Here is a 122135-nt window from a genome sequence, read left to right on the forward strand (position 1 = left end):
GCGGAAGGAAGATCAAACTCCTCCAAGTTTCTAACCCACACTGTACTAGAATTGAAGAACATAATAATGATCGAGTGAAATTACAGAACTGGTTGGAAATGGAAGAAATAATGTGAAGACAACGTTCAAAAGCTTTATGGTTGCAAGAGGGAGATCAAAATACAAAGTTCTTTGACAATAAGGCATCCCAAAGGAAGAAAAAAAACCATATTCGAGGAATTAAAGATGAGATAGGCAGTTGGCAGGAGGGGGAGAGGAATTAAAGTTCTTTAAACAACTATTCAGTACTTCGAACCACAGGGGAAATTGGGATATTCTTGAAGGACTAGAGGGAAGAGTTAGCCTCGTTCACTTTCACAAAACTTCTCAACTCATTTCATCTCATCTCATCTAATTAGTACAACTTTTCAAAATTTTCGCATAAAATAAAATAAACAATTCAACTTTTTCAAATCTCAAAATAAAAATAATATTTAAAAAATATATTTTAACAATATTTTATTCGACTTTCAGCTTTCATCTCAATTCATCTCATCTCATCTCATCTGTGAAAACAAACGAGGCTTGTGAAGATATGAACAAAGAGCTCACTCAAGTATTTACTGCAGAGGAAATATACACTGCCCTCCAACAGATGAATCGAACAAAAGCTCATGGTCTAGATGAAATTGCACCTATTTTCTATCAAAAATACTGGAGTATCGTGGGAAAGGATGTAACTGCAGCAGTTCTAAAGGCCTTAAATAGTGTTGAGTTCCCTAGTTTCATTAATCATACTTTCATTGCATTGATCCCTAAGAAGAAGAAGCCTGGAATGGTGGCTAATTTCAAACCTATTAGCCTCTCTAATGTCTTTTATAAATTGATTTCTAAGGTGATTACAAATAGGCTTAAATGGGTGTTCTCTCATGTAATTTCCTACACTCAAAGTGCTTCGTAACGGGTAGACTCATTAATGGTAATGTCTTAGTTGCTTATGAAATTCTACATTATCTAAGACAAAAGAGAAGAGGAAGAGGAAGAGATGTTACATGTCCCTAAAACTAGATATGAGTAAAACATATGATAGAGTTGAATGAGATTTCCTTGATGATGTAATGCTCAAGTTGGATTTTCATGAAAAACTTGTGAGATTCGTTATGAAGTGTGTGAGAAATGTATCTTTCTCCATTTTGATTAATGGTGAACCTAGAGGGCCTGTTAATCCTTCAAGAGGCTTAAGACAAGGAGACCCTTTATCCCCTTATCTCTTTCTTTTGTATACTAAAGGCCTTATAAATCTGTTTTCAAAAGCTGAAGCTACAAACAAAGTTTAGTGTATTACAATTTGCAGAGGAGCTCCAAGAATTAATCATATGCTTTTTGCAGATGATAGCCTTTTAATTTTTAGAGCAGATATGTAGGAAACACAACAGCTTCACAGCCTTCTTGAGCACTATGAGAGAGCATCTGGCCAGCAAATTAACAAGAGCAAAACATCTATAGTCTTTAGTAAGAATGTGTGCCCAGTAAAGAAGAAAGAGATCATGGAGTTTTTGGGAGTCCATAGTCACCAAAAATATGATAAATTCTTGGGTCTTCCCCCTATGATTGATTGAGAAAAAAAGAAAGCTTTCTCTGATATAAAATATATCAGAGAAAGTTATGATATCTATCCCTACTTACTCTACAAAACATATCAGAGAAAGGTGGAAGGGAGGTTCTAATCAAGATTGTTGCTTTATCTATCCCTACTTACTCTATAAGTTGCTTTAAATTACCAAGAAACTGTGCAATGAACTTGAAGGGCTGATGGCTAGGTTTTGGTGGGGTTAAAGGAAATAAGAGATGAATATTCATTGGATGAGCTGAGATAAAATGTGTGTGGCTAAAGGAGAAAGGGGGATGAGATTCAAAGACCTTAGAATTTTTAATATGACGCTTTTAGCAAAACAAGGGTGGAGAATTATGAATGAGACTTCACCCTTATTGCACAATATTTTTAAGGCCAAATATTTCCCCCAACAACAGTTTTATGGATTCTAAACTAGTAATTTCTCTCTCTTATGCATGGAGAAGGATATGGGAGGCAAAAAAGTGTTTCTCTATTGGACGTATATGCAAAGTGAGAAATAAAAAATCTATAAATATATGGGATGATTACTATGTTCCATGTTACAATAATCTGTTGTTTCATAGGAGTGGAGAAGACTGTCAAAATAGAAGGGATAAAGTGGAGAGTCTCATTGATATTGACACATGAGGTAGGGATATTGAAAAACTTAGACGCTCTCTAACACCAAGTATAGTCACTGAAATTCTGAAAATCATTTTGACTCTAGGAGAGAGAGAAGAGAGATTGATTTGGGACTACGAGAAGGATGGTAATTTTACTATTAAGAGTGCATATAGACTAGAGAAATAGAAAAGGGAACCAAGAGAGGTGAATGCTCAACTTCAGTTCAGTAAAAGCAGATTTGGAAAGAGCTGTGGAGGTTGCAATTGCCTAATAAGGTCAAAGTCTTTTCATGGAGAGCTTGCAAAAATGGATTACCTACAAAGCACAATTTGAAGAAGAAGAAGATTATCAGCGAAATTGTTGTATCTTTTGTGGCAAAAAAAATGAGTATCATGCCCTCATGGAATGTCCTACCGTGAGGGATACTTGGGTTAAGCATTTTCCTTTTATGACTTCCTCCTACACTTTTCATGATTTTGTTAACATGACAAGACTTGTAAGAGAAAAAGGGAAGCCGAGAGGATTTGGATTTTTTTTTTCTTGATCTCCTGCGGGCTATGTTATGGAAGAAACCAGAGAATTTATGAGTGCAAAACACTAGATATGGATTAGGTAGTTGATTATGCTTTATCATTGCTAAAACCTCATAAGGATGCCATGGTTATGATGACACAAAAAAACAAAAAATAGTGTTGCTGGGCTCATCCTCTTGTAAATGCTTTGAAACTTAATGTTGATGGAACCATGTTTTATGATCAGCAAAGAGCAGGGGCAGGTGCAATCTTACGAGAACATAAAGGAGAAGTGATTATGGCAGCAAGCAAAACAAAAAGCACAATCAATGATTCTTCTCATATAGAATTATTGGCTATATTTAGAGGCCTACAACTTTGTGTTCATCAATGTATAAAAGATATTATTTTGGAGAGTGATTCGCTACTTATGGTTAATGAAATAAAGGTTGGAGGGGAATCAATGCCACCATAAGGAAACCTCATCACTAAGATCAGGGAATTGATGAAGATGTTCAATAGTTGTACAATACAACATATTGGGCATGAAGGCAATGGGGCTGCTCATAAGTTGGCTAAATTCTCTTGGCAAGTAGATGACTTTTGTGTATGGTGGGAATCTTTCCCTTCTTGTATTTCAGAAGTCAAATAGTCTGAAAAACAGTTGTAAGTTTCCTTGATTGAATGAAATTTTGAATATAAAAAATTTCTTATTCAAAATTGTCATGAATCGCTCGATTCAATTTGTTGAATCACCCAATTCATTTAATTGACCCTTACCCGATTCCAAACCCCATTTCGATTTTCTAAACCTTGCTTTTAAGTAGGAGACACTAAACTTGCTCAGATACCCCAGTTCTTGAGGGCTCGTTTGGACACTTGGAGTATCTCGAGATTCTATGAATAATATTGAAATGATTTGAGTTAACATGTTTATTGGACTTTGAAAAGGAGAGAAAAAAAAATTAAATAAAAATATTATAAAGTTAAAAAATTATTTGAACATAATTGTTTAATATTATTTTGTATGAAGTTTGAAAAGGTTGTATTGATTTTTGTGTTTTGTTTTGAAATTTGTAAAAGTTATAATAATTAGGTAATGATTGGATGAAGAAACCAAAGACTTAAATTGAAAAGTGTTTTGTATTTAAGTAACATTTGAGAATGAAATTATAAGAAATTTTAAGAATTTCTTATCTCATCTCATTACCCAAACTCACCCGTATCTTTTTTAGTCTCGCAGCTACCCTATAATCACTCAGATTCTCTTTGCATATGACTTGCTCTTCTTTACAAATGGCTCGAAAATGAGTTTTCAATGGCTTTAATATCTTTTATTTCAAATTATGAAGTAGACTAGACTCGAGTGAAAAAATGAGCCTCGAAAGAGCATGTTTTTTTTATCCACAAATCGGTTTCAAGGGCCCTGTAACTTCCTTGGCTGAAGGTTTTTTCCTAGCCACAAACTTGGAGGCTCCGTTAGCTTATTGATAACTATCATCTTCATATTTTGAGTCTGTAATCTATAAAGTAATGTCTATAATGACCCCTCGTAAAAGAATCATTGCCTTGAAAAATCAATGTTTTTCTTTGGAAGTTGTTGCATGATAGGGTGGTGGCTTTAGAATCAAATATTCAAAGGCTTATTGTTCCTTTGGTGTCAAAATGCAGCTATGATGTTGTGGATATAGAAACTCATGTCCTCACTCTTATAGTTAAATGTACTTCATGATAAATTTATTTTTTAAAATTCAAGTCAATTACAGCTAATTGCTTAATTTATCCCTACTCTAAGGGAGTTCATAGATCTGTTAGAACTGCTTGTTTTAAATTATATCATTGGCTATGGGAATTATACCTTTTCCCAAAAGCCTACCTCTCTTATGTCTAAGATGTACTTGAATCCCGTAACAACTTTTAAGCTGAAACACATCAAGGTCAAAGCACCTAAACCATCAAGGTTGTATATCCATCCATTTGGCTTGCTCTTTTCACTCTCTACTATTTATTTAATTTTAGTTTAAAGTTTATGATGTATTTAGGAGATATTTAGCTTAGACCTTTGGGCATTTTATTTGCTATTTATTTTACTTGATGTCGCTATTTTTCTTACTCTTTTAAGCTTTCATTTAACAGTGATTACAATTGCTATGGATTGATTTTGAGAATTTGTGATTTAAATACAAGAATGAAACCTAGAATTTTAATTTTAGGGCTTTTCAATTTTTAGCTCATATTTTATCAATTATTTTCTAATCTAATATAATTTGTAGCTTAGTTTTATTAATTTCTTAGTTCTATTGCATATTAGATTAATTAAATCTTAATTAGGACTTAAATAATTTCAGTTTTATTATTTAATTTTCAGAATAATTAAGATTTTTTAGCTTAGTTGATTCCTTGATTGTTAATTTCACTTTGTTAGTCTTTTACATTTCATTTCGACACTAAAAAAATCAAAAATATGAATCTAGTCCATGACAAGTGTCCTTTTCATTCCCGTTGCATTCTTCCATTCATTACACATACCACCATTTTTATTTTCTCTTTATGAATATTTTCACCATTTTAAACGACTTTGATTTTAAGTAACTTTTGCTAAGGAGGTGATTTAAGAATTTATTTCTAATTATTATGCGACACCCTCCTGCACTTGGGATAACCTTTGTGCTACTCATTTTTGAGTGAGTCAAGTTTTTGACGCTGTTGCCGAGAAATAGTTCCTTGACATAAATTTAAACTCGTTATTTTTATTTTTATTTTTATCTCAAATGTTTCTTTCACTATCTTATATCTGATTACACATTTCACTTGTCACCTATTACTTAGTCACTTGAACCTTACTTATACTATTTGGACTGATGTTTAATATCATGGGTGAGAGACAATTTAAATAGGTTGCTTAGAGTTACATTGAGCACTGGGAGTAGTATACACAGTTTAGAGATAGATAGCTCTTTTGTTTTTTCTACAGACGAAGACATTGAAATTGAACAAAACATGGCTGCACTTGCACCACGCACTCTTAGGGATTATTTGCAGCCCACTCGCACCACTACACCATCATGTATTATTTTATCTAATGACGCACCTAATTTTTCTATTAACATGGCATGATGTCAGTGATATCTCAATTCCACGGGATAGATTCTGAGAGTCTTTATCAGCACCTGACAGATTTTGAGTTGGCCTACACTACTTTTATTAATAGAGTCACTACCAATAAATTTATTAGACTTCGTTTATTTCCTTTCTCTTTAAAGGAAAAAGGGAAGATTTGGTTTAATTTGCGGCCTAATTCTATCTCTAGTTGGTCTAATATGCAGCGTGAGTTCTTACCAAAAAATTTTCCTTTTAAGAGAACTCAGTATTTACAAGAGCAGATCAACCAGTTCAATCAAAAATCTGACAAGACTTTCCAGGCCCGTTGGGAATGGTTTAAGGATTTGGTGAACATATGTCCACATCACGATTTTGAATCTTGGAGGCTGTTGAATTATTTTTACACTGGTCTCACTCGAGAATGCAAGCAGTTTGTTCACACTATGTTTAATGGAGAATTCTTTAGCAAGGAACCTGATCAAGCATTGTCATTTTTTGACTATCTTGCTGAGAGCGTACAACAATGGAACACTCGGACTGATCGCATTACATTAACAGCACAGCCACTGAGAGTTATTGCTAGTGGGGGCAAATATGAGCTTAAGGAGGACATTGACGTTCAAGCCCGAATAGCTGCATTAACTAGAAGACTGGAGGTTATGAAGATGGAAAAGGTGAAGATTGTGAAAGCAGTAGAGGTATGCTCTATATGTGCTGATTTAAACCACAACACGCATGGAAAAGCAAAAAAATAAAAAAAAAAAACCTAAGGGTAGCAGGGTTTTATATTTTTTTTCTTTCATTTTTGTTGGGTGACGTAAAAAGGGAATTGGGGTTTATTTTCATCTGGACGCACATAGCACAGTAACACCGCTGAAGAACCTTGAAGGGTCCACTGTCGCTGCCCAACCTCTTCCATTGCTACCACCATCTCCATCCATTTGACTCGCTCTTTCCACTCTCTACTACTTATTTATTTTTAGTTTAAAGTTTATGATGTATTTTTGAGATATTTGACTTAGACTTTTAGGCATTTTATTTGCTATTTATTTTACTTGACGTCGCTATTTTTCTTGCTCTTTTAAGCTTTCATTTAACAATGATTACAATTGGTATAGATTGATTTTAAGAATTTGTGATTTGAATACAAGGATGAACCTTAAAATTTTGATTTTAGGGCTTTTCAATTTTCAGCTCGTATTTTGTCAATTATTTTCTAATCTAATTTAATTTGTAGCTTAGTTTTATTAATCTATTAGTTCCATTGCATATTAGATTAATTAAAGCTTAATTAGGACTTAAATAATTTCAGTTTTATTATTTAATTTTCAGATTAATTAAGATTGTTTAGCTTAGTTGATTCTTTGATTGTTAATTTCAATTTGTTAGTCTTTTACATTTTATTTTGACACTAAAAAATCTAGGAATATGTATCTAGTCCATGACTAGTGCCATTTTCATTCCCGTTGCACTCTTCAATTCATTACACTTACCAACATTTTCATTTCCTCTTTGTGAATATTTTCACTATTTTAAACGAGTTTGATTTTAAGTAACTTTTGTTGAAAAGACGATTTAGAAATTTATTCCTAATTATTACGCGACACCGTCCTGCACTTGGGATAGCCTTTGTGCTACTCATTTTTTAGTGAGTCAGCAGTGTCTGCCTAAAGCATGCCCGCGTTTAGCATTTTTCTTTGACTTTCCTACATAATTTCTCAAATTTTTTAATAAAGAGAATTAAACATTCTCGAGAATATAAAAGAAAAAATAAGATTTCTCATTTCTCATATAGAAAACTAGGAGTGTAACCGAGCCGGTTCAGTTCGATTTTAGACATATTTTAGAACCAAACCAGTATATACCAGTTTTGAGATTTGAATAATCGATATCGCATCAGTTACACCCCTAAACTGATACTTCCGATTTTACAAATTCAGGTCCAATTTGGTCCAGGTTTTCGATATATTATATAGTATATATATTATAATATATAATAATATAGTGATAATATATTGTAGTATATTATAATATAAATCATAATTGTATTATAGACTATAGTGATATAATATTAGTGTAACTACAAATACAATAGACTATAGTAATAATATATAGTTATTTATATAGGATTTTGAAATTTAATATTATATTAATTAGTAATGTATCATATCATACAAAATTATATATAATATAAAAAGTATTTTATACAATATAAAAAATTAAAATATATATATGTATATGAACCGGTCTGGTCCGGTATTAGAAAAAAGAAAATCAAAACTAGACCTATTTCGATTGGTTTTGAGAAAAATGGAACCGGTACCGGACCCAACCACTGGTTCACTTCGGTTTACCAATTCACCGGTTTTTTTTTACCCCTATAGAAAATGATAAAAAACGTAACCAAGTATACTGAGTCTATACAAGAGAGAACACCTAGCCCATAATAGAGAGCCCATAAATGAACACCGTCCAAAGAGGGAGAAATTAGAAACCTATCCAATATACACCAAGCCTTATTGGGACAAAACACACCTTCCCAAAACAAAGCAAGTCACTATAACTACCCAACTCTTTGTCTCCCACACAATTAATACTTGACCCAAATTATCCTACGAGGACTGAGGAAGGCTTTATGCCTTCCCTCTAGTCCTCCCTCAATTTGTATTACCTCTCTTTGAGTCGTAGTTGATTGCCTAAGTAAGATGCTTTAACTCCTTACTCTTCTGAAATCTTGATTTTGTTTCAAGCGAGTGACTCGCCTCAATTGCAGTGAGTAATGCTGTGAATTGGTCGTCAAATCTTCCACAGGTAATCCTTACACACTGCTATATCTCATTAACCTTTTGCAAAACTCAATCCGATGATGATCCAACTATATTATTTAATGGAGGAAGAGATAACAAGGGGACAACATCTTCCCTAGACACAGTTCCCAACTGAACACCAAGTCTTAAACATTCATTCTCGCAAGGCACCAACAACAAACCCATATTCAAACCCCATACCTTCTCAACAACTCTATTGGTTATCTCAAATGGTAAGAGTCACCATTAGAGATTCTGGGTTGGCAGTAAGTCCCTTCACCACTGGCAACCCTTTATGTGCAACTTTGACGGACCCTACATCCCTTTCAGACCTTGGCGTTACACCATTTTCCTTCAATTTTGACGTGGGAGCCGTAGTTTTTTCAGAGAGAACACTGACCAAGGGTGTAAAACCGACTATCGGTCTTTCCTGTGTCACCTATGGCAAAGGGCATTCCATTACGGATGTCTCAACGCCAATACCCGACGTAGAACCCACTTCAAATAACCCGATTTTCCTTTTAACCCGCCACACTCTCTTGGATCTGGTTATAAGGACGGGGCCGAATCCGATTTTCCATTTTCTTTTATTAGAGTTTAAAGGATTCAGGCCTATCTTAGGCTTGTTTCTTACGATCCTGTTGCCTCCAGCTGAAAGCAATTCTATTTTCATAGACAAGAAATCAATCATTGCCTTTAACTCGGCAAGTTAGGTTTCCATCTCCTTTAATGTATTGTACATCACGACAAGCTGGTTCTAAGCTTGTGTGATCTACAAGCCACTTTCACAGTTCTCCTCACTTTGAGTCACCAAAGCATAACCTGTCTTTAGAGCTGCCGCATATGATTGCCTTGCCACCATGGTTGTGCCTAGGCCTTTTTGTTTCAACTCTAGGTTGATGTTCTTATGATCGGATGTCCTCTTTTGTTTTCGTTCCTTGACCTATTAGCATGAAAGGAAAAAAAACATATTCGCGGATCTGCATAATTCAACAGCAAACTTCTCCTAACCCAGCCCTTCATACCCTTTAGGAATGACTACAACACTCCGCCGATCTTCTCCACCATATTCGGTGACAATTAGATACCTATCATGCACGTTAGAGTATCGTTGAGCCACAAATGCTCTATTTCCTTCGTGCAAATGTTTTGTGAAATCCAAATTTCTTCCTACCTGTAATACTGCTTCCACTGTAGCCACCAGTCTTCCTATACCACTTCGACCCATAGCTACAGACCTCCAAACCCTTATGCTCCTCTCTAGAATTTTTAATGAGGATCTCCATGCTTCTGGTAAAAATTTAAAAGCTTTTGATTCCACCCAAAAATGCACCAACTGACCCATATTAAGATCAAACCTTTGATTTCAGATGCAGGGGCTTCCCAAGCTGAAGGGCTTTTTAAGCTTCATTCCTGTCGAATGTTTATGCAAAGATACAAGCACAATTTTCGATATAGATGAGCACAAGCTACAAGAGGGACATGGCTGAAGAGCTATGGAGCCCAACTGCAAATAGGGCTCATGGGACCAAATCTTGATGTCAGAGTACTTCCAACAAACTCGTTGGAAGCCGACGATTCTTTCTGTGTCGACGGCAAGGCCAACAGAGCTGTCAATAGTAAGCGCCAATACACACAAGCTCACTCTGAAAGATGACAAAGAGAGAAACTTACAAAAGTCCAGGTCGCCAGAGGGAGGACCGATGCCAGACGGCCCTTAGCGAAGTCACCGGGGCCTGTCGACCTTGTCCGTGACGGCAGTGAGGTGTCACACCCTGGCTAGGGTGGCAATGGGTTTGGGTGCCTTATTGTTTTCTCTCTATGTGCATAGTCTCTCTTTGACGTCTTCTATTCATTTTCTTACATGTTAAGATTCCTCTCGTCACAAATATTCACAAAAAATTCATAATTTATTGTCAATTTCAATTAATTATTAATTAATAAGTAGTAACGTAAAAAGTAGATATTTTTTCCATATATTATAACAAATTATAGTAAAATGATTAAAATAAATTCACTCGAAAATGTCTGTATAAGTATAAATATCAATTAAAAAGAAAAAGTTGAGCCGATACAGAATTTGGCTAACTCGACACGATTTTAAAAGACACAAAGCATAAACGAGTCATATAATAATTTGGGTGAAATTAGGATTGATCCGAACCCAAATTACAAACCTTAAACAGATTCCAATGTAGGCATGTACACCATCCATATGGGCATATATACCGATCTATTTATAAGGAGAAAAAAAAGAAAAAGGTCGAAAATAATAACGCTGCTGTGCGAAGTGTGACTGTGGGCGATACACAGTGAGAGGGAAAGAGAGAGAGAGTAGAGAGGGGGAAATGGTGTCGTACGTGAGCGCGTTGCTGTATGGAATGGGAGGCATAGTGGTGGCCGGGATGGCGTTGTTGGTAGCCTTTCAGGAAAAGCTCGTCTACGTGCCGGTCCTCCCCGGTCTCACCAAGTCCTACGCCCTCACCCCCGCCCGCCTCCGCCTATCCTATGAGGATGTCTGGCTTCGATCCTCGGACGGCGTCCGCCTTCATGCCTGGTTCATTAAGCTCTTCCCTGAGTGCCGAGGTCTGATCCACTTCGCTCGCTCAACATACTCCCCAACCCCTTTTTTTAATTAATATATATATATATATATATATATTTCGATTTAATGATTTCGTTCAAGAATTTAGTGCTTGTTTGAGTGCATTAGGGTTCGGAGTTTGCTGTTCGTTGTGCGTGTGCTTGGGTTGAATTCTGGTTTCGAGCTGGAATTGTCATGTCTGGCTCTGGCGGGTTTGGAATTGAATTCCTGATTTAGAAATTCCTGCGAGTGAGATTTCAATTTTTGAGCAACTTGGAGTAAAGATTCAAACTCAAATCTCCAAATCTCGCGTGATTGAATGGATTTGGCTTATAGGATTTGGTTCGGATCATTGGATTATGATTTCATTGTTATAGCTTTACGATTAGGGTTTATTGATTTTTACTCTAGCTTAAGGCACTGAGAAAGAAGTGCAAGTGGTTGACACAGAGGCCATGATAAAATCTAGTGTGGTCATGTGGCTTTGGCTTGAAGATAGAGGTAGAAATGATGTACTTGCGTGAAATTGAGGTGTTGGTATAATTAGCTTCTCTTTTAAATGGTTCTGCCTAGTGGATTTGCGTGTTTCACTACTATTGCTATCCTAGACAGTCGCATTCCATGTTAATTATACTTTCCAGTGCTTATTAGGTAGTGCTTATGATTTTGCAGGTCCAACCATTTTATTCTTCCAAGAAAATGCAGGGAGTATCCTTATGGTTCTAATCGTGGCTAATATAATTTGGTAAAATATGCATTTAATGCATAAATGTTTTCTATCTCAACCAGTTCCAATTCAAATTGGATTGTTATTATCATCTTCCATCTCTTCATTAGTTTCCATCGGTATTAGGTTTTGTATATATATTTTTGGCTGGGATTGGTTGCTTTTAGTTTGCCTTGATGACTGCCCTCAGATATTGCCCATCGTCTCGAAATGGTCCGCATAATGATACAGAGGTTGAATTGCAACGTTTTTATGCTTTCATACCGAGGGTATGTACTTGTTGTTTTATGTAATATGTTCTTCTGTTGTTTTTTTATGTTATTAGTAGCTAAACTCGATAAAGTATCCATGTTTCTTGTTTGTTTAAATTCACACTAATGCTTCATTTATTTGAACAGTTATGGAGCTAGTGATGGCTATCCTTCCCAGCATGGAATCACAAGGGATGCTCAGGTGTGAGTTTTGGTTAGGTTATTTTTTGAACTTCCCAAATCCTAGGATCTTATCATTCTTCTCAACTGATGTGGCTCTTTCTTTCTTTCTTTCTTTCTTTTGTATAGGCTGCATTGGATCATCTTTCTCAGAGGACTGACATTGACACATCTAGAATTGTTGTCTTTGGAAGATCACTTGGAGGTGCAGTTGGAGCTGTGCTTACTAAAAACAATCCTGACAAGGTGGTGGAATATCAAATAAGGAATCATGGAATTAGCTCCAAATACTGTATAACTATCTGACTAATGTCTAATGCTGCTAGAGACATGAATGTTCATCTGTCTTATTTATTTCTAGATTGGGATCAGCAAATTTATTCTGATCAGTGTTATGAGTTTCATAAGTTTCTTTTGCTTTTTGGTCGCTTAAGTAGCCTTATTGTGTATCTTGTCTACAGATACAGTAAGAAGCTTGATGATCTTCCCAGTAATAGTGGAAAAAATAGATAATGAAAAACATAAGGGGTCTGCACAAACTTAGCTTTTCATAATCTGTGTTCGGTAGCACCTTCATGATGTGTCAGTACATTTCTTGGATATGTTCTCAGCAAATTCCTGATCCTTGATCAGTCATCCAATTTCTTGAGATTCCTGCAGCTTATTGCAATCAAATTTATATTCCAATTGCACATCTTTTACTGTTTCGTGGACTTCTCCTACCCCAAGTTGTGAGGTCTGCGAATTATATATTTACATACCTGTGTGATCTTTTAGTTACATTACTTTTCATTCCTGTCTGTGTTGCAGATTGCTGCACTATTACTGGAGAACACTTTCACATCTATTCTGGATATGGCTGGAGTTCTATTGCCCTTCCTCAAGTGGTTCATAGGGAAAAGTTCGAAAGGTCCTAGAATTCTCAATTTTCTTGTTCGATCTCCATGGAGTACAATTGATGTCATAGGCCAGGTAAGGCTATATGTGGTGGAAGCTCTTGCTTTGCCTCACTACATTTCATGAATAATGACAAGATTACCATGTTGTCATCCATCCCCGGTCAAAATTTTCTTTTTTTATAATATAAAAGTTAACTATCAGGATATGTGATTGAGCATGCACCGTTGTTGATCCTAAGCAAAGATTTTCAGTAAAAAATAGAAATTAGGTTGACTGGGCATCGGTTTATCATGTATAGAACTGTTCTAATCTGTCACAGTATTCAGACATATCAATGCATTCACCAATAATTACTTTTTTCCAAATTTCAGATTTCTATACTTGTTAATGCAAAAGCAAAATACAGTTCTTATGTTGTGATGCCTATTTTCCAAGTTTTATTTGCTATAGTTGGAAAAAAATGACGGTGTGCATGATGCTTCTCTTGCCCTTCTTTCCCTCTATCATTGCCTTAGGTCTCGTTTGGATGCTTAGAATATGAGTCGCACTCCCAGCCGGCCGGATGTGAATTTTATTTTCACTCCCACCAATCAGGAATAGTCACTTAGGCATCTCAACAAATTTTGATACCCGCATACAGGTGATCCCTCAATTTCTTTCTCACCCCCTCCTTCTCTCTCCCTCTCCCTCCCCCTCTGTCCTGAATCGACAAACGCCTCACAGCTCCCTTGAAGTTCCAATCGGCCAGAAAAAAATGAAAACAGAACCCAAACAAATTAGAACCCATTTGACCTCGCCATCGCCCCCCAAAAAAAATGCTCTAAAAAATAAGCCATATGAGCAGGCTATAAAACCTCATCTGAAAAGCTCGTTGAATATAGCCCACAAGAGTCCCAACGACAATTCCATTCCACACATTGTCCAACCCAGCACTCTTAACGAATTATATTAAAGCTAATTCCACAACTCCAAACTTTAACCCCCGACTTTTATTTTGAGGTTCCTAGATTTGGTGTCTTCGTCCAAATTTCACGTCAATACCTGTATCCACCTCAGAAAACGCCCACACTTTCATGTTGATTCCTAGAGCAGTGTCCAAGGGGATAAGACAAATGGGTTTAATAGGTTTTCTTGAAGGGGAAGAAGATGGGTTCGAATCGGAGTGGAGAAGAGAAGAAGAAATTCGGTGGATAAGGAGGACTACGGGGAGAAGGAAAGAGGGAAATGTAACACCCCCTTCCCGTAGGCTAGGAGTGCCACGTATTTTCCATAAAAATAATCCGGTAATAGATCCCATAATTTCATAATTTAAAGAAAACTGAACTTTTATTATGCGGAAAAATGTCTAATAAAACTGTCTTCCAAAATATTAAATGAAATAACCTGAAATAAATTCATGTCATAAAAACATGTTTATTTTAGAAAGTCTGAACAAAAAAAAAAAATGCTCCTTCTACTCCTGGCCTGCCTGCTCGTAATCATCATCTTCACCTGGGTGGTTAAAAACATGAAAATAAACTAAAATGAGTCGATGACTCAGTAAGAAATTTATCACAATGTAAACGTAATAAACATAAGATTTTCATAACAACTTTCATGCTGAGCTAAAAAAAATTCATGACTGTTCATGCTGATGCTTATGCTATGTATGACTGTCTTAACTGAATTAACAAACTGATCTGACTGATTTATCTGACTGGCCAACACACTTAACCCTGTGTGCAAGGTTGTGCACCGGCCCACATCCCGCGGCCCTCAAGGGGAGCCGCTGATAGTATTCTGACATACTATGGTGGACCACGACTGAGTTCGTGGCTTGCACATCCACCCTGAACTGAACTGCATTGGTACCATGCATCTGAATGACCATCTTATTAACTGATCTGATATTATCTTACACTTGAATTTAAGATGGCTTAAGTGTCTTATACACATGAGATGCATGACATACTACATACATAATCATAAATTTTGAATTTAAACATGATGCGGAATGACATGGTCGTATGCTATGCTAGATGACATGCTTGCATATGACATGAGCGGTTCATAAATAGTGGCTATCAATGAACTGGCTTGGATAATACATACATATAAGCTAATTGTGATGATCCTAATTTATGATCAAATTTACTTACCTCGCTACGTGTCTTCTTGAATAATACTTCGTAACTTGAGACCTATATGAAATAATAACTATCACTAAATTGGTTTGGAAACACGTACTAATATCTTACTTAATTAAATCTACAATCTAAAAGATAGTGTTAAATAATTCAATAAATCCTGATATTTAAATTACTTAAAATACTTATTTATAATTTAGATGAATACTCAAATTATTTTAAATAATTCTTAAACATAAATTCTTAATCTAAGTTTCATTTCCTAACATAATTATTAAATCTTATAAGAAACCTAATAATTTCTATTAAATATTCTTAACATCACAATTTATTAAATTCTTAACATAATAAATTTATTAAATTATACTAAATAGACAAAAGAATATTAACAAAGTATTTGCAAACATCCTTATAAAATAACCTTTGACTACTATATTTATTTAAGAAAAACTGACTTTTTTAAAAAAATGTAAAGTACAATAAAATTAATAAACTGCTAATAAAATAAAATCAATTACAAATTAAAATACAAGTTCATTTAAATAATTAGAATAATTTCTGTAAAAACATACAATTTGGCCCATAACATAAAACTATATTACATGAGCCCAACAAAAAAAAATGAGCTCAACACTCGTGCAAGGCCTAGGGCCCAAAGCCCATCAAAAGAACCCACGGGTTCAACAAAACCCGAAACCCACTGCTTAAACACAAGAAACAGAGAGTTCGAGAGAGAGAGAGAGGATCTGCGATGGTGGCTCACCGAGGGAGGGCTGAGGCGATGGCGACGCTGGTGGCTGGGAGTGACCGGCGGCGCGACTGAGGTTACCTATGGTGGTCGGCACCGAGTGAGAGAAAGAGAGAGAGTTAGCCGAGAACTACCGAAATCAAAATCAAGGCTGCGGCGGTCGAGATCTTACCGGAATGGAGTGGATGTGCTGGGGCTGAGCTGGTCGGCAGTTTCTGGTTCCACGGGTGGTGCTCTGAAGTCCTATGGTGGTCGGCGGCGGTTGGAAGAATCTAAGGCTTAAACGGCAGTGTTTTGGTACTCTGGGTGTTTCAGAAACAGATGCTAAGGAGTGGCTCACGAGATACTCCTCTCGTACGAGGTAAGCGATATTTATAATGGTAGCTAAATAGAGGAAAAAATATATGGAGAGTTCTAGAAGGATAGAGACGTGCAGAGTGATTGAGAGTGTAGACGTGCATGAGTAGAGGAATACACGGCAATAGAGTTGGTGTTCCACTAGGACGTTAGCAAAACAAACAAAATCACCGAGAGAAACATACGGGTTGGATGGTTTGAAGTTTTCAAACAGAGGCTAACAATGTGATGAGGTTCGGTGACTAGAACAAAAATTTAAACTTTAAATTTCAAAACAAAACCGTAGTAACAAAATCTGATACACTTTAGAAATTCTTATTAAAACAAAACTCTAACAAATCATAAATCGCAACTATAATAGAAAATATAAAGATAAAGTACATATAAATTCTGATAAAACTATAATCATAATAAAAATATAAATTTTAAAAATATAAGATTACTAGGAAAAATTACTTATATACCCTAAAATCAAAACTGGTATGTCACAGGAAAAGATAGCAGTTTCGCTGCGGAGCAGTCCGGCTGTTAAACCGAGAATAACATCCCTCCATTCACACGACGACACGTAGACAAAAACACAATAAACCCATTAGACCTCACCACATAGAATCACAAGCAATTCACAGAATCAGTTTCCAATCTTACTCACGATTTCTTTTCTTCGTCTTCATGCACTTCCAGCCCGCCTCCTTGTTGCGCCACCAAGCCCGCCGCCCACCGACCAAGACTTTCACGGTTCCACCACCACCATCTCATTCTTTCCACCCTCGGAGAACAGAGACACCCCCAGATAGAGAGAGAGATTAGGCAAAACAGAAATAAAATTAGGGTTTCTGATTCTAATATTCTCAAAACATATCTCTTGTGTATACACGTTTAGAGGGAGAGATAAATTAGGTTTTCTGATATTTTCTAATTACGTTACTCATCCCCGATTCTTCCAACTTAGATTTTCTACTTCCAATCCAAAATACTCAAAGACAAACAATTCTTTATTATCTCATTGTCACTATCTCTTTCTCATTTCCAAAAAGTAACAAACTTTGAGAAAGAGAGGGAGATAATTGGATCAAGTTAATAAGTCAGAGATTGGGAATTTGAGCTATGGACTTAGACAACGGCAACAAGCGTGTGTTCCAATGGTTGGGTGGGGCCGTTCCCACGGCGGTGCAAATAGTAGAACGGTTAGGAAGCCGGAGAGAGTATCCAAGATTTGTAAATATTGGCTTTAAAGGAGTTGTGGCTACAGCGAGCAGTGTAGGTTCTTGCATTCTTGGAGCTTGGGAGAGGGTTTTTCGATGCTAACGCAGCTTGAGGGGCATCAAAAGGTGAAGTCTGGGTCGAGCGCCGTGCGGGATGGCAGTAGTGTTAAGATCTTGAGCCTATCGGGGATGGAGTGGAAGAAGTTCAGAGGGAGGCATACGAGTGAGGAAGAAGAGGTGTCATGGATTCTCTGATCGGGTGTATGCAAATGTAGAATAAACACAATAAATCGCTTACGTGTTGCCGTGTGAATGGAGGGCTGCTATTTTCAGTTTAATGGACGGACCATTTCCCAGGATTTCTCAAAAGATAGAGGGTTTACCTATATGCACATCTATTGTAATTTTTATAAATCGCATACGTGTTTGTTTTTTACTGGTGGGTGTAAAAAAAAAAAAAAAAACTTGCACCCGACTGGTTTTAAGATTTTCTCTTTGAATATTTGTGAATAGTAGTGAAATAGTTTGTGAATAGTAGTGAAATAGTTTGAGTTAAAATGCTTTATTGGGTTTTGGGAAATGAGAGAAAAAATTGAATAAAAATATTAAAGTTAAAAAATTGTTTGAATATTATTTTTGTTTTGAGATTTGAAAATCTTGTATTGTTTTTTGTGTTTTGTTTGGAAGTTTGGGAAAATTGTAATGATTAGGTAATGATTAGATGAAAAAGTTGAAGATTTGAAATTGAAAAGTGTTTTGTATTTGAGTGATGTTTGGGAAGGAAATATTTGAGAATATCTGAAAATACCCAAGAATACCTTGTTACACAAAAAATGCCTTAATATTTCATGTCATGCTTCTTTACAAGTTTATGTATCAGTCCATAATTTGTCTTCATACCTGCAGATTAAGCAGCCAATCCTTTTTCTCTCTGGATTGCAAGATGAGATGGTTCCGCCAGTCCACATGCAGCTACTATATGCCAAAGCAGCAGCTCATAACAGGCAATGCCTCTTTGTAGATTTTCCTACTGGCATGCATATGGACACTTGGGTGGCTGGTGGTGATCATTACTGGAAAACAATTCAGCTGTTCCTTGAAGAACATGTTCCAGAGAAAAAAGAAAATGAATCATCCCGCAATAGAAATGGTAATTTTATTTTTTAATACAACTATATATAAATATTCTGCTAAAAAAACCCTGCCTCTTTCCTTCCATTAAAAGAAAAGAGAGAAGCAAAGATGGAAAAACCAGAAAACTGGATGCATTTTAACTAATTGTAGCCTCTTACTTGGATTCTACTTGCAAGGTCTGTTAAGAGTTCTATGTGAAAATAATCCTATAAAAAAAAAAGGGTTCTACATGAAAATAGGAAACTTTCCTGACGTGAAAAGATAGTAAACCCTTCCATTAGCAATGAGCATGCGCTAGATACCATGTTAGAGAGCTTGCAATGACTTGTGAAAAAACTAAAACAAAGCTCATGCAATTAAAGAAATTGACCGGCACACATAGGTGATACTCTTGTATATGTCCACAAAAGGACCAAAAAAATCCAGGTTCTGTGTGGTCAAACCGATAAGGGTTTTAGATCTTAAACCCAAACAACATTAACTGAGATTTGCTATAATAAACTGACATTTTTTGTTTCTCTTTTAGAGATATTACTTTTAGCCGTTTTGGTTTGTGCTGTCTTGTAAATGAGAAAATACGAAGCTCGTCAATCAGTTGCTTTGTGATAAAAACTTTTGTTATCTTTGGATTGCCCCCATAGACACCATTACTTACACTCATGCTTAGTCCTTTCTGCACTTCTTCATAGTTGTTGTATTCTGCTTCCAGATTTCGAGGTGAGATGATTGGTTGGCATGTTGACTTATGAGGTGTTATTGATTGGTTCACACAAGGATTCAAAACATTTCTACCTTTTTCTTGAAGTTGCAGCAATCAACAGCTCTATGTGAGAGGAGTTGCTGCCTACTAAGACCTGCTGTACCCATCCGGGTTTTCCTTGTGGAGATTTTTTTTGTAGGTTTACAAACTTCAGAAGAATCTAGAAGAAATGTGAATCCCCTTCTGTATACTGTGTGACACTTTGACATACACAGAAGTACCTAATTAGTCCTGACTGTTCTCATTGCATGAAATAAGAAGTTGCCGACTGTGCAAATATATATCCTGAGTTGATGTGTTGGACTGTTGTATCTTTTGCTTTGATTGGTATATATATTATTGCTCAGTCCGTTGTTAGTTCGACTTCTGGAACCTTTATCTTTGGTGTATATGCTGTTGTTTCTTCAGTACTTGTGATCTGAACCCATTCATTTACCAGAGGGTTTGAATCATAAGTTGGGTCTATTGTGCCTACAAAAATGTTTTGGTTTTGTTACAAGAAACGCTTCATCGGAAGTCAAATGAGCAGCATCTGAAAAGAACCCACGAGTTGCCTCTCTCTCTCTCACGCATTTTGTTTTATTGTAGTGGGACTGACTCATGGGGGGTGGTCGACAGAAATTAGAGAATTTTACTAGTGAGAAAAAGTAGAGGCTGGCTGATGTTGCATGGACAAAAGGGTATCGTTAACCAAAAGCGAATATTTATAATTTGAGAAGGCGGCCCTTCAGATATTGGAGCAGGGTGAAACTTTGTGCCCAATTTCATATCTATTATCATTTTATCAACCTGGGGACCCTACAATACATTTTCTTTTCTTTTCTTTTTTGTAGTAAGTTCACAACACATTCCTAGAAAGTCAATTAGTAATGGTGGGGCTGTAGCTGTACGTTATGGCGCTGCTGGGGTTACGTGAACGATTTATGCCCATAATCTCAGCTACCCAACATTTCTCCTTCCCCTTGCTTGGGACAGACATGAAACCAAAGGAAAATGGAACTGAATGTTTGGAGTCTTTTTTATTCGAAATACAGTGTGAAAAACATACATCTTATACTGTTGTCATAACCAAATCTAATTTATAATACATTACAAAATTTAATGGTTTTATTCCAAGTTACAAGTGAAAAGACTGCTTAAGGCGAAAGAAATGTGATGACCTTGGATTGGATGATTCTCAAAAGATTGTACAATTTCCACTTGTAAATATCTTTTTTCCGCTTAATTATATTGCTATTTTCAAATTTTTTTAATTTTCTTTTTATATTTCTTTAATATATTTAAATATTTCAAAAAATAAAAAAATGCATCAATACATTTAAAATTACTTTTTTAATTATTAAATAAAAAAAAATTAAAATGACAAGCGATACACTTGAGCAGTAGACTTCAACGGCAAATACCATTTCTCTTTGAGCGATGCAATTCGGTAGAGTGGCACCGCTCATCCCAAAAACATTAAAAAATAAATAAATAAACCCCGAATAATAATACATTCTGCAGCCTCGCTTACCGGACAGGATGAGCTTATATTATTTCAGTCAGTTTGGAAGTTCTGCAAAATTTCCTACGAGGGCACGTGTCAACTACTTCAGATCAGAGCGGCCCCACTCCTCTCCTCCATCTTTTATTCTTAGCCCTCGGATCCAGATTTGATTGTGGATTACTGAATACACCGACCAAAATAACACCCGCGCCGCACGTTAGCTCTCTCATCCGCCATCGATCGCCTGTCCGCGCTTCTCCTTCCGAAACCCATGTCATGTCCCCTTCTCTTTTGGAATCGCTACTGCATCAATCTAGCAATAAACAGATGCCGCGTCACACCCAATCGCATAAAGCTAAACATGATTTGACACACACTGGATTTCCCCCATGCAGAGATTGCGAGCTTAAATTAGAAGGTAAGAACGATTCCTTACGAGGTCAGCGGCCGCCGGTCGTGGAGGATAAGATCAGGTCGAGGACCAAGGATGGAGCTCGAACACGATGCAAGAGGAACACAATGCTTCCCTGAATGGCATACAGTGGTGGAGGAAGACGACGACGGTTGAGGAGGCTGACGCAGGTGGAGGACACAGCCACTGCTACTCTGTTGGAGAATTGAAAGTGAGAAGCGATTTTGATGGAAGTTCAAATTTTGAGTAGATTTCAGATCAATGGCATTATTGTACGTAGAAGTACTCATCTAGCAAATAAACAGATGCCGCGTCACACCAAGCTAAACATAATTTGACACACACTGGATCACCCCCCCCCCCCCCCCCCCCCCCCCCCCTCTTATTTTCTTTTCTATTTTGTGATTTTCATCGACTTGTGGATATGCCTTTCCCTTGACTTTCTTATTTCTTTTCTTTTATTATTTTATTGTTTTTGGCCTCTTTCCCTCCTTTTAAGAACAATCCCCTAAATTCCCAATCACTCCCTCGTTCTCTCTCCGCTTAAGCGCTTCTCCTACTGAAATATTTTCCTTTGGCTCTCAAAACCTTCGCTTCTCCGTTAAGAGAACTCTCTAATTTATCGTTCTGTCCCCTTCTCCTCTGCTCCGTTATATCTCTGTATCTTCTTGCCTTTTGCTTTTTCTTCCACCTTCTCTGAAGCGAGCTCTGGCACTCTACGGACATGGATGGAGGAGGACAGTACAACCCTCGCACAGTAGAGGAGGTTTTCAGGGACTTCAAGGGCCGCAGAGCTGGCATGATCAAAGCCCTCACCACTGGTCTCTCTCTTTTTTACTTCAATTCCTCTTGTTTTTTTTTTTTTTTTTTCTTTTGCCTTATTATTTTCTCCGAGTTTTATTTTTTCGAATTTTTTAATTTTGCAAATTCTGTTTTTAATGAATTTTTTTTTTCATGTGGTTTTGTAGATGTTGAAGAATTTTATCAGCAGTGCGATCCTGGTTAGGGTTTTTATTTTCGCTCCTTTGCACTTCTCTGAGTCTGTGTGTGGGTTTACGAGCGTGGGTTTGACATTACAATGCGTTTAAGCTTATAGTATGTCACTCTGTTTTCTGTAGCAAAATGATAACTACAATACGCTTAAAATTTTTACTACTTGAGACAGCCCACTTGCATCGGAAGAACCAGTCCCGTCCATCTTTGCAATCTCGGATCTTTCCTCAGAGCTTGCCTTACTCTTAAGAACCATATATGCTAATTTTGCTTTAGTTCTTACATTAATAATGTTGCAGTAATTTTCTAGTGTTTAATAAAAAGTGAAGACATTTTCTTTTACATTGGTGACGCAGAAGTTTTCGGTGTCTACTCTTGCAGGACTGGGTTTTTCAGTCCTTTAAGCATAATGCTACGCGGAACGGAATTTTTTACCTATTAGCATAGTCAATTACTGTTATCTTCACTTTATTTGGAATATTATGAACTCTTGGATACACGTTTGTTTTTAACATCATGATAACTTGCTCATTGGAACTTGGATATTTTGGTAATAAGCTCGCTTTTTTTTCCCACCTTAAGACCTTTCTCAGTTGCAGTGTCTTTTGGCTGCCTTAAAAAAAAATCATTATAGCAACTTATTTGCTGAAAGTGTTTATGAGTAATGAATTATATAGAACTTGCTAGAGTTATGTTATATCCATTTCAATGATCTTTGCAATTCATTATAACATTATTGTTTTCTCAAACTTTTTCCTTAATTTTTTACTGCTCCTTATTTGGATTATGCACTAAATTTTCTTTCCAATTTTTTTTTGTGAATTCTTGTAAGTTCAGATGACCTTGGTTCAAAAAATTCTTGCTCTCAATATTTTTTTTGGTGCATTTTTCCATTACATTGCTAACTTGAGCATTTCAGTAAACTTGGTTCTAATATTTCTCAGCAAACATGATTATCCAATCCACATTTTCTTTTTTAGTTTTAATCTTTTCCCATTCTCCTCCATTTCTGTATAAAACTTACCCTTTTGATGGATGCACATTTTCCAATTTTATTTATCAAAAAGACAATAAAGGTATTGCAGAAGCAATATTTTTGGGAGTTGAGATTGTGCAGTTTTTATTTTTTTGAAGAAAAACAATTCTTAACTGCTGTGAAAACTCATGGAAGTTTTCTAGATATATCTTGATATTGAAGGATGCTTGTCAAAGTTCTAAGTAAACTTATAAACATTTCATTTCTTTGGGAAACGTTATTAAAGTGCAATAAAAACAATTCACACACGTATACGCGCTGTGTGTGTTGGCAACTTGGCAATCACAAGGATCTCAACTCCATTAATGAGGTCTTATGAGTGCAGTAGTGTCTAAGATATGTACATAACTTATAAAAAAAAAAAAGATATGTACATTACTTGAAAAATAGGGATGCACTCGAGTGAGTCAATCTCTGCGACCATGCAAGATGGTTTGCCTCTGCTTTTTAGCTCTGGTACCATCCCACATTGTTCATACAACCAAAACCTTAAAGAACATTTCATGCATTCACACATCATCTTTGTTTCTTTTCATTCTTTCCTTTCTCATAACATGAACATATTAGTAACATAGGCATATTCTGATAAAAATAAGCAACATAGGCATATTTCTTATCCTAAACATAGAGGAAGCATACAATATCTAATTTTTGAATAACATGCAATTCACAGCATATCATATAAGACATAAAAGGGGGCTTCCGAAGAAAAGACTGACAATCTATAGCATACGTGGCTTGAATTTTTTTTGTAAAAAGTTAAATTATTGGGAAGGTAAAACCGGAAGGATATGATCTATATCATTGTACAATACTCCTTAGCTTCAAAATTCAATAAACTTCTTTGAATGAAGTTAGCAAGCATTTACACCACTTTCCACTATTTGACCACCATATACATCACTTCCAGTCACCAAGGAAAGATTTGGTTTCTCCTTTTACTCTTCAAGTTGTTTGTATTATGCTTTCGAAAGTACTTTTGGCATGTAATAATTACACTGGATGCATTCTCTGATCTTGGATTATATGGTCGTCCTATAATGATGCTCAAACTCACTCTTCTTATGACAACCCAATTTTCGGTACTCATTTTCCCTGGAGTGTGTGTGATAAGATTTCCTCGAGTGTTCTATTGCAGATGATTTGTAAAACCATGCTAAATAAAAATGATCTTTTATTTTATTTGCTATATCTGCCAGTTACTGATGCATACTGTATTTGACTAACTGGTGTACCTGTCAGAGAAGGAGAATCTTTGCCTTTATGGGTTTCCTAATGAACAGTGGGAAGTTAACTTACCTGCCGAAGAAGTACCTCCTGAGCTCCCAGAACCTGCATTAGGAATCAACTTTGCCAGAGACGGCATGCAAGAAAAGGATTGGCTGTCTCTGGTTGCTGTTCACAGTGATGCTTGGTTACTTGCAGTGGCATTCTATTTTGGTGCGAGATTTGGTTTTGATAAAACTGACAGGTATATCCTCTCTTTTAACTATCACTTTTTACCATCCTTCCAGAATATGGGAAAGTATAGAAGTTGTATAATGTACATATGTACAAATTTTCACTCAGTTTTTCTCCATTTTTAAGCTATGTTATTTATCAACTTCAGATGTAATATTTTAATCGTGACATGTGTTTTATCTCAAGGATTTTTTTTGCAAGAAAATCCGTGAACTCAAGGCCTCCAACAGATCTGTGTTTTACCTTAGGATGAAGTGGGAGTAGTAGGGAGCACTAGGAACAGATTTGCAGTGGGATTTGACAATGACGACGAAGCATGATGCAGTTTCGTTGCAGTTGGAAGGTGAGAGGTGGTTGAAAGTGGAATAAAAAACTTTCGTTTGTACGAAAGAGGGAGGAAATATCTTTCGTATTTCTGAACGTAGTAAAAAGATAGCTAAGTTCATGTGTCTAGGGTGGACGACAACTTCGTGGGTGGCTAAGGGGGATTGAGGATTGTTTAGACCTTAACTGCCATGAAGGTTTCTTTAGAGAGCTAAGGATGGGTAATGGAGTTTTTAGCATTCAACATCATGTTAATGCAAGGGGCAGTTTTTTGCAGCTCTTAGAATTCCGTAATGGAATGAGGAAATGTTTGTTGGTGATTCCGGAGGGCGCAAATGGCATTGAATGGAAAGGCTTTCTGCAGTCCATTCTAAGTGTTACCGAATCCAAAGCCACTTCTCTAAGTGGAGAGTTTGTTGATGGGAAAACAGTAGGAAGGCCTTCCTCAATCAAAGGTGCTTCGTACGCAGCATGTTGAAGTCACTGGCGGGTAGTCAAGCCAAGACCAGCTCAATGGTAGAAAGAAAGGGCAAGGCACTTGTAGGAGACAAAAGACCTCAAGTGACTTTGGGAGAGTTGGAAGGGGTTTTGTGGGATGTCAAATCTCAATTGAATGGAGTTATGGATTATGTAAGAGATCTAATGATTAAGGTGGATAAGGGGCTGGACCTAGTCGTGGGTACAAGTGTGCCAGCAAGTGTGCCGGAAAGTGTGCAGGCAAAGGGTGTGCCAACGATAGGGTCGTTGGATGCTGGCATCTTTGTTCATGCCAGTGTCACCATGCCTTCTGAGGGAGCTGTAGGGTCTCATACACCAGTTACAGATGTAGTTGGTCCTTCTGTCCAAGGTTCATTTGTAGTTAAAGACAGGGGTCCCTCCAAGGTCTCGAGTATTTTGGAAGAAACAGTCGAGCCTCTTTTAGAAGATGCAAATGGGGTAACAAAAGGTAGTGCTTCCCCTCTTGAGGAGGCAGTAGGGTCAGGCAAAGTGGCACGTCAGGGATCGTCAAGGGGTGGAGCATATACACAAAATGTTGATGGAGGGGAGGAACCTATAATGGTAACAGATGAAGGGGAAAACAACCATATACCTATCGAGCAACCATTTGGCGAGAAGGAAATTATCGATTTGTCATTGGTGCCTCGTGTGGGGGAAGGTTTAGAGTCGGGTACTGTGGCTGGGGTTAATGTCGTTCCCCTGGTTTCTCTTCCTCCAATTAACGATATAGCGGATTCAACAGCGGATTGGATTCTGAATAAAGATAATGGGTTTCTACAAACTCTGGGACTTTCATATGGAGAGCAGGGAGAATATGAAGACCAATTTAAAGCACTACTCACTACAATCGAGGCGAGCCACACGCTTGAAACCAAATCTAAGTTTAAGAAAAGCAGGGAGTTAAAGAATCTTTCTTGGGCAATCAACTACGATACTAAGAGAGCTAGCTCAAGTCGAGGGAAGGCTAAAGGGAGGGTTTTGTGCAGAGGTTCCCATAGTGGGATGTAGGGGATGGGGTCGGGGAGGTGTATCAATAGTTTTCCAATTCAGGCTTGGTGTATTTTGGGTAGGTTTTCATGGGCTTTTGGTTCATCAGGGGCTTTCTTGTATGGGCTAGGTGTTTTTCTTGTATACGTCCAGTGTACTTAGTTACTCCTATTGATATATATATATATATATATAATATTATTACTTATCAAAAAAAAATGTAGCCCTATCAAATAGGTCCGTCCTTTGTGTTTCTGATTTGCTTGACTTAAATACGATTAAAAACTCATAAAAAAGTCTGAGCTTAACAGCTTCACCAGTCCCTATGATGATAAGGATTCCTTTGGTTATTGTAAAATTTCCTGCCGACAATTTTTAGTGTCATCTGTCTTTGGATGCATGTTTTTGGATTGTGCATTCATTGCACATTTATTAAATCCCCGACTGCTGGGTGTCAACGGGTAGTGACATGATTGTTGATTTGACATGGGCTGGTGGTGTTGAAATCATGGCAGAGAGCAAATCGAAATGAACTATTTTGGTGATGCTTTACAGGATTTATGAGTCTTTATCACTTATCAAAAAAAAAAAAAAAAATTTATGAGTCTTTATTATATTTTTCTTTTTACACATGAAATGCAATTTCTGACACAGGAAACGCCTCTTTACTATGATAAATGATCTGCCTACAATATTTGAAGTTGTGACTGGAACAACAAAGAAACAGGCGAAGGAGAAATCATCAGTTTCAAATCATAGCAGCAACAAATCCAAGTCAGGCTCGAAAGGGGTAAAAGAAAGATATACTATTTTCTTGGTCTTTATTTATCATTAGTATGATATTACCTTTTCTGTGTGAAGTTTGTTGTATGCACTCAAGCTAATTTTAAGTTCATCTATCCTCTGTCTAGTTATCGGGTTTTCCAGGTGTCTATTAGTCTATTTGGCATATATCATGTCTTTGTTCATTTAAGTTGAACATTTCAAAATTCGTATGCTAATGTTTTTTGTTGTAAAAGATACTTGAGAATTGGTAGGTGTAACTGACATGTTATAACAGAATGCTTTCCTCCATATAGGGAGGGCTTGGTTGCCAAAAGGAAATTGAAGAATTTAGGAGACATGCTCAGAGATTGTAAGGAAACTGTGCTTAGTGGAGAGCTTTCATGCTCATCCTGATTTCTATTTCTACATACGTTGATACTTAAAATGCATAAGCCTTGGTCGGTTGCTTTTTTTATTTGTTCTGTGTGGGACCTGACCAATTTTACAAAAAAAAGAGACTTAATAATGTGGTTGCATACCCTTTAAATTTTGCCTTAACTTTTTCTTTGTGCAAATACCCTTTAATTCAATAAATTAGTATGATGACTCTGTGATTCACAATTTTTCTATTCTGCAACATGTCTATGTCCCATTTTTCTAAAATATCCTTTTAAGTGATTTCTTTTTTATTTAATTTTGATCTCAAGAATATGTTTAGGCTTAGTTTTGTTCATTTAACAAATATTTATGTGTGTCTAAACGTATTGACCAATCTTGAATAATAATTCAACGAGTGTGGTTACCTGAAATAGGTTTTGTCATGTCTGTTTATTGAATACTTTCTATTTTGGGTGTTGTTGCGGCCGGACAGTGGTATCTGTTTATTGAATACTTTCTATTTTGAGTGTGAATTCTTGTTTATTTTACAATCCATGGCTTAGTAATTACTTCATTGTGCTTTCATGATCTGGCCTTGAATGCTATTTGTTTTGATTGACACATCACTTTATTTGCATGCCTTCACTGCTATATCTTTTCTTTAAATGGCCAAAAAAAAAAAGCAACAGCGAGGATCCGAATTGGTCAAGTTCGCAAAGGGAATGCCGGCAAAGGATGAGGATGACGTAGTGGATGAGGAAGATGAAGAAGAGCATGGGGAGACCTTGTGTGGGGCATGTGGGGAGAATTATGCTGCAGATGAGTTCTGGATATGCTGCGATATATGTGAGAAGTGGTTTCATGGCAAGTGCGTGAAGATAACCCCTGCGAGGGCTGAGCACATCAAGCAGTACAAGTGCCCCTCGTGCAGCAACAAGAGAGCACGCCCTTGATATCACAGGGAGGTGGATTGATTCTCATCCCTTGTAATTCTCTTATGTTGGACTTAGCTAACTATTTAGTTAGTTTTTTTTTTTTTTTGGTGCCATTTTAGTGCAGCATATATGTAATTCAGTAATTTGGTCTTGGGGATAATGTTATTTGGACATGTTAAATATTTGGTAGTTTGCAGATTCTGAACATGTCTTCTGTTAAATCTGAACTACGGCATGTATTTTCCACTGTGTAAGAAATCATTTCCCCTGTCAAGGTGCAAAAGACTTTGATTTATCACTCATCTGTTTTGGAAGCTTACAAATGCTTTTTTGCTTCTATCTAGATGCGTGAAACATGAGGGCTGCTGTGAGTGCAAGTGGCGGTTGCCATTTTTGTTGTCTAGGATTACTGTGCCATTGCTCCTTCTGGTCTCTATCTATAAGCATTTTTTCTTTGGGTGCTTAGGAGTAAGTTTTCTGTTTATCATCGAAGAGATATTAACCTTAGAAAGAATAGCATTTTTAGTATACATAATCTGACTTACATCCATCTCCAGGGTAATGGGCATGCATGCTGGTTCTTCGGATTTTCTTCACTTCTCTGTTATCAAGAGGAACTTCGGTGTTTTTTTTATCTGAAGCCTACGGGCTACTGTACTCTTCTCTCTCTCACTCTCTCTCTCTCTTCAATGACAGTAGGAAAATTGCTTATCCCTAGAAATTGTACACCTATTGAATATGGAAAGTGTTGGATCTATACAGAAATTTACAAAATAGAACTTACAAAATGGTATAGTTTAATTTGATACGTTAAATTTATTTTATAAAAAAAAAAGCACTTTACAAGTTAACAGACCACATGAAGGCATGCTTGTTCATAAGTTTACATTTGTAGGATTTCTTTTCTTATTGAGCATTGAACCTTGAAATCTGACCCTCCTGAAATAAGAGGAGAAATGCCAATAGTCTGGATTACAAGTGTGCTGGCCTAAGATGTTAAAGCTGTCAGGGTATATAACATGAAATCATTATGATTATTTGTTGAGTTACAGGTTTTACATGGATGAAGTGGATCAAAGTTTAAATAAAGCATCTTGTGCTGAGAAGTAAGCATTCATACGGATGACATGGATCGATGTTCAAAGATGGCATCTCTCTCTTCTCCTTCTGATAAGTAATTCTGAACTGTCTAAAAATTTCGAACCTTTAGTTTGTTGCGGAGAGGGAAAAACAAAAACAAAATCTCAAGTTGGGGGAATTCCTATAAAGCTTCCCTTGTCGTTTCAATTAATAATTCGATAAGATAAGCATGCAATGCATATGCCATGTGAGACGAAATATGATTCATGAAAGTCGGTCACCGTAAAGGCTTTGGTAAAAGACATTTACAAGGTTGGTTGATGTGAACTATTTTTGCTTAAAATCCATGCAATGGCCATGCATTTTGCCCAACTTTCTTTGTATCATATCCATCAATCAAAAAGGAAGAGGGGGGGGGGGGGGGGGGGGGGGGGGGGGGGGGGGGGGGGGGGGGGGGGGCAAAGAAAGAAAATTCATCAAATTGCTGCAGTACAAATTTCTTCATTCTTCAACACACTAACCAATTGTTCTTGCATGCATGATTACAAAAAAATAACAGATTTACAAGAGAGAATTTAAGATATAGAAACCTGTTTACAATTACAAAAGTGCATAAATTGCATCATTGCCTGCTCTCAAACACCATCCTGTTTACAAATTAGCAAACGGTTAAAGTTGCATTTAGCCCTCTTGGCTCGAGTAGCAAATCACAATGAGATCAACCGTTTTGCATTGAAGGTTAAACCCCTCACAAGAAAGATTCATATTACACGCTCCACTCAGCGCAGCCTGATAGTTTCATTTGGTATGATGATATTGGGGTTCCGTATATGTGGATTTAATGCTGCCAATTCCTTCCATTTAGCTCCTGTACCATGAACACGAGATGAGATGCTCCACAAGGTGTCCCCAGGTTGCACCTTTGTTGTCGCTGGCACGGCAGACTTAGAAACGGACTTTGCCTTCATAAATGGATGCTTATTGCTCTTCCCCATTCCATTAGCAAGCAACCAGCGGGAACCAGATTGCTGCTGCGTCGAGGAACCCCAAAGCTTCTTTTTTCCAGGCTCTGTCTTCAGACCTGCAACATGGACTTCAGCGATTCTAAACTGAGCAACCTCCTCTTCGGTAGTTTTCGCTTCTTTTATTTCTTCTTTTGTCTCCTTTACTGATGACTCAGACTCGTCATCTTCCTTGTCAACGTTCCTTACCATGGGAACCGTGCTGTATATTTTTGGCTTCGGTGGGAGAAACACTCTCTCAACTTGAATAAGAGCAAGCATTGGTGCACCGACCTGCTCATAATTTCGCAGTGGATCACGAAGTTGCACCATTAAAGCCACTGTGAAGTTGTTCCCCAGTAAACCACACTTTCTGCTAGAGCCTTTGCCTCGTCTTCTCTCTCCCTTCGAACCTCCACGAATCGAGTCCAAAGAGTTAGCATGATGGGCTGCAAGGATTTTAGAAGTACGTTCACTGATACAATCTTCATCCTCAATTTCACCAGAATCCAGCCTCATCCATTCATCAAGACTTAAAGAGAGGCCAATTAATCCATCAACATCATCGCTACCAGCTTTTATGTCCAACAACTGCAATCCAGCAGCTCCATCCAAACCTAAGGACCCGCTGATGTTAATTCCCTTGCCCTGGAGAGCTGAAATTTCCCCACTAGGCTGTGCACTGATGTTTACAGGCGCATCTTCATCTGACATATCAGATTGTATTCTCAAACCTTCCATAGAAAGTGCTTCAATTTTATGCATAGCTAAAGGAGCAAGATCTTCTAGGGAGACATATTCCGAGCCCGTTTCGTTGCCTGCCAAGCTGGAACTAAATTTATCAGACTCAGGTTCAGCTGACCTCCCTTTAACTCTCTTTTGCCCACCAAACGTGTCTTGTCCAGCCACTGATTCATGCTGCAACAAAGATTGCCTGTACCAAGATGATATAATATATAATCAGGATAGCATTTTACCAAAGTACATCAAATAGACAGAAATATAACGTGTCTTGACTTCCAAGCAAACAAAAATGGTCTCAACAAACCTCTCAGGTCCCTCCAAGGAGGGTGCAGCTTCCCATGCTACTTGCTGCATTGTCTTTCCAGTGATATCTTCCAAAGGCATCAACTTATTGGCCTGCATAGAAAGCTTTTCGATTCCCACTGAGGCCAAACGCTGCAGTATCTCCATTGTCTCAGAACCCATTTCTGCAGGTACAACAACTGGACTAGAAACCTGCATGATCAAATTCCCACCACTTTTAGCATTATTGAAAAGGGAGGGATCCATAGACCGTACAAATCCTCCATTTTTTGTCTGAAGAAAAGGACCTAACCCTTCACCAAGAGAAGGCAATTCAACTGGTCCTTCAGGAGGTAAATCAATTGGGCTCCCAAACCCATCAGAGCTCTTTGGTGGAGAATGTTGAAAGGCATTTTCATTCAATCCCCACTCACGCATTAAGGCTTCTGTTTCCAAGTCTTCCAACATTTTTGCCCTTGTTTTGCTCTTCTCTGCATGACTTGCTATCTGGGGCTCCTCCTCAGCATCTTGAACCACTGATGAAAGTTCAGATAAGTTCCCCCATACAGAGTCAGTTGGAGCATAGTGGCCTCTTTCAGCTTGGCCCTCACCATCTACATTAAAATCAAATAAAGAACAGCCCCCAGCAAGAGCCTCTTCCTCAAATTGTCTCAACAGACGCTCTCGGGGGGATTCAGGCTCGCTCTCAGAACTCAAACCGAATGGACTATGTTCTATCCCCAGCATGTTTAGGAACTCACTCGCAATGGATTCAGAATCATCGTCCAAGCTGAGTGACTTACCTTTACCATCCGTTTTACAATCCGGTTCAAGCTCCATGAAATTCTCATGGTCTGGAGATTCTAATGCTGCTGTCTCCAATTCTGATGCATTATTTAGAGCTGACTCTAATTCTTTCATGAGTGCTTCTTTGGTGCCAATGTCATCCTCTATCGTAGTGCAGTCGCGTAACACAAGTTCGTTGTCACATCTACCAGTTTCCTCATCCTTGGGATCAAGATCAGAGCTCTCCTTAAAAGCTACCTGTCCACCAGTGTCAATTTCAATGTCAGAACTTTCAACCGGAGCAATATCAGCAACCATTAAAATGACTTCCTCTGGCTTCTTAGACTCCTTTGATGACAATTCTATGCCCTGATCAACCACAGAAAACTCATTCTCTCCACACTCGGTTTCAGCATTTTCTTTAGCAGAGTCAGACAAAAGATTGGAATTTGGTTTAATGGGCTCAAGATGTTCAGTAGAGGCATTAAGATGAGGCTTGTCAACTGGACATTCCAACTTGTCTTCATCAAATTTTCGATACAGAATATCAACCGAATTTGCAAGTTCTGACTTAGATATTGGAAAAACCTCGTGAAGGTCTTTTATGCTCTCCACAGTATGTGATGTAGCACGAGACGGCTGGTTTCTTATGCTTGGAAGACTTTCAGCACGGTGCATTCTGCTCTGGCCATCACCTTCACAAATTTTCGTCTGCGCTTTAACCATACTCCGACTATTCTGCCTTGAAGCCAACACCTCCGTGCTTCTAGGTGCACTGGGATTATCACCTATCACTAAATATCCAAAACTAACATTCATCAACGCACCTTTCGCCTTTCCTGCCAATTTAAAATCTGTTGTCCACGTCCCAGAGCTCTTCTCCTCCTCTAATTCCTCCAGCGTCAGAGGCAGTAGCCTCGTGAGATCAACCCGATGCTTCCCCAAATCAAGTTCTGGCACACCATAAACGGAAGCATAGAGCAGAAAATGCTTTGCCTCATACTTTGCCGAATGGTGTGGTCCATTCCTACTACCATAAACCGAGCATGTATGAGTCAATTTCTCTTCAAACTCTGCCATACCTTGGAGAACCTTCACTGGACGAGTGACCAGGACCCCGTCCCGCCGCTTCCAATGCACGCAAAGACTAACATCATTGAAACTTGAGGGCAACCCTTCGATGGAATGGACTACGAGAGAAAAACAACAGTTAAACCTCCGGTTTCGGATATGGGACAGGGCCTTCAATGGCCTCCAGTTCCAAATGGACTTCTTTTCTTTTCGTGAGGGGTCCTCCTCGTCTGGTTTAAGCTTCGACTGAGGATCTGGTAAGTGGGTTTTTCCAGAAGACTTGGACCGAGTGTTGGCTCTAGAAATCGAACTCCTAGATGGGTTTTTTTCCAGGTATAAGGCTTTGCTTATAGTTTCAATCTCATTCAGCAGCTTCCGATTACCTGAATCATCACCAACCTTCTTCCCAGCTTCAACTTTCGAATACATCATCTTTTTTCCCGAAAATGAAAAAAGAAAAAAAAAACTCTAAATTCAGGAAAAAAATCAAATTTCCAAATCTTGACAATTCGAACGTATTAGGTAAGTCACCGTTGGATTTGAATGCAAATTACTTTAACATTTTACAAGTCTACTAAACTTGGCATCAATTACCGGACGGAGGTAGGTGGGAACAAAACTCTCCAATTAAGCAGAATTCTCCAAAACCCTAATACCCGATCGAAATCATAGCTTCTCCATCTGAAAAATTCAAGCCCTGAACATTCAGAAATATACGAGAGTGGAATTCAAAAGAAAACTCAAATACACGTATAAAAGAAGGAAAAGGGAAAGAAAGCGGAAAAAAATTTTGATCTTGCAGAGAGATTTACGGTGCGGTGTCTGAGGCGCGTTTGTCTCCCCCCCGAAATCTCTCTTTCTCGGCCTGGGAATTGCCGCTGCAATTTTCAAAGATGGTACAGAAGAATTATGTATATAATAAATAATAAGGCTATTTAAGGTTTCGGTGCCCGTATCTTTAGGTATTACCCTCTTTGCCTCTTTTATGCAATATCTTTTCAAGTACACCCTTGTACTTGTATTGCTTATTTTGCTTTTAGTCCTTATATTATCAAGTCAGTGAAAAGTTACTTAAATGGTAATATTTTATTTGTAATATTTAAATTAAAATTTATCTTTTAAATCAAATTATTTTATGTAAATATTTTATTATATTTGCTCTGTACACCGGTTTGAAGATGGAACAGTTTTTATAATTTTGTTCTAAATGGAGAGTAATTATAACTTTAAAGAAAAAATACAGAATTTTGATGAAGTGTTGCTACATATTTATTTGATTGTAAAATAGATTAATGAATTATGAATATATCACTTAAGCACCTTTTTCAGTTTAATTCTAAATTTTGCATTTATTTTTTTGATTGAATATTTAGGCCCCATTTGGATAGTGAGATGAGATTAGATGATTTTAGATGAAAGTTGAATAAAATATTGTTAGAATATTATTTTTTAATATTATTATTATTTTAAAATTTGAAAATATTTAATTATTTACTATATTTTATGTAAAAATTTAAAAAAATTATAATTAAAAAATGAGATGAAATGAAATAAAATCGTTTTAATATACAACTGAGGCTTTAAAGGATGTGAATGGTGAAAGTGAAACTGAGGTTTTACCGAAGACAAGAAGAAAAGCAAGTGGTAAGTTTTTTCTTTTTGAATATTAAAAATCAATTGAATTTAATCTTAAAAAATACTCATATTTGATCAGAGGATTGAGAGTTCAAGCAATCATGAGTCTATTTTATTAATACTTAAAAATAAGAAAATGGTAAACATTAAAGATAATGAAAAAAAGTTAAAGTAGTTTCATTTTGGCATGAAAATGTATTTTTTTTTTTAAATAATAATTACAGTATTTCCTTAGAGAGGAGATTTTATTGGACATGCATGTTGGTAGAAGTTTTAAGACCATTTTGCAGTCTCTGGTAATGGGATAAGTTAAATGAGAACCTTCCTGATAAATGCTCGTTGTCGTTCTCTCTATTATTATTTGGGGCGCAAGAAGAAATATGCATAAAACTTGGTGGAATAAAGAAGATAAATAAATATTTTGTCTTTTGTTTAGAAGAAGCATGGGAAAGGCTTTTTTTTAGAACTTTACACTTTGCGTGTAATCATTCTTTGCCCAACAACTTTGAATATATATATATATATATATATATATATATATATTTTAATACATTCATCCACATATCTTAAACATGTTTATGTAATTCAAATTATTTTGTATCCAACTTTTCATTATCTTTTGAGAGTCTATTTAGATGGGAAATTTTAAACTTTAGTAAATTGAAGTTTTCTCATCATAGTTTTAATACATTTCCAAACCACAACGATAAATTCTTATTGTAAATGACGTATTTCACACCACCAACTACTTGGATGACTTGTAATAGATGAGAGGACGGCACTGGATGCCAAAGGAGTTTCGAATGCCCCCAAGGTATTTTATAATAATTGCTTTTATATTGATGATATTTTATAATAATTTTCCCTCGGTTTTGTGCAAAATTCAAATGAAAAACTTGAAAAGTATTCCCAAATATTAACTAAAAAACAAAGAACATCACATGTATTTTGATGTTCAATGCTTGAATAGGAATTATTGTTGCCTGCTAATGCTGCACTCTTCAGCCTCAACAATGGCCCCCACCTCTAATTTTTTACAAAATGACGCGCCAACCTGTTGCCAAGTCAGAGCATCATGCCAATTTTTTATTCTTTTGAAATTTAAAAAAGGGACAAAATTTTTGGAGAGAAATTATTGTCAAAGTTAAAATAAAATAAAATAGAAATGGTATTTTAAAAAATGAATCGATATATTCATATATAAAAAAAATATATATCTGTATATTTTTCTCCAATTTTTTTTCCTATGTATTTATATCTAAATTGGATATTTTTATTAAAAACTCAATAAATATGAGTTAATTATTGTTATTCATAGTATCTTGCCATTTTTTTAATTATTGAAATTTGAAATTAAAAAGAATGGACAGAAATTATCTATAGTGAATAGATTATTCCTCTAATTTTATGATCTTATCTATTCATATCTTAATTGGAAAGATCATCTAAAAAAATCAGTCTACTTTTCGGAATATTCTTCCGAGAATTTAAAACTAGAAATAGAGATGCTTTCCTTAACGAATTGATGTATTAGATTGTGTTGGAGCAACGTGACAGGGCCAGCCAGACATAGAAATGACAGGTTAAAGGTAACGGTGTAATATAAGCGGTCGTAATATAGATTTTGCTTCCAAGGACCGAGACCAAAAGGGGGCAAACTAAAGAAAATGAGAGAAAAAGCAATGAGAATGATGGAGAGGAAGGAAGCTAGCGATGAGAAAATGTAATAGACTCCAACTGTTTGATGAAATACCCTTAATGGCTCACTTCGAGAGGAGCACCTAAGTGTGAAGAAGAAGAAGAAGAGAATGGAAGAGGAAATGATAAAATTTCTACGACGTTCCAAAATACCCTTACAATACTCTGCCTTCAATATATATATTGTCAAGCAACCATAATAGAAAGGCGATCATGAATCAGTTCTAATAAAAACGTAAATAAAAGTAGTTCAAAGCAAATAAAACACAGGTTTAAACGTAAAGCAAACCAAGCTCTATCTGAAACAACCTTATAAATCTAATAAAACAATGATAACGCTGGTCACATGAAGCCCATCAAGTCCAGACTCCAGTCCATCTCGTTTATTTTAGATGGAATGAGATGAGTTAAATAAAATATTATTAGAATATATTTTTTAATATTATTTTTATTTTGAAATTTAAAAAAATTAAATTGTTTATTTTATTTTGTGTAAAAATTTAGAAAAGTTGTAATTATGAGATTAGAGGTTTTCAAAATTTTGGATTTTAATTTTGAAAGCAAACCAAACCTAATCTAGGAAGAAAGATGGTGTAAAAAAGATAACACGCTAACTTATCACTAACATAACACAAAAAGCTTATGATTAACATGTTATAATTAAATATTATCATTAACCATTGTTTAACAAGTCTTAATATGCAATCAAATTTATCATATCAAAATTAATTAAATAGAAGATGAACACACTCCTTTTTAGAATTCTACAAAAATAAACTCTCAAATTGACATGACTTCATATGATATATTAGATCTACTTTATAATAAAAGTAGTTTTACAATTTAACGTATTACATAAAATCACGTCAATTTGTAAATTTACTTTTATAAGATCTCTTTGTAGCTAAAATATTTATTTATTTGATATATCACAATCTATTCTCATAAGAACATCATCACACTAACTACCAGATTGTGTGAACTTTTGCGTTTGAAGAGCCAAGTAAAGACAGATTGTATGATCATTGAATTGAATGGCCATTAACCGCATTGGGAAAATGTGGGTTTTGAATTTGCTCTTTGAAGCGCGCAATATCCTTATCCATATCTAAAATCTCCTCCTGTATGAATGTCTGCTTCTCCACTCAGTCTATCAATAATCTTGTGCCATGTGTAAGGATCGTATATCAGCCAGCCAGTATTATTACCCATAGCGTCGATGCCACCCAAGTTTGGGTAATGCGCCCAGTACAAATTGTATTTTTCTTTACCCATTAAGTATTTTTAAAAAATAAAAAAAAAATATATATATATATATAAATACACTAATAATAACTTACTTAACCATTAAGTAAAAAAAATATTAAAAAAATTATATTATTTATTATATTTTGTATAAAAAATTAAAAAATATTGTAATGATTAGATGAGATGAATTGAAATGAATTAAGAAAATTTTAACAGGGAGCTATATCCACCTTGTCTCTTCTTTATTTACCTGTTTAAAAAAAAAAATTCAGAAAAATTCAAGCCCTGAGAGATTCTATTTCATTATTTCAAAAACCAAAAAAGAATAATGCATCATAAAACAAAATATTAGTCTATTGGATATTATATTCTATTTGCTTTCAAATACAACAAATGATGACCTATGACATGCATTTTGCAGTTGCTAATTACAAAACAAACCCCACTACAAGAACTGGAGAACCCAACAAGAATAATAATGGAAGCATTAAACAAAAACAACCACTGCCTGCATGACAATGGCTACAGGGACACCAATGCCCCACATATAACTGCACATTATCACATTAAAACGTGATAATGGCTTCTTAACAAATACCCCCCCTCATGTTGATATAACCGGAGGGGCGAAAATGAATTGACCCAGACGTCAAACCAAGAAACCCGCCTAGGCTTGATGGACTATGTACTATACACATGAACAACAACAGAAAAAGAAGATTATATGCACAGGTTTTAGCACATCATTGACGTGTAGATCCCACGGGCAGACATCCGAAATCATGATTATGATCATCACTCTGCACGTGAAAGTAAAAACCCAAATCCCGAGTTTTCACGAATTAAGGGAGGAGGATCGATGTCTGCTATATCTACTTGTTGCATTGACTTGGAGATGTCATCCACAGAGAACGGGATACTACATTGAAAGTATAAAATGTAAAGGCAAAAGGTTGCATATACGAATGGAGAAAGAAATCGATGGAAACGGAGTGTAATGTAAAAACAGTACCTTGAGTCATCATCTAATAGGAAGGAACTACTAACGGCATTGCTAGAGTCCTCCGTCATCATAACTCTCATGCTCGAAATAACCTGAAAGATTAAAGAAATTTTTGCATGACATATTCATATCTGGATATGAACAGAACTTTCTGTCACACCAAGGCAATGATGGATTAACAAATGTCCAGTGCTAATCAAACTCGACTTACATCAGCAGACACACTATGTGTGCCATATTTGTCATCCCAATACATTGTACTGATCCTGTATAACTGTTGTATGCTGAGCACCTGAAGAAGCAAACAAGAAGCAAACTCGATAACAATAACAAAAAGGGAAAAAAAATACAAATAAAAGCATACTACTAAGTAATCTACGTGAAAAGAGGCACTAACAGGACAAAGCTCCTTGGTTATTTCATTCAAAGTCTTCTTCGGCTTTTGATGTATAACCTGAATTGTTAAGAAATTGAAAGAAAAGAGCTCGTAAGGCAATATAAAATAATGAGATGGCTGAGTTATTTCGCCTGAAGGCTTGTACAAATGAATCTTACTAGGAATCCAACAGCCTGCCTAATATGCTTCAGTTCATCCCAAGCTGAGCCTGCATACTGTACACGAGGATTCCAGGTAAGATATAAAAAAAAAATGCAGGAAATAAAGGTTACACAATTTGAATAATTCTCACTTCCTCAGTAGCCCCGTAACACCACTGTTCTAGTTCAGCCAGACCCGCTTTTACATACTCCCCATTACTGAATGAACAACACTCACGCCGCAGAAGAAGACTGCAGCAGCAAGTAAATTTTGAGTTTTATGGGAATTACAGATATCCCATGACTGCAATATATAATAAACGAAGAGTAAATGCAATAGTAGAGAAGCAAAGAGGAGAGTGATGGGTGCATCTACCTGTTGAATAGCTGAACATTGATGAAAGAGAATATCTGAGTGAACACTTTACGGACTAAGAATGGGGGCACCTGTAAAGCCAGACCATATTAGAGAATAATATTGTTCCAACAAAAACACAATTGTAGAAATTTGTATTTATAAAAAAAAAAAATTGTAGATATTTGTGAAACCAAAGGTCTCACATAGTTTGCTTTCATCAACTGCAAAAAGTTGTTTAAGCTTTTAACAATGCTCTGCCAATGTGCAATTAAAGCTTGCTGAGCAACAGCGTTAGCTTGGGATCGCCCTTTCACTAAACTTATCCGTGATGTCCTGGGTGCCTGCATAATATTTTACAAACATATTAAAACAGAGACATTTTTGCTCCTATCCTACTTGCCACTTCCCTTTCTTAAGTGGGATCAACACATATCAAAACAGATAATGGCACCCATAAACTTTTTATGCATCTTCCCCTATAATGAATGCTGTGTATTGGGAAATTCAAGTTACCAATAGTAGATAATTACCCGACAATCATGCATCAATTGTCCAAAATCTGTCTCAAAGAGTCTAAAATGCAAGAACATTCTTATAATCTTATTTTCATTAAAAAACAGGAAATTTGAAAATGGCACACCAGAATTAGTATTTGGGCTTTGGAGTCATATATATTGAAAAATAGTTTACTGAATGAGAAAAACAATTTGAATGTCTCTCACCAAACATCAAAATTAACTGGATAAAATACAGAGTTACAAGTAGAATAATTAAGTAGTGAGGAAGCCAAAAAGGTGAGTAATGGAGAGTCAATACCACAATAAAATGAATAGTCTTTTTCTTTTTAGTGAAAAAGTAGTAATAATAAAATAGTAGAAGAGGTAAGTGGTGGGGAAGCCAAAGGGATAACTAATGGAGAATCAATAACTACAATAAGATGAAGAGTCTGTTTTTCTTTATTGAATAAGTAATCATGAAATGGTGGAAACCTCTCATCTTCAAAACTTTTTCAAAACCTAAATATCTAAATATATAGAGTAAATTAGATATCATGGCTCAATATGAGCAAAGCTCAGGCTCCAAAAATGATATATGTTACAGATTGGTGTGAGTGATTTTGTGTCACAAGGGTAAAAAACTGATTTTCCTTGTGACACTGAGGATGCCATGAGTTTCCTTTAAGCTAAACCATCACTTTTGAAAAATAAAAATAAAAAACCTCTACTGCTATACAATTGCAAGATTATTATAACAAGCAATCATTAGGCTGCTTCAATCATCTGTATTACAGTTATAAAAAAAAATCTGTTTTACTATCTTCAATTGCAGTTTCTTTTACAGTCTATCAGAAGTAATATATATGATTGCCACCAGGTGTCCGAGACAATGTTCCAACTAATCTCAATGGTGCACAAGCTCTTGGCAAAAAATTTTCCGCAAGTGCACCGAGTAATTCAAGGGAAAGCTTCCCTACTCTGATGGCCCCAAGAGTTTTGAACCAAAGACTTTTGAGTTTATACAGCTTGCCACAGACCACTACGCCACCCCTTGGGGTAAAAAATATAATATATATATATATATATTGAAAAATAGTGATATCAATGGTAGTATAAACAAAAAAGAGCTTTTAGAACTACCTGGATACATAATCCAAGTAATGGAGAGATCTCTTTCTTTAGATTGTCCCTTATCATTCCATAAATCTTCTCAAGGAAGGCAGTAAGCTGCTGCTTAAACAATAATGCCGGATACTTCGCCTCAACTTGCCGCAAGTCATCAAGTCTACCAAGCCCTCGACCACTAAGAAATGATGAGAGCCCTGCACTTTGAGGAGATGACCGTAACCCCTAGAATTCACATGAAGGAAAAAGGAAATAAAAGAAGAAGAATAAGAAATAAAAATAACAAAAAAACCCCAGAAGAAACTACATGTACGAGGTTACATGAATGTTTCATACTTGAGACACCCTTCCAAAAAGAGAAGCTGTTGCAGTTCTCCGCCGCTGTGGAGTCAAACTAGCTGCTCCACTTGCTTTGAGCGTGTGTTGGAGCAGAAACAATAAAGTTGATGTATTAGATAACCAATAAGCTAATACATCATTATTATCTGGGACCTTCAATACGCAAAACACACCAGCATTAATAACTTCAAATGATATGTCAGAAGAAAAAAGAAAATATTACTCAAAATGCAAAGGCAGATAAGAGCTGAAACTCAAAGGTAGGGTAAATTGACATATGCATACATTTCAAAAACGATAAAACCGCAACCTACCTCCAGGGCTGAAGCTATTGTTTGAATGATACGATCAAAAACACTAGTTCTGTCAACTTCAAATGACCTCCAGTGAAGAAGGCATTTGTATATGACACAAGCAGCAACTGGTTTGCCCCCAGAAAATCCCAAATCTTGAGATATGCATTTAATCAGAAGGTCCTGGTTATCCTGCGTCAGAAAAGCAGAGTGCAAGAAACCAGTTAAAGAAGGAAAATAGAATACCAAGAAATTTTTATGTATGCTTTTGAGGAGCAGACTGTTTCACGTATGTCACCTGTTGCTTCTCATTAAGAGATTTCTGTGGTTTCTCCTCTGATTCAGGCCCGCGTGCATTTGAGACAGCATGAGTCATATCCTGAAACAAAATACAGAATCAGAATTGACTGCTCTTCCATCCCCACGAGTTTCTTAAAGACTTAAATATTAAAAGGAATGATCTCTCACTGATGCAACCTTGGCTTCTCCATTTAGAACATTCCCATTCTCTGGTGTTCTCTGTAAAATTCAAGAAATAAACACATTTCTACAGATTTGTATATTACATGCAAAGAAATTGTAAAAGAAATGACAATTCCACTATACCTGAATAATCATAGTCTTTGGTCTCGTAGACAAAGGTTTGCCAGTTGGTGACAAGGTCAGTGCCTGCTGTCGAAGTACTTGATTCTCGGACTCTAAATTGGATAGCTTGTCTTCTAACCTGAATCAAATGGATATATCAACTTCACAGACATTTTAAGGTTTTAGGCATTAAAAATGTTTACGTAGAGAGAGAGAGAGAGAGATTTAGACCAATATGCTCCTGCATGCATACATTAACACAAACAGAGAAGTGCACATTTCTAGATCAGAGGTGAGAGGATGGGGAGCCTGACTTAAAAACAATTGATAGACAAGTTGGAGTAGAATTCCTTACGAAATAAGGAAAACTGAGAAACACATTAATCAATGAGCAAAGTGTGAACTTGCAGATACATTTCAGTGTCACCACTAGGTTGATCTCTCTCTCTCTCCCCCCCTCTCTCTCTCTCTCCTCTCTCTCTCTCTCTCTCTCTCCCTCCCTCCCTCCCCTCTCTCTCTCTCTCATGTTGTTTAACTAGACAACAGGGCCGGACTATTACGGCCACGTTAATGCAGCTGAATCAACTAAACATACTGCAAAGAAGGGTGGATTCAGTCAACCAGACATGCAGCTCATTGTCTGCATCACTTGAGAATAATAGTTGACAATTGCACTAAGTTTGAGAATAATAGTTGACAACTGCACAAGTTTCACTAGTGTTTACAAACCTCTGCACAGATTCCTGAAGCTGATCCACCTTTTGTTCTGCATCTTCAAGTTTTTTGGACAGCTCTGCATTTCTAGCCTCAGAATCTGTGCGAGCTTTCCTGGCTTCCTCTGCTGTCTGCCTTTCAGATAGTAGCAAAGCCTGCATAGTGAGAAAGATTCATTTAGGTAGCGAACCTCCAAATTTCTCTCTCTAAGTTTAATACCCTAGATTGTGTGATGGGAAGATGGTGCATAACATTCCATATTGCTTGGAGGGGAGAAGTTTAAGTCCTTTATAATAATTCCAAAGGGATCCAATTGGAACATTCACTAATCTTTTTGGAGTATGGGCCTAGATGTGGCTCGGACCTACCTTAGATTGTTACAAATGGTATCGGCGTCAATTCCAACCAGAAGTGTAGGACTAGAACTGTGCCATCTATGATGGACTTGGCCCAATGAGGACATCAGGGATTTTAGGGGAGAGATTGTAATTCCCCGGATTGTGTGATTGTGTGTGTAAGGTAGTGAATGAGATTACACATTGCTTGTGAGGGAGAAGTTCAAGTCCTTTATAATGATTCCAAAAGGCTCTAATTATAATATTGACTAGCATTTATGGAGTATGGGCCTAGATGTGGCTTTGGCTTTCCTTGGGGCAATACACTAAGTCACTCGTAATTAATCATTCTAATTAGCATAATGAGATGATGACATGAGATTCAATTTTTTTTATAAGTAAACAAGTATTATTAATTCAAGAATGGGCAACAACTGCCAAATACAAAAGTCATTATGCCCTATCTACGTAAGCACATTAGAAACTAAGAAATCATGAAAGTTCATGCCATTAAAGTCCACAGCAATTGCCCAAGTACAAAGAGTCCTAAAAAAGAAAACTTTAAGCTCCGCCATAGATCTCTCTGTCTTCAAATGTCCACTCATTGAGTTCCTACCACAAGCACCACATGATACAAATCGGAATCATTTTCCAAACCACTTTGATCTGTTGCACACCTCGAATGGAGATCCAACAAGCCAACATTTCCACCACAGATTCTTGCATCACCCACGCTAGATCCATTCTTTTAAACACCTCGTGACAGAGAGACCTAGCAACCTCACAATGTAAAAGTAGATGATTCACCGACTCACCCCCACTTTTACACATGCAGCACTAGTCTGTAACGATTATCTTCCTCTTTCTCATATTATCCGTAGTGAGAATCTTACCTAAGGAAGCTGTCCACACAGAAAGAGGCTTTGGGTGGAGCCTTGTTCTTCCAAAGCCTTTTCCAAGGAAACTGTCTCAGGTTCTTGTGTGAGAACCTTATAAAAGGAACAAACTGTGAATACCCCTCTCCCTGCAGGAGTCCACCACAAACCATCTTCATGCTGGATATTCGGATGACCAGAGTACAACAGACTATACAAATCTACAAAACTCTCCACCTCCCAGTCTTGCGCCGCCCGAATGAAATTGATATTCCAGTGTGTACTCCCACCCAAGATTCTCATAACCTCCGCCACTGTGGCATCTTTGTAGAGCATTGTTGCCACACCAAGCATCCTTCCAAAATCTGATCCTGGATTCTGTACCCAATTGAAACCAAGTATGATGATGGAAGAGGCCTCCCACCCTCTTCTTATATGTTTCCATAGCCCCACTCCATAGGTGCCTCTAACTTCTCTAGTACACCAACCCTCCCTTAAACCACCATATTTGTTCTCGATCACTACTTTCCATAAGGCTTCCGGTTCTTTAGTATATCACCACAACTATTTTCCAAGTAACGCCCGATTAAACAATCTCAAATTTCTAATACCCAACCCGCCACTAGAGATGGGACAGTAAACCATCTCCCACTTAACTAAATGAAATTTAAATTCCTCTCCTAATCCACCCCACAGGAAATCTCTCTGTAGCTTCTCAAGCTATACCGGCCACACTGGCCGATATAGGGAATAAGGATAAGAAATAGGTAGGTAGATTAGAAAGTGTACTCTTGATCAACGTAATCCGGCCCCCTTTCGACAAGTACATTCTCTTCCAACCTGCCAATCTCCTCTTTATTTTTTCAATCACCGTATCCCAAATCGAGCACGTCCTCGAATTGATACCCCACGGGAGTCCCAGGTACATCATAGGAAGAGACGCTATCTTACAACCCAAAATCCCAGCCAACTCTCAGACATTCTAGACTCCCCCAATCGGCACCAACTCGGATTTATCATAGTTCACTTTTAAGCCAGACACAACTTCAAAACAAAGAAGCAGCGCCTTCACAGCACACAACTGGTCTGGATTGGCCTCACACATAATAAGCGTATCATCTGCAAACAACAAATGAGAAATAGTAGTAAAACCCCTACTCGAAGATCCAACCTGAAAACCACTTACAAAACCATTAGCCAACAAAGCTGAGATCATCATGCTTAGTGTCTCCATAACAATAACAAAAAGTAAAGGAGATAACGGATCCCCTTGTCTCAAACCACGAGAACTCGAAAAATAACCCTCTGGGCTGCCATTGATCAAGACAAAGAATCTTGCCGTGGAAATACACCAGCCAATCCAGGACCTTCACCTCTCCCCAAAACCACATCTACCAAGTAGATATAGAAGAAAATCCCAATTAACATGATCATACGCCTTTTCTACATCTAACTTGCACATAATCCCTGAAGTCCCAGCCTTCAATCTATTGTCCAGACATTCAATGGCAATTAGAACCGCATCAAGAATCTGTCTACCCTTTACAAATGCATTTTGGGGCTTAGTTACAATCTTCCCCAACACCACACTTAACCGATTAGCGAGTACTTTAGAAATAATCTTGTAGACTCCATTCACTAAGCGAATAGGCAGATAATCCATAATCTCACTCGCCCCCACCTTTTTAGGTATTAATGCAAGGAAAGTGGTGTTAAGACTTTTCTCAAATTTTCCAACCGAGTGCAACTCCTGAAACACCTTCAAAAGATCTTTTATCATCTCCCAACATTTTTGGAAAAAGTCCATAGAGAAACGATCAGGTCCGGGAGCCTTATCTTTTACCATATTCCTAACTACATCATACACATCTTTCTCCTCAAAAGCCCTCTCCATCCTAGCTACATCCCCCATCTCAATAGGGTCAAATACCAACCCATCAAGAGTAGGCCTCCACCCCACCTGCTCAGTAAGGAGCTTCTCAAAGAAATCAACAACATGATCTTTAATAACCTCATCTTCCCTAGACTCCACCCCTTCAATTTTCAGTACCTCAATGTTATTGTTTCTTCTTTGCGAGTTTGCAATTCGATGGAAGAACTTCGTACTCAGATCCCCTTCCCTTAACCATAGTGCTCTTGACTTTTGTCACCAAGATATTTCTTCTTGTAAAATAATCCTCTCAAGATCTACGACCAGCACAGTTCTTTGTGATTGCTCCTCCTCAGAAAGTGGCCTCCCTTCTTGGAGTCTTTCTAATTCCTGAATTTCCATCCACTTGATCTTTTTGTTCTCCCTTACATTTCCAAAAGACTATTTATTCCACTCCTTCAGGTCTCTCTTTAAGGCTTTCAGTTTGTTCGCAAAAATGAAACTAGGTTGTACCATTGAATTGATAAGAAATCCACCATTGTTTAAACCTATCCACAAAACCTTCTGATTTCAAAAACGTATTCTCGAACTTAAAGTATCGTCTACCACTATGAATGTCTCTGCAATCCAGCAAAATAGGCCAATAATCTGACTTTAAGCATACCAAATGCTTTTGCCATACTTCCGGAAAACGACTTGCTCACTCAGGTGAAACTAAAAAGCGATCCAAGCGAGACCAAGTCTGGTTATTTGACCATGTGGCTGGGCCCCCTGCGAGAGGAAGGTCTATCAAATTCAAGTCAAAGATACACTCTAAGAACTCCACACTTGTAGGCCTCAATCTTCTTCTTCCGAAGCTTTGACTTTGGAATCTCACAACATTGAAATCACCCCCAATACACCATGGAAGATCCCACCAACTATGTACCCCTACTAGTTCATCCTACAATAATCTTCTGTCAATGTCTAAATTTGGTCTATACACACCTGCAAAAGCCCATAAGAAATCATCGAACACACTTTTAAAAGAGTACGCTATCATATATCTCCCTATATATTCCTCCACTTTCTCCACCACCCGCCTATCCCACATCACCACAATTCCTTCCGATGCCCCTAAAGAGGCCAAGTATATCCAATCCACATGAATACCGTTCCATAAACTTCACACAGTCTTCCTATTTATCAATTTCAGCTTCGTCTCCTGTAAACAAACAATGTCCGCTTTCCACTCACGAAGCAAGTGCCGAACCCGGTGGCACTTATCTACCTCGTTGAGCCCACGCACATTCCAAGACACAATCTTAGGCTTCATTTAGGAACAGCCAGCCCTTTCCCTTTTACCCTACTCCTATTGGAGCTCCCCTCCGAATTCATCTACCACGCCAATTTTTTAAGCTCTCGAATTTTCTTCGAGTCCCCCTTCCTTTTTTGTTGATGACCAGTTTCCATAGCAGTTAACAACACTATGAACTGCTCTTCATACCCTTCACAATCAATCCCCACATAATGTTGGATCCCCCTCCTATTAAACTGAAAATTCTGAAACTCTTCACCCACTGAAATCCCATCCAAGCCCCCACCTGATCGCAAGCCTCAGGGAGAAAAAATTCATCCTCCACCGAATGCATAAGGTCGACCGAATCTTCATCCTCCTCAGCCAACTCGAAATCCTCATACAATTTGACAGACAGGTTCGCCGGAGCCAAACCCGCGTCTCCTCCAATCATCGGCGACGTCTGAGCTTTTCCTTTGGGGGAGAAAAACTCGTTCTGAACTCCACCAACGCCTTTTGCGCACAGTACACCAGCGGACCATCGTTGGCGACCTTCATCCCCTCCGTTGACAACGTCTGTGCAACCTCCACCTGATCCTCCACCGTTGGCAAGCTTTCCGGCACGAAGCCGAGATAGTGTAACTCAATGGGCACACTGGGTTAGGGCTCTCGTTGCAGCGTGAAACTACCATGGGCTGAAAAAAACTCGCCCCGATCCTAGGCCCATCACAATGGGTCCTGGGCTTAGACGGCCCAGCCCCATCACAAGGGCCTGAGCTTGTCGAAGCCTTCTGCCTAGCCTTAGTCCAAGTAGGCCCACCCATTTGACGCCAAACAGCCTATCCGTTACCCACTTTAACTTTCTGTTGGGCCTCACTCTGGGTTTTTCTAAGCCCATCTCCCATTGCCTTTTGTTTTCCTCTTAAATCCCCCTTTTCGTACCTTACCTTATACAAACCGACAACCTCAAGTATTTCAACCATATCCTTCTGCAGAAGTTGTAACTGCCCCTGCACCTCCAACAGCATCCTACGGACCTCCCATGCCTCCTGACAAGCCATAGAACTTCTGCTATGGGAGTGGCTCAACACACCATACAGCTTCGACGGAGCTTCGCGACGCCCATGTCCCCTGATAGAGCCCCTCACACCACTATCACCTTTCCTCATCACATTCGGCATCGTCGTAAAGAGCGCCTCCTTATACGACCTTGTTTGGTGCCTCATTGCCCCCTTGACAACACTCAACTGACCTCCACCAGGAAACTCCTTTCTCGGCTCTAACAGCACCTCCCACATCTTCCTCCACCCCCAACCATTCTCACCTTCTGGAATGCATAAGACATTCCTTCTCCCCCCTAGTTATACTCAGCAACCTCAAAATATCTCCCTCTACGATTTGAGCAACGCTGAGCAATAAAAGTACAATATCCTTCTCTAAATGCTGAATACACCTCCTTTCTTCCTCCTTTCATGCTCTCCTCTAACACCGTTACAGCATGCAATGCGAAAACGAAAAAAGTTCATGTGTACGGAGAGAAAAATTTTAGGAGAGAGAAACCTGATGCAAAACCCGATGACCCTTTTACTACCTGAACCAAATTGAATCCAAGTACGTTTGGTAAATGATATAAGAGAAATTTTTAAAACCTCTCACAATTTCCTTCCCAAACATAACTCAAACGCAAAATACTTTTCAGTTTCAAAATCTTCAACTTTTTCATCTAATCATTACCTAATCATTACAACCTTTAGAAACTTCAAAACAAAACAAAAAAAATGAATACAACTTTTTCAAACTTCAAAACAAAAATTATATTAAAAAAATTATATTCAAACAATTTTTTAACTTTATAATATTTTTATTCAACTTTTTCTCTCTGCTTTCCCAAAATCAAATAAAACATCTTAACTCAAACTATTCAAAAACCATTTCACTAGTATTCACAAAATTCTGAGATACTCCAAGTGTCCAATTGAGCCCTAAGACTAATGCGAATTTAGCAATTCTCACTTCAATTCAAATAACTCAAGCATGTGGTACATACAGCTTTATCAATTCATATTAAGCCAAAGAACAGAAGAAATCCACGTGTATATGCAATAATGAAGTTTCATATCACTAGCTATTATAATGTAATTCAACATGTAATTAAATTAGAATGCAAGTCTATCGTGGCGTGTAAATTAGAAGTACAATTGAACATGAACTAGCTTCAAAAGATTGTATGTATATCAACACCACAGCAGTTAAGAATTCATGGGAGAAAACACTAATCACACATCCAAATAACTCATGGGAGAAAACCTAATGCATACAATCATTATCATCCAAGCTAGATTGCGTACCTTTAAACTCTCCACCTCAGCAGTTAAATGATCAATCTTTTCCATATCTTGGATTATAACAGGAGTCTCCTTAACGACTGGAGGAGCTTCTTCAAGAGCTTTCCGACTAGCTTCTCGTTCTTGGATAACCCTTGCATTTGCTTCTTCTACTTGTTTTTGCATTGAATGCAAAGCATCCTGTAATTTTGCAATTTCCTGGACTTTTTCCTCTTCCAAATCAGTCTGATACAATTCAACATGTAATTAAATTAGAGTGCAAGTCAATTGTGGCTGGTATAGTCTCACTAATCCACATCATAGCTTACTTGATGTTGAAGTACAATATAAAAGAAAATGAAGTTACCCTTAATCTCTTCTCAAGCTGCAAACGCCATGTTAGTTCTTCCACACGCTTTTCTAGTTTGTCTTTTGCTTCTTTAAGGGCACCAGTTTCTCTTGCAGCCTGTATGGATTTACACCAATAGTCACCACATGAATTATTCCTCCGACACAATGTCTGACACACTGCATCTTACTGCAGGAAAAAAACAAGATTAAGGAATATGATACCATTTTGAGCTTCCTGAGCTCTCTCCGTGCAACCCTTCGCCTCCAACCACACTGAGTAACTAGTGCGGCCTTCTGGAGATTCTTATAATAAGAATATGCTATGTGGCCACGCAAATGAGCCTGAAATCCATCCAAAAAACTCATTCATTCAATATTAAATTCTTTCACAAGTTTCAACCAAAATCAAGTGCTAAGTAGAGCTCGGTTTTGCAGCATGCATACAACAGTTGCAAGATCTCCGTTTCCATATTCTAAGAGAATATATTTAGAGATATGTGATATATGACCTGGACAATAATTGCAGCCTTAGTTTGTTTTCTGAATCTGAATTCATTGCGAGCAGTCATTGCCCTTAACCCTGTTTGCAATGTGATTGCAGACAACCGAACTTTTAAGTAAGATTTTCTGACAATGTATCTTCGGAAATTCTTCTGCATCATCAAAGCTGCTGCTTCTCGACGTAATTGCTCATAGAGTTTCCGAGCCAATATACCTGATAATAATCAAGAACAATGGACTTTTTATAATATGAATCTGGATTTATAGGCTAAAAGAGGCAGCAAATAGAATACTAATATGTACAGTGCAGTCTCCTTGCCACAAATGCTATTTTAGTAACCTATTTAGAAAATAAGCCAACATGACTATGTCCAGCATATTGGTTAAAATAATGTCATAAGAACTGTACAAGCTTTAAGCTATAAAAACCTACATAAGCTTTATGCATTATTAAATAATTATATGCTTCTACATCCCTTCTTTTTTAATGAGTATCACATCCCATATTATTGAACCACCCCTCCCCCAACTCACACATGCAGCTAACCTGCACACAAACACACATGCCTTGAGCTGAAGATTTGCTCAGTTAGCTTTGAGCTTGGTTAGTTAAGTTTGAAAAGGTAAATTATGGAGGTGGTTATCTTTTTTCTTTTTCCTTTAAAAGTAGTTCTAGAGGAGGTTCTCATTGTAAAAGTGTTTTAAAAATCTGATGATTAGACATGTGGAATCATAAGAAAGGGCAAGGTATAGAGTTTCGTAGAACTTCCATACTAATCTAAATTGCAAACGAACAAAATCAAAGAAACAACAACTAAACAAAAATACCATGTGAATTCAAATCTCTCAAAATAAATTGTTACCAGATGTTGGGAATCAATGTACTAAGCAGCATTGATACAAAGACAACTTTAAGATACCTCGCAAACATGACTGCAATTGAATCGCAGCTTTACGTATTTCGAGGAACTCCCTCCGTGCAATATATGTACGACTTTGTCTTTGAATGATTCTAGCCGCATTTCCAAGCACCTCTGCTCTTCTTGCATCCAACTCAGCCATCTGACCAGCTCGCAAGAAAACTTTTGTCTTGCCAATCTGCAAAGCCATGTTGAACAAAGCATGGCATTAGAAACACACAGATGGAGAAAATGCCTCACACACATTCCCGAAATATTGATAAATAACTAAGCATGTATAAATAAAATAGAACAACCATTTAGAAACCTCAATATAAAATTTTAGGAAATGTCGAACCCACTGCTGGTATAGACAACATTAAAATGTGGAACCCACATTTATCCCTACCAGCATCAGCATAAGGACAGGTTTTGGTTTTGTTCAACCCATGTTGGAAACCTCTGTTCGTATAGACAAATTTTAATCCCATCTCGCCAGCAGAACTTCACAAAACTTTTGGAACTTTTACTTCTAGAATGAAGGGTATTGATAAATAACTAGGCTTGTGTGTGAAAAATAGAACCATTTTGAAATCTCAATATACAACTCTAAAATGTGCTTAGCTTTGAAAAGACATTTACAAATCACAACAAGATTCCTAGACAATGGGCTAGGTGACTGAGGCAGCCCACCCTGAGCAGCCCCCTATTAAGGCAGGAAAGCCCCCTATTAAGGCAGGAACACAAGGCTGACAGTCACAGAAGGATGGTCTATACGTCCCTACCAGCATCAGTTTTAAGGACAGATTTTAGGTATTTTCAACCCATGTTGGAACCCACTGTTGGTATAGACAAATTGTAATCACATCTCTCCAGAAGAATTTCGAAAGACTTTTGGAACGTTCCGTACACTTCTTAGAATGAAGGGAAGTCACATAATAATAGGGAACTTTAAGGACAGAAAATGGAATATGATAAATTGCTGCAAGGTATCCTCTATCTGTCGCTTCTCTATTTGTGATTTCTGTAGGATTTTGGCAATGCAAGTGAGTGAGGAAAAGGCAATCAGATATTAGTGACAAGATATTGGAACAAAATCAAATACTCAGGTGGGAATCGGCTCCATCTAACCCAAGTTTTAAGCTTATCCTAATCCAACCTTGTCCTGATGCATCCGAACAGGGATAAGAAGTTGTACCTATGCAGTGAATGGAGTCCTGCTCCAACCTGACCCCATTACAACCAAGTAGCAACATCGAGATAAGTCACCAAGGGGTACGTGAATTACCTGATAACCTTTCAATCCTTTTTTATCCATAATCATCTGACATGCAACTTTCTCGTCATAGCTGTTCATGAAAAAGTGATGACAGTTATTTGAAAAACAAAAACATACTGTAGCAAGAATAAACGGATCTAAAGAAGGAATAAAAAGAAGTGACCTGAAAGAAAGAAACACATGATGTGCCATAAGATATTCAAATTGTTAACTTGTATGTTCCATTAGATATTCATAATTTACTCAGAATTTACTCAGAATTAGGGAACTTAGTAGCCATAAAATCTCGAAAACAAAAGATCTATGCTTACTTTCCATCCAAAACTTCAGGAGCAAGAACACCAAAGCGGTGAAGAAACTCATAAAATGTTCGCCTCGTAGGATACCCAGCACAGCTGATTCTGATTGCCTCAAGAACACCCTGCAACAAATCATAAAGACACATGGAATTCACTAAATGGACAGGATTAGAAAAAAAATGTATGCTCGCAGGTCTCACAAAAAATAAAATAAGTATAAAAAATTTTAAAATGAAAAAACAAAAAGCAAAAGGTATGGTCAGATTATTCTTACACCACATCGTAATTGTTGGATAACATTCAGGTTCTCAAAGATAGCAGGCTTGAGGACATTGTTTGGCTTCACACATCTGATGTAATGAGGTTCCGTCGAACTCAAGGTCTCCATCAAAGATTGAAGTTGTAACTGCATTTTAAAGAATTCTTGTCACTATTTTTAAGAAACGAGATATATCCAAAAATTCAAGATGAGAATGAAACCGACATATCAGACACTTAAATTTGCTTGATAAGGTTAGTGCATCTCTACCTATAAGGTAGCATGATCACCTTTTCAAATTAAGAACTAAAAGGATATGATTGAAAGTTGAAACAAATCTTTTGGTACAGCCCAGCTGCAAGCCCAATGTCATGTGATGAAAAGGTGAGGAAGAACTAAAAGGGCCACAATAAGGATATATACCTAAAGTGAAAATCATTAAATATTGGCTGGGTAGAGTTGTAAATACCATTACATGATTCCTGACGCATCTTCTCTAGGGTGTGATGCCTAAAAATCCCAGGTGTTATGCTTAAAGGAACCCAGCATGACACGAGGTTGATTTTTATATTATTGCCTTTTTTATACGCAAGTTGAAGTTTATTAATGCTCTAAATGGTGTTGTCCAACATGACATATAATGTATTCCAGCCTTCACAGATGTAATCATTCCCTATCAACAAACTCTTCACCTGAGCATCCAAACAATTAAATCCAATAAATCACTTCAAATAATTTCTTGGTTTTGAAAAATTTTGGCCACCAAAATTGAATAGATTTTGACTTCAAACAAACCTACTCTTCTATGTTGGCTAAGTTTCAGAACTGTACTATATTGCTTATAGTTCTCTCTAAGATGCATCTGAGACAAGACTATCCAACATCAATTCTATTGACTCTTTTAGGTAATTGACCCCCGAAGCAGCCATACCCCTGGCTCCCTTTCCCAAAACGTGTCCAAAATATATATATATATATATATTTTTTTTTTATATGTAAAAAATTATATATATCAAAAGGAGAAACCAAGTACACTATTATATATACCAAAATATTATTAAATTATATCTATTTCTAATTAAGGTGAATGTTTTAAGTGTGGAACAATTGTTCGGATTGGTTGACTATGCTATTCTAGTTAATTTGGTACCATCCACTCTCTATACAGGACCTGAGTTACAAGGTTATCTTCGTTAAGGCATTTGAACTTTAGAACAATAAAGTCAACCAGCACCAAATAAAGCATTCACTTGATACAGTTGTCCAGGAAGAGTAGAATACCTTAAAGCGAGAGCCAATGGAAGAAAACTTGGATGACTTTGATGATTCTTCTGGAAGTGGAGGAAATAGACTTGCCACAAAAGAGCACTTTGAAGCGGTCAACAGATCCTGATGTTCAGCCACCACATAATCTTTGTTTTTATCAAGGAACAGATCAGCCAGATAATTTACCTGGAAAAAATTTAATCTTTCAGCATATATTATATTGAAGTTAGAGTATAGATAAATGGAGCATGCCTAAAAGGGAAAATATATTTACCTCTCCTGCATAGTGAGAAATAGTAAAACTAGTACGAGACAGCTTAGGCTTGATAAACCGCTTATTGTTTTTGAATGTTTGGTACAACTTCTGAGCAAATGTTTCATGTGTGGATTTAGGAAACATGCTGTGCAAAGCAGTAAAACAAACATGAGTATGAAAATAAAGGATTTGAATTATTCAAACATGGCTAGCAGTAGGTGCAGTTATCACCCTCATAATAATAAATTGGAGACGTTCATCATAAACTCATGTCCAGATAGGAATCTGGGCCCATTGAATTATGAAGCTATGAAAAAGTTAGCTGCTTACCAGGCTTCATCCAGAAGTGCAATAATTCCTCCAGGTTTCTGTAAGAAGATCAAACAACTCAGTTGTAAGGAAATGATACTAGAAGAACAAGATATGGATGAAACTTGGTTACAAAGAAATGCACAGCAATGGGAAGTATGCCAAACATATAAAGCTATCAAGCAAATGATATTCTTCACATAAATAGATATAAAATAAATTAACAAGCAGCAACCGACAATAAAATACCTTCTCAATCAAATCCAAAACATCTTGGTTATCGACAAACTCTATGTAACTCCAATTGATTTCTTCTTTCGTATATTCTTCTTGTTCCATTTTGAAGACATGCTGCAAATGTTCCAATTACCACAAAACCTACAGTAAGTGAGGTTAGAAGTTTTAACCAAAATGGGGAGCATGACCAATGCCAAGTATTACCAAACCTGATTGAAATGTTGTTGCAGTTTCTCATTTGTAAAGTTGATACAGAACTGCTCAAAACTATTGAATATGGAAACTTGTTAAATGTAAGGCTCGATTCACTGCAAATGATATTTAATTTTCATTGCTTACCTATTTTGCTTAAAACTCTCAAACCCATAAATATCAAGAACTCCAATTAAGGATTTTGAGTTTGGATCTTGCCCAATTGAGTTGTTGATTTTGTCCACAATCCTGTACATAATGATAAAAAAAAACTTGTTACAGCCCAAAAACCAAGCAAACAGAACTTAAAACTCATAAACTTATTTGTCCCTTTGACATGTGAATGTCATGTATTCCTATTGATAATCAGATCATGTAATGCAGGGACTGTGCAAAAATGCGAAAACACGCACAAAGAGGTAACATTAAGGAAATTCTATTACCAATCAAACAAACGAGAGTAGATGGTTTTAGCTAATGCATCCCTGCTACCCAAGGCAGCAACAGGATCAAGAGTTCTTGTAATAACCTCTTCTGGTGTCACCATTACACGCTTAATCAGGGCGTCTTCCAAGCTCTTGGCATCACACCTACCACACAAGGTATAAGACTTGAATAAACAATGACACAAATGCACTGTAAATGAAGAAAAAGATTTTAAGAGGGCATACTCAAGCAGTTCGGCTGTCACATTAAGATGAAATCTAGATTGCTTATCTTTAACGACAGAAGAGTCGATCTCCTCTCCCTTTGCAAATTCAATATTTCCAAGATGCAGAATTGCAGCTACAACCTTAAAAATTGCCTCCTGAAAAGAAAATTATATTACAAATAACCTGAAGGCAATAGAACACAAACTATTTCTTAGAACCAGTGCGAAGACTGACCTGCTCTTCCTCACCGATTCCAACTATATCCATAGCCCTTCTGGTGGCAAGATACTCTTCTCTATCATCTAACCCATCCAGCTCATAACAGGTGGATTGATTTAAGTAATGGAACGATTTAGGGTCTCCCAACTTATACTTCTCTCTATCCTAAATTAAGGAAGACAATGGCAATAGCTTGTGATTACAGGCATAAGGGGCCTTAGATGCACCCTTGAGAACATGGGCACATCTCAATGAGAAAATAGAGGATAATTACCTCAGGTGGTGCTGCACAAAGAAGGTAAAAGCAGTGGTAGTTTCTTTCAGGATTTGAAATTTGGCAAACACGAGACCTTTCGAGCAAGTAAGTTCGCACAGCAGCCCCAGATATCCTCCCACTCTTGTCAAACTGGATCTCAACAAACTTACCAAAACGACTGCATTGTGACATCAGGATAGACATAAAGATGAGCCCCACTGCATAAGTTGAACTCATACAAACAACATTCATGAACATTAACCGTATCATAACTGAGCTAGGATAGTAAATGACATTAATGGCCAGTGAAGAATCCAGAGTTGTCTGTCTAATTAAGTGTTCCTCTTTTATACTACCAGTGTCCTTGGGCTATGCCTTCGGTGTTTTTTAATAAAATATTCGATTACTTGTCAACAAAAAAAATCCAAAGTTGCCAGAACTGAAGCAAACCATCAGTGAGGATAACGGAACAACAAACTGATCCCAGTCCATTTTATTAAACCACTAATGTTTTAGGGACAAAGTGAGGGTTGATGGGAGAACACATTAGCTTTTCATCTAAAGCTTCCCCAATCTCCTTATATACCAATGTTGTAACATGAGAATGCAACTCAAGAATATTAGGACATAATTGGTTAATGAGATTTTTCAGATTTTTTTTTTTTTTTTTTTTTTTTTTTTGTTGAAAAATTTTGAGATGATTTTTTATGAAGTTTTGTGGAGGTAGATAGGAAAATTTGAATAATTTTTTTAAATATGTTTTGTATTGGGAGTTGTGAAAGTGGATGGGAAGAGTTGAAAAGCTATTTAAATATAATTTTTTTAGAGGATGCTTGGAGAATGAGATGAGATTTTTATGAATAGTAGTAAGATGGTTGTAAATAGTAGTGAGATAGTTTGAGTTAAGTATTGATTGGTTTTTGGGAAAGGAGAGAGAAAAAGTTGAATAAAAAATATTATAAAGTTAAAATATTGTTAGAATATAATTTTTTTAATATTATTTTTGCTTTAGGAATTGAAAAGGTTGAATTATTTTTTGTTTTTTGTTTAAACATTTGGGAAAGTTGTGTCAACGGGCAGCCTTGCTATCCATAATTCTTCTTTCCTTATTTCAGCTTTCCTTATTTTATTTATGCTTGTACGGTTAGCATATGGTTTTGACAGAATATAGTTTCCATCTATGGGACTAGAATCAGGGCTAGAATCATTTGGGAACTTATTTTCTTTCCATGTATAGCATTCTTGTAAAGTCTATATATAATATACAAAACACTCAAGGCCATTGATTCGGCCATTACATACTATTTTGACATGGTATCAAGAGCCGACTGCTAAGTTCATCATTTCCTTCAATTTTTTTTTTCTGTTACTCAGTTTTGGAGGTGTCTTTCTTGTGTTTTGGTGAGGTCTGTGCTGCTCTTGGTGTTTTTTGGCACCTTCTGTTTCTGCCTTAATGTGTTCTGGCCTCTTCTTAGTCTTTCAGCACCTTCTGCTTTTGTTCTGGGTGATTTTTCAATAGCTTCTGTTTCTGGTTTGGGTGTTCTTTTTCTCGACAGCTTCTGTTTCTGGTCTGGGTGTTTTTTTTCGGCAGCTTCTGTTACTGGTCTAGGTGTTTCTGGTCTGGTGGGATTTCGGCTTGGTCTGGGTATTTTTTTCCGGCAATTTTTTTTGGTCTTTGTGGCTCTAGGTACAGCACTTTGAGTGTTTTGTGGATCGCCGCTTATTTGCTGAATAATGTTATTTGCCATGGACTCTGCACCTGTGCGCGTCAAGTTTACGGGCAAAAATTACTCTACCTGGGCATTTCAGTTTGAACTTTTCCTCAAGGGAAAAGACCTTTGGGGTCATATTGATGGCACGGATGTCGCACAAACATCCAACACTAACAAATCCAAGGAGTTTGGGTCTTCTCCTTCTTAGGTTGTGCTTGATGCTCGGATCATGTCTTGGCTTCTTGGTTCAGTGGAGTCCTATATTGTCACCAACTTAAGCCCTCATTGCTCTGCTCAATCCATGTGGCCTTATCTAAAGAAGGTCTATCATCAAGATAATGATGCTCGTCGCTTTCAGTTAGAGCATGCGATTGCCACTTTTCAACATGACAGTCTTTCCATCCAAGACTATTACTTGGCATTTCTGCCTCTTTGGAATTAATATATTGATCTAGTTACAACAGATGTTCCTGTTGCTGCTCTTTCGACTATTCAACATCTTCACAAGACTAGTCGGTGTGATTAGTTTCTTATGAAACTAAGCCCGAAATATGAATATGTTCGCTCCTCTCTCATGTTCCTTCTCTTGATGTTTGTTTTGGTGAGTTACTTCGTAAAGAACAACATTTGAGTACTCAAGCTACTCTAGAGCAATCTCATAGCAGTTCAGGAACTGTGGCTTATGCTACCCAAGGACGAGGACCGCCTATGCATTCTAAAAACTTGCAGTGTTTTTGCTACAAAGAATATAGGCATATTGTTGCCAATTGTCCCAAGAAATACAGCTCTTATTGCAAGAAGAAGGGTCATATTATCAAAGAATGTTATATCTGCCCCCAGAATCGTCATGCTCAAGCATTTCAGACTTCTGTTATTGCACCTCAAGCAGCAACTTATGTGGCAAATGCCTCTTTTCCAGGTGATTCCTATGTTCGTGCACCTCTTGTAGCGAATTACTGTACACCCGAAATGGTGCAACAGATGTTAATTTTGGCATTATCAGCAATGGATTTCCAAGGTAATAATTCTACTAAACTCTAGTATGTGGACTCGAGGGCCTCTAATCCACCGCTTAGTGCCATGTTTGGCCCTATGCTGGAAGATCTGCTATTCAAACTGCCAGTGGCAGTTCCTTGCCGATCGCTGCTGTCGAAGATATCTCTTCTAAGTTTACTGATGTGTTTCTTACTCCTCAACTTTCCACAAATCTTATTTTTGTTGGTCAGTTAGTTGATAACAATTGTGCTGTTAATTTTTCTTGTGATGATTGTGTTGTGCAGGACTAGGTAACGGGGAAGCCGATCACGAAGGGACCTAAAGTGGGGCGCTTGTTTCCACTAGTTTTGCCTGTTCTAGCATTTTCTTCAGTTTCTCATAGTTTTTCCTTTGCTTGTAATAATGTTCCAGATCTTAGTATGGTGTGGCATCGTCGTTTAGGCCATCCTAATACTCAGATCTTATCTCATGTATTAAACTCTGGTTTACTTGGTAATAAAGAACGTTGTTCTTCCTCTCTTGAGTGTGCTTCTTGCAAGCTTGGTAAAAGCAAAACTCTCATCTTTCATTTGCATGCTAGTCGAGCTTCTCACTATTTTGATATTATCCATAGTGATGTGTGAGGACCTTCCCTGATTAGTTCACATGACAAATTTAAATATTATGTGACTTTCATTGATGACATAGCAGATTTACTTAGGTATATTTTCTTCGCTCTAAATCTGAGGTTTTTCGTACTTTCACCGTGTTTTTAGTGCATGTTGAAAATCAATTTTATGCCTCTATCAAAACATTACACATAAATTCTGGTAGTGAATATTTGTCTAATGAGTTTCAGGACTTCTTGGCGTCTAAAGGTATTATTCCTCAACGATCGTGTCCAGCTACTCCACAACAGAATGGAGTAGCCGAACGCAAAAATCGTCATCTTCTGGATGTGGTACATACTCTCTTGTTAGAATCCTCTGTTCCATCTATGTTCTGGGTCGAGGTTATGAAAACTGCTACTAACTTGATTAATCGTTTACCTTCCCAAGTTCTACACATGGAGTCTCCCTATTTTCGCTTGTTTGTCAATTATGAAGAGACCTTTGCACCTGTGGCTAAGATGACTATTCTTCGTACTATCCTAGCTCTTACTGCTTCCAATCCACTACATCAGATGGATGTCAAAGATGTGTTTCTTCATAGGGATCTTAAAAAGCGTATTTATATGAATCCACCCCTGGGATTGTTTTCTTCTTCAACTTCGCATGTGTGTAAGCTTCGTCGATCCCTTTATGGTCTCAAACAAACTCTGAGGGCCTGGTTTAATAAATTTCGAACCACTTTAGTACAATTTTCATTCAAGCAGAGCAAGTAGGACACTTCCTTATTTCTTCAGAAATCAAACATGGGTATTGTTGTTCTTTTGGTTTATGTTGATGATATTGTGATTACTGGTTCCGATTTTGCTTTACTTGGTCAGCTTAAGACTCATCTCTCAGAGTCCTTTCATATGAAAGATCTTGGGTCTCTCACCTATTTTCTCTGTCTTGAGGTGCATCGTAGTCCATCTGGTATTTCACTCAATCAACATAAGTATGCTAGTGACCTGGTGGCTACAGCTGGCCTGCAAGAGGCCACCTCTGTTGATATTCCCATGGAATTGAATGTCAAGTGTCGCAAAGAGGAGGGTGACCTACTTGTTGATCCCAATTTATACCAGAAGTTGGTGGGTAGCCTTGCTACCTCACCATTACTAGACCGGCCATTTCCTTTGCAATAGAGCAAGTCAACCAGTTTCTTCGGACCCCTCGTCATCTTCATTTGGCCGTTGTCCGTAGGATCATACGCTATGTTCAGGGCACTTTTGCCCGTGACTTATTCTGTCTTACAGGCAATTCTCCTCGACTTATTACTTATAGCGACGTTGATTGAGCCGGTTGTGCTAATACATGTCTCTCCATCACGGCTTGGTGATGCATTGACCACCTAGAAGAGTAAGAAGCAAGACAGGGTTTCTAAGTCATCTACAGAATCTGAGTACCGGGCAATGTCTCTTGCTTGTTCCGAAATTATTTGGCTTCGATGTTTGCTTGTTGAGCTAGACTTCTCTGATACCAATCCTACCCTTTTACATGCCAATAATACGAGTGTTATACAGATCACAGCCAATCTTGTCTATCATGAGCAAACAAAACATATTGAAATCAACTGTCACTCTATTCGTGAAGCCTTTGAAGCTCATGTTATCACTTTTCCACATATTTCCACTGAACTACAAATTGTTGATATCTTCACCAAAGCTCTCACTTGCTATCGACATTGCTTCTTAAGTAGCAAATTGATGCTTGTTAATCAACTCACATCAATTTGAGGGCAGCTGTCAACGAACAACCTTGATGTCCATAATTCTTCTTTCCTTCTTTTACTTATGCTTGTACAATTAGCATATGGTTTTGACAGAATATAGTTTCCATCTATGGGACTAGAATTAGGGCTAGAATCATTTGGGAATTTATTTTCTTTCCATGTATAGCATTCTAAAGTCTAGATATAATATACAGAACACTCAAGGCCATTGATTCGGCAATTACATACTATTTTGACAAGTTGTAATGATTAGTTTCACAAAGTTATAATGATTAATTTGAAAAGTATTTATATTTGAATGATGTTTGGGAAGGAAATGAAATGGGATGAGATTTATTTCCAAACATCCCCTTGGGATATCTCTGTTTTGATTTTTGTGTTTTTTACTTCTCACTAAAATCTAGGCCAAGGATTGGATGAAACATTGAATACTAAATTCTTTTTGAGATAAAAGATGCATGGTTTGAAGTTGAAATTTTGAAAAATTTTGAAATATGACTTAACCAAACATTGCCTTGATGTTTTTATTTTTGCAATTACTCCACTCACGGGCAATCCAGCTTTTTCATCATTTGCAGTTACGCCTCTAGATCATGTATTAGAGCAGTGATTATTTTGTCAAGCCAGGTATTGTACATATACTCACCTTGAGTTGTTGTTCCTGACAGTTTTGGCATTGCCAAATGCTTCAAGAACTGGATTTGACTGTAATAATTAATCAACCAGAAAATCCAAGTCAGGCTGCATTTCCACTCCTTAAAGACATGTATCAAGAATTGAGATAGTTTTAAGGAACTAGAGTTCTAAGCCATAGAAAAGGGTAGCTTAATTTTACTTCTAGAACTTGTTGTTCAACTGTCCGCCCTTCTACTCCAGATCGACCACCAAGGTACGCAAGATATCGCATAAGCATCTTTGTTGTCTCTGTCTTACCAGCACCACTCTCTCCACTAACCAGAATTGAGTTGCTCTTTCCATCATTGATCATTGCCCTGTCAAATATAAGTATAAAATGCAATAAAAGCATGAAAGAAAAAAGTATGACGTCTAAGAATATATATGTCAACTACCTGTATGCAACATCTGCAACTGCGAAAACATGAGGACTTAACTCTCCAAATGCAGCTCCTTTATATTGTTCCATCATGTGAGTATCATATAAATGTGGCAATCTTTGGAAAGGATTTACAGCAATCAGGATGTTTCCAGTGTATGTCTGGGAAGGTAGTTAAAAAAGAGTATAATAAGACTGTCTGTAACATTCTTCTTTTGTTCAATTCAAAATCCACTTTACCACGTGAACAAAAGAGTGGGTTAGGGGGAGGGGGTAGAAAATCTCTAATATCTTACATAAATTTCATTAAGTTCATATCGAGTTGCCAAGTTATGCAGAACTCCAGGTTCATGCAAATAAGAAAGCTTTGTCATGTCATCTACACCTCCAGGAGGAGCTTCGGTATCCTTTGGAAACACTTTTGAGATATTTGTAACAACCTGCAATTATTTTTCCCAGTCAGTGAAAACAATAAAACCCTCAATCCAAATTATAAATAAATTTTTAAATTATATGGAGGCAACCTTCAAATGAAATTATAAGTAAATTTGCCTCAGAAACCATTACACTTGAATACAATATGTATATATAATAAAACTACTTGTATCCAAAAGTTAAGTAGCATAGATTCTATGCAACAGATAAGCCCTTTTGACTCACAGTTTTCCCATTTGTAGTTTGCACATGAACTTCTTCACCATTAATTCGGAAGACTTCGGCATCAATCCATGCCAGTGAGGGATCTTCAGCCCACACATGAGAACCTACAATGATGTTATCTGGTCCAGCCTACAAACAAAGCACATCATACGTTTAAAGAAGATTCATCAATCTAACATAAGTGTTTTTTAAAGAAGTTAAGCAAACAAAACTGTTCTAAAATCCATGGGCATAACAGAAAGATTGGAATAAGTAACATGAACTGGTGAAATTTGTCTTCTCTCCTACTTTGACAGAAATTGTATAGACAAAAAGGTGAGATGTTAAATTAGAAACCAGTCCATGTCAAACCACCCAAAAACTGGTTACATACTCTTTGTAGAAAAACAGAAATTGATAGCAAAACGTTTAAATCACAATTCAAAGTGTACATGGTGGAAACTGCCTCGTATGACTAGATAAAGTTTATAGTCGATACTTCTTGAATTATATCACAAGAATATGAACATACATGAGAGGTCCATATGAACTTAGTTATGGAAAAAGAAAAAGAAGAATGACATCACAATTCTTCTTTTTTGATTGGCAATTTCAAGTGTTTGTGTTAAAAGGTTGGCCTAAGAGTACACAAACACTTGAACTTGCCAATCAAAAATAACTTCCTACTTGCCACAATGCTTCTTCAAGGTTGTGGCACATCATATATGTGAGACATTCAAAATAAATTAACAGTGTGATTTGCAATTCCAACCGCCAAAGACTCTGGAAAGAGACAAGCAACTAGCAAGACTAACTGTCATTGCCAAGCTCACGGATATAACAACACTTTGGAAGACACCAGCATTGTGTCCCCAACCTCATTTTCCACCATTGACATGGTACTAACCATTTCTCAGCATCATACACTACCCACCACTCCCAAGTGGGGGTGTAAACGAGTCGAGTCCGTGCGAGTAGTGGGTGGTCAAGCCTCATTCGTTTAATTTTTTATTTGAACATCAATTGAGCTTGAGCTTTTCATCGAGTTGGATTTTATGTTCATTTTTTTTTTTTTATCGGTAGTCAAGAATTTTTATTCATAGAAATAACCCAAGTACACATGGAGTATACATGAGAAGTACCTAACTAGAGTTTACAACTGGCAGTAAAAAGTCATGGACATTTAGTCTATTACAAACAATGGCCTCCACCCATAAGAACAATATTTTAAAGAAGAAAACTTTCAACTCCTCCATTGTTCTCTCACGGTTTTCAAAGCTTCTATTCTCTCACGGTTTTTGAAGCTTCTATCATTTCTCGCCACATACACCAACACATATGTATAGGAACCATTTTCCAAATTGCTAAAACTTGTGGATTACCTCGAAGGCCTCTCTAGCTTGCCAGAAAATCCACCAATCTAAGAGGCATGACCCATGATAATCCAATTCCTGCAAAAAAGTCATCCCACATGGTCCTGGCCACCTCGCAATGTAGAAACAGATGATCTACTGATTCACAATTCTTTTTACACAAGCAACACCAATCCAACACCATTACCCAACGTTTCCTTAAGTTATCTATAGAGAGAATTTTGCCCAATGATGTTGTCCAAACAAAAAAAGCTGCTTTTGAAGGAGCTTTCATGGGAATGTGGGCATGCCTGGGCTCATTAAAACTTTGTGAGATGATCTGACAGTGAATTTATCTTTCTTGGAAGGGCTCCCGATCATCTTATCTATTGTACCCTCAGTCATACTTATGGAATATAGTACCACATAGACCTCTGTGATAGCCTCCAACTCCCAGTCTTGGAATGCCATGGTGAAATCAACATTCCATTGAGGAGGAGCCACTAGAAAAGGCCAAGAGGTCCACTATCGCTGCATCTTTTGCTTGTGTGAGCTCAAATATGACAAGAAAAGCGTCTTGGAGGCTTCGTTCACCACACTATTTATCATACCAAAATATGACACAAGAGTCGTCACCCACTACAATATGTGCATGTCTCCGAAAGATCTCCCAACCCTTTATAATGTATTTCCACAAACCCACCCCATATGGACTGCGTACCTCATTCGAGCACCATCCACCCCAACCTGTGCAGCTATAACGGACTTCTACAGGGCCTCCCTTTCGTGTTGGTACCACCACAATCATTTACTCAATAGGGCTTGGTTGAACTTCATCAAGTTATGAATCCCCAGTCCACCCCTAGAAATTGGAGTACAAACAATTGATCAATTGACCAAATGACCAAATGAAATTTGAATTCATCCAATCCACTCCACAAGAAGTCGCGTTGTAGCTTCTCAATATTGTTGACAACCTTTGCTGGGAGTGAGAGCAAGGACAAAAAATAAGCGGGTAGGTTAGAAAGAGTACTTTTAATCAAAGTGAGCCTACCACCTTTAGACAAATACAACCGCTTTCAAGATGCCAATCTGCGCTTCATCTTTTTAATCACAACATTCCAAATCTGCTCTGATTTAAAGGAAGCCCCCAAGGGTAAACCAAGATACTTCAGGGGTAGCGAAGATACCTTACATCCCAAGAGAGAGACTAGAGTCACAGCTTCAGGGACAGTCCCCACGGGTACCAATTCAGACTTTGAGAGATTAATTCTCAAACCCGATACAACTTTGAAACAAAGAAGTAGAGGCTTAGAGCCCTCAAAGATTGGATATGCCCATGATTTGCTCCACAGAAGATGAGGGTATCGTCAGCAAAAAGCAGGTGAGAAATATAGATAGCGCCATAATTACCATTCCCCACCGAGAAACCGTAGAGAAAACCACCTTCCACAAGGCCTACAGTCATCTTATTGACAGCTTCCATGACGAATAAAAAGAGTAAGGGAGGAGAGCAGATCCCCCTGTCTCAAACCACAAGAGGAGTCAAATAAACCCACCAATGAACCATTCACCAATATAGAAAAGTGGACTGTTGCGTTGAGACTTTTTCAAATCTAGCATTATTATGGAACTCTTGAAATACCAGCATAAGGTCACCCTTTATCACTTCCCAACAAGTTTGGAAAAATCCCACCCTGTAAGCAAATTACTAGTTTTCTAGTAATTAATTCTAACTTGGTCTCCTGTAAGCAAATAATATCACCCTGCCATTGGCGAAGTAAGATTTTGACTTAGAGCCATTTGTTATGTTCATTCAGCCCCCTTACATTCCATGATATTATTTTTGGCTTCATATAGGAACCGCCGTTGCCCGCCCCTTGAGACACCCCCAGCTAGAGCTCCTTTCCCCTCCATCATCGTTCATGGCCCACGTAAGCTTCTCGAGTTCCCTTTCTCTTTTTTTAGCCAAATTAAGGGATGGATCAGCTTTGGATTGCGCATATCCAGCTTCTATAGCTGTGAGTAATGCCAAAAATCCTTCTTCAAAACCCTCGCATGTAATCCCTACACAATGCTTGATCTCCATAGCATTTTGAATTACCCAATTTGACACCCTCGGATGAGTTCAAGGGAGTAGGTTCTTCCACCTAAAAAGAGGATCTGCCCCCCTCTGCATCCTCCCACCCCTCAACCACCATCTCCTCTCCCTCTGTAGACTCAAATACAACCAGAGTCCCTTCCATTTTAACCTCCTTTTCATTACCCACACCTCCCACACTGTCTGAGATGACAGCTATGTGTTCCTCGGTTACATTAATGGATTATGGCGCTGTTATAGGCACCTGCACGGCATGGAGGTCAACCATCGGCACAGGGGTCGCCAACGGGAATTTATGTGGCATCCCATAATGCTCCAACCCTACTAGCAACACTACCAACCTCTCATCTACAGGATGCTGAAGTAACTCAATGTCCGGCACCGGGGACATCACCTTCATGGCCGTCGTGACGGGAGGCAACACACAAAATTCTGATGCACAAGTCTGTGTCGCTCCACTGGACCGTGGCCCTCCCGGCGTCGACAACCCCAGCTGCGCAGCCTCCTCAGTTATCAACAACCCCACCGACACAAGGTTTATGTTCATTAACAGTTCATTTAATATTCGAGCGAGTTAGAGCTTATTCGTGAGTTGCTTCATTTAGATAAAATAGATTAATTATATTTCTTTTTATAACTTTATAAAGTATATTGTATTTTATAACTTTATCTAAAAATATTGACCTTTTGCCAATATCTTTATAAATTTTGTATATACATATATCAGGAATTAGATTCACAAGGATTCAAGTAACATGTTAGTATTAGGAAGATGATTTGCTCTAATCCCTTTCAATATTTTAAATGTTTTCATTATACATATAGAGATAATACTATAGAAAACAATAAATTCAAAGTTATTTGAGTTTATACAAGCTTACAAGAGTCTAGCCGTGCTTTGCACGAGTTGTACCGTGTAATAAATTGATCATTATTTTGTGTTCATGAACAGCTCATTTAATAAACAAATTTGAGCCGAACTTGAGTTTAACCGAAACCTTATCTAAAAATTTTGACTTTTTGCCAATATCTTTATAAATTTTGTATATACATATATTAGGAATTAGATTCACAAGGATTCAAGTAACATATTAGCATTAGGAACATGATTTGCTCTAATCCCTTTCAACATTTTAAATGTTTTCATTATACATATAGAGATATTGCTATAGAAAACAATAAATTCAAAGTTATTCAAGTTTATACAAGCTTACACAAGTCGAGCCGTGCTTTGTAAGAGTTGTACTGTGTAATAAATTGATCATTATTTTGTGTTCATGAACGCTCATTTAATAAACGAATTTGAGCCGAACTTGCGTTTAACCGAAACTCGAGTAGTATAGTTTGTTTACAGCCCTCCAACCAATGGTTCCATTTCTTAAGTCAAAATTATTCCTTAGGTGGCAATTCCACCATCATGCAGAAACACTGCCATACAAGCAAACGACTTGAGCTCAAAAATTCTTACTCACAAGGCACAGCAATCAGACCCCGCTTCTCTTTAAGCAAAATGGTCTACTTAATCCCACTAATTTGAACCAAGACCAAGCCACATCAGCTTGTACTGATCCCCTCGATGTGTACGAAAATTATTTTCGACCAGGTGATTACTTAGATCAATATCTCTTTCCTAGGGCATGATTGAACTCGGTCAGTCACTAAACGTCAATCCCTGTCAACTTTGGGCTAATCATAAGGCACTATGATGTTCCTCTAACTATACAATTATGAATTATAAGATAACGGAGTGAGTTGTCTATTATTTTCAATGGTGCCCGCCATATACTCAAATTCCACAAAGTATGCACTAAACCAATAATTCAACAATGCAGGTGATAAAACAGGAGTTATTTTGAGACATACATTTTGCCCAAAAAACCCATTCCAAAATATCAAGATTCCTAGCCTTTATGCTATAATTTTCAAAGTTATATGTCATAATATAATTACAAAATAAAGAAATAATTAATTTCAAGCACAAGCTAAGATTCCAAAACATATGAAAGCCGATTCAACTCAGCCAATCAAAGAGTCAAGCAAATAGAACCAATCAGCCAAACGGGGAAAAAAAGAAACAAATATATGCGTGTGTGAGTGTGTGTGTGTGTGTGTATATATATCTAGGGTCTCTTTATTTGATTTGAGTTACCATAAAGATTGTAGAAAAAAGGCGATCACGGTCTCTAACTCATCCGAGGCGGGACCGACTGGAAAAGAACCGAACTCAGTGAGTCAGATCGGAGTGGCAGCTTTGTGAATATAAACGGCAAAGAGAGCTGAAAGAAGATGATAATTCGCAGAATACAAAGTTCTGAGAGAGGATTCTGATTTCCCTTTTGCCCTCTTCTCTAGAGGTTCTTTCTTTCTTTCTTCCTTTTTCTTGGTCTCTCTCTCTGTCTTGAAGAAAATGAGCTGTGGATGGATTTTATATATTTACAACACACACGAAAAGCAAGTTTCAGCTTCTCTCCTGTCTCCCTGTTGTTTCTCTCTCTCCCTCTCTCTAAATTTTTAATTTCTTTTTTTTAAAAAAATAATTTTTAATTTTTTTCTCAATTTATCCGCGCGGTGTCTAAAGTGAGTCAGCTGGGATCCGTCGGAAATGGAGGGCTGGATATCCTCAAAGAAAAACCCTTGTCCAATTAAATTCATGGGATTATGATTGACTTGTATACGACTTGAACTATTGTCGACTTAAATTTGACCTATATTATTAATTACAAATAATTAAAATAAAATTAATATTTGAATTTTGATATAATATTGATCTTTAGTTATTACAAAATAAATATTGTATGAAAATTTTATTTGCAATCTTGCTTATCGACACACCCGACACATTATTATTGAAGTATAAGATCTAGTTTGGATACTGATTCAAAATATCATTTATTATTTTATTATTATTTTTTACCTACTTTTTACCATTATTTAATATATTATCATAATTTTTTCACTATTATTCATAAAATATCTGAAAATATATTATTACTCAAACGCAACTTAAACCTACTTCCATAAGTGTAAGACTTTATTTTGCAACAATATATGATAAAATTGAGTTTGATTAATAAGGGAGTTTACAAAATCTAGTTAAGCCATGATGAGGTCATGACTTTAGGCTATTTCTAGAAGAATAATCAAGCTTTTATTAGAAGTAAAGATAATCCATGATTAGAAAGCTTCCAATCCAATTAATTAATTTCATATGCCCAACTAAAAAATTGATAATAATCGTGTTTATAGCACCCAATGTCCATTTATATATTCGTGCTTATAGCGCGAGCTTTGTCTACATCTGTTATGTAACAGAAATTAAATAGAAAATTAATCATTTTTTAACTATTGGATTGCATTATAATTAATAATTTAACAGACGTTTTAAAATTCAAATTTTAAAATTAGACATTTTGATGCGAGTTACGATCAATAATAATTATTATGAAGTATTTCACGTAATAACGCAATAATTTATGGTCACAATTAATTTGGGATGGTCATGTTATTGATTTGTTCAATGGTCATGTTCACTTTTTCAAACTATAATAGTACTCTTAGCTCCCGTTTAGATTCAGAGATGAGTTAAGATAATTTTAGATGAGTTGAATAAAATATTATTAGAATATTATTTTTAATATTATTATTGTTTTGAGATTTAAAAATTTTGAATTGTTTATTATATTTTATGTGAAAATTAAAAAAATTATAATGATGAGATAAGATAAATTAAAGTGAATTTCAAATCCAAATAAAGCCTTAGAAAATGGTGTTTTGACTTGTTCTAGAAAAATATGTTTTAAATCGTCCTTGCGATTAAGTCTTGGAATCAAAATTGTTATTTTATTATATTCTGTCATCGCAATTTCCTATTTTTCGTTTTATTTTTCCAATACCAATTAAGATTGACTCATATATAATAAAAATCCAAACTTGATGCAAGTAAATAATTATAATCTCCATTTTTTTACCGAAATTTAACAAATAATATGTCAGCACCCATTGGTTTATATTTTTCGATCTTGAAATCACTAGGTTTATAAAACAAAAAAGTAAACCGACTCTGCTACTATGCCGCTGGGCGTGCGCTTAGTGTAAATTGTATTTTTTGATTTTTTTTTTATAGTTTTTAAACATTTTTAAATATTTTAAAAAATAAAAAAATAAATCAATACACTAATAATCACTTCTTTAACTGTTAAGTAGAATAAATAAATTTAAAAATAAATAAATAAATCTATGAACAGTCAAAATAAGAGAGCAAAACCATGGGACATACTATATTTTCCTTAGGACGTTACTACGTCCACAGAAGATTTTTACCGGTAGAAAAAATCTTCTACCGAACACTACAAATCTTTTTTTTATATATATTTTTTATCTTTTCTTTCACTATTTTTAAGCTATTTAAATATTTTTTTAAATAAAAAAATCATGTTTTCATTTAAAAACACTTACTTAATTATTAAGTAAAAACATAAAAAATAAAATAAATTTCGGTAAATTCAGCAGATATTTTTTGTAGGCATAGTGTTTTCCTTTTCCTTATGGAAAGTGGAAGTGAACGATATGCGGAGTTTTCTTCACTTTTTCAGACGCCAAGTGATCTTTAATATATAGAAGTGAAGCTGTAACACGTAATTGACTGCATCCAAAATTGAAATGGGATTAAAAAAAAAAAAAAATGAAGGTTGAGTGTAAAAGTTTAGGATATACATTCATAGAATTAAGGTTGAGTGGTTCTTACGCTGTTGAATTCAAAGATGCCACATAGAGGGTGTACAATTTTTTTAAATATGATTATTTAGAAATAAATTAAAACACTAAAATATAAAACTTAAATTCTAAAATGAAAAATGCTTTAGTTACAAGGAGTTTTATAAAACTAAACTCATAAACTGACGTGTTTTAATGTAATATATCATATTGTAAAAGTATTTTTATTGTAAAATAGATTTAACATATCATATGAAGTTACATCAGTTTACGAGTTTACTTTTATTCGTTAATCTCTTCATAAACTTAACAAATACCCTATGTTTACGATAGAGACAATATGGAAGATAAACCACATATTTGTTTAGAGTATTTTAGTAATTCGGTACTATAAGTTATCTTACAATAAAATTAAAAATAACAAATTTTGCAATAAAATAATTTTATCGTGACGTACATCTAATCACTTCATTTGTACTGTGTTTTCGTTAAACTCTTTATAAACTTGGTACTTTTTTATTTCTCTCTAAAATATGACCACAATCTGGCATATTTATGATATGAATATGCACCATATCAGTTAAGAGTAATACTTCTCATTATTATTTTTAATCATCATCTCCGTATTATCTCATAATGTGGTATTAAATGATTGAAATGCTACTTGTGATATTTCACTTGCAGGGTCATGATATGATGATGAATAGCATCTTTCATATAATAAATCAATAGCCAATCAGAAGATCAAACGAAGAAACCAAATATTTTATGGGATCAAATATGAAAAAGTTAGTAACCATTAAGTTATAACAACACAATTTTTTTTGTGTACACCCTCCACATGCCAATTACTTCAGGAATAGTCATAAAGCGATATGCTCTTGTCATCCGACACACTAGCAAGCCGACCAGCCCGAACACCGCTCCCTCCTGGCGGTCGAAATGCCACTCCCCAAACCAGGTCTGAATGATTACTCATTGTCTGCACAGCCGCCCTCATTGAAAGATCCCAAAGCCTCACGGTGGTGTCACTAGAGCCGGTGGCAATAGCTGCCCCGTCTGGGCTTACATCCACACTCAATACCCAGCTTGCATGACCTGACATGACTCCAACCAGGGATTTTCCTTCAGCATCATACATGTGCACACGTGTATCATCCGAGGCGGAAAAGAGTAGCCGTGGTTCAATGGGGGAGTACACCAGAGATCTCACAGGCATGAAGTGTCCTTCAAGGTGGTGTAAAAATTTTCCACGAGCCACATCAAAAATTGAGATAGTGCCATCCATTGAGCCACAAGCAAGTCGCTTCCCATCAGGACTCCAGGCAACTGATAGGACAAACTTCTTGCTGCCACTTTTATCAGAGGGCTTGGGACCGTCTGGACGAGGAATAGGTAGAGTGGCAACCAAGTCCCACGTGGCAGTGTCCCAAAGCTTGATTGACGCACTACCCCCACCAGCAACTGCTAGAGTGGAACCCTGAAAGGCAGTTACTGTGAGCACAAGTCTGCACCAAATATTCAAAATATGATGGACTTCCCAGATTCCACCCTTTTTTATTATGTTTTTTATTATGTATAAGTTATACGAATTTCATTAAAAGTGCAAAGGCCCAGTTTCAACTTTTAGCATAAGGAGTCATGTAAAGGAAAGAAACAAACTTGGTTTATCTTGTAAATACAAAGTGGCATGGGTTCCGAGTTGCCGCTTTTATCATACAGAGTTGTTAAAATGAAAGAAGCAAAACTTGGATCATCTTGCAAATACAAGGTGGCATATCTAACGTACAAGTTGCATGTGCAAACTGCACAGGAAGCCAATCATATTTGTTAAGCAGACAAAAAAGAATGGCAACATGGTTTCATGGCTACCCAATGCCCCTGACTCGGCTACCATAACAGCATGCATGCTGTTTAACATCATATTCCCTGATTTTCTCTCTCTCAGCTAGTCCTGAATTTTGAATATTAACACATTATCTTCTCTCCTTTTGCTATTTTCAATTGCACAGCAAGCCCATAATGTTCAAGTCTTCTAATGAACTGACATTAGCAGCCTATTAAAAGGAACTTATGCTCTGTGAAGTGATAGATGATTTGCATGATTGCATGAAAGCTAGCTTTGAGTGTTGTTATGTGCAAAAACTGATTCAAGTGAATGGGCTGGACTCTACACTCATTCTTCTAGTATCCTTGTTACTTGCATATGTACACATAAAATAAAAATACTAGCTTTCAAATAAAAATTATTTAGACATGTTCTCTTCATTCTTTTTTATGAATATCTAGGCCTGGCATGTGTTTTCTCAAGAATTTTAATAATGTGGAGCAACAAAACCTCTGTTCAAGGAAACCAAAACACAAACTAGAAAACAAATATTTATATTTAGATAGAATATGTTGATCTTCTATACAAAGTACAACTTACAGACACAACATAGAAGAATAGATGTTAAGCACAAAACAAGTACCATTTTTTTAATATAAATAAGCAAAAGAAGTGCAACCACAGAACATGACAAACAATTCCAACTTTTGAAGTCACTCTAAACTTCTAACTTGCCGATAGTGAAGGGCCAAGGCCAAGAATGGATTTCTAAGAAGCTGGCATTGCCACCGATTGGAATTCTAATGGTATGGAGAGAGGAGGGCTCCCAATATGCAAGTGTTTCTAAAGTTAGAAAAGCAAAGCTGAAATTCCTTACGAGCGCTTGGCAGATGCAGGATAGATATTTGAAAAGCCATTATACTTAATACGAACATATGATAAAAATTAGACCACGACAACAATCAACCAAGTCAATCCACGGTGCCTCTCTCATGAACTACTCGAGGTTAGCAACAAAAACTAAACCAATCACATAGCAAGTAATAAACTGACTCAAACTGAGTTCCTCGATTCCAATGAGAATGAAACATCAGAACCAAAAGCCATCATTGTAACAAGTAGAAGAAATTCATGTACAAGCTAATTGGAGAGAGAGAGAGAGGAAAAACATATTCAAGGCTCGGAAATATGAGATCGATTACAAGCAAATTTAAACACATAAAAGACCGACGCTCTGAGTCACTAAGCTTTCAACTTTCATAAGCCACCAGATAGCTCTTTTTATACAACACCCCGCCCACCAAAAACCATGACGAAAAATAAAAACGGATTTTTTTGTACGTAAAATAAAATTTTATTAAAACAAGTACTAAGGCATAGCTCAGGAGTATACAAAAGAGAACTACTAATAACTAACATTATTGAAGCTCAACACACGATTTGAAACAAAAAATAACGAACAATTCGATTTTACAGAAACACTAACGATTTCCGGGTATATCAGGACCAAGCCCACAAACTTGAATTAGGTTCAACAGGGCAAAAAATAAAAAGCATAAATCGAAACTTTAGCTGTTTTTCTGTTCAACCACTTCTCATAAACCAAAAGAAAAAATAGAGATAATTCTTAAGAAAAAGAAAGGGATAGTTGGTCCCATTACCTGGGGATTGAAGCGCAATTGCCAGACTTCAGATGGCGGAGCTTCGAGAGTAGCAATGGTAGCGTTGGTATCTACGTCGAAGACCCGAACAAAGCTGTCGAGAGAGGCCGAGGCGGCGATGAGGCCAGAGGGGTGAGCCGCCACGGACGCAACGCCGAGGCAGTGGCCCGTGTTGGTGCGCTCCGGGACGAGTTCGTCGGACCTCCAGAGCTTCACAGTCTCGTCCAGAGACCCGGTGAGTAGAAGGGCACCTCTGGTATCGGTGGCCGGGACCCACGTAGCCGCCCACACCGACTCATCGTGGGCGTTCTCGACGGATTTCAGGCCTGCAAGCTTCATTTTGCCAGTACGAGCACCGACGAACGAACCCTAGTCCACCGTTCTTGCTCTTTCCTTTTGTCTTTGGTCTACTTTATTCACGTGCGGCGGACGTGCCTCTCTATTTTTATTTTTATATTTTTTTTACTGAGTAATCTCTCTAATTTTGGTTATTTATTGAAAAAAAAAAGTAAGAGTTCAATTATTTTCACAACTCTGTGGCATTTTTTATACAATAATTTATAAAAATAAACATATTTTTATAAAACTATCCTCAATTTAAAATATTATTATATAAAAATAACATATTTTTTATACAACTCGGTTTGATATTAAAATATTTTTATAAAAAAAAATATCATTTTCTTTCTTGCCACGCCAAGAATCTCATAGCGCGCGCAGAGAGAGAGTGTTGTGTGCAGCAATACAGTTAAACAAATAAAAGAAAACTTGGTTACTTGGGAAGAAAAAGTGGCCGAAGAAAACAAATAAAAATGAATTTTTCTTAAAGTGGCAGAAATTGGGAATCCGAATGGTGTGAAAAGTAGACTGAGAAGAATTCTTTTCTTGACATTTGTTATGCTTTTTCTGTACTCACAATATAATAGCATAGTAAAATAGAAAGATAACATATGATCACAGGTGAATGATGATAATAATGGAAGCTACAGTATTTCCATTGATGATAACTTGAATTTTCAAGGAATTCAAAATCTCCTACAAGAAAATGATAAATTAGTTCATATTTCACATAAGGAAATTACCGATTTCCCTTTCCCCCCTTATTTGCATGATCCTAATCAAAATACAAGTAAAAGACATAAAGGCCCCTACAACCCAGCCATTAAGCACATCGTTTAGAACCATTAATCAAAATTACAGTGTTTTACATTATTTTCAACTAAAAGCAAGTAACTAAATAGTAGCTTGAAATGCCCCAAATTCCATTATGCTCCTCATTTGCCCTAACTTTCTTCGATATCTCGTCTTCCTAAATTAAGCCTTCACATTTCTTCTTCCTCTTGTCATTGACCCTCACTCAGCACCTTAACAAATCCCCCACACTTAGAAGACTTTGCCCACAAGATGTGGGTACAAGGCTCTGAGATCTCAAAGTTTCTCCCAAGTGTTGTCTTCCATAGAGGCTCCTGTCCACTTCATCAAGACGTTGGTCACAACACGGTGGCTCTGTTGCCTCATAAGGCTCTCAACTATCTACTCAGGCTTAGGTAAAACTTCCCCTTTCTCGTTTGTGGATAGTAGAGTAGGCAAGATTTAAACTTTCGCATCGATTTTTTTCTTCAAGCAGGACACATGAAACACAGTGTGGATCTTGTACATCGGTGGGAACTCAAGGCGGTACGCGACGGATCCAGTCCTCTAGATCACTTGGAAGGGCCTATGAAACCGAGGGGCCAACTTCAAGTTGTGGCCAAGGAAACAGTCTTCTGTTGGTAGGGCTGAAGACGTAGGTAAACCCAGTTACCTATACCAAACTCTCTCTCAATTCTTTTCCTGTCTGCAAATAATTTCATACGGTCTTGAGTTGATTTGAGGTTTTGCTTTACAAGTTCCAATATTTGTGATCTGTTTCGTAACACCTTATCCACTGCATTATTGTTTGAGGTCCTAGGTATGTAAGAAATGAGTCTTGGGGGAGGGTACCCATACAAAGCCTCAAAATGTGACGGCTTTGTTGAGCTATGGTAGCTCAAATTGTAACACCATTCGGCTAATGACAGACACTGCACCCAGATCCTTGGTTTATATATAACACCTCAGATAACCCTCCAAGTTTTTGTTCAAAACTTCAGCTTGTCCATCACTTTAAGGGTGATAGGCAGAACTAAAGTTTAATGTAATCCCTTGTATTTCAAACAAATTTTTCCAAAATGAACTTAGGAAAATAGAATCACGGTCAAACACAATTATTTTGGAAAAACCATGTAGTTTGAAAACTGCATCCATAAAAACTTGGGCCATGTCTTGGGCTGTATATGGGTGTGAGAGGACCACAAAATGACCATATTTAGTAAATCTGTCAACAATAATTAGAATCACTGAGGCCCCATTTGAATTGGGTAGACCCTTTATGAAGGCCATAGAGATGTTTGTCCAAGTTTGCTCTAGTATGGGCAATGGCTATAGCAGCCCTGTAGGAGGAATATTTTCATATTTAACTGTTTGACACACCTCACATTCCTTCACCTACCTTTTAATATCCAGTTTTCATACAGCCCAGTAAAATTATCTTTTAGCCCACTAATAAGTTTTGAGGTACCATGTGTGGCCAGCCATCGGATTAGTATAGATATAATGTAGCACCTTTTTAATGAAAGGTAATCCCGGAACCAACATCAACCTTCCCTTTTTTAAAAGTAACCCTTGCATGATAGAAATTCCCTTAAGAATCTCCTGTTGTGCCCCTACCTTGGCAAGAATATCTATGAACTCTTTGGACAGTTGGTAACTCAACTTCAATTCCTCTACCCAGTCTAGTTTTGGAAGTGAAATTTGAGTAAACACTGCTTTTACTGAATAATCACCCTTTCCTTTTGAGAAAATCAACCATTCTATTCTCTTGCCCCTTCTTGTACTCAATCTTAATTTCATACCCCATCAACTTAGTAAGCCACTTTTGCTGTGCTTCCGTGCCTACTCTTTGTTCCAGTAGAAATTTCAACGCTTGCTAATCAGTTTTGACTATAAATGATTGCCTCAACAAGTAAGGCCTCCACTTTTGGACAATCGTCACTAAAGCCAACAACTCACACTCATAGGTGGATAAGAGAAGAGCCTCCTCCTTCAATACTTTGCTTAGAAAAGCTATAGGTGGTCCAGATTGCATTAGGACATCTCCTTTTCCCGTACCACTAGCATCGCACTCAATGGTGAAAGGGCGAGTAAAATCTGGAAGTTTCAACACTGGGGGCTGAGTAACTACTTCTTTTAGCCTATTAAGGCCTGTTCAGCATCTGACTTCCACCCAAAATTATTCTTTTTAAGCAAACTGGTCAATGGAGCTGCAAGCAATCCGTACCCCTTAATGAATTTTCTGTAGTAGCCCGTTAGGCCTAAGAACCCCCTCAATGCCTTAGTATTATTTGGTGAGGGCCAATCATTCATAGACTTAATTTTATTCGGATCTTTTCATGAGATATGATGTGCCCGAGGTAATCAACCTCCTCCACTCCAAAGAGACACTTAGACAACTTTGCATAATGTTGGTGTTGCTGCAGTACTTCCAACACCTGTTTTAAGTACTGTAAGTGCTCATTCCAGCTCCCACTATACACCAAAAAGTGGTCGAAAAACACTAACACGAAACTCCTTAAGTACTTATTGAAGACTTGGTTCATTAGCCCTTGAAAAGTGAACGGGGCATTATTAAGCCCGAAGGCATTACCAAGAACTTGTATTGTCCTTCGTGAGTTCTAAAAGTAGTTTTCTCAATGTCCTCAGGTACCACCTAAATATGATGATATCCTGACTGTAGGTCTAGTTTTGAAAACACCCTCGCCCCACACAACTCATCCAATAATTCATATATCACCGAGATAGGGAATTTATCTTTTATTGTGTGCTGATTTAGTGCACAGTAATCAACACACATGCGCTAACTACTGTCAACCTTACGTACCAGCAGTACAGGTAAGGAAAATGGGCTGGAACTGGGCCTAGTCACCCCTGCTTTCAGCAACTCTGCCACTATATTCTCTATCTCAGTTTTTTGGTAATAGGGGCAGCGATATGATCGATTTGAGATAGGTGGGGTACCCTTTTTTAACACAATTTTATGGTCATAGTTCCTCACCAGAGGCAGCCCTTCGAAGTTCGGGCTCCTCAAACACCCCCTTAAACTATTTCAATAGCTCACTAACTTCAATGTTTTGCACAACCACATTTTATACTTTTTTCTCCACTTGAATCTGAAGCAAAAAAACCATTCCCTTAGTCACCGAGGCCAACATTGCCTTGTTACTACCCTCAATAGAGATTGGTTGGGGTTCCAAATCTCTAAGCTCCACCTTATGACCATCTTTTTCAAATTGCATAGATAATTTTGAAAAATTCCATACAATGGGACCAAGTTTTTCCAACCAATTTACCTCCAATACAATATCACACCCTCCCAATTCAATAAGATAAAGAGAGGGACATAACTGTATACCTTGCACTTTTAGGGGCATCGAGTCACAATGGCCTTCACTTTGAATAATTGCTCCATTTGCCACCCTCACCTGCCAATTTACTGGACTGATTGGTTTTTAGATTAGCTCTTTTAGCTACTGTTAGATCTAGGAAACTGTGTGAGCTTCCCGAATCTACTAGAATCACCACTTATTCATCATTAACCCTTCCTTTCATTCTCATAATACTCGGGCTAGGGGTTCCAAAAATGCATTTAAGTAAATCTCAGGATTTACTTCCAACTCTAGTAAGCATTGAGTTGTCATCCTTTGATTGATCTCCTTCTTCCCCACACTCGGTTTGCTCCTCCTCCATGTTCTCATAACCTTACAATAGGTAAATTTTGGAGGACCTACAAATATGACTCGAGTTCCATTTCTCATCGTAATTATAACATAAACCCTTCTGTCGTTTCTCATCCATTAAGGTCGAGAAAATCTTCCATGTAGAAATGAATGGTTTAGTCCACTTACTACTGCCTTCAATGGAATGCTCACCCCCAAATGATGGCCTGCCTACCATGGGTAAAACACTCATTTCTCCTCATATTTTCAATCCCTTTCATGTGCTAAGAATGTACTCTTCTTGAATCTTAGCGAGTCCAAACACTACATTTAGACTTGTAGGATTAAACATCTTCAATAGGAGCCTTATTTCATCTTTCCAACCACTGATGATACAACTTAGTTTGTGCACATAGAAAAGGCCTTTGAGCCTGTTTGAGAGCACCTCGAACTAAGCTTTGTACGCAGCCATAGTGGAGGTTTGTTTAAGCCTTGCCAAGGCTTCCATCAGTTTGTCGAAAGCTATCGGTCCAAATCGAATTAGAAGTGCCCGTATAAAAGTTTCCGAGTTGGTGAAATGACCACTGTCCCAAGCATCCTAGTACCATACCAGTGCCTCACCATGCATATGGTAGGAAGCCATTAATAATTTTTGTGATGGATGAGTTTGGTGAAAATCAAAATAATGATTGACTTTAAATACCCAACTTGCTGGGTTTTCTCCTTCAAATTGTGGAAAATAAAGTTTGACTCCCTTGGTTAATGCTCTTCTTTGCTCATTCCTCTCACTGTCTCTATTATTTCTATTTTCAATAATTTGCTGGTGTTGATGCTCCCAGAGTATACGAAGCTTTTCAGAAATCTGGTCCACTCTCTCAGCTAGTTGCTGAAGGGCATACTCCTGGTCTTCAGCCTTGCGCTACTTGTTCTCCTATTTGGATTTGGTGTTATCACTCATGGGCACACTAGTTGGGTGAGTTTCTAGATTGGTAAATGCAGTATGGCTTCGGTTGATGGTGGATGGAAGGGAAGGACCGTAAGCTCCAAAGTACCACTTGTTATGCTTTTTCTGTACTGACAATGTAATAGCATAGTAAAATAGGAAGGACAATACGTGACCACAGGTAGATGATAACAATGGAAGCTACAGTGATTCCATTGAAGATAACTTGGATTTTCAAGAATCCAAAACCTCCCATAAGAAGATGACAAATTAGCTCATATTTCACATAAGGAAATCATCGATTCCCTTTTCCCCCTTATCTGCATGATCCTAACAGAAATACAAGTAAAATACATAAAGGTCCCTACAGCCCAGCTATTAAAGCACAACGTTTAGGGCCATTAATCAAAACTACTGTGTTTTACATTATTTTCAACTAAAAGTAAGTAACTAAAATAGCAGCTTGAATCGACACCGCATGCCCCTTTCCTCCCATGCACTGTTTTGACATCCCCTTTGAAATGCCCTAAATCCCCTTCTGCTCCTCATTTGCCCTAACTCCCTTTGATATCTCCTCTTCCCAAATCAAGCCTCCACCTTTCTTCTTCCTCCACCTTTGAAGCCGATATTGGTTCCAACTCCGACTCTGAACTCCAATTCTGAAGTTTGACTTTCCGATTCCGTCGGATTCAGAATCGGAGTGGGTGGTCGGCCTGAGTTGGAGTTACAGAGGAAATGCATAGCATTACTATATAAGTACATTTTCTTTTCTCACAATCAACTGAGAGTTTTTAATAGAATTGAAACTTGCCACGTACTCAAGACAATTATCAGCAACTTATTGAATTGTACAAGCAACATTCCCAAATAATCTAAGATCTCTACATTTCCAAACTCCTCAAACAATAGTAAGAAAAGATGGAACTAAAAGCATATCAACTTCCATTAAATGCCACAACAAAATATCAAATCAAGTTTCAGCAAAAAGCAACTGTAAAATTTGACTACATTTAGAAACCCAAACTTGATTAACATAGGAGCACAAACACAATATATGTATAAGATTTTCAAATTGCAAATGATAGTGAGTACACAAACCATTAGATACAACATCTATTTTCAACAAATTCAACTTAGTTGCCAGGTTGTTATGACAAGCCCTCTAAGCAAAGTTTTTTACTTTATTAGGAAGAGACAAATTCCATAACTTCTGCCAAAACTCTAACTTCCTTCGTGAATGTAAGTTTTTAGTTCACCCATCATGTTTAAATAGCCCTATAGTAAAATGATACCTTGATTTTATAGAATACATACCATTTCTATTGCCACTTCAAACAAGCTTATCAATAATTCAAGAATGTAATGGAATATGATTAATCTTCTTAGCCACATAAGGAGGAAAGATATTTTTTTAGACCTTAACGAGAATATCCTTTATTGTACAAATACTCCTCCACACATAGGAATGATTACACCCAATATTTGACTGTAAAAAAATTGTATGTGGAAAGTAATTAGCTTTAAAAATCTTAAGCAACAAAGAATCAGAGTTAGTCAACAATCTCCACCCTTGTTTAGCAAATAAAGACAGATTAAAAATCTCCAGATTACGAAAACCCAATCCTCGATGCAATTTAGAATCACATATTTTTGTCCAACTAACTCAATGCAGTTTACATTCAAATCCATGTTGTCCCCACGAAAGTCTTGCAAACATGGTCTCTAATTCCTTACAAAATGAGTTAGGCAATTGAAAATAGTTAATAGTATAAGTAGGTAAAGCTTAGACTACTATTTTGATTTAAAGTTTCCTTCCTGCTTGTGATAGGAGTTTCTCTTTCCAATCTTACAATTTAGTCCAAACTCTTAACTTTAATTCTTGAAAAGTGACAGATTTAGATCACCCACCAAAAGATGGTAAACCCAAATATCGTTCATGCTATTGAATGGACTCCACATTCTAGTGATCCTTAACAGCGTTAACCACATCCTCACCAACATTTCTACTAATTAATAATTCTTTTTTTTTTCTAAATTTAGTTGTTGTCCAGATGCATTTCCATAATTATGTAACAAATGTTTAATAGCAGAACTTTCATCAATAGTAGCTTGACAAAACAACAAACTGTTATTAGCAAAAAATAAGTGACTCATTGTTGGAGCGCCATTACACACATTTGATCAATCTTCTATTCTCGGCATCTTGAATAAGAGCCCTTCAGCACAAAAAACAAATAAATAAGGTGACAATAAGTCGCCTTGATGCAAACTCCGTGAAGGGACACAAGTCGCCTTGAATAAGAGCCCTTCACCCCTTCTTTGCTTTCTTATTGAGTAGAAAGCCTCATAAGCAAGAAGAATATTATCCATGATGTGCCTCCCCGGAACAAAAGTACATTGACTAGAAGAAATAACTTGTGGCAAAATAACTTTTAGCCTATTAGCTATCATATTAAAAATTATTTTGTATACTGCATTGCACAAACTAATAGGCTGAAATTCTCAAATCTTTTCAAGCTTTCTTTTCTTAAGGATTATAACGATAAAGTTTCATTCAACTTAGAAAGAAAAATACCATGATTGAGAGAGGACAACATCATTTTAGGTACCAAATCTTCAAAAATATGCCAATACTTTTGGAAAAACATAAGAGACATCTCACTTGGACCAGGTGCTTTCAAAGGTTGCATTTGAAACAAAGATTTTTTAACTTCCTCAATAGAATATAGATGTAAAAGAACATCATTCATTTGATCAATGACTTAGACTGTAAAATGTCAATTACATTGTTCATGCCTCTCGGATTAGAAGAAGAGAATAAATCTAAAACATAATTCAGAACAACATTTTTCAATTCACCCCCTCCCTTCAAACTCCCTCCGCATTTTTAAGCTTATCAATAAAATTTCGCCTCTGTCTTTGGGATGCTTTATAATAAAAAAAAACTTGGGATTTTGATCCCCTGAATGTAACCACAAAGCATGAGATCTTTGTTTCCACATCATCTCTCCCTTTCTAATAACAAATTAATATCATATTTAAGCCTCTTGACTATTAGAGGTTTGTATTCGCAACTCATATAAACTCATTTCAACTCATCTCAACTCATCTCACTACTATTCATTACTATTCATCAATTGTAACTCACAAATCTCACTACTATTCACAACACATCTCACTAGTATTCACAACCCATCTCAACTCATTTTCGAATCCAAACGACACCTAAAACTGAGTGAGGACCAGTAACTACTTTATCCAATTCTACCCGTTTCTTAGCCAACTCTTTTTTAACATGACCAAACTTCTTGTATTTCCATACTTGTAAATTTTTACGATACAGAGTAAGACCCTTCTTTAAATTAATAGCTCATCAGTATAATTTTGATTGCCCCAAGAAGTAGAAATAATATCTTCACACCACTCAGCCCCAACCCAAATGGCTTGAAATAAACGTTTCCTACACCTCCGTGGTACACACACAAGTCCACTTGTACCAGGAACTAAACAATTGTGATCGAAATGTGCAGTAGCAAAATTACTAACCTTTGTAGATGGATACATGGCTAGCCATTCAGGATTTGCAAGAAATCTATCAAGCCTCTCATGTGTGAATGCATTTCCTTCCCTTATATTTGACCAAGTAAAAAAAACACCCTTTATGTTTAAATTTTTATAACAAGAATTCAAGACATCCCAAAAATCCCTCATCTGCCAATCAGACCGAAGTCTACCACCATTATTTTTAGAATTAGAAACCACCTCGTTAAAATTCCCAAAACAAAGCCAAGGACAACTAACAACAACAAATATGGATTTTACCAAATGTCAAACTTTATTTCTACACCCAAATTCAGGATATCCATATACAACAATCAAACGCCATTTACAATTTGTACTTAAATCTGAAAGCCAAGCATCAACATAATGTTTAGAATGAGATATGATTTCTAGTTCGATATCCTTACACCAAAACAAAACAAGTCCCCCTACTCCTCCCTTCACAATTAACAACAAGACAACCAGAAAATATAGAATTTTAAATTCTCAATTTTTTTAATAATTGATTTGGTTTCAATCGCAAAGACAACCTCGAAAGCTTCTCTTCACACTAAATCATGAAGAACACGAACTTCTCGTGGGTTCCTAAGTCCACGGGAGTTCCAACTAAGTGTTTTCATAGTTACCCCCATCGATAACACTTGGACGCCCACCAAACAATGATCATCTGAGGAACAAAGCCTTTCTGAATCAATCTGGGCATGAGTACCAATCGAAACCACAACATCATTAACAAGTTTTGAACGAATAAGAGAGAGCAACTTACTTGGAGCACGCTGGGGATAATTGTTCACTTTCCAATTCCAAAGACTACCCACTGTGTATGATGGAGTTTTCTCAAATGGTGTTGCACTGTTTTTCAATGAATTCAGCAAAACAATTGGAGAATTTGGAGAAAATGCTACACTAGTGGAACTTACAATCCCCTTGCCCTAAATCGAAACCATCTTGGATGATAGACATTTCTCAGTTAGGGTTGCAACACTTTGACAATTTAGAAAAAATGGTTTACTAGCATAAATATTAGTCCCCTGTCTTGTAATTGAAGCCCTTCTCTTAATTAAATCCAGCCCACAATCTAATAACATATCATTTGAAGACCTAAGCCTAGCCCAAGCTTTTGATATGTAGCTTGTAGTTTTCTATTCATCTTAGAATCATGCAAATACGTAATTGGAAAGCCACTGCCCGAGATAACCGGTTGTAACCGTTGCTCCAATGTCAGTATCTCAACATTTGAATTGATCGGTTTACCACCAATGACCACCTGAATGAAATTGACCAAATGCCTGAGATTTATCACCTTTCAAATCAGAAAAATAACTAATCTTAGCCTCCTTTCAGAATATCATCCAACTCCTATTTCGCACAAAAACCACCATCCACACGTAACCAAGCACCATATGAGAGCCCCTCATTCTCAAACTTTCTAGCAAAGCGATATCTTCTACCTCTCCAAGAGAACTACCAATCATACGTACAACCACAACATTTTAGAGGAAGATTGTAGAGCCTAATCCAGAAGGAAGCATAATTCATACATATTTTTGAACTTTGACAATTCCCATCATAGTCTTGCATTAGTACAAGACTTCAATAAAAAAAAAATCAGCGACCATTTATGAGGACACGAGCTTTATCCCCATGTTTTGCAAATTGGGCTATGAATATTCCATTACTTAGATCATAAAACTTCACCCTTCACATGACTTCATACTGATTTGATCATAGCTTTAAAGACTTCCTTATTAACAAATATAGTGGAGAAGATGCAACAATTGCATTGCTCCACCGTAAACATCCAAATTGGATCCTGCATCACAACTTCTGAGTTTTCAAATTAGACAAACGGAAATTTCCCACGCATTGTGATAGAAAATCTTCCATGATAAAAGCATCAATAATCTCAGGTAAATAAGATAAACGAAATCGAACCCATGTAAAGAAGCAAGCAACTTGTAAAGACACAAGAATCAAACTCTCAAGTATTGAAATCAAAACTATGATCACCTACTAAGAGAAGCTAAAAAACCAACAAAACAATTATTAAAAGAGTTTCGTAATCGCCAAAGCAGTCATAAGATCGCTTACTGGATAAACAACAAAAGTTTGGGCTACCATATTGTTTGGTAGTGTTTATGCATGATTAAAGGTGTAAGAATTTTGGTCTAGACTAAAAGAACCAATCGGGTTTCGGTTTGTTCAGATTGGATCGATTAAGAAATTAGTGAGTCATGATTCAAGAAAATAGAGAAATTTGGTTTTCGGTACAATCTCAAGGTGGGGTTTTTCATTCTGGCCGGATTGGACGACTGAATTTATTATATAAAATTTAAAATAGTTTTTGTATATGATATTTTATAATTTTTTAAAGTAATTATTTAATTATTTAAATTCCTTCTAACTAATTATAAGTAGTTATGTAATTTTCTTTTGACCTAATTATTTATATTTAGATTATATAAAATATTAAAGGTTAAGAATTTTAAATTGGGGTATTAAATATTGATAATACACATACTATTAATATTATTAATTTATTTTAGTTAAGAAAAACATTTAATTAATTAAGTATATACTTAGTTAGACAACTTATATTACTGCATTCACTTAATTATTATTTTTTATTTTACATACATTTTTTGTCAAAAATCCAGTTTTGGATTATCCATTCACTCTCTATATAATAAAAAAATATTATTAGTTTAATAATTTTTTATTTAATTTATTTTTATCACATCTTGTAGTTCTACCAATTAAATGTTAATAATAATTATATTCTAATTAAATTAATATTAAAAAAATCATATTTTCAAAAGTCATTTAATGCTAATAACAAAAAGATTTGAATAAACTAATCTAAATTTCTATCTAAATTTCTTAATTATAAACCAAATAATATTTTTGCTTGGAGTGAGAAACTAATATTTTAATGTTTGATGAACTAACAATAATCTTCTATCTTTCGCCAAATATTGTAACGGAAATTCAAATTATTTTTTATATGCCCAACCCAATGTAGGGTCTTTTTGGCACATATTATCTAAATTTTAGCTATCATTTTCATTTGACTAAGTCAATGAGAATGCTCTTACAATTTTACTTATAATCTTATTTATATATTTACATATAAGATTCATTTTATTATTATTTTTTAAAATTTAAAATTTAAAATTTAAATATTTATAATTTATAATTTTTTACATATCAATAATTGACATATGAATAAGTAAGTTTTTTGTAATTTTTTTAAAATACATTTAACATATTCCTTAGAAATCCAAAAGCATAGTATAATGGCGAGTATGCAAATCTTAAAAAAAAAAAAAATTCTTTTTTTGTTTTATTTTTATTCTAAAATATTATTTTGCAAATAATTTTTATTATTTAGTGTAGATAATCTTGTAAATATAAAAAATTAAACTATCAGGCGTTGTTATTTATTGCCCCGTATAATATTTGTTACGTGGCATATTGTGTTTAACTGATTACGTGGCATACGTGGTATTTTTTTTAAGGTACACGACGTCGTTTGTTTTTGTGTAGGCATAGTATAGAAAGTACTCTGAACTTCGAAGCCTGAAGGTGACGAAAACCCTAACCTCGCCTTAAACCCCAAAGCACTTCCTTCTATTGCAGAGCTCCGCGTACATTTCTCTCTTTCTCCTAGTTAATCACGTGAACAGAGAGAAATGGTGTGGTTTCAATGCGAAGATTGCGGAGAGAACCTGAAGAAGCCGAAGCTCCCAAATCACTTCAGGATCTGCTCCGCTAGCAAGGTCTTCTTTTAGTTCCTTCGTCTTCTGTTTTTTTTTTTTTTTTTTTTTTTTTTTTTTTTTTTTTATATATATTATTCTTGTTTGAATTGAACGTCAATCATAATTTTTTTTTTAACTTTGGTTAATCGTGCAGCTTTCCTGCATTGATTGCGGACAAACTTTCGGGCAGCAGAGCGTTCAGGGGCACACGCAGTGTATCACTGAGGCGGTGCGTGTCTCATTTCTTATTTTTTCTTTTTTAATTGTCAACAAACTTGAGATCGATGCTTTCTTTTCCTTCAGAGAAAAATCAAAGCGTTGATTGCCTTGGTTGGGAGTGAGGTAGTGGATTTAGTCAATACCAAACATGGTTTTGGTCCGAATCAAATGATGAAAAGTTTGTAAATGGATAGCTCAGAATTACTTTGGAGATGTGTGAGCATTTCGTTTCTCAATGCGTCCAGAGAAAGTCTTGACGGTAGTTTTTAGGTGTTATGATTTTGGGTTTGCAATGACATTCCCTGCGTTAAAAACTTTGTGTAATTATCATGCAAAGTTAAGTACTTGAGTCTCTTATGCTATCTTTGAATTGAATATATCTGAAATCCCACGTATATTGGGGCATTTTCTATTATTGTTATTATTATTTATTTATTTTTTATGATGGGGGTACCACCCCACGGCAGAGTCCTTAGTACTCACCTATGGAACCTAAACCCCTGAAGAGACTAGCACAGCAACCCACCGCCATGGCCTCCCACTTAAATCGTAGTTTGATCCCTGGAGGAATCAAACTTGTGACATGGGGCTCATGCACACCAGTTTGCCCTTACCACTATTTTGATCATTTACTTCTACATTGTGAGTTTGTAAGGGCCATATGGAATTATTTTTTCAGCAAAATGGGTTTAGCATGGGTTATGCCAAGGAGGGGTGGGCGATCTATTAGCTAGTTGGAGAGGGATTAGGGGGATACCCTAGATTGCATCTGTGTGGAAGATGGCACCTATTTTCCTACTTTGGTGTATTTGGAGTGAAAGGAATGACCGAAATCTTGAGGATCGAGAGCGCTCTCTGGAAGAGTTTCAGTGTTTCTTCTGGAAGACTCTATTTATATGGGCAATTGCTATAGATTTTAATGGTCTCAACTTTCATGATTTCCTTGTAACCATTGCTAGTTCCTAACTAGGTGTAATCACATGTATACTTCCTGTGTTCTTGGGCTATGCCTATTCTATATCAATAAAATATCTTATTACTTATAAAAAAACTATTTTGATAAGTAACAGATTATGTTAATAAGTATAGGAACATAGGAATTTATGTTTTGCTAGCTATTGTTTTTTTTTATTTTTTTTATTTTTTATAATTAATAAGAGTTTTATTACCAAGAATAAGCATAGCCCAAGTACACAGGAGGTATACAAGAGGAAATACCTACATAGAGTAGCTAAAAAGACAGAACAGACTAAAATAAATCCAAAATATCTTCACCATTCATTACAATAGCCTTAGCCCAAAAACATAAAGTTTTGAAAAAAAATTCCCTAATTTCTTCCAGCAACCATTCTTTATCTTCAAAACATCTCCCATTCCTCTCTAGCTAGAAACACCACATCAAGCACAAAGGAATCGTTATCCATATGGCAGCAATACGTTGACTCCTCTCTATACCTCTCCAACAAGCTAGTAAATCCACCACTTGCTTAGGCATCATCCAAGCAATACCCATCCAAAAATCTCGTGCCACAAACTTTTAGCCATCTCACAATGGAATAACAAGTGATTTACCGATTCACCATCTTTCTTGCACATGGAACACCTATCTATGACACAGTCCACGCTTCCATAGATTTCCGTAGTCAGAATTTTATCACGAGACACCAGCCAAAATAAAAATGCCACCTAACTTGGCACCTTAGCTTTCCAAATGCTTTTCCAGGGGAAGTCGCATACACCTTGATAGATTAATGCATTTTAATAGGAATGAACAGAAAATTTGGAATTTCCTTCCTGAATCTAGATCAATCTATCCTCCCTTCCTTGAACAATCTTTTTTTTTTTTTGATAGGTAATCAAAGATGTTATATTCATAGAAATAGGCAAAGCCCAGGTACACAAGAAGCCTTCCTTGAACAATCTTCAACTCATATAATCTACTAAAAAAATCAGATTTAACATTAACTTCCCAGTCATTCACATTTCTCACAAAATCAACCTTCCATTGAATACCATTATTCAAAAAAGAGAGAGAATCAGCCACAGCTGCATCTTTATGCTTTGCAAGCTGAAAAAGTGAAGGAAGACAATGCAAAGCATTCCTCTCCTTGGGCTGATCTCTAAAAATTTTCACCTTGTTCAGGTTCTCTTTCGCTGTGTGTACTGTAGCAGAACTTGTTACCGGGAAACCTCCAGGAGATATGCCCGCTGCCGACAACCCACTCTGTGAAGACAGACCAGGTCGCAGAGCCACCACGGGCATGAGCTGGCGCAACTCTCTTCTCGGGTTGGTAGATCGATGAAACCCAATGCCAGACTGCTTCTTTCATGTAACAGGTTTCTTGAATGGGCCTTTCACAGGCCTAGTTCCTACGTAGACATTAGAAGCGTTGGGTCCATACAACTCCCCTTTTCCTCTACTAACCCATCTGGTTTTCTAGTTAAAACCAGGCAATTAAGCCTAGTCCCTCATCAATCATCTTCAACATCGAATCCAGCCTGTCCTTCCAACCAAGAAGTTCTGCCCTCACATGCCAAAATGACCCTTTGACTTCACCAAATTTCTGCAACATCGCGGGATGCCAACCGTCACCTTCATTGCTGGAAAGATGTCTCAAATTCCCTTCCTTCGGTCCAACATTCTTATTCCTCGCCCTCGACACTACCACATCTTTCTTGCTATTTCCCTTTCCATGTTTGTTACTGGGGCTAGGATTATCATTAACAGCTTCCATCAATGCAGACAAATAAGGAGCTGTTTGCGAGGAAGAAGCTCCTCTTTGAGGATTAACCATACTCACCTCTTTTCCTTTAGTGCCTCTTAGCAGCACCCTTGTTAAGAATAACTATGTTTCCAGGAGCAAAAATAGAGGAATTTGAACTGATAATATCCTTCGTTTTCCTAACGAAATTTTTCCATCCATTTCCATTCCTCCCTTCAGGGATAGCATGTTTCTAAAAGGTGTTAAATAGTCATGGTGATAAAGTATACCCTGGTAAATGTATCTGGGAGCAAGGGTACCTAGTAAAGTTGCATTTTTTTGTTGGCTGGTGTCTCTTGAGAAAATATTAACCATGGATAATTTGAGGAAAAGAGGTTATTTGTGATTGATTGGTGTTTTATGTGTAAAAAAATGACGAATCTGTTAACCATCTTTTCCTTCACTGTGAGGTGGTGACAGAGCTGTGGAATGAGATTTTTGCAAGGGTAGGCATTGCTTGGGTGATGCCTTTGCATGTGGTGGACTTTTTGGCTAGCTGGCAAGGTTCAGTGGGATTTGGACGCTGTGCAACAGTGTGGAGGATGATCCCCTTGTGTTTGTTTTGGTGCTTATGGTTAGAGAGAAATGGGAGATGTTTCGAAGATTGCAAACGTTCTATGGGGGAATTCAGGGATTTTTTCTTTAGCACTATAAGTTTTTGGGTGAAGAACCTTGTAAGGGATGGGAATATTTGTAATGTTTTGCCTTAGTACTGTTTTGCTTTAGCTTGTATTTAGGTGTACTCACTTGTATACTTCCTGTGTACTTGGGCTATGCTTATTTACTTGGAATAAATTCTCTTATGATCTATCAAAATTAATCAGCCACATTTGCTAGCTATTGTTATAATATTACTTGGTTATAAACTTTATGCATACTTCTATCTGGCTTGTGAATATCACCTGTTTGCCTTTGTTTTCAGGAAAAATATGGTCCAAAGGGCCAAGGGAACGCTTCGAATGCTTTGACTGCCAAGCCCAACAAGAATTCAAAGCAACAACCTGATATTGATATAAATGTTGGGTTGTCAGAGCGCCCACCTTGGTTTTGTAGGTTTGTTTATATCTTTATGACCTTCTTGTGCTGATTTGTAAGCATGACTTTTTAGCCATCAAACTGATTTCTATGCATGACCTTCTTATCCTGATCTGAGTCGCCCCTCCCAAAAATTAAAAATTTGCCATATCGCAATGTTAACTTTAGACTAAATTCTCATTTATTTGTGCACAAAATATCATGCAAAATTCTCTTTCTAATAAATACATTTAGAGAGTATTGGAAGAATAGGGAGTTTAGTTTGCAGAACCCAACAGATGACTCATGGTTACTTCTTATGATTGGATCTGAGTTAATGTTCGTTGGATGCATTTCTGTATTTTCAGTCTCTGTAATACCAGTGCTACAAGTAAGCAAGCCCTGCTTCTCCATGCTGAAGGAAAGAAGCACAGGGCAAAAGCCCGAGCTTTCCATGCTGCAAAAGACCCACCTAAGCAGACAGAAGAATCCACTCCAGATGCAAAACTTCAGACTGGAGACACTCAAAAGGATGAATTGGTTGCCAATGGACATGTGAAGGAACCAAAACTGCCAGATCCACCCAAGGCTGACATTGTGCATAACAACTTAGAATCAGATAAAGGAGCTGCCCCATCAAAGAAAAAGAGAGAACTTGAGGGATCTGCGAAGGATGGTTCAAGGAAAAAGGCTAAGGGTGATACTTCAAGTGACTTAGGTAATGGGGAAGTGATTCATGGTGAAAAAGAAGAAGCAGCGGAAACAAAGAGTCCATTGAAGGATGATAAGTTGGCAGAATATAGCTCAGCCAAAGAAGATACCAAAGAGAAAATAAAGTGGAGGAAGTTGATCACATCGGCCTTGAAATCTGTATGTATCTTGAAAAATATAACTCTAATATCATTTTCATTTAATTTCAGTCCATTATGATCATTTACATATTTGTACACTTTTCTTTTGCATGTGTATCATTTATCTCCTTAGCTAAACATTTTTAGCTTGCATATGCGATAAAATTGATGCATAGAAGAGAACCAGTTCCTCTTCTCCAGTATGGTGACCAATATAAAGGCATAATGCAGAGTAGTTTCTAGAGCAATGAATTATGGGATTACATTTGTGTTCTCTGTAAAGTACACTCTTAGGTTTACTGATTATCTTTCGCTTGGAGGTAGAATCCTGATGGATTTCTGAAGATGAGGAAACTAAGGAAACTTGTTCTCAAGGCTCTACGGGAATCTGGCATAACAGAAGATGAATCCAAACTCATTGATATGCTTGAGCACAAGGTCAGCCCATCTAATGGACTGTGCTTTCTGTCAAAAATTTTTTTTTATGGTATGTGGTATATCGGTTGAACCTTCACCAGGCCGCAATGATTTCACAATTTTCTCTCTTGATGCCAGATCAATTCAAGCTCCAGATTCACCATGGAGAAGAAGTATGTCCATCTGATGGCCAGAGATTGAAACACATTTTTAGTTGTAATTTCCCCAATCCAGCTGTTGCAGGCATTTTCTCTCATTTAATGAAGAATGAAGCTGAGCCAGTCCTCCTTTTGTACGTGGCTTCCATTTTTGTCAAGAAAACAAACTGCCATGTTATATTATTCGATAGAAAACAATCCATTTTTTGTACTGCCTTCACAAGAGAAGAGTTGTGCTTTTGTTTCGGATTTCTAGTAAATTTTTGACTTTGCATTTTCGAATTCCCGTTGGTAGTGATCGTTCTCTCTCTTTATGTACTTCAGTTTGATAAATTCAGACACCCGACCACTTTGGGCATACTCAATAGTTTTCCAACTCAAGTTCTTGGGTGTAACCTACCTCTATTCATATTTCTCTGGATTTGTGATCTACTCACCATGTTTCAGTCTTTTAGGAAGCATTTTGACCACAACCACAGAAGGAAAACTCTGGCAATTTTGATTTAAGCATCAAAACCATTAAAAAAACTGTAGATGAAATTTGTTAGATGGCCATCACAACCAGTCAAACAGAAGATTTTCAGTTTTTAAACCCTACTAAAGCAAATACGTATCCTACTTGGCTGCGTCCTGATCTTAATGGCATTTACATTAGAGAGAGCCTTTCTTTCTTAATCGTCACCATCAAGTTAGTAGACGAATCAGACCCATTGGCTTTCTTATACATGAAGACAGTGATGAAGTGGATATATGTATGTATGTATGTATTTGGACCATGGACAAGAGCTTCAAATAAAGTGTCATAGACATTTATCAGTTTGAAATGTAAACAAATTCTCTTGGCATCTATTACATACAAATGCAGAATCATTAGACACCATTTTGGCCGTCGGTCTGCCACCCCGAGAAACAGTCGGGTTAATCACAAAAGAAATTAATCCAGCCATTGCTTGGGGCGGCTGCTGCCATTGGTGGCTGAAGCTTGTTGGAAAAATTTCGCAACGTCTGGCTTTAGAATAACTGGACAAAAAGGGCATTTGGATTTTTATCATCTCATCTAGTCTCAAATTTTTGGGGAGTGCTCTTTGAATTATATGCTTTTCCCCGTCTCTTGAGCCGTGTTATCTACATGATTCTAGTTCAATTTTGTGATGCTCACAATGTGTTAGGAGCATCCCAGGAACAGAGTCGCAGTGGCTAAAAGAAAAGAATAGCTGCTATGACCAGCAACACTACAGTACAAGCCAGTGCCTGCAATGACAATAATAAATTATGCTACTTTTAAGACACAGGAGAACCTTTGCAATTTGCACTGCATAAAACAAAAAGAAAAACAACTCAATCTATCAGCAGATTGGATGGTTATTTCTTTAAATGAGAGGAGAGCAATTTTATAAAAAAAAATTATTGCTCAGACTTTATGAGAGAGAGAGAGAGAGAGAGAGAGATTACAGCAATTGCGGAGGCTGCTAGTCCTGCTCGCTCCCTAGGATCCCTCCTGTAGTAATTTCCAAAATAGAGAATCGTCCCATAGTACCAAAGAAGTGGAAACACAAAACCTAAAAGAAATCTTTAACAAAAACATCAAGCCATTAGATGATGAATAATAGTACTGTTGGAGGAGGAACAAGGAACAATATATACTTACGAAAACCATCCTATCCCACAGCCAAAGCATGGAAGGGGCTTGTCATAAATCCCCAATTGGGATTCTTCCAGATCTCGAATGAGGGTATACTTGCCCTTTTCACGCCCCACAGCATTGGATACTTGCCCTACCATAATCACGAAACCTATCACTCGTCTGGACAAACATTTCGTAGAGAGACTAACTTGCTATGAACATTCAAAATTTAAGAGATCCCATATCTATTAGATAGCTAAAATTTTAAATACAAATCACACGAGCAACCAGATCTGACAGAATGAACACGAGTAAAGGTACGCATGTCCTGATAAACAATTAGAAGTGGATCCAGAAAAAATCAATGTCCTTGATTCATAGCTCATAATGGTATCAGCTGATTAAATAATATCAATCCGACAGTGCTGCCAGAACTAAACAGGAAAAATGAACAATGGAACGTGAACAAATTAGCCAAAAGAAGGGGCACAATGGCATAGGTAATATTCTTTTATACAGAGGAAAATTGAATATAACCGCAACATTTCTCAAATTTCCTCATCGAGAACATATTTAGTCCAAGTTGGATGCATACCTTTCAATACTGAAATGTATCGAGTGGATGACCTCAAAAGATCAAGATGCTTATCAGAGAATGATCTCACCAACTCAAGGCCATTTCTAGTAGCCTCTGCAAGAAGTGGTGCCGATTTATAGTTAGTAAGTATTAACTGTTATATTTACTTAATTTTTAATTAACCTTGTGCCTGAACGACTTGGGATATTAAAGGTGGCAGAAGATTCGTGTAGAAAGTCCACGATATGGACAAGGTAGCGTTTCAAGTACGAAGTGCTGGCCTTCAAACATGTTGTATATTGAGACATGCTGGTGTATATGAGTATAACCATGGGTAAAAACATGAAGAAGAACAAGAAACAAGAAGGGACCATATATCACCACTAATCTCTTTCCAAGGCAACAAGTATTAATCTGCCTGATGACATTTGAGAATGAGTGCAACAATAAGAAAATACTGATGATCAAGAGGTTGAGTACTTTGATCCATTGTGTGAGAGATTTATTCCGCAGGTTGAAGTCCTCTGTTCTGTTGCAACTCTTAACAAGAACCTGTTTTGCAAGTATGAAAGAGCATTTCAGATTACACACCTGTTATTATGCAAATACTCCACCATGATGCAGAGAGACATAACTGAAAAGATGAAATCTTGTAAGTAGATGGGTTGAAATTATCAAACGCTTCACCAAATCTCTAGTATATTTAGTAGTGAGTTATGCTATATGCTACACATCCCCACTCCCATCATACTATGTTGATGGCATCAACCATTAGACTAGCTCTTATTTTTTAAAAAAACAAGTCAAGAAATGATGGATAATGTCACATTAACAAAGTAGGATAAGAGTGGGATGAAGGTATAGTATAGCATACAGAATTTTTATTTAGTAGTATAAAATTCAACAATATCATAACGAAAAGCTTCATTTGTTTTTTCTTAGTTGTTAAATGTAAACTAGTGAGCCACTTCCATATTCCGTGTACATAACAGAAAACATGCTAAAATTAACAAAGGGTACATGAATTCCAACCTGGAAGTTTTCCCCATATTCGCATAACAAAGTATGTGACTAGAGCAGAAAACATGCTAAATTTTTTATAATAAAGCACAAGTAAAGTGTGTCTTGATGGCATGAACTCTTCCATCAATAAAAAGTGAACCATTCGTACGCGATGTGTGCCATTCGCATTTAAAGAGGGAATACCTAACAATGAGGTGTGACTTTTTTTTTTTTTTTCATTTTCTGTGAATACATTAGAGAAGTACAGTTGTTTATTTATTTACAGCTTCTTAGGATTGTATCTTATAAAGGCACAGCAAAAACATCACCATGCTCCAATCAACAGGTAAAAAGTAGGAAAAATATTCAGAATAACTACCCAATTTGCAAGTGAGAGTGGGATAGTGCTTTCAAACTGCTATTAAGTTATAAGTCTCATGCACTAAGGTGCTTGAACAAAACTGTATGGCGACCCCTATCTTATTACTATCTAGTGTATAATTAACAATAAAAGCATATGATGTTTTCTTCAATTACTTCGTTTAGCAGTTCTTCTTTGTACCTTCAGATCCTACATTGCTGACTATAGTAGCAATGGATGAAAATGAACACTGGATACATAAGTAGTAAGGCTTCTATGTGATACTAGTTTTGCTTCATTAATACGACCATGAGTCAACTTTGATCATTAGATACTGGCAACAAGATCTAGTCCTATCTAAGTTTAACCGCAGGTACAGTAACAGTGAAAAGAAATGGCTCCATTTTGTGGGATGAAATGAATAAATGCTTAAACCAAAATATGTTATTTCTATGGGAGCATGTACAATAACAGGGGATGATCAGTGCTGATTCTTACAGTTCTGTTCAGGAAGTTGATAAGCTAATTTCTCTTGAAGACTATCCACCTAAACCAGAAGCAGTTATAGATGCTATAAAAAAAAAATGAAGCAAAAAACTAGCTCGAGGAATCGGTCCTCAGGCTCTTAATTCATGTTTTATAATAATCTTCCTATCCCAAAACCATCTAAAACCATGTAATTCTTCCCTTAATATGGTGGCTATAAATACCACATACAATCACAACAAATCCAATATCAGATCATAAACCACCCAATATCATTCAAAGATAACATAATCCAACCAAAGTTACATAAATTGCCATTACCCATTGAGCAATAAGTTCTCTAAACCACATAAAATCAACAATATATCCAAACTTAATTTGCAGTACCAAAAATACCCAGAAATTATAACAGTTATTCCATCAAAACAATCGACAGATGAGAAGTGGAATAACAGCTCAATACTTGCCTACGAAAAACAACTGATTAACGGAAGCTCTCTCTCTCTCTCTCTCTCGTTCCCTCTTCTTCCTTCAGATCAGATATATAGAAAGAGGTGACAAAAAGATGGAGTCTTCACCCAGTTTTGACATGACAAACAAAGGTATCCCCTTGAGCATTTAAGAGTGGAAAGCTTACCAAAATTGACTCCCTCTTTGTCTTGTCGAGGCTTGCTATTCATCGGCCTACAGCCCGCAGCACACCTCATATTATTTATTTATTTATTTTTACTGCAACGCATGAGATGTGCTGCGGCTGATATGTATTTCCTTGTCTTTAACACGAAAGAAGGTGTTCATAGTTATCAAGTTTACTCAACTTATTAATTCTCTAGAAAATTACCAAAAAAAAAAAAAAAACAAACATTTCGAGGAGTTGTTGAACATCCGTCGTTGTTGAGGTAAGATACCTGAATCATGGAGCTTGATTGGATAAAAGCCACCAAAGACAACCATGCCCTCAATTTGACTTCTCATTTTTCTCCGAAATTCTAGATCTTGATTGGTTGATGCTCAATGGGTGACGGAGAATTTCCGTATTCTCCAATTTCTTGTTTTTATATTTGCCCGCTTATTGCGGGGATGAATCGGATGATACTTTAGACAATTATTCCATATTCAATAGTATTTCGAGAAATTCCAAAAGATGTTTTGACAAAATAGAGTATATAAATAATGCATATAAAAATAAATATGATTTTTTTTTATATAAATTTTAGAAGAGTAATGATAACCACACAACATATTTCATAATACATGTTGTAAAATAAGAATATTTTGGTAAAATAATATTATTTTTACAAGCTAGTTTACAAAAATATTATTATTTTATAATATGTGTTGTGAAATATGTTGTGAAAAGTCGGGTATGTTTATCATTTTTTATTTTAAAACATGTCTTCAACTTGATATGAAATGATTGTTATAAAAAAAAAAAAAAGTTATATGAAATGAAGTTTATGATGTTTATAAAATATTTTCTTTATTGGTAAAAACAATTAAATAAAAAGGAATCAGTCAAATCGAAGCTATGATTTTTCTTTAAAATTGATTAGAAGTGGAAATGGAAAAGTGAAGAATGAGAAGGAGAGAGAAACTTTGAGCACAACATCGTTATTATTCTTTAAGAAAATGAATAGAAAGTATATGTATATATTTGTAGAGAAATAAGAAATTGCATTGTAAATAGATAAAAATAAATCTCATGATAATTATAAATTAAACCAAATCTCTTAAATAAGATAAGAATGATAATCAAATCAAATGTTATCTTAATTTGATATTATCTCATAGATAAATTGTATATGGATTATGATACAAGTGATTAATGAATACAAGGAGGTATATTTCAAAAAAAAAAAAAAAAAATCTGATATTATCTATATAAGCTGGATACTCATAATTAATAATAAATGAGTTATGATATTTGCAACTTAGGAATTTACATGAATAATGTAAAAATGTTTTCAAATAGTTTCGTAAACATTTTTTGGAGGAGATTTTAATAAGTTTTATAAGAGGGGGGAGATTCATTGAGAATATGTTTTAATGTAGAGTTTTTTAGACGAGTTTCCAAGGAAATGTGATAAATACTTTTCTTGTGGACGTGTTTCCTACTCTTGCTAATGACTTACAACAGCTTGCCCCAAGATGAAACGGGGGGTTCGGTATGGTGAAGTGTTTCAATTCTCAGATTATTCTGAAGTTACCCACTGGCGTGTACTTTGACCTCTATTTATACAGGCTAAGCGGCTTTTGGTCCTTGGTTCGTGGGCCTTTGGAGCGTGGGTGGTTGCACCACGAGGTGAATCGATCAGCCACGACAATTAGATTTGGGCCATCAAGGGATGCTTCAAATTGATCACTTGTGTTGGTTAAAAAACTTTTTACACTACGAATGCTGGACCGAGCCACTCTTGATGGTTAGAGGAGAGCCACCACGGACGGCCCAATCTTTGCTGTATGATTTCAAAAATCTTGAAGAGTTTTTACTTGGTAAATGTAATATTTTTAGGAGCGAAAATATCTTGATTGTCATAACAGAATTTTATTGCCAAACGCGTCCTTAGTCTCGTACCTACTGCTGATATAATAACTTAAAAAAAAAAAAAAATTAAATTGGTGGTTGGAATGATTATTTTTTCCCATTCTTTGTTGGCAGTTGGGATGATTATCAAATTGTCACTATAATAAAATATGGTGAATTGTTATTTTATGCGTAAAAAATCGCACAACATGTCGAAAGGGGAGAAAGCATCATTTTTGGTCTACTATAACAACTCGGACCTTGGTTAGTATTATTTGGAGCCCCTGGCAGTGGTCTGGTACTGCTATACAATATCAGTACGTACATCTATAGCGGTGAATAGAAAACAAATGCAGAGAAAATAAAAGAAAAGGACATATAAATTTACGTGGTTCGGCATATTAGCTACGTCCATGGGGTATTTGGGGAGAAAAAATTCACTATAATATACTTTTTTGCAGTCTCTCATAGCCTTTCATTGATCAATATATAATGGAGATCTTGAATATATTTACTGGAGAAGACCCATTCGGGAGGTTGAAGAAGTTGAAGAAGATGAAGTCGTCTAGCTGCTTGCTTTTTATTTGATCTTCTTTTCGCATGCGCCTTTATAATGGTGAGGGACGTCCGCTTTGCATGTCTGGCCACTTCTCACTTTTCCACTTTCTCCTGACATTGCCCCCTTGTCTCCTGACACACTCTTTTCCCTTACCTTCCTGCCTTTCCTCTTATCTCCTAGTGGTGGCCTGGTGAGCTGGGTCTGGTCTTTGGCCTAGATATCTTGTCCCTTACAGTTGCCCGCAATTGTTAAGGTCGATTTGGGGCGCGACAAAGGTCGGAGATGTGCCGGTGAAGCCTGTGGCTTGTCATGTTTCGGCGATGACGAAGGTTCGATGTGCCCACATTCGCATTAGTGCCAAACAATTTGTCCCCAGGAGTTATATTGGGACATCTGGGCAATGCCCGAGCGGGACTACGTGGCTGGTGTTCCACACCACAGGAAGCAGTTTTGTCAATATAAATAAATTCACACAAATTTTAAGAGAGACAAACCGGGGAGTTTTAATCGCTGTAGTTTATTTTTGTTTGACTGAAATTGTGCGACACTGGTTGCCGTTTTCTTTTCTCCTTGCCCTTCTTCCTTTTTTCTTTTTTTTTTTTAATTATTGTCGAGTGAATTTCGCAATGTTGAACACGACGTACTAGCTTCATTTTTTGGGTGAGGGCTTGGTAGTTTGTGGTCTGTTGCTAGAGCAGTTGGGGCTAGGGGCTTCATGCTCGAGCAAACTTTGGTGAGCAAATTGGTGGAGCATAATGGGCGAGCAAGTAGGTGGAGCACGTCGCATGGCCCATGCAACGTGAGCAACTTCTCCTGGGGTACTAAGCATCGTCTTGGAGCGTATACAGTCGTGTGGTTAGGCAAGTGTTGTGATCGAGGGGACTTGGCCGGGCAATGTATTGCTTGCCATGGTGACCGAGTGGCTCAAGGGCTGGTCATCTTCTAATTGAACTGGGCGTTGCCCACCAGCGGTGATTGAGCTGCTTGACCGAGATGCATATGTGACTAGTCAAGGGAGAGGTACCTGCGTGCTTGGTGACCGGGCAACACTTCACGTGGCCGAGAAGGAATTGGCTGAGTTATGGGTGTAAATCGGTTGGTTTGTTCTGGGGGTGATGGACCGACATCATTTTTTCCGAACTGGACCAAACCGAACATCCATAGGGACTTGTCAATCTGTTCGGGCTAGCCTAATTATCTTTTATTTTTTTCTTTTTCTTCAAATAAATTAAAAAAATTATTTAAATTATTAATTAAAATTAAATAAATTATTAATGTGGATTATGTAACTAACTTATTAAAAAAATAATTAATTATAATTATATTGATGATGTTAATTGCTAAGTTGTTACTTACTTAGAATATGTCAATGTATTATGATCAATGTTTTGAATACCGTACCGGACGCCGTATCGGTTAAGGCACTGGAACGAAATATTTTGATACTGGTACCGTTTCGATATAGCGTTTCGGGATAGTCGATATATAAATAAATTATATATATAAATATATATAAAAATTATATTCCAAAATAATAGTCTATATATAAATAAATTATATATAAATATATATATAAATTATAAATAGTCTAGTTCGAATTAGGGGTTAAAAAGTAAGCTTGTAGTTTGAAAAAACGAAAAAAAAAAAACACAGGCCGAAATATAGGCAAGTACAGGCCGAAATTAAGGCCGGTACAGCCGGTACCGACCGGTATGAAATCCAAAACACTGAATTCATGATAGTTACTACATAATGAGCTATATTAAACTTTTTAATGAAACATAAATAATTGAATTATCCATCGGCCCCTGTCCATTCATGCTTTATGTTTACTTGTAACTTAGGTATTTTACAAACAAATTATCTAATAAGTTTAATTACATCATAAATGTAGATGCTAGTAATTAGTTAATGGTGAATTGGTGATATGTTAGTTAATTGATATTCATATCATACATTTTTTAATTACATTAATATTTGTAATTGCTTTATACTCACTTGCAAGTTGTAACTTAGGTATTTTACAAAAACTTATCTAATAAATTAGAACTTTAATTAAATCCTAGATGTAAATGTTATTAATTAGTTAATGGTGAATTGTTGATAGGTTAGTTAATTGATATTCATATTATACATTAGTTAATTACATTAATATTAATTTGTAATTACAATTTACATATTTAAAGTTTTATATTGTAAATAGTGTTAAGTTAGATAAAAATTACATAATTAATTATACAATTATTATATAAATAATATATATAATATTTTTTTTACTATTTGGTTGGTCTGATTCGGTTCGGGGTGGAAAAACCCCACCCCGGGACCGGAACCGAAAACTTTCAGTTTTTTATTTCATGGATCGAGACCAACCGATCTCAATCTTGGTCCGGATCGAATCAATTGGTCCGATCGGTTTCTCCTGTCCGGATTGACCAACTTTCAACCTTAGGCCGAGTGAATGGTCGTGATGTATATGGCTGAGGATCCTGTCCTAACCGACCTCTTGTGCCTACCACTCAGTGGGCGAGGAAGTGGTTGCCTGCCAGTTCGTGGTCAAGGAAGGTCTCGAGTTGAGGAAAGTGGTTGCTCGCCATGGGTGGCTAGATGAGAGGTGCTCGCCACTGTGTGACCGAGGTGCACCTCACATGGAAGAGAGGTGTTCGGTGAGACATTTGGTCCCTGACTGAGGAGGAGTGTTAAACACTAGGTGATCGAGCAAGGTGCCTGGCTGAGGAGGGCGTGCCTGTTGTGTGATTGAAGAGGTGAGGCCGTGTCACTCACCTCGTGGGTGAGGAGGAGTGAGTGATGGGAAGGGGATCCACTTGCGTTTTTTGGGGCCGAGAACCACTACGCCACTTACAAAAGACGTTGGCGTGGTGGTAGCCACTAGGGGGTTTTGGAGTCTGTAGGCAGCCGATGGCACCATGCGCACTTCCTTCATGGATGGAAGTCACTGCCCACGGCACACGAGTTTCGAGGTCAGGACCACCTTCTAGCGACATAACATGCCGGTGGTCCAGACAGTTGTCGGTAGTGTCGCCACTAGGCTAGGAGCATGTCGAACGAGCTCTTAACTGTGGGCATGCTGCCTCGATGTGCATGGCATGCACGTCCCCTGCCAATGGGAGACGGCCTGACGAGAATAGAAATTGCCGGTGTGTTACTTATTGGCTGCCAACAGGTGCGGCAGGCTCACGACTGTCGTGAGCCTGGCTGTCGTGAGCCTCTCGGATGCACGTGGTCTTGCACCCGTTAGGTGCTCTGTGCTCAGCCCCTGGCATCGGGGGCGAGCCGGTCAAAGACAGAAACTTTTGGCAGCCAAAGTGGTGGCCACCGGAGGGTCAGGCAGGCTCATGTCTGGCCGTCGTGAGCCTTTCGGTCAAGTGGGGCAAAGTACAACCGTTGCCTGCCGTGCACGGCCTTCATTGCCGGTAACCACCACGGCCATGATAGAGAATGCCGGTGGCCTTCCTGGTAGACGGGAATGGCGTGAGCCCGAGGTGGATCTCGGGTGCAGAGGACGTGCACTCGTTGTGTTGCCATGTATGGCCTATATGTGCACAACACTGTGCCATGTGTAGTGCATGTGTACAATGCGCCTAAGCGCGTCTTAATGCGCATTCGCTCATGTTCCCATCTCTCTTTATGTACAGTGGTGGGGACATGCATGGTACTGTGCACTCCCCATGTGCACTATACTATGCACTTAAGTGCACAGTACCCTTGCCGTGTGTAGTGCATGATGCTAGCGACTCGAGAAGTATATGTGCGTGGGCAGAGTGTCTTTGACGTGAATAGTACTCACCATGTACTCCCCTTTTTGCATAGTGAGTGTAGTGGCGAAGTGCTTGGGTTCTCACCTAGGCAAGAAAATGTTCACTCGTCCATTTTTTGCCGAAGTATTTTTCATAAACATAAAAGTTGAAAAATTAAGAACACTTATTTGGGAGGATGTTTAGCCTTCGGTGTAGAAAGTAAATCAGATCCCATAGACGGTGCCAACTATTGATGTGTTAAAAATACACAACAAGTCGGAAGGGAAGAAATAGTCATTCTTGACCCGATATGACGATTCTGGACTTGATCAGTATTGGAGAGGAAAAACTTACTATAATATGTTTGTTTACAGTCTCTTATAGTCTCTCATTTCTCACTGTACAATGGAGATGTTGAATATATTTGCTAGAGAAGATCTCTCGCTAGAGCTCCCCTTCAGGAGGTTGAAGAAGCTGAAGAAGACAGTGGTCTTGCTGCTTGCTTTTTATCTGACACTCTTCTTGCGTGCACTTAGATAGTGGTGAGGGATGTCCGCTTTGAGTGTCTAACCACCTCTCCTTTCTCCTGACGTTGCCCCTTGCCTCCTGACACTGTTCCCCTTGCCTTCTGACACACTCCCCCCTTATCTTCCTACTTTTCCTCTTATCTCCTAGTGTTGGCATGGTCTTGGACCTAGATATTTTGTCCCTTACACCTACTTTATTTGTTTTTTTCTAATCAATCAAACCCCTTCAACATTCCTCAACTTTCGTCATCTTGAAGCAAAGCAAAGATCACTGTCGCTTAGTTTGGAAGAACATATAAATAATTATAATTTTCAATATACGTCAATTTATAAAAATAATTTTTTCGTAATCTATTTATAGATCAAACATTTCTAAAAATTCATCTATTTGGTTTATGTCGTTTCTTTTATTTGCAATCTAACTACGTATATATATATATATATATATATATATATATATAGTAAAAATTGCTCATCTAGTTTGAATTTCGGGTTTTGCATTACAACATTCCATTTTACACTCATAAGAAAGACTTGTTAAAAGAAGTGTATATGTATCATTTCGAAGAACAGTGCTGCTCTTCATTCCGAATCTTGTCATTCCATCTAAACTTGTGATATATTTTATGTGATTTAATATGTTAATTCCTTAAATAAAAGTCATTTAAAATGTATCATATAGCAAGTGTGGCTAAGGATTACAAGATGAAAAACAACATTTTTCTTATTTGAAATGGAAGAAAATGAGATTTTTTGAAGTGATTCTTCATCCTATATTTTGTTATTTCTAATCATATTTATAATATTCAATTTTAAGGAATTAATATATAAAATTATCCAAACACTTAAGACGAGCCCTACCTCAATATCTAAAAATTTACAATAAATTCAAACATAGGTCAAAACCAGATTAATTTTAGAAAAATCTAAAACTCTAAAACATAAACCCTAAACTTTTAATTACCATAATGCTAATTATTATTATTATTATTATTATTATTTTATACAAAGGGAGTGGGGGGTTTTGAACCCAAATTTTTTATTTGGAGAACCAGACCATATTCCATCAGACCATCAGACTCTTGACATAATGCTAATTATTTTTAAGGCAGTCATTAAATACCATTTTAGCCGTCGTTCTGCCACTGCGAGAAACAATTGGGTTAATCACAAAAGAAATTAATCCAACCATTGCTTGGGGAGGCTGCTGCCATTGGTGGCTGAAGCTCATTGGAAAAAATTTCACAACGTTCGGCTTTAGAATAACTCGATTTAGTATTGGGTTGCAAGATTCGAGCAACCTAAGCACCAGAGTAGGGCTGTAATCGAGCCAAACTGAACCGGGCTTTACCTAATTAAGTTCGGCTCAACTCAACATACTCAGTCTTTGCCATCATTTGAATAAAGTGAGTGCTATAAATCAATAACATAATAAAATTACTCATTTTTTTTCTAGATGGATAATAATACAACACCAATTACTCTACAACTTATCTATAATTTTATATTAAAAGAATATTTTTTTAACTTTATTTCAGAAAATATTATCCTAGCAACAGTTCAAAGTAGGTGAAAATAAATTAATTTTTAATGCTTAATTGTAGATGAATTGTGATATAGTTGTTATTGTATCATTTTCAGAGCTGAATATGTACAGAACCTTGTTGAGAGCCCAAAATGTAGCAGTCTACAAGCCCGAAATGCTATTAGATAGATCGACAGACGACCAGGTGTCTCTGGAATGCCACGTTTCATAGCCAACGTACAACCCTGTATAGCGCAGGCATAAAAATCTTCCATCATCGTCATCGTCTCCTTCTTCCAAGTAAGTTCTTTTGTGCTGAATTTCAGGGCAATCGAAAATGGAAGATGGACTCCGTTCGAATGGAAATGTCAGTGAAAGTAGCAGCAATGATCAGAGTCATCGTGTAATAGACATATTCCCTCTGAGTTGCTACTACTTTGGATCTAAAGAAGCCGCTCCCTTCAAGGACGAGACCTTGGCCGATCGTGTTCAGAGGATGAAGTCCAAGTACACCCACATACTCCCTCCCTCACTCACTCACTCACTCACTCACTCACTCACTGTGTTTGCTCAACTGGGTTTGTTTTGTTTTCATTTGTTTATTGCTTTTCTGGAACTTCTTGTTGTTGTTGTTGTTGTTGTTGTTCAGCTACGCTGCTCATGGGCTAAGGACTTCTGTGGAAGCTGTTATCCTGGTTAGTAACCTAGCTATATCACGATTATTATTATTTTTCTGTATTGTGAAATTTCTACTAATTTCTCTTTCTTTTCATTTTAGTTCTGTAAATGGATTTAAATTATCGTTTTATGAAACAACCATGTTGAGTTTTATGGGGCTTGATGACTAGCCAGGTTACTTACATAGTATTTGCTTATTAATCTCAACTTCATCTACTGATTTTGTATTCTAGAAGTGTAATAACAAGCAACTGGTTAGGTTGATCAGATTGATATTACTAAATCTGCTTGAAAAAAGCTAAAAATTGCTTTAAATAAATATGTAAATATTCTTGGAAGTGTTTATTAATAGAGTAAAACCTGGATTTCGTTGAATACAAGAAACGCCACTTTGAGATCAGAATTGCTTTTAAAGGTCCTGCCATCTGGTCGAGGATAAAAGAAATGTACTTGTTTTTATTAGTTAGAAAGAAATTGGAGAAATAATGCGATGAGTTATGTTATTTTCTGTTTCATTTCAATGTACAAGTAAGCAATAAAGCAAATACGGATCCAAGGCACTGAGTAAGCTGCTTATTAACTATAAGAGAGGCCGAGACAGCAGAGATTTCATTTTTCGGTTGGGACAGCCAGTGGTCAAAGCCAAGAATTTATCTTGGGGTTGGGGACCTAATATTATGATAATCAAATATCTTTGATATTCTTTGTGTGCGACTTATATATTGACCTGCATAGCAATACACACACACACACACAAAGATATAAATAACTTGTTCATCAACTTAGGAATGTTTGAAGTTGATCGTGAATTATCAATAATGGGTTCCTCTCTTTAACTGAAAATTTGGCATTTCCTTTTGAAGTCGTGGACATAGAGGAATAGAGAAAGCAAAGTTGAGGAATAGGGTGGTTCATGGGCTATTCGTTTATAAACAAAAGAAAAAAAAAAAAGATGTCTTTTGACGTTTACAACCTTTTGAGGCCAAACTTCAAAGTTAAAAATTTAGGACTAATTTTTCGAGTATTAACAAAGATCCACATAAATATATTTTTGAGGTTTATTGAGAGTAATTGTGGACCTTTTTTTTCATAATTTTAGGGCTGGGGGGATCATTTGAAATCTTTTACGGCCAAAGAATTTTTTTTTTTCAGTACTTTTTAGGAAGCAATGAGATGTTTTGGTTTTCATTAGACTTTTCGGGTTTGGGGGTTCATTTCTTTTTTTTTTTTGGGGGGGGGGGGGGGGGGGGGGGGGGGGGGGGGGGGGGGGGGCTGATGACCTAGCTCCAGTTTATCTTTGTTTCTTGCGTATAAAATCTCTCTCATACACACATGGAGATCGAGATTGTAATAGAAACATCATTGTGCCCTTTAGGCCAACATTAGAGGTCTCAGTAAGACTACAAAATCGATTGTTTTTCCTGTAAGATCTTATGGTACATATGATAGAGCTCTCAATTAGACAGGTCACATTATTAATATAATTTTTAAGGATTTTTAATCCTTTTATTCAACTTATTCTCTTCGGAAGGGGGTGGGATATAAACAATTTTTGGTGGATCCTCTTTTCTTGGTTAATAATCATTATTATCTCTGAGGTTTCCCTTCATATACCATAGACTTGACAATTTGTTTTCCATTGAATAAGGAAAGTATCGTGGCATATGATATTGTGTTAAACACTTGCGACTTTTGTTACATCAGGTTGAGTTGTTCAAACATCCGCATTTGTTGCTGTTGCAAGTAAGAAATTCCATCTTTAAGCTTCCTGGTGGCCGCTTAAGACCAGGTGAATCAGGTAAATTGACCGTTCATTCAACTTAATATTGAGATGGTAAATGGTTGTTCAATTGTGGAATAGTATTCTTAGGATTTAGTGAGCTAGGATCTTTTGAATTGAATATCCAGATATTGATGGATTGAGGCGTAAGCTGTCAAAAAAACTTTCTGCCAATGGAAGTGGTGATGAGACTGCATGGCAGGTATAAAAAAGGTCTTCAAGTTGATCTCATTTATGTTGCAATATTCTCATTACCAACATTTGATATAAATAATGCATCAATCTTAGGTGGGAGAATGCCTTGGGATGTGGTGGAGGCCTGATTTTGAAACATTACTATATCCATACCTGCCACCTAATGTAAAAAGGCCTAAGGTAATTGGTCTGCGTAAATCTCTTCTTTCGAGTTTTGATGTCATGGAAAATTTATCCCTTATCCTCTTCTGTAGGAGTGCACCAAACTCTTTCTTGTGAGGCTACCAGTTAGTCGAAAGTTCATAGTACCAAAAACCCTAAAACTGCTTGCAGTTCCGTTGTGCCAGATTCATGAAAATCACAAGGTAATGAACTTCATATTCTTGATTAACATCAATGATGTCCTATATAGATGGAATCAATCCATTGTGACTCCGTTCAACTCCTCCTGTATGTCTTAGTACCTGTTTGAAAGAAGAATACTTTCAAATTTCAACGATTGACCTTCTTTCCGCTATATTTTGATGACCTTGGCCATTGCTCCAACTAGCATGAAGACCCTGTATGCTTTAATACCCTCTTAAATGCGATGAATTGAAAATTACTTGTAGAAAAATGTGATGAATTGTTATAAATCTTCTTTGATTGACTTCATTGTTGCATTGCAGACATATGGACCTATTATATCAGGCGTGCCACAGCTGTTATCGAAATTTTCATTCAACATCATTGAATCTTAAAATCCACGTTATAGAGTAGTCTATTTTACAAGTATACAGGACAAGGAAGAGGGATGTCTCAGAAAGCTTTTTAATCTGAGGAAGTAATTTTCTGGAATCTGGACAGATACTTGTATATATTATATAGTTTTCTATAGGCTATCAAAAGGTGATGAATTAGTAATGTTGAGCACTGCAATACAAATGTTATTCTTTATATTTGGATCACACATTTAGTTATCTGAATTTACTACCACGAGTGATGCTCTTGCGTTTTCTAGTATGGCTTGTACGTTATTGATGATTGGACCATAGCGGCAGATGCATCTACGGCGTCTGTAAGGCTCTCAGAAGCCGAAAGGCTGCATGTTCATGGCTGCAGGAGTGTTAGGCACTCAAATAATTCTGAAACCTTTTTTCCCTTTTAGTTCTTGTTGCATGTGCATTTTTGGTTCCCTGACTGCATTTTTTTTTTAATAACTGGTTTTCTGACTTTATTTAGGAAAAGGATGAGGAGAATTGTTTCCTGATGTTGATATGTCCATCGCTACTATAAAGGACGTGTTTCACCCCGCCAGCCACTCGAACGACCGGCAATGAATAACCTAACGACATTGGGTGCCCAGGATAAACTCCGATGCTTAAGTTAGAGAAGTAATCTCAATATATAATATCTCAATAATCTTCAGGAGAACGTTTGTTACCTTCATGTACCACCATTTATAGAGATGTAGGGACATGTCCAGGGAGTCGATAACCATCCGTCCTCTGGATTTATCTTTAATTATCCTTTAACAAAATGAGGAGGGAATAACTGCTCTGATTTATAGAGGTTAGCCATCTCAGGATAACTGCCTTCATCTTGGGGCGTTATCTCTTTGCGAATAATGTTGCCCCCTTGTTGATATCTTGCTCCCATGGGTCCTTGGGCTGTGGGCCTTGGAGGTCAAAATGGTAAGCTGGGCTTGCTTATCGACCATAGACCTAGTAGCAAGAGGACCCAAATATCCCCGCCAGCTACCAAACATGATGTGCATATTCATTGTAGCCATTTTGTTCTTTTCAACTTCTTTACCCTCACTCTTTCCCAAGAGTGTGTGACTATAGAAGTCTGCACGAGTCATTCTACTTTCAAGCAGATGTGGAGGCCACTCCATTCATACCGCTAACGTAGCAAGGTTTGATTGCAAGATTCAAATTATTAAATTTTTCTTCTAAATCAAATCATGTCATGATAGTGTTACGGAAGGCGTGCCCAAATATAATTTATTTCTTGGTGGAAGAAGTTTGCAGCATATTGCTACTAATGAACAGTCAATATCGAAACAACATGAATCATCTTGGTGGATGGTTTTGAGGAGGTGCCAATGGTGATTAGAATTGACATTGAAGCAAGGGTTAGATGTAATGGTGGACTAAACGCGTCTGCTGTGACAATAATGGTGATGGATCTGTGGCGACTAAGGTAAATGTGTATAGCAGTGTTAGAAGTTGACTGATGGTGTTAGTTGTGGCTGTTATTATCTTTATAGCATTGTCCACACACTCTGATATCATGATTCTTCTTTTCATTTCTTCTTCTTTTGACTCTTTTCTTTGTTGTCACCTTCCTTCTGATCCAAATCAGGACTTAAAATTAAAGTCCCAGATTTGTCCACGAGATGTTTTTCTGTCAGCTTGTTAAGAATTGAACTATGGCTAAAAAAAGAAACTGCTTGGAAAGTGTTTGGGTATTAGTGACTACTAAAGTGTTTGGATGTTAGTAATCTTAGTAGTGGAGTTATCTACCTAAAATTCTTACAAAAGTAAGTTTAAAAACTACTGTATCTTAATTAGAAGAGATTTAAATTCTGATATATCACGAGTCGTCAGTTGGTAAGTTTACTTTTATAAAATTTGAATGGTTTAAGTAGAATTATCTAAATATAAATATGACTTTATCTAAATATTAATTATGGTGAATTAAATACCAAGGAAAGAAAATGAATGGTTATAGAAGAAATAAGAGGAAACATTAAAAACCTTTAAAATTCCAAATTACTAAATATTAATAGACATGATATTTAATTGTCTTTTAAGCTGAAGTAATTAAGTATATGATCATTTAAGATAGGAATAGAAGAGGAAGTATCACAAACCTTTAAAATTTCAAATTACTTAATATTTATTTCCATGACCTCTCAACTTTCTATTGACTTAAATCACTTAATTTATGTGAAGTCATAGATTCTGTGCCATATGGTGCCAACTTATTAAGTTTTTGCTCTGCAAGCCTGAATCCAAAAACTCTCAGCCGAGTAGTCCTTGCACATCCTCCCACACAAATCAGTTGAAATTCCGGCTTCTCCCTTTCTCTGTTCTCTTCTTGTCATTTATCACCCACCATCTTTCTCTTTTCTTCTTCATTTTCCTAGGTTTTTTATTTTTTATTTTTTTTTATTATTATTTTTTTTATGGCAAATAGATGCCAACAACTTCTAGTTGGTCGTCGGCTGGCTTTATGTTTCTTTTATGAGTAGTATTGCATGTACCTATAATTTTACACTCCATTTGGATATCAAAAGTGTTTCGTCTCTTCTCTTCTCTTTTCGTCTTGTCTTATCTCATCATTATAATTTTTTTAAATTTTTGCATAAAATATAATAAACAGTTCAATTTTTTCAAATATTAAAACAATAATAATTTTAAAAAATAATATTCTAACAATATTTTATTCAACTTTTATCTAAAATTATTTCATCTCTTATCCAAACCGCACCGTACACTTTTACTTATCAATATTTGACACGTAAATAATTAAGTTTTTTGTAAATTTTTCTTAAATATATTTAGTAGTTCTCTTCTTTTATTGAGATATACTTTTGTATTGAGTGAGGCTACTATGCCGTCCTACTCTTACCGCTGGGCGTGCTGCCTAGTGGTTTTGTTTTTTGTTTTTTTTTTCTTTACATATTTTTTTAATATATTTAAATATTTTTAAAAATAAAAAAATACACCAATACATTTAAAATCAATTCCTTAACTACTAAGTAAAAATAAAAATAAAATAAAATTTGACCAGCAGTCAAATGGAGCGGTCATAGTGGGACGTCATAATAGACTTTCTCTTTTGTATTCTCCCTCGTCCAAGGACGTGGGAAGTGGAAATTCTTACCAATCGACTCCAAATATTGATAGTTCTAATGCACATCCCAGCGTTCCTTCATCTAAGAAAACCACCTTTATTTACTACACCATGTTTTTTTTTTTTTTGGACTGTTTGTTAGTGTTTTCCAAAACTTTATATCATACTTTTGAATTATATTTTAGGTTAATTACACTTTGTCCCTTTGACCTTTCACTCAATTCACAATATGCCTCCGAAATTAATAATTGTATCAAAGTGGACCCTCGAACTTTCAAAACTTTTCAATCCCCCCTCTTTCATCTACCAGCAGCGTCAAATCTAATGGAAATTAATTGCACGTGCTGCTCATGTGCATAACATTCACTACAAATATGTAATTTTTATCTAATTTATTATCATTGACCATATAAAATATAAAACAATATATGCTATCAATTAATAATAAATCATAAATCATTAAATAATTTTTTTTATTAATTTATATATGGTTAATGAATATCAAATAATTTCATTGTGTATATAGATTATTCATACTTGCTTGCAACTTAGATATAAAATAATTTTATATATGGTTAATGATTAATGATTTATTATTAATTGATAGCATATGTTATTTTATATTTTTTGTGGTCATTGATAATAAATTAGATAAAAATTACATCTTCGCAGTGAATTTCCGTTAGATTTGACACTAATGGTAGATAGAAATGGGGATTAGGAAGTTTTGAAAGTTCGAAGGTACACTTTGATGCAATTATTAGTTTCGGAGGTACATTGTGAATTGAATAAAAGTTCGAGGGGGTAAAATGTAATTAACCCTTATATTGATCTGTTTTTGCCCATTAAAAACAATTATTCATTACTATATTTGCTTTGAGAAATGCTAAAGTCACAAAAGAATCTTACAAAATTAAACTTACAAACTTACATATCTTGATGTGGTACGTCAGATTGTAAAGTTATTTTTATTGTAAAGTAAATATAACGGATCACATGAAGTCACGTCAATTTATAAATTTACATTTATGAAATTTTCTCTTGATTGTATCACTTCTCATTCACTTTAAATAGAAGTTAAATTGGTATTCAGTTCATATAACTGGTACAAGAGAAATAATGCAAATAAAAATGGGATAAAACATAGTTACGCATCATCATATTTTGTTTTCTCTTTGGAGGAAGGAAATTCAAAGCGGAAAGTCTCTCTACTCCTACTGATTAGATAATGTGTGGTCAGTCATTTTCTACTCACTCTGGGTAGACAACGACAGCGAGAGGGGCATGCAGTATTAATTGGGCGGTGCATTATGGAGGAATTGGAAGAGGCATGGGAGCATATGTCTCTTAATGAGGCTGAGAAAGAAGGAATCGAGATTATAACGATGGAAGGAGAAGACTCAGGTGAGTTGGGGGATAGGAGTTTAATTGGGAAGATTTGTATGGATCGACGTATCGAGAAGGAGGTAGTACGATCTACCATGTTGAAAGTCTGGAGAGTGGGCAAACCTATAGTATTCAAAGAAATAAGACCGAATGTATATGTGATTACGTTTGTTAACACCAGAGATAAGGACCGAGTTCTGGATGGGCAGCCATGGCTTTTTTTATAATAGCTTGTTGGTGTTAAAACTGTTTGATGGAGACACTCAGCCGGATAAGCTCACCTTTAACACTAATTTGTTTTGGGTTCAACTGCATAATCTGCCAATGTTGTGCATGAATCGTCTGATTGGAGAACAGATTGGGGGGTCATTGGGAAAAGTAGTGGACGTTGATATGCCGAAGGATGACGTTGGGTGGGAAAATTATCTACAGGTTAGAGTGGAATTTGGCATGTATTATTCACTGCCAAGAGGACGTATGATCACGTTCAACAATACCAAGATGTGGGTTCCGATGAAGTATGAGAAGTTGCCAAGGTTTTGTTTGAGGTGTGGCAAGTTGTTACATGGGTTGCAGGGCTATTTAGAGACAAGTCAATCCATGGGCAGAGGAAAACAGAGGGAAAACCAATATGGGCCTTGGCTATGAGTGGGAAGTCGAGGAAGGTTCAAATGAGCCAGGTCAAAGCTTAATGAGGATAGCTTGAAGGAGGAACCAAATGGGTGATTGGAGCAACCATTGTCAAGCAACGATTCCGATACCGAAGGGAAGGATGAAGGTGAGTTTCAAACTGAGTGGGGTAGTGATAAGGTGGTTACGGAGGCTGCGTTTCTCGGGGGAAGTTGTGAGGTTGGTACGAAGAGGATAGAAGGGTTGGTAGATAGGGATGAGGAAATTCAAACAGAGCTGAGGATGAGGAGTCTAGAGAAGAGGGAGGAGGAAATTCAGGGGTGGGGAGGCTTATCCATTTGTTGAAAGGAAAGGGGGAGAAAGGGGAGTTTAAGTAGTGAACAAAGGGATGTCTTGGGCTTAACAGAAATGATGGGCCTTCAGTGTAAAGACCCAATATTAGCTGCAGATAAAAAACAGAAGACAATTGAAGTACGAAGCCTTTCTTCTCAACAGAATTTCGACAAACAGGTGGAGTGCAGAATGGGTGATGGGGAGGAGGAGGTACCAACTACTAGAGGTTCTTGGAAGAGAAGAGCACGCCTACGAGGGAAGACAGAGAAGGTACGTCCTCTTACATTGGAGAGGAAGCGTGGTCTATTTTTGCGGGATGAACTTGATGAGGATAGGTTGGTTAAGAGCATTCTCATTAGGTTTCCCATAAAATTTCCTATAATTTAACTAAAAATCACATTCCCTAAAAGTTTTCCCTAAATTTTATTCATTTTTTAAAAACCTCCTACATCTCATTTCTCATCCTTATCTCTATTCGATTAAATAATATTTCTCTATTATTTCTTTATTGTTATTTTTCTCTCACTTTCATTTACAATCTTAACTACTAACTCTTTTGTCTTATTATCTTCTTTTCAAATATCACATTCTACTAAATACTTATACGATTTTGACTACCGGATACAATATTATTTTTCAAACCGAAATCCGTATTATAAAAATAGTAATTTTTTTAATATGTGCAATTTCTAACGTGATGGTATTTTTTAATATCTACTCTTTATCAGTTTCTCTAATGGTAATACCTAATCACGTATTGGTGATAAAAAATTGTCATTTCTATAACGGTAATATTTTTTCTCCTTTCTCTAACGGTAAGATTTTGAAGACTTTATCAAACAATAACATTTTGAACTCTTACCTCCAACGGTAACATTCTGTCTTTTCTCAAACGGTAACTTTTTTTGTCCAGTCTCAAACAGTAAAATTTTTTGTCCTATATGTAATGGTAACATTTTCCTCTATAAATACGCATTTTGCTTTCATTCACATACTCATTATCTCAAGTCTCATTTGATCTAAAGAATCGAAATTCAACAGTTTCCCCTCTCCCACTCCCTTCATCAAATGACTCATACATTCTTTCGTAAATTTCTCACATATTTATCCTCTGAAGATAAGTTGGATGTTGTTTTTAATGATGAGGCCGATGGACAATCATCGAGGCATCGTGGCAATCACTGACGCCGTAAATTTATTCGGCGTGATCATATTCAAGGGCACGAGCGCATATTTCGCGATTATTTCGCAGAAAATCCAGTATATCCCTGGAATTTATTTCAAATTGAGATTTCGGATGAGTCGTCCCCTATTTCTCTGTATTCTAAATGATGTTGAGTCTTACGAGCCGTACTTCATCCAGAGAAGAGATAATGTCGAAGACTCGGTTTATCTTCTACGCAAAAGATAATCGCAACACTTAAAATGCTGGCATATGAGATTACTGGAGATTTTATAGATGAATACATACATATTGGTGAAAGCACCGCAATGGAGAGCATTAAAAAATTCTGAGACAATAGTAAGTGTTTTTTCATATGAATATTTGCGGTCTCCAAATGCCAATGATATTACTCGATTGTTTGTGGTTGGTGAATAACGGTGATTTCTAGGAATGCTGGGAAGCATTGACTGCATGCATCGGAAGTGAAAAAATTGTCCCGCAACCTGGATATGTATGTATTCCAGCCACATTCGTGAACCAACTATTATTTTAGAAGCAGTTGTTTTATATGATCTCTGGATATGGCATGTATTTTTTTGTATGTCCAGTTCACATTAATATGCTAGAGAAATTTTCTATTTTCACGGAACTTGCCCAAAGGCGTGCTCCTCTAGTCAATTACACAATCAATAGCAACCACTATCAGATGAGGTATTACCTTGCGGATGGTATTTATCTCAAGTGGCAAACTTTTGTGAAGACGATTCCATCACCACAAGGGAATAAGAAGAAAATTTTTGTGAAAGCACAAGAATCCGCAAGAAAATATGTCGAGCGTCCATTCGGGATACTTCAACAACAATTTACAATTATTCGTGGACCTTCCGAGTGTTCAAAGTCAAGGAACTAACAAATATAATGAAAACAAGTGTTATTATACATAATATGATCATTGAAAACGAGCATGATGATAGTGAGGGTCTGAACATTGAGTATGATCAACTTGATAATAAAGTCCCGGAACTGTCGCACAATCATACAACTAAGCTTATGGACTTCATCCAACGTCATCATCATATTAGAGACAGCTCGGCACATCATCAGGTCCAGTAGATCTAATTGAACATCAATGGCTATTATATTCCCAACAGTAGACATGTCGTATAATTGATTGGTATTTCCTTCATTTTATAGTGACTATATTTGAGTTAATCAAATTTCAATTCGTATTTCCTTTATATTAGTATAAACTATATTTGAGTTCATTAAAGTTTCATTCGTATTTCCTTCATGTTAGTAATGACTATATTTGAGGTAATATGTAATAGTTTTTTAAATTGTAATGAACAATTTCAAAATATCAATTTATACAATCCAAATAAAAATTAAACTATCTTAGTATCAATAATATTGTCATCCATCATTGTCTAAAAAAGAAAATAAAGAAATAAACTTTTTACAGAAAAAGTTAATCAATCCAAATGTGCTGCAGTATTGTGTCTCGCCATGATTTCCCTCTGTAGTTTCTGGAAATATAACCGCTGTAGTCGTGGCATGACACTCACGTCTATCATCATAATGTGCTGATCCGCTTCCTTCTTGGCAAGCTCTAGTTTCTCTGTCTCCAACCCCAGTCTTTCGTCCTCTTGATGGATTTTATTTAGCTCTTTTTCCTTGTCATTTTTCATCTTCTCGACATCCAACCTCAGTCTTTCATCCTTAAGACAGATGAAATTTAGCTCTTTTTCCTTGTGATACTCCATCTTTTCGGCCTTGAGGCAAAAATAATCTTTTTCCTAAGCACGTGACTCCTCCAAAAGCGTATATTTCAGCTTGTTGAGCACAAAAATATCCTGTGCTGACGTGCCTTAGGCCTTTTGTTTTTCTTTCTCAGCTTTCCTTCCCATTGGTAAATCCAATTTGATCACATCATTATCTATCACATTATCTGCCTCGAGATAAAAAACTAAATCCACCATAGTGCCTGAACATCTAGTTGGGGTCGGGGACGGGGACATCGTCTTCCTTTGCTTTAGATCCTCCTTTGTGGAACGTCAAATCCATTTAGGTTGGTCCTTCAACAGGTGCCAACAATTCTCAAACTGGAAGGAGCATTTCTCTAGCGATTGGTACATAACCTTGGCTTTGTCAAACTTGCATGTGAATAAAAATTTTTATGTTAAACTAATGTATAAAAAAATTAATTATTTGTAAAACAAGTAAGAGTATGGATAGTCTATCTTGTTTTACTCGGTCATGCCACTTTGATTCAACCCTTCAACCTGGACTAGTTTCGCACAAAGTTTATTTGTCGCCTTTTGAATAACCAACCACCGATATATTAAAAACTTTATGGTCCGGCCATTTGTGGTTTCTTTAAATTGTTGGAAGTATTCAAAAATTTTTTCCTAAAGTTATGAGTGTTTTTGGTGTGTTCTTTGGACGATATCAAGGCTACAATTAAGCCATGTGGAAACAAGTAACTTGTCTTCTTCTGGAGTGAAGTTTGCACCCCTAACTGATTTCTTAACGCCAATAGGATCGTTATAGGATAGGGGTGCAGAGCCATCAACAGTCATAGGAGAGTTTCCAATTTGCCCACCGCAAGTGGGGTCTAGTTGAGGATCTTCACTTAGGAGGTTGGTGAAGTATATATGTCCAGAGTCTTGTGAACCCATCTCTAAAAATGCATTGAAATGTTAGACATGTAACTATGAAGTTTGGGGTTTTTCCATTACCTGCTCAGGAACCGAATGGTGACATCTACTAAATTTGGCCACCCCATCATGGCTACAATAATCGGTTGCCACTACTTGTTGGCTGTCTGGGTTACCTAGCATTAAGGAAATAACCATAAACTTCATGTATCCCCACCATGCTTTGTCATCATCACAACCAAGGAGTTTAATTTACACATTACTTCTCTATTACAACATAACACAAAGCAATGACACGGTAAAAAGCCATGTAACAGAATTGACCAATTCACATATTCACACAAAATAACCATCAAACAACATGCAAATCACAATAATGCTAAATAAGAGTATTCTCATCCAGTGCATTTATATCGAATGTATAAATAAATAGGGCTCAGAATGATGAAAATATTGACAATATGCATAAGCAATGAGCCATTTACATCGAATGGCTACAAAACCCCACCCGAACATCCAATGCATTTTCTGGAAAGTACCACAAACTGCAATATGGCAATCCGGGTGAGGATTACCCACCATATCGATGAGGCCCTATTAACACTTATGAATTAACTCGCACTATAACACCATCATCTCAGCCTAATAACAACCCCATCTCCCAAGACATACGAAACACTGCAAAGGACCCAACAATATAGAACAAATTACCCATGGAAAGAGCAATGAAACTAAATTGGTTTAAGGAATTGACTATGCATTTTTTGGATATAAAAAAGCAATCCTGGGAAGAAATAAATTCACCCAACACAGCAAAAAACATACAAACTTAATGAATGGATAACCACAAATAATGATTTGCCAATTCCATAACCATAAACTCCACCAAATTCTCATCAAAACCAAAAGCTCCACAAATTTCATAACCACAAACTCCATCTTAGACAACAATGAGAGAAACAGATTTTAAAAAAAAATTTCGCGTGATAGCATCATCAATTTCTCGGCAGCCAAACAGTCAACACAACCAACCACATACACAGCCAAAAACCCACCGCAGAGTATCTTCAAAAAGCCACAATCGCAAGCCTCAATGAATGGATTGATTAAGAAAAACGGTTAGACAGCAACAAGAGAAACATATTTTAAAAAAAAAATCCGTTTGAAATTGCTCATCACTTTCTCAGCAGCCAAACAATCAATACAACCAAAAACGTACACAGCCAAAAACTCAACGCAGATCATCCTAAAAAATCCACAATCCCAAGCCTAAATGAATGAATCGATCGAGAAAAGCAGTTGGATAGCAATGAGAGAAATAGAGTAATTAAAAAAAATAGTGTTAAAGCATCATCATTTTCTCGGCGGCCAAATAGTCAACACATCCAAAAAAATACAGACAAATCAATGGTAATGCAAGAAAAAATGAGAAGTGGTTTTCTCAAACAAAATCCAAAATCAAAATTATAAACGAGAGTGACAAAAAAAATGAAGTTGGTGAAAGCATCTCAACTTTCTCGGCTGCCAAACAACGAAGAGATTGTCAACCCAAATAGAGAGTTGTATGCTCTCCATTGCATACTAATTCCTTGACCGTGGTGTCGGTAGGAAGAAAAATGGGAAGAGAGAAACAGAGAAGGAGAGGGATAGGAAAAGAAAAATACAAGAACATGACGGAAGAGAGAAATGGTAACGATTTTGAAGAAACCGAAATCAAACTTACAAATATTACCGATGGAGAGGGGTTGTGATCGTTGGTGTTGCGAGGGAGTGGCCAACCGAGAGAGAAGAAGACACAGGATGAAAGCCAAACTGAATGCAATGGGATGTACAGTCGTTCCCTATATGGGGAATGACTGTACACACCGTAAACCCTAACCGAAAGATAGGGATTGGGATGGGGAGGGGTTTTTCTTCAAAGCTCTAAAATTTTTCCTAAATTATAGGGACAAAGGAGATATGGGGAACCCAATGGGAATGTTCTAAGAGGAGTAAAAATGTTCGAATTGGGAGGAGTTTTCTTTGGTTTATGGAACGGCGGAGGCTGATGATCAGCCCCGTCGAGAGCCATGATTCTGATGAGTTGGGACTGCCGAGGGC

At 36.8% G+C, this 122135-nt stretch overlaps 8 protein-coding genes and 2 long non-coding RNA genes across 26 annotated transcripts; 5 read left to right on the top strand and 5 right to left on the bottom strand.

The window, feature by feature from the left end:
* Positions 1-5459: 5459 nt before the first annotated feature.
* On the bottom strand, positions 5460-21647 carry LOC121249890. 2 transcript variants are annotated; one of them, XR_005937662.1, is made up of 4 exons: positions 21534-21647; positions 21091-21410; positions 10412-10414; positions 5460-5470 (listed from the first exon to the last, which is right to left on the bottom strand). It is a non-coding gene; the product is annotated as an uncharacterized LOC121249890 (long non-coding RNA). The 2 variants fall into 2 exon arrangements; XR_005937663.1 differs by having other exon boundaries at positions 21091-21400; positions 21534-21634.
* Positions 10836-19890, top strand: LOC121249887 (alpha/beta hydrolase domain-containing protein WAV2). The gene is made up of 8 exons (XM_041148731.1): positions 10836-11225; positions 11896-11931; positions 12141-12219; positions 12349-12403; positions 12511-12627; positions 13192-13353; positions 18624-18867; positions 19561-19890. Exons 1-8 carry the CDS (start codon positions 10988-10990, stop codon positions 19575-19577), a joined length of 948 nt encoding a protein of 315 aa, XP_041004665.1. The 5' UTR covers positions 10836-10987; the 3' UTR covers positions 19578-19890.
* Positions 21648-37307, top strand: LOC121249891. The gene is made up of 3 exons (XR_005937664.1): positions 21648-21781; positions 30240-30242; positions 37293-37307. It is a non-coding gene; the product is annotated as an uncharacterized LOC121249891 (long non-coding RNA).
* LOC121249889 (PHD finger protein ALFIN-LIKE 4-like) lies at positions 21878-30338 on the top strand. 4 transcript variants are annotated; one of them, XR_005937661.1, is made up of 7 exons: positions 21896-22330; positions 22478-22510; positions 24781-25009; positions 27463-27598; positions 28635-28916; positions 29231-29354; positions 29444-30338. XR_005937661.1 is itself a non-coding variant. In XM_041148734.1 (6 exons), the coding sequence occupies exons 1-6, from the start codon at positions 22234-22236 to the stop codon at positions 28699-28701; spliced, it is 618 nt and encodes a 205-aa protein (XP_041004668.1). In that variant the 5' UTR covers positions 21878-22233; the 3' UTR covers positions 28702-28712. The 4 variants fall into 4 exon arrangements, 3 of the variants coding, with proteins under 3 accessions (XP_041004668.1, XP_041004667.1, XP_041004666.1); XM_041148734.1 differs by lacking the exons at positions 29231-29354; positions 29444-30338 and adding an exon at positions 27888-27943 and having other exon boundaries at positions 21878-22330; positions 28635-28712; XM_041148733.1 differs by lacking the exons at positions 29231-29354; positions 29444-30338 and having other exon boundaries at positions 21889-22330; positions 28641-29181.
* Positions 30448-34769, bottom strand: LOC121249886 (protein PLASTID MOVEMENT IMPAIRED 1-RELATED 1). Of its 5 annotated transcripts, none has more exons than XM_041148726.1 (4): positions 34663-34769; positions 34445-34531; positions 32016-34282; positions 30448-31901 (listed from the first exon to the last, which is right to left on the bottom strand). In XM_041148726.1, exons 3-4 carry the CDS (start codon positions 34280-34282, stop codon positions 30746-30748), a joined length of 3423 nt encoding a protein of 1140 aa, XP_041004660.1. In that variant the 5' UTR covers positions 34445-34531; positions 34663-34769; the 3' UTR covers positions 30448-30745. The 5 variants fall into 5 exon arrangements, with proteins under 5 accessions (XP_041004660.1, XP_041004663.1, XP_041004662.1 ...); XM_041148729.1 differs by having other exon boundaries at positions 34405-34531; XM_041148728.1 differs by having other exon boundaries at positions 34445-34547; positions 34663-34732.
* Positions 37308-38770: 1463 nt separating the features above from the next.
* On the bottom strand, positions 38771-70210 carry LOC121249885 (myosin-17-like). Of its 3 annotated transcripts, none has more exons than XM_041148723.1 (39): positions 69897-70210; positions 64316-64444; positions 63952-64095; positions 63672-63817; positions 63437-63593; positions 63248-63306; positions 57557-57716; positions 57298-57447; positions 57082-57218; positions 56854-57000; positions 56558-56659; positions 56428-56485; positions 56231-56332; positions 56003-56040; positions 55691-55817; positions 55432-55602; positions 54166-54297; positions 53904-54013; positions 53602-53662; positions 52335-52512; positions 51423-51628; positions 51136-51255; positions 50930-51028; positions 50587-50808; positions 43898-44037; positions 43190-43307; positions 43052-43102; positions 42882-42962; positions 42605-42775; positions 42288-42443; positions 41967-42176; positions 40533-40670; positions 40348-40418; positions 40124-40223; positions 39990-40046; positions 39832-39888; positions 39646-39726; positions 39444-39526; positions 38771-39350 (listed from the first exon to the last, which is right to left on the bottom strand). In XM_041148723.1, exons 1-39 carry the CDS (start codon positions 69897-69899, stop codon positions 39227-39229), a joined length of 4596 nt encoding a protein of 1531 aa, XP_041004657.1. In that variant the 5' UTR covers positions 69900-70210; the 3' UTR covers positions 38771-39226. The 3 variants fall into 3 exon arrangements, with proteins under 3 accessions (XP_041004657.1, XP_041004658.1, XP_041004659.1); XM_041148724.1 differs by having other exon boundaries at positions 43061-43102; positions 69897-70209; XM_041148725.1 differs by lacking the exon at positions 43052-43102.
* A 2977-nt stretch (positions 70211-73187) lies between these two features.
* Positions 73188-76362, bottom strand: LOC121250447 (WD repeat-containing protein VIP3). The gene is made up of 2 exons (XM_041149578.1): positions 75950-76362; positions 73188-73940 (listed from the first exon to the last, which is right to left on the bottom strand). The coding sequence occupies exons 1-2, from the start codon at positions 76286-76288 to the stop codon at positions 73314-73316; spliced, it is 966 nt and encodes a 321-aa protein (XP_041005512.1). The 5' UTR covers positions 76289-76362; the 3' UTR covers positions 73188-73313.
* Positions 76363-88806: 12444 nt separating this feature from the next.
* Positions 88807-94803, top strand: LOC121250424 (UBP1-associated proteins 1C). The gene is made up of 6 exons (XM_041149559.1): positions 88807-89025; positions 89159-89233; positions 92908-93038; positions 93368-93869; positions 94175-94288; positions 94406-94803. The coding sequence occupies exons 1-6, from the start codon at positions 88939-88941 to the stop codon at positions 94466-94468; spliced, it is 972 nt and encodes a 323-aa protein (XP_041005493.1). The 5' UTR covers positions 88807-88938; the 3' UTR covers positions 94469-94803.
* Positions 94804-95163: 360 nt separating this feature from the next.
* On the bottom strand, positions 95164-99516 carry LOC121251127. 6 transcript variants are annotated; one of them, XM_041150457.1, is made up of 6 exons: positions 98943-99106; positions 97107-97178; positions 96645-96755; positions 96074-96200; positions 95878-95923; positions 95164-95676 (listed from the first exon to the last, which is right to left on the bottom strand). In XM_041150457.1, the coding sequence occupies exons 2-6, from the start codon at positions 97114-97116 to the stop codon at positions 95623-95625; spliced, it is 348 nt and encodes a 115-aa protein (XP_041006391.1). In that variant the 5' UTR covers positions 97117-97178; positions 98943-99106; the 3' UTR covers positions 95164-95622. The 6 variants fall into 6 exon arrangements, with proteins under 6 accessions (XP_041006391.1, XP_041006386.1, XP_041006388.1 ...); XM_041150452.1 differs by lacking the exon at positions 98943-99106 and adding an exon at positions 99384-99516 and having other exon boundaries at positions 95213-95676; positions 95878-95995; XM_041150454.1 differs by lacking the exon at positions 98943-99106 and adding an exon at positions 99384-99511 and having other exon boundaries at positions 95213-95676; positions 95878-95995; positions 96645-96740.
* Positions 99517-107473: 7957 nt separating this feature from the next.
* On the top strand, positions 107474-110968 carry LOC121250958 (pre-mRNA cleavage factor Im 25 kDa subunit 1). 2 transcript variants are annotated; one of them, XM_041150227.1, is made up of 8 exons: positions 107474-107615; positions 107695-107875; positions 108018-108063; positions 109751-109844; positions 109955-110028; positions 110115-110201; positions 110276-110386; positions 110690-110968. In XM_041150227.1, the coding sequence occupies exons 1-8, from the start codon at positions 107585-107587 to the stop codon at positions 110759-110761; spliced, it is 696 nt and encodes a 231-aa protein (XP_041006161.1). In that variant the 5' UTR covers positions 107474-107584; the 3' UTR covers positions 110762-110968. The 2 variants fall into 2 exon arrangements, with proteins under 2 accessions (XP_041006161.1, XP_041006162.1); XM_041150228.1 differs by having other exon boundaries at positions 107483-107605.
* The last annotated feature ends 11167 nt before the right edge of the window (positions 110969-122135 follow it).

This window comes from Juglans microcarpa x Juglans regia, chromosome 2D, assembly GCF_004785595.1.
Source record: "Juglans microcarpa x Juglans regia isolate MS1-56 chromosome 2D, Jm3101_v1.0, whole genome shotgun sequence".
Lineage (NCBI taxonomy): Eukaryota > Viridiplantae > Streptophyta > Magnoliopsida > Fagales > Juglandaceae > Juglans > Juglans microcarpa x Juglans regia.

What these genes read in the sequence shown, in the direction of transcription:
- LOC121249887 (XM_041148731.1), top strand. Translation starts at nt 10,988, where the DNA reads ATGGTGTCGTACGTGAGCGCGTTGCTGTATGGAATGGGAGGCATAGTG. An exon ending in TTTATGCTTTCATACCGAGG is followed by an intron (nt 12,220 to 12,348) that starts GTATGTACTTGT and finishes TTATTTGAACAG; the next exon opens with TTATGGAGCTAGTGATGGCT. An exon ending in CAATTGATGTCATAGGCCAG is followed by an intron (nt 13,354 to 18,623) that starts GTAAGGCTATAT and finishes TCATACCTGCAG; the next exon opens with ATTAAGCAGCCAATCCTTTT.
- LOC121249889 (XM_041148732.1), top strand. Translation starts at nt 22,234, where the DNA reads ATGGATGGAGGAGGACAGTACAACCCTCGCACAGTAGAGGAGGTTTTC. An exon ending in TTATCAGCAGTGCGATCCTG is followed by an intron (nt 22,511 to 24,780) that starts GTTAGGGTTTTT and finishes TGTACCTGTCAG; the next exon opens with AGAAGGAGAATCTTTGCCTT. An exon ending in CCAAGTCAGGCTCGAAAGGG is followed by an intron (nt 27,599 to 28,634) that starts GTAAAAGAAAGA and finishes AAAAAAAAAAAG; the next exon opens with CAACAGCGAGGATCCGAATT.
- LOC121249886 (XM_041148726.1), bottom strand. Translation starts at nt 34,282, where the DNA reads ATGATGTATTCGAAAGTTGAAGCTGGGAAGAAGGTTGGTGATGATTCA. An exon ending in TCCTTGGAGGGACCTGAGAG is followed by an intron (nt 31,902 to 32,015) that starts GTTTGTTGAGAC and finishes ATCTTGGTACAG; the next exon opens with GCAATCTTTGTTGCAGCATG.
- LOC121249885 (XM_041148723.1), bottom strand. An exon ending in TTGAACAACAAGTTCTAGAA is followed by an intron (nt 63,307 to 63,436) that starts GTAAAATTAAGC and finishes TAATTATTACAG; the next exon opens with TCAAATCCAGTTCTTGAAGC. An exon ending in AGCTTGAGAAGAGATTAAGG is followed by an intron (nt 50,809 to 50,929) that starts GTAACTTCATTT and finishes GAATTGTATCAG; the next exon opens with ACTGATTTGGAAGAGGAAAA.
- LOC121250447 (XM_041149578.1), bottom strand. Translation starts at nt 76,288, where the DNA reads ATGAAGCTTGCAGGCCTGAAATCCGTCGAGAACGCCCACGATGAGTCG. An exon ending in AATTGCGCTTCAATCCCCAG is followed by an intron (nt 73,941 to 75,949) that starts GTAATGGGACCA and finishes ACTGCCTTTCAG; the next exon opens with GGTTCCACTCTAGCAGTTGC.
- LOC121250424 (XM_041149559.1), top strand. Translation starts at nt 88,939, where the DNA reads ATGGTGTGGTTTCAATGCGAAGATTGCGGAGAGAACCTGAAGAAGCCG. An exon ending in GGATCTGCTCCGCTAGCAAG is followed by an intron (nt 89,026 to 89,158) that starts GTCTTCTTTTAG and finishes TTAATCGTGCAG; the next exon opens with CTTTCCTGCATTGATTGCGG. An exon ending in CGCCCACCTTGGTTTTGTAG is followed by an intron (nt 93,039 to 93,367) that starts GTTTGTTTATAT and finishes CTGTATTTTCAG; the next exon opens with TCTCTGTAATACCAGTGCTA.
- LOC121251127 (XM_041150452.1), bottom strand. An exon ending in ATACATTTCAGTATTGAAAG is followed by an intron (nt 96,201 to 96,644) that starts GTATGCATCCAA and finishes TGATTATGGTAG; the next exon opens with GGCAAGTATCCAATGCTGTG. An exon ending in TAGCAGCCTCCGCAATTGCT is followed by an intron (nt 95,677 to 95,877) that starts GTAATCTCTCTC and finishes TTGTCATTGCAG; the next exon opens with GCACTGGCTTGTACTGTAGT.
- LOC121250958 (XM_041150227.1), top strand. Translation starts at nt 107,585, where the DNA reads ATGCCACGTTTCATAGCCAACGTACAACCCT. An exon ending in CATAGCCAACGTACAACCCT is followed by an intron (nt 107,616 to 107,694) that starts GTATAGCGCAGG and finishes GCTGAATTTCAG; the next exon opens with GGCAATCGAAAATGGAAGAT. An exon ending in AGATTCATGAAAATCACAAG is followed by an intron (nt 110,387 to 110,689) that starts GTAATGAACTTC and finishes GTTGCATTGCAG; the next exon opens with ACATATGGACCTATTATATC.